Here is a 144,179-nt window from a genome sequence, read left to right as displayed (position 1 = left end):
TCAGGCTGTCTGCATGTAGCCATCCCCAGTCCTCTCCCTGGGATCTAACCTCCGAAACTTGAGGCTCAGCTCCCAGCCCCCACCCGTCCCAGCAGGTGAGCAGACAAGCCTGTGCGGCCAGTGAGTGCTGGTTGGTACTGATCCTCTGTGCGGGAATCTCTCCACTTTGCCCTCTGCACCCCTGTGCTGAGCTGTCCTCTGTGGCTTTGAAGCTTCCCTCCTGCCACCCCCGTCTCTGCCAGTGTAGGAGCTTCCTAGTGTGTGGAAACTTTTCCTCCTTCACAGCTCCCTCCCACTGGTGCTGGTCCCATCCCTATTCTTTTGTCTCTGTTTTTTCTTTTTTCTTTTTCCCTACCCAGGTATGTGGGGAGTTTCTTGCTTTTGGGGAAGTCTGAGGTCTTCTGCCAACGTTCAGTAGGTGTTCTGTAGGAGTTGTTCCACATGTAGATGTATTTCTAATGTATTTGTGGGGAGGAAGTTGATCTCCATGTCTTACTCTTCCACCATCTTGAAGGTCTCCTCTGACATTAAATTTAGGTGGTACAATCATAAATAAAGAATGAAAAGAAATGCTGCTTAGGCAGCTGAAACGCCTGCCAATGACCAACCAGATTGGTAATGAGGAAAATAGCCAAAATGAGGAAAATAGCTTTTCTTTAAATCAAGTATAGCAAATAGTTTCCAAGTGTTAGTATCCATTGATTGGTTAATGGCTGTTGGCTATGTAAAGCAGTATGTCAGAAAGGATTCTATTGTTGAATCCTAGCTTAAGAAGTGTGTGATGAGTAATTAATTATACCTGACATAGGAATGGAGTTGAGGAGTATAAGAACGAGTGTCATATGTTTGCCATCCCTACTTAGAGCAAAGGCTTTTGACCAAATAGGAATCTAGAAGGCAACTACCAGAAAATAGTACGAGGCACTTCAGACACCTGCTACAGTCATTAGACTTTTATAGACTTCATTCAAGCTTAGTATGAAAAGATATATTGATCCTATGGCTTTTTTCCCAGTAATAAATAGCTGCATACATGGATTATAATTCATTATTAAGTGGTGTCTCCCAAAGGTAAAGAGCACAATTTATATAGAAAATGTAAATCATTGGGAGTTTCAGAGCCTGACAGAAGAATGGTATGAGTTTGAAATCACAAGGAGCTACATTGCTGATTTATTTACCCACTTGGTAATGGTAAAACCTGGTTCAAGATAGTTTGCTCTATTTAAAGCTTTAGTTCTGTCACTGATCTGAGACCTACTTCATTTACATTCCATCTGTTTTCTGTTTTGTCAAATGAATTTCTAATGGCAATGGATTCTGAAGTGCTGTTTAATAATATAGTCTAAAAGCTGCAACCCCTCATCCCTCCAAAAAAGTTAAAAAAAATTCAAAATTGAAATTCATGCAATGACTTCTAACCCCTGAAGTTTATGCCATGTGTTTTGGGGGGAGGTAAGGGGTTATATAGGTAGAGGATAGGGTGGATATTTTGTCTTGGTTTACTTCTTTTTCTGGAGTGGGACAGAAACAGAGAACAGGGTTTAGGAAAACACCAATTTAAGTAGGGGATTATTTATGGATTCTTTGAATATGTGTTTTCTTTACCTTCTTATTTTCTAATCCTATAGGGTCATTGCCATCTAACTTCTCAGTCAGACTTCATTAAAAAGAATCTGGGAAGAGGTAGGAATTAAGATGGTGATCAATAAAGTAGATTTAATTCCAGTCCATTAGGAATTAAACTCATCCAGTCCAGGGTTTGTCCCCTGAGATTCATCCATTTTGTACAATTACTTCACTTATTTTAGATATTGCATCTTTATACATGCTTTTCACCAAAATAAAATTAAGAAAATGTATTGTTTTATTATTGTTGACTCTTATTTACAAGTTTTTAACACTTGAATTTTCAGAATGTGTGTACATATTTGTCCCTGTTTTTAAACTTCCTTCTAAGTTTATTTTTTCTGGGCTAGTTTGTCATTCTTTTTTTAAAGTAGAAAACAAGTGAGCATTAGTTATTTGTTAATTAAAACACTTTCTCATTGCAATGTCTTGTGTTTCTATGAAAAGATAGTTAAAATGCTTTATATAATGCCTCAATATCTGTTAAATATTGAAACAGTATATGGACAGGTGTGAGCTGAACTATAGGGTGGCAGTGTAAATTCCACAGCTGACAGCAGTAGATATTGAAAGGATTTGCAAAGGGCCCAAGATCAGCTTTTCTTATTTTACAATTTTACCTGGTATCTGTTTTGTAAATGACTCATGTTGAGGCAAAGAGGTATCCTCTAGGCAGCAGCAAAATTGGATCTCAACAAGTTTTGTTTTCAACATTTAATATCCACTTTGTGACTAGTTTATGTAAACATTTTAAATCAACCTCCCCAACCCCACCTCATAATTTGACATTTGATAATTATTTTTTGGCATTCTTAGAAACATCTTTATTACAAGTGTTCTTACACACTACGCTATGAGCATTAAAAAATGTGTATAACTACCATTCACTGATAATACACTCTTCTCTAAGAAAGTAGCATTCTTCCAAACATTTTTATTAGAAATGTTCTTAAACACCACTCTACATACATTGCAGAAAATGCATAACTTCCATTTACTGATATAACACTGATCTTTACATAGTAAGCAAGTAGTGTTCTTAGAAACATCTTTATTACAAGTGTTCTTAAACACTTCACCACATGTATTGCATAATGTGTAGCTACCATTCACTGATATTACACTCTTCTTAAAGTAGTATGCAAGTAGTAGACATTTGATAAATAGCAACATAAGCCATTCAAAAACTAAGAAACATATCTGCTGCAAAATGCACATATATACATACACACAAATTAACATGCCTTCTTGGATTTTCAGCTATATATTAAATGTCAATTATGCATTTACTTTGAATTACCTATGCTTGTGGTTTCATTAAAGAAGATAACAGGGAGAATTGACTTTGCGTGTTATTTCAAATAGCCATTTTAAATATAATTCTCAATATTTAGGTAGAGTTTTACCATAGCTTGCTGGTTTTGTTTTGAAATTTCACACCATATGTTTTCCTTCAAGCCAGTTTATTTCTATTATCTTCTTACTGAATTTTAAAATAAGTTCTATCGGATTTATTTAGCATATTTATGTATGACTGTTGTTCTGTAACATCAAATAAAGGTGACAGTTTTCTGTTGGTGCCTGGTTTGTTTTGTACATTTGAACTTCCTGGCTATCTATGGATTCTAATTTTGTAGTGTGCTCATAGTAGTATGTCTAGATTCTATCACATACAGTTTTAATGACTTGGTGATTTGAAGAAGCTCTCAGTTAAAATGCTAACAATCATCTGTTGCTTTAAATATAGTAAATGAAGGACTTTTGAAATGTATTTGATGTCTTTTGGGGCCTTTTTTTCTATTTCACATATATACACTTCCTTATAAAAATATAGATAGATGTGATTTTCTTAATTGCTGAGTTTCAGAAAATTTGTAATACTTTTGGCTATAGGTGCATCTCTTTAATTTTCATTTGTTGTATTGGCTTAAATAATTTAAATTACCAATCTCTGACTAATACAACTCAGCAATATATAGATTTTTCCCTGAATTATTTTAAGTATTTTTCCTACCCTCTTTCAGATAAAGTCATACCACATAAAAATAAGAATCTGAATTAGACTCAAAATAGCATTGTATTAATCCATATACAGTATGGTGGATTGCAGGAACATAAAGCATTGATTGGTCAAACCAGATTACGTGCTGCTTGTAGTTGTAGGAAATACTGGGTTGCAATTTCATTGTGTAGGACATGTGTGTGAAGACATTGCCCAGTCACTAAAATTCATTCTGATCTCTCACCTCTCTGATTAACAAATGCCTACCATATTTCTTATTCATTTAACTCTTGGGCATATTTCTTTGTGTGTCATACATTTTATTAATATTTTGTGTGTTTTTGCTTAAAAATTATAAGTTCTTTAAATGCAGAAATTGTGTTATGTTTCTTCATGTTCCCCACAATTTTTGACAACATCTGTGTACATAGAAAGCATTCACCAAATCTTTGCTGAACAAATAAATGAGAGAAATTAGGGAATGATGAGCTGTACAGATGGATTATGATCATTCCAAAAATTCACAACTGTGGATAGCTGGCTGCACTTAGATTATTCTGAGATTGTGGTCAGCTGTCTCATATCTTCGAGGATGCCATTCTAGAAGATATTTTTTGGGGTCTCTTAAAAGCCATTTCCAATCTTAGGCCATCTCAATTACTGGGAGAAGTAGTATAGCATATTGGTTAAGAGCATGGGATCTAGAGTTAATGTTCTTGGATTTAAATCCTGACTCAGCCACTTACAAGCTTATGTGTCCTTAAGTAAGTGATTTACCTCTCCTCGAGTCATTTTTTTACATCTGTAAAATGGGGAGAATGATAGTTCCTCTGTCATAGAGTGGTTTTGAGAATTGAGTTAATATATGAAAAGTGCTTAGAATAGTGACAAATATTAGTTATTATTATAACAGTGTATCATAGCTTCTTAAGCTAAAAAATTTCTCCAATTATTTTTATTGATAAATAAAACACACAGACTAATCTTGATAGCTTATTTCAATCCCCATAAATATACAATGGGGTTATGATTATATTAATTACTCATACACATGACAAAATAAATTTAAAATTTATATCAATACAAGTGCATGCATGAACATATTCATACACACACAATATTTAAGAATAATACTGTGACACAAGTTCTAAATCAATACTGTTCATAGTAATTTGTGATGAAACAAAGTGAAATGGATTAAAAATGGCAACTCTGGATAGGGGAGGGTGTGTATGCCATATAACTCAGCTTGAAAGTCATAAATGTGACTTTCAGATTGATAATTTAGAATTCAATAATAAAACCCATCCTTGGCAATAATTTGAACATCACCACTATGTCTGCAATAATGTATATAAAAGTACAGATGGTTTTAAAACCTAGAAGATTGTGTGACAAATATTGAGAATGAGCTTTCTGTCTTTAATCTATGGTCTCATTTTGAAGGGACATGCTGATTGTGGAATTTTAATCAATTCTTAGGCTTCCTAAATATCTCCTTGGATATTTGCAATGGATTTTATACATCATGGCATTTAGCCTATTTAGCCTTCATGCTTCCTTAAAGAAATGACCATGTCTCTGATTAGCAAAGTTTTCATGCTTATAGCCTGACATATGTTAATCCAACAAGCTTGTTATTTATGTCATTAATGGGTCAAAATGTCACATGTATAAATGAAGCCCGAAATGATATATATGGACTTCATCCAAAATCTAGTGATCTAAGGATGCAGGCTATTGGCTAGTGAAACTATGGAACTTATTTGAGGTCCATAGCCATTATCTGGTCCATATCCTTTCTAAGTAAGTTTTAATGAAAGGGTTTGAAAAAGCAAAGGCAAAGTAACCTAGTAGAAATAAGTGTCATTTACTATAACAAATACTAAGTCACCTACAGAAAGCAAGTTAGTTTAATAAATTTGTATACATCACAATTCCTTAATTTATTTTTACAGTCTTGTTGACAGTATATTATATTCTAGTGCAAATACCTGCTGTGGTTCATAAAATAGAATGTGAAACGTGGTGTGTATGTAATATTCTGAGCAATATAATTTACTCTCATACATATATGAGGAGTAAAGGAAAGCCAAAATCCTCTCTGGTAAGTCATCCATCTTTCAAGTGTAGTTACTGAGTGACGTTTTAAGTACACATGAACACCATCCATAAGAATGGTTATCTCATTCTACTGAACATAACTATATATAATTTTCCCCTAGACAATTGCTACTATTAAAACTTACCCATACAAATTTCAGTTTATCATTTTATCATACTTAATCACTGTAATGAAATAAGTTCACTAAAGTCTTCTATAAATTAATAGGAATATTACCGTGAGTAATTTAGCTTTCAAATTTCTTTGACATAGTTACACAGTTTCCCCTTGATATTTCTAATCTAGTAATCAAACATTTATTTTTCTTCCTTTAATGAAAAGAAATCATAAGCTTGAACAATAAACTTAGAGAAAGACACTCAAGTTTAGGTAGATACTTTGCACATGTCTGAATAATATTGCTGGTTATTTTCTACATTGGAGCAGAGAAGTTTTCTCTATTATGAAGCTCCAAGTGGGGGAAATGGGAAATCTGAATACATATCTACACTGATAGGAGTTGGGTTACTCCAGGTGATTTCATTTCTTTAAACTTAAAATGCAATAAGAAACCTTGCTAATTTACGAGTAATCAAGGGTAAGACCTGCCTGAATATGTAGCAGTAGAGAATTATACAAATTTAAAATAAAAGAAATATACTTGTATACCTTTAAAGGGCAGATTATAATGAGAATGAAGCTAACAAAGTAAATTAATAGAGGTTATTAGTAAGCTTTGCTTTAATTTAATCTATTGCTTTAATTTAATCTATTTAATAAATAGATAAGAATGCAAACATGATTTAATTAGCATATCAGCATAATTAAATATATACTTGTAAAGTACTTGACAAGTTTTTAAAAGCAGTTTAACTATTCCTCATGAAATCTTATTTACATTATCTTATTAGTTAGCAAATTTTCTAAAGGTGTTGTAAAGGTAAACATTCCCCTGACTTAATAATTTTTAAAAAACAAAGTAATGAAATCTGTATTCATTAGCTTATACTATTATTTCCCAGAATATTAACTAGCCATGCTCACTATCACAGGGATGTTCAATATCGAATTTCAAACAAATTATAAGTTAATATTTTACTATTTCCACTATACTCCTGTTAATGTGGATAAGCATGATAATTTCATAATTTATTTAGACTTCTGATGACTTGATTCATAGCTCAGCAACCTTTCATGTCAGGTTATATTATTTATTTTCTCCAACATATAATACATTGTATCGTTATTTCTCGTTCCTCTAATTTCTTCTCTCTAAATAGATCTAAATAGATATGGCAGAAGCAGTTCACTAAAACATATATCTGAGAAGTTTGGATATTTTTTCTGTTTTGAATATAGTTTTGAAGCCATTTACCCAAGAGGTTGTACCCTCCCAAAATTGTTCACATTTATTTATTTTTGGCTGTGTTGGGTCTTCTTTTCTGTGCAAGGGCTTTCTCTAGTTGCGGCAAGCAGGACCCACTCTTCATCGCGGTGTGTGGGTCTCTCACTATCGCAGCCTCCCTTGTTGCTGAGCACAGGCTCCAGACGTGCAGGCTCAGTAGTTGTGGCTCACGGACCTAGCTGCTCCGCGGCATGTGGGGTCTTCCCAGACCAGTGCTCAAAACCATGTCCCCTGCATTGGCAGGCAGATTCTCAACCACTGCGCCACCAGGGAAGCCCCTACATATATTAACTATATAGATTTGTTGTTGATAAAATTCCAAATATTAAAGCACTCACAAATCAAAAACGATATTTTATCTCATTTCAATTAAGTCCTTTTTATGTAGTATTATAACAGATTCTAAATATGTTTCAGTTATCCTCTCTGACTGTACTTGCATATTTAATAGGGTCTCTTTTGTTAGTTAAATTTTGTACCTAAGCATTTCTGTAAAGACCTACAAAACTTTGTCCTTCCTAAGCCTTTCTCACTAAAGATGCTGAATTTAAAATAGAGTGGTGGAATAGAAAGTGTAAACAGCTCATTGATAATGACAAAAGATCCACAAGCAAGTCTATTCCAGTAGAATTGTGTAGTTATCTTCACAAGGATGTATAGTCTCTACTTTCCTTGACATCTTCTAAAACTCTTTTGTGTCTTATTTCAGAGTTGGATTATAGTTTTCTTGTATATGGAGAAAACTTTGAAAGAGTAGTAATAAATGGGGAGAAACTACTTAACATCACCTGGCAAAAACTTAATGAACTCGGCATAATCCGGACTGACCACCGGGGTATCATATTAAAAGCAGTCGCTAATATTTATAAAAAGGTGAGTATAGCACTGTACTATTATTGCCTGTCTTTTTAGTTCAGAAAAAATTGAATTAAATGGAAGAAGTGTGCTACATGGTTTATAGTAAATTTCAGTTTTTCTGCCTTTCCAGTTCAAAAGTAATTGTGACTGATATGGTCTCTAATTACTCTGCTTAAGAATTCTGTGGGCCCCTTTCATTCCTATATTTGAATCATGGCACTCTCTGAAGAGGTTGCTGTTTCTTGCTCTTCCTTGAGGAGGATGTGTCCCATCATTCTTGGGAAAACTCAAGGATCATCTTCATAAAGATACTTTCTCCCAGAAATGAATGTCAGAGATGGAGGATCTTGGAAATTAGCTTAAAAATTCCTATAAGATCAAAGGATGAAAAAGGCAGCTATATCTACTGAGGCTCACAATGAACAAAAGAATAATGAGGGAGTTATCAAGGCCAGATATGATATTCCAGACAGCTGTTTTTGCATTTAGAAATAGAATTGCCATTTTATATAATAGTCAAGTCAACCAAAAACTCACTAATAAATACAAAGGGCAAACCTATAACTATTTAACAAAGATAAAGAAAGCTTGGAGTTTTTCATTATTTCAGGACTGTGAATATGCTAAAATCCACCCATCAATTCAACAAATATTTATTGTGGACATTTGATTACTTGAGTAACTCAAGTAATGTTATATGCTTAATCGTGTCTAATGAGTTTCATTTGACAGGCTTAAAAACAATTTATTTCTAAGAGATTTTTAAATATTCTAATATGCCATATCTCTTTTGGGTGAATTTTATCCTTCCACTTTTTCTGTAAGCAGAGTGTGTACTCCTTTTAAAAATAAAGTCTCTGTGTATCTTCTCCTTCATATTCTAGTTAGACTTTACAAGACTATGACAATATGTGTATTTGATTACACTTTGTATCCTATTAAGTTACGAATTCAACTGAGACTATTACCTAACAAACACCATGAGAATCCTTGCACACTGCCTGAACAAACTGCGGGGCAGTCCAAAAAGATCTCAGTTTTAACAACAAGCACTTAGACTATTTAAACACCAGTTTATTTATATATGGAAGGCTTATACTAGAGACTATTGATTACATTGAGAGTTCAAGTAGTTGTTCCCTACAGAGCAGAATATCATTTGAAAACATGTAATGAGGGAAAAACTCTAACAGTATCAATTTCTCCCTGTTAGCCAGCCATTCTCTAGAATACCTTGGCATCAAAACTCAATTGTTCCTTGTTCTTAGAAAATCTCATAAATTAATTTTTGTGATTATGCTATCATATTACCCACCCCAAGCAGCGTGTTTCAAAGGAGCTTCCTTTGATGAAAAAGGAAAAGGGATTTGTAATGCATACATTGGTACATCTGTCAAGTTTTTTGAGGTATATATAAACTTGAAGATCTTAAAAAACTATACCCTCTAAATGTTCCATGACTATGTTTTTCTTGTGTGGGATCTGTCTGACTAAAGATTTTGTATCTAAGTAGCCAAGCTATAAACTGTATTTCATTGAATTTAAGATGCTATTGTTGAGGTGTGCCATGATTTCATTTACCACTATGATAGAAAATAATGCTAACAATTAAGCTAGTCCAATGCTTTCTCTGCACGTGGATAAGCAATTGCACCCTGATTTTAGAGATTTTATAGTACGAAAACCTCTCCTCCTCCAATGAAATATGGTATTATATAAGTCTATATGGTCCCTAAGGCATGGGTTCTGGTAATATTTTATAATATCAAACTGAAAAGGAACATAGGTTTTTAGGGGTCATAGAGAGATGTGTTTTTATGTAACTGGTTGAGTAATGACTTTTAGTAGGGTTATTTCTGACTCAAATTCTGAAAATGAGCCATGTATCATATCATATCTTAACTGGACATCTGGAGATTCCAGGATAGAACAATCATAATTCTGTTAGAAGGGAAGTGCTCAAGAGAATGTAAGCTGGAAATAATCAAACAGAAAAAGTGGTCAGGTGACAGGCTCTGAATAGAAAGTGATTTCTTAGGGAAGAGGAGTATTTTTTTATGTTTTATTTTTAGGCTCTCATGGAAGAATGAAACTTGAAAAAAATGAGAGAAGAAATCAGCAATCATAAAATATAACTATTATCCTTGGCATATGTTTAATAAAACTCCATCATAACATTTTAATGTTAAATGGAAAGTGGATACATGGACCACATGCCTATAGATTTTAAATATGTTGTAAAAGATAAAATTAAGAATTAGAGGCCAATAACACTGATGAACATAGACACAAATATCCTCAACAAAATAGCAAACCGAATCTAACAATACATTAAAAGGATCATAAACAGTGATCAAGTGGATTTATTCCAGGGATGCAAGGATTTTTCAATATACACAAATCGATCAGTGTGATATACCACATCAACAAATTGAAGAATAAAAAATCATATGATCATCTCAGTAGATGTAGAAAAAGATTTTGACAAAATTCATCATCAATTTATGATAAAAACTCTCCAGAAAGTGGGCATAGAGGGAACCTGCCTTAACATAATAAAGGCCATATGTGAAAAAACTACAGTTAACATCATACTCAACAGTGGAAAGCTGAAAGCATTTCCCCTAAGGTCAGGAAAAAGACAAGGATGTCCGCCCTCGCCACTTTTATTCAACATAGTTTTGGAAGACCCTAGCCAAGGAAATCAGAAAAGAAAATCTGTTGCATTTCTATGCACTAAAAACAAAAGATCAGAAAGAGAAATTAAAGAAACAATAACATTTACCTTTGCATCAGAAAGAATAAAATACCTAGGGATAAAGCTACCTAAGGAGGCAAAAGCTCCATACTCTGAAAACTATAAGACACTGATGAAAGAAATTGAAGCTGACACAAACAGGTGGAAAAATAGACCATGTTCTTGGGAGGGAAGAATCAATATTGTCAAAATGACTATACTACCCAAGGCAATCTAGAGAGTCAATGCAATCCCTATCAAATTACCAATGGCAAAATAAATTATCAATGGCATTCTTCACAGAACTAGAACAAAAATCTTAAAATTGGTATGGAGACATGAAAGACCCCAAATAGCCAAAGCAAATTTGAGAAAAAAAATGGAGCTGGAGGAATCAGGCTTCCTGATTTCAGACTACACTACAAATCTACAGTCACCAAAACAGTATGGTACACGCACAAAAACAAAAATATCAAACAATGGAACAGGATAGAAAGCCCAGAAATAAACCCACATACCTATGGTCAATTAATATATGACAAAGGAGGCAAGACAATTCAATGGAAAAAAGACAGGCTCTTCAATAAGCAGTTCTGGAAAAACTGGACAGCTACATGTAAAAAATGAAATTAGAATATTCTTTAACACCATACAGAGAAATAAACTCACAATGAATTAAAGACCTAAATGTAAGACCAGATACTATAAAACTCTCAGAGGAAAATATAGCAGAACAGTCTTTGACATAAAGCACAGCAATATTTTTTTGATCCATCTCCTAGAGTAATGAAAATAAAAACAAAAATAAACAAATGGGACCTAATTAAACTAAAATGCTTTTGCACAGCAAAGGAAACCATAAACAAATGAAAAGACAACCCACAGAATGGAAGAAAATATTTGCAAACAATGAACAAGGGATTAAAATCCAAAATTTACAAACAGCTCTTGCAGATCTATGTCAAAAAAACAACCCAGTCAAAAAGTGGGCAGAAGGGGACACCTCAAGATGGCAGAGGAGTAAAACGTGGAGATCACCTTGCTCCCCACAAATACATCAGAAATACATCTACATGTGGAACAACTCCTACAGAGCACCCACTGAATGCTGGCAGAAGACCTCAGACTTCCCAAAAGGCAAGAAACTCCCCACATACCTGGGTAGGGCAAAAGAAAAAAAGAAAAATAGAGACAAAGGAATAGGGATGGTACCTGAACCTCTGGGAGGGAGCTGTGAAGGAGGAAAAGATTCCACACACTAGGAAGCTCTTTCACTGGTGGAGATGGGGGATGGGAGGGAGGAAGCTTCAGACCCATGGAGGAGAGAACAGCAATAGAGGTGCAGAGGGCAAAGCAGAGAGATTACCACACAGAGGATCAGTGTCAACCAGCACTCACCAGCCAGAGAGGCTTGTCTGCTCACCCGCCAGGGTGGGTGGGGGCTGGGAGCTGAGGCTTAAGCTTCGAAGGTCAGATCCCAGGGAGAGAACTGGGGTTGGCTGTGTGAACACAGGCTGAAGGGGGCTAGTGAGCCACAGCTAGCTGGAAGGGAGTCTGGGAAAATGTCTGGAACTGCCTAAGTGGCAAGAGACCATTGTTTCAGGGTGCGTGAGGAGAGGGGATTCAGAGCACCGGCAAAATGAGCTCCAGAGACAGGCGCGAGCCACAGCTATCATCACGGATACCAGAGATGAGCATGAAATGCTAAGACTGCTGCTGCAGCCACCAAGAAGCCTATGTGCAAGCACAGGTCACTATCCACAAATTCCCTCCCGGGAGCCTGTGCAGCCCACCACTGTCAGGTTCCTGTGATCCAGGGACAACTTCTCCGTGAGAACACAGGGCACACCTCAGGCTGTTGCAACATCATGCAGTCCTCTACCACCAAAGGCTTGCCCTCAATCCATACCCCTCCCTTCCCCTGGCCTAAGTGAGGCAGAGCCCCATAATCAGCTGCTCCTTTAACCCCGTCCTGTCTGGGCGGAAACAGACGCCCTCAGGCGACCTAAACAGAGAGGTGGGGCCAATCCAAAGCTGAACTCCAGGAGCAGTACATACAAAGAACAGAAAGGGAAATTTCTCCCAGCAGCCTCAGGTGCAGCAGATTAAAACGCCACAATAAATTTGATGTACGCTTCATCTGTGGAATACATGGATAGACAACAAATCATCTCAATATTGAGGCGGTGGACTTCGGGAGCAACTGTAGACTAGCGGTTGGCTTTCTGCATCTATTTTTTTTCTGGTTTTATATTTATTTTCGTTTAGTATTTACAGTTTATTATCATTTGTAGATTTGTTTATTCATTTTGTTTCTCTTTTCCTTTTATTAATACATATATATGTATTTTTTCCCTTTTCTCTTTTCCTGAGTGTGTATGTGTATGCTTCTTTGTGTGATTTTCTCTTTATAGCTTTGCTTTTACCTTTTGCCATAGGGTTCTGTCTGTTTTTTTCTTGTTTTGTTTTGTTTTGTTTTTTGCTATAGATTTTAGTGCTTGTTATCATTGATGGATTTGTTTTATGGATTGGTTGCTCTCTTCTTTCTTTCTTTTTTATTACCTTCTAATTTTTTAAATTTTTTATTTTAATAATGTTATTTTTATTTTTTCTTTCTTTCCTTCTTTTTCTCTACCTTTTCTTTTGAGCTGTATAACTGACAGGGTCTAGGTGCTCTGGCCGGGTGTCAGGCTTGTGTCTCTGAGGTGGGAGAGCTGAGTTCAGGATATGGGGCCAGCAGAGACCTCCTGGCTTCAGGTAATATCAAACAGCAAAAGACCCCCAGAGATCACCATCTCAATGCTAAGACCCAGCTCCACTCAATGACCAGCAGCTACAGTGCTGGACACCCTACACCAAAAAACTAGCAAGACAGGAACACAACCCTACCCATTACAAGAGAGGCTGCCGAAAATCATAAGGTCACAGACACCCCAAAACACACCACCAGACGTGGACCTGCCCTCCAGAAAGACAAGATCCAGCCTTATCCACCAGAACACAGGCAATAGTCCCCTCCACCATGAAGCCTACACAACTCACTGAACCAACCTTAGCCACTGGGGGCAGACACCAAAAACAATGGGAACTACAAACCTGCAGCCTGTGTAAAGGACACACCAAACAGAGTAACTTAAGCAAAATGAGAAGACAAAGAAACACACAGCAGAGAAAGAAGCAGAGTAAACACTAACCAGACCAAACAAATGAAGAGGAAATAGGCAGTCTACCTGAAAAAGAATTCAGAGTAATGATAGTCAAGATGATCAAAAATCTTCCATATACGATGGAGAAAATACAAGAAATATTTAACAAGCACCTAGAAGAACTAAACAGGAAACAAACCATGATGAACAACACAATAAATGAAATAAAAATTTCTCTAGAAGCAATCAATAGCAGCATAACTGAGGCAGAAGAACGAATATGTGACCTAGAAGACAAAATAGTGGAAATAACTACCACAGAGCAGAATAAAGAAAAAAAGAATGAAAAGAATTGAAGACAGTCTCAGAGACCACTGGGACAATAATAACTGAAGCAACATTCGAATTATAGGGGTCTCAGAAGAAGAAGAGAAAAAGAAAGGAACTGAGAAAATATTTGAAGAGATTATAGTTGAAAAATTCCCAAATATGGGAAAGGAAATAGTCAACCAAGTCGAGGAAGCACAGAGAGTCCCATAGAGGAAAAATCCAAGGAGAAATACACCATGACACATATTAATCAGACTGTGAAAACTAAAGACAAAAAAAATATTAAAAGCAGAAAAGGAAAAACAACAAATAACATACAGGGGAAACCCCATAAGGTTAACAGCTGATCTTTCAGCAGAAACTCTGCAAGCCAGAAGGAAGTGGCAGGACATACTTAAAGTAAAGAAAGGGAAAAACCTACAACCAAGATTATTCTACCCACCTAGGATATTATTCAGATTTGACAGAGAAATTAAAACCTTTACAGACAAGCAAAAGCTAAGAAAATTCAGAACCACCATACCAGCTATACAACAAATGCTAAAGGAAATTCTGTAGGCAGAAAACACAAGAGAAGGAAAAGACCTACAACAACAAACCCAAAACAATTAAGAGAATGGTAATAGGAACATACATATTGATAATTACCTTAAATATAAATGGATTAAATGCTCCAACCAAAAGACATACACTGGCTGAATGGATACCAAAACAAGACCTGTATATATGCTGCCTGCAAGAGACTCACTTCAGACCTAGGGACACATACAGGCTGAAAGTGAGGGTATGGAAAAAGATATTCCATGCAAATGGAAATCAGAAGAAAGCTGGAGTAGCAATACTCATATCAGATAAAATAGACTTTAAAATAAAGATTATTAGGCTTCCCTGGTGGCGCAGTGGTTGAGAGTCTGCCTGCCGATGCAGGGGACACAGGTTCATGCCCCAGTCCGGGAAGATCTCACATGTCGCGGAGCAGCTGGGCCTGTGAGCCATGGCTGCTGAGCCTGCACCTCCATAGCCTGTGCTCCACAACGGGAGAGGCCACAACAGTGAGAGGCCTGTGTACCACAAAAAAACAAACAAAAAATCTCTAAAATAAAGATTATTACAAGAGACAAAAATGACATTACCTAATGATCAAGGGATCAATCCAAGAAGAAGATATAACAATTGTAAATATTTATGCACCCAACATAGGAGCACCTCAATACATAAGGCAAATGCTAACATCCATAAAACGGGAAATTAACATTAATACAGTCATAGTAGGGGACTTTAACACCCCACATTCACAAATAGACAGATCATCCAAAATGAAAATAAATAAGGTAACACAAGCTTTAACTGACACATTAGAACAGATGGACTTAATTGATATTTGTAGGACATTGCATCCAAGAACAACAGAATACACTGTCTTCTCAAGTGCTCATGCAGCATTATTGAGGATAATCATATCCTGTGTCACAAATCAGCCTTGGTAAATTTAAGAAAATTGAAATCATATCAAGTATATTTTCCCAGCACAACTCTATGAGACCAGATATCAATTACAGGAAAAAATCTGTTAAAAATACAAACACATGGAGGCTAAACAATACACTACTAAATAACCAAGAGATCACTGAAGAAATCAGAGAGGAAATCAACTAATACCTAGAAAAAAATGACAGTGAAAACATGACAACCCAGAACCAATGGGATGCAGCAAAAGCAGTTCTAAGAGGGAAGTTTATAGCAATAAAACCCTATCTCAATAAACAAGAAACATCTCAAATAAACAACATTGCCTTACACTTAAAGCGATTAGAGAAAGAAGAACAAAGAAAAACCAAAGTTATCAGAAGGAAAGAAACCATAAATATCAGATAAGAAATAAATGAAAAAGAATTGAAGGAAACAATAGCAAAGATCAATAAAATAAACCTCGCCTTTTGTGAAGGTATACAAAATTGATAAAACATTATCCAGACTCATCAAGAAAAAAGGGAGAAGACTCAAGTCAGTAGAATTAGAAAAGAAAAATGAGAAGTGACACCTGACACTGCAGAAATACAAAGGATTATGAGAGATTACTACAAGCAACTGTATGCCAATAAAATGGAGAAGCTGGAAGAAATGGACAAATTGTTAGAAAAGCACAACCTTCCATGACTGAACCAGAAAGAAATAGAAAATATAAACAGACTAATCACAAGCACTGGAATTGAGACTGTGATTAAAAATCTTCCAACCAATAATTATCCAGGATCAGGTGGCCTCACAGGTGAATTCTATCATATATTTAGAGAAGAGTTAACACCTACCCTTCTCAAACTCTTCCAAAATACAGCAGAGGGAAGAACACTCCCAAACTGATTTTCCAAGGCCACCATCACCCTGATACAAACACCAGAAAAAGATGTCATAAAGAAAGAAAACTACAGGCCAATATCACTGATGAATGTAGATGCAAAAATCCTCAACAAAACACTATCAGAAAGAATCCAACAGCACATTAAAAGGAACATACACCATGATCAAGTGGGTTTTTCCCAGGAATGCAAGGATTCTTCAATATATGCAAATCAATCAATATGATACACCATATTAACAAATTGAAGGATAAAACCATATGATCATCTCAATAGATGCAGAAAAAGCTTGTGACAAATTCAACACCCATTTATGAAAAAAACCCTCCAGAAAGTAGGCAAAGAGGGAACTTTTCTCAACCTAATAAAGGCCATATATGACAAAACCACAGCCAACAGCATTCTCAATGGTGAAAAACCAAAACCATTTCCTCTAAGATCAGGAACAAGACAAAGTTGCCCACTTTCACCCCTATTATTCAACATAGTTTTGGAAGTTTTAGCCACAGAAATCAGAGAAGAAAAAGAAATAAAAAGAATCCAAATTGGAAAACAAGAAATAAAGCTCTCACTGTTTGCAGATGGTGTGATACTATACAAAGAGAATCCTAAAGACTCTACCAGAAATCTACTAGAGCTAATCAATGAATTTGGTAGCAGGATACAAAATTAATGCACAGAAATCTCTGGCATTCCTATACACTAATGATGAAAATTCTGGAAGAGAAATTAAGGAAACACTCCCATTTACCATTGCAACAAAAAGAATAATGTACCTAGGAATAAAACTACCTAAGGAGACTAAAGACCTCTATGAAGAAAAGTATAAGACACTGATTAAAGAAATTAAAGATGATACAAATAGATGGAGAAATATACCATGTTCTTGGATTGGAAGAATCAACATTTTGAAAATGACCATACTTCCCAAAGCAATCTACAGATTCAATGCAATCCCTATAAAACTACCAATGGCATTTTTCACAGAACTAGAACAAAAACTTTCACAATTTGTATGGAAACACAAAAGACCCCGAATAGCCAAAGCAATCTTGAGAACAAAAAACAGAGCTGGAGGAATCAGGCTCCCTAACTTCAGACTATACTACAAAGCTACAGTAATCAAGACAGTATGGTACTGGTACAAAAACAGAAATATAGATCAATGGAACAGGATAGAAAGCCCAGAGATAAACCCACGCACAGGAGGCAAGAATATACAATGGAGAAAAGACAGCTTCTTCAATAGTGGTGCTGGGAAAACTGGACAGCTACATGTCATAAAAAGAAAATAGAACACTCCCTAACACCATACACAAAAATAAGCTCAAAATGGATTAAAGACCTAAATGTAAGGCCAGACACTATCAAACTCTTAGAGGAAAACATAGGAAGAACACTCTATGACATAAATCACAGCAAGATCCTTTTTGACCCACCTCCTAGAAAAATGGAAATAAAAATAAACAAATTGGACCTAACGAAACTTAAAAGCTTTTGCACATCAAAGGAAACCATAATCAAGATGAAAAGACAGCCCTCAGAAAGGGAGAAAATATTTGCAAATGAAGCAACTGACAAAGGAGTAATCTCCAAAATTCACAAGCAGCTCCTACAGCTCAATATCAAAAAAACAAACAACCCAATCCAAAAATGGGCAGAAGACCTAAAGAGACATTTCTCCAAAGAAGATATACAGATTGCCAACAAACACATGAAAGGATTCTCAACATCATTACTCATTACAGAAATGCAAATCAAATCTACAATGAGGTATCACCTCACACCAGTCAAAGTGGCCATCATCAAAAATCTACAAACAGTAAATGCTGGAGATGGTGTGGAGAAAAGGGAACATTCTTGCTGTGTTGGTGGGAATGTAAATTGATACAGCCACTATGGAAAACAGTATGGAGCTTCCTTAAAAGACTAAAAATGGAACTACCATATGACCCTGCATCCCACTACTCGGCATATACCCTAAGAAACCCATAATTCAAAAATAACCATGTACCAAAATTTTCATTGCATCTCTGTTTACAATAGCCAAGACATGGAAGCAACCTAAGTGTCCACCGACATATGAATGGATAAAGAAGATGTGGCACATATATAAAATGGAATATTACTCAGCCATAAGAAGAAACAAAATTGAGTTATTTGTAGTGAGGTGGATGGACCTAGAGTCTGTCATATAGAGTGAGGTATGTCAGAAAGGGAAAAACTAATACCATATTCTAACACATATATATGGAATCTAACAATAATAATAATAATAATGGTTCTGAAGAACCAAGAGGCAGGACAGGAATCAAGACGCAGATGTGGAAGATGGACTTGCGGACACGGGGAGGGGGAAGGGTAACCTGTGACCAAGTGAGAGAGTGGCATGGACTTATATATACTACTAAATGTAAAATGGCTAGTGGGAAGAGCCACATAGTACAGGGAGATCAGGTCGGTGCTTTGTGACCTCCTAGAGGGGTGGAATAAAGATGGTGGGAAGGAGACGCAAGAGGGAGGAGACATGGGGATATACGTATATGTATAGCTGATTCACTTTGTTATAAACCAGAAACTAACACACCGTTGTAAAGCAATTATACTTCAATAAGGATGTTAGAAGAAAAATAACCCAGGTTCTTAACGTTCCTGTTTGCGCAAGAACGCTTGATTACATATCACTTCATTAGTCCTATGGACAAATGGCAGAGCCCTGGGCTCTGCAAGGACCTGTCCTCCCTGGGGGCTTCTCTCCTTTACATGGAGAGCCAGCTTATCCCTTGTTGATGGGGCAGGGGTAATCCTTCTGCTTATGTAACAAGCCCCCTTTCCTCTAAAGAGGGAATGAACTCTTGGACTCTGCAGTGAGCCTCTGACGCTTCTAACTGCCCTTCATGTGGAGTCAGAGTCAGACATCCTCTCTCTCATGACGCTCCCTCACTCGTGACTGGGTCCATGTCCCTCAGCTCCAATTCAGGGCTGGCTGGCCCTGTTTACTTCATTTGGAATCTTTCTCCTTACAGGTTTTATTCTTTCCAGCTTTTACCCTCACGATGTTTGCTCTACACACCCAATACTCTCTCCAGTTCAGTCAGTATTTGTTTTCTGCATCAGCACTCTTCCTTTCTAAGTGTTTACCTGATGGCAGTATTTGTCTTTATTGCTCACTTTCGGTTCCTTTTAATTCTTTCACTGTTGAATTTCTTTGAAAAGTAGCTTTGGAATAAAAGAAGGACAAATTAGTGGTATGGAATCAAGAGATGCCAACCAGTGTGTATAAAATGGATAAGCAACAAGGATATATTGTATAGCACAGGGAATTATAGCCATTATCTTATGGTAACTTTTAATGGAGTATAATCTATAAAAATACAGAATCACTATGTTGTGTACGTGAAACTAGTATAATATTGTAAATCAACCACACTTCAATAAAAAATTGTATCTCCCTGGAGAAAAAAATGGGCAGAAGACCTAAATAGATATTTCGCCAAATTAGTTATACAGATGGCCAAGAAGCACATGAAAAGGCACTCAACATTGCTAATAATTAGAGAAATGCAAATCAAAATTACAATGAAATATCACCACACACCTGTTAGAATAGCAATCATCAAAAAGTCTACAAACAATAATGCTGGAGAGGGTGTGGAGAAAAGGTTAACCTTCCTACATCGTTGGTTTGGTGGGAATGTAAGCTGGTACAGCCACTATGGAGAACAGTATGGAAGTTCCTTAAGAAACTAAAAATAGAGTTAACATATGATCCAGCAATCGCACTCCTGGGCATATATCCAGAGAAAAGCATTGTTCGAAATGATACATGCACCCCAATGTTCATTTCAGTGCTGTTTACAGTAGCCAAGACATGGAATCAACCTAAATATCCATCAACAGATGAATGGATAAAGAAGTTGTACCACATATATTCAGCCATATATTCAGCCATAGAAAAGGATGACATAATGCCATTTGCAGCAACATGGATGGACCTAGAGATTGTCATACTGAGTGAAGTAAGTCAAACAGAGAAAGACAAATATCATGTGATATCACTTATATGCGGAATCTAAAAAAATGATACAAATGAACTTATTTACAAAACAGAAACAGACTCACATACTTAGAGAATGAACTTATGGCTACTGGTGGGGAAGGGTGATGGGCGGGATAGATTGGGTATATGAGATTGACATGTACACACTGCTATATTTAAAATACATAACCAGCACCTACCTACTGGATAGCACAGGGAATTCTGCCCAATACTCTGTAGTAATCTAAATTGGAAAAGAATTTGAAAAAGAATAGATACATGTATATGTATAACTGAATCACTCCACTGTACACCAGAAATTAACACAACATTGTTAATCAACTATATTCCACTATAAACTAAAAATTAAAAAAAAAGAATTATAAATAAAAAGAAACGATAATAACCAAATTTTTCGGCACACTTTGTATTACAATTTTGTAGGACTCAAATATTGTTTATATGTGTTTGGAAAGTGAGAAATCAGGTTTAGAGATATAATTTTGAAAGCTAACACCATATCAGCTGATAGCAGAAACCCTGGGAATTGTTGCTGAAGAAGATTAGAAAGCTCAATTTGGAGATTTTGAGATAATAATCTTGATAATACTATTTGACTTTATGTAGCAAGGAATCATTTATAAACTACTAACCCATATTCTAGTCTGATTTTAACAACTTTGAGAGATAAGAAAAGAATGCTAGACATTCTATAATACACACAAAATTATTATTTTTTGAAATGATGTGGTAAAAAAAAATAAAGGAACATCAGGGATAGATGCTATCATACCCATTTTATAGTTGAAAAAACTAAGGATCATAGAGTTTAATTGTCCTGCTCCATGATTGATCGATGAATAAATCATGGATATGGGTGTAGAATTCAGGTCTTCTGGCTCAATATTTTTACCACCTTATCGAAGCAGGAAGTAAAGAAAGGGCGAAGTGGGGTGAAGGAGGGAATGAATGAGAGGGATCTAGAGGTATCAGAAGAACCAGGAAATCATTAGAAGTTAAGGGAGATATATCTGAGGAGGGCATTGTCATCAGAGTCAAGTGTTAACAGAGAGGTAAAGGAAATTTTTATCACAAATTCCTGGGCAGTAAAATTTGAGTCAAAATATCTTACAACATTAAATATGAAGTATACCATGTGTAAAATAGATAGCTAGTGGGAACCTGAGGTGCAGCAGAGGGAGCTCAGCTCGGTGCTCTGTGATGACCTAGATGGGCAGGATGGGAGGGGGGAATGGGAGGGAAGTCCAAGAGGGAGGGGATATATGTATACATATAGCTTATTCACTTCATTGTAAAGCAGAAACTAACACAACATTGTAAAGCAATTATACTCCAATAAAAAAACGAAATATGTTTGACAGGGAGATATAGGTCAACCAAATATAACAAACTTGTTTGTGTTACTTCTGTTTGGGCCTTTTAAAATATATCATTTGCTTCATGGGCTATTGTTATTATTAGGTTTGCATATTTTAAATCAGCTAAACAAAAGAATTATTGAATTTTCATACTTATGCATATTCATCTTTTCTCGGTTAAGAAAGTAGTATCATGTATTACTAAAAACCTCAGTAGGACTTTTATGTCCCTGGTGGAAGGTCCTTCCTTCCTAGAAAGACAAAGAAGCATTTACTGGCAGATGCTGATGTATAATCATATATATATATATTTTTTTTTTACTGTATAGCCCCATGCAGTCAGAAAATATTCAATGGATTTGTCATCAAAGCATGAAGTTGCAAATCTTTCTTTAGTGGCTTTACCATTTATGCTATTGGGTTTTCTCTTCTCTTTAATTACAAAGAACAGTACTAGGCAAGAACAATATCGAAGGAAACAGGAGATTTTTGATGTTATGGATGTTTACAGATACGTTCATACTCATTTAGCAGTGTGGACACAGTAAATTAATATGGATATACATCAAAAGGTAACCACTGAGGTTTTATACCAGTTAATAAAATAAATGAAAATTGGGTTTCATATAGTTAAAGTTTAAGTTATGGGAAGATACTTACTAACAAGTATGATAAGGTGATGTCATTATAAGTAGAAATTCAGTTCTGGGACAGCAAGGACAATGTCTTTCAGAGGAGTAGGGATGTTTCTTTTTCTGGAATGAAATAATAGGAATTAATTGAACTACAACTCTCCAATATGTCCCCTTAAGATCACAGATCACCATATTTAACTATCAGTGCCATTTAGAGAGATTGGAGAACTTTTCAAGGATTTACAATTAACCTTCTACTCTAGTAAAAATAACAATTGGTAATCAATAGAATGTAATTTTTGCAAAAATAAAAAAATAGAAGGAATGGTGACAGTCATATTTCACAAAGTCCATATTGTAATCCTTTTTTTTTTTTATTTCTTGGCCACATCGTTTGGCATGCGGGATTTTAGTTCCCTGACCAGAGATTTAACCCGTGCCCCTTGCATTGGGAGTGTGGAGTTTTAACCACTGGACCACCAGGAAAGTCCCTGTAATCCACTTTATTACATGAAAAATTAATTTATTTCTGTGTTGTTTTTTGAATCAGTCCTCAAACCTAGTTCATGCTTAAATCTGAGGCAGATTGCATCACTCTATAATAAGAAACCTAAGTTTTGACTTCCTCTCTCCAGCTTTTCAGTACAGAAAATGCTATCAAGTGTGGGTTAATAGTTTATTTTATGGGTTATTTTCTTGTATCTGGGAAATTCTGAAAAAGATAAAGAAAAGCACTCTCTTTCCTTATTGATCACTTTTATGTAAAATCTCATGTACTTTGAAGTTTGGAATAGAACACTACACATTCTGAAAGTTATTCATATATGACTCTTCCTGAAATATTGAGTAAAGGGGTATAAAAAATGCCTGCCTTTACTTCCAATGTAGAACTAATTCTTAAAGTACACTTTAAAAATTCCAGTGAAATCAGACTACCAAGCAGTGTTTTCATATACTCAGGCTATTGTTACCTCTTTCAACCCTGTGAAATATAGAGGCTACTGTACAACTTCCTTTTAAACATATCCAGTTGCCTCTTAGTCCCACGTTGCTATGGCAAATAGTCATAAGTTATTACTATGTTAGAAGAATGGAATGTGATTTAAATAATGACAAAGCAGATGGTTTACTGCTCAGCAGTTAGAAGGAAAGATCAGTAACTGATTTCTTGGCTTCAAGACTTAACTCATTCATGTTAATTTTACCTGCAATGATCTTCTTTGGAGCTTATCTAACAGCAAAATCTAAAAACCTTTGTCTCCCATCTCAAAACATAAACCTTTCTGGCATGCACAAATTTTTCATTAAAATGCCCTTTATTCCTTCTTCTTTTCAAGTACAATGAAGTTAGATTTCAATAGCTTTAAACAGATTAAATAGGAATGAAAAAAAAAACATCAGTTAATTTATTTACCAAGTAACCCAGAGCAATGTGTGTTAATGAAGAGCAACATTTGAGGAACTAACATTATTAATGAAAGATCCTTAAGTGTACTGGTAAAGAAAATACCTAGATGTGAAAATAATTGGGACTGCTTATGAACGTAAACTAGACATAGTCTTACTCTGCCTTCTGTGATACCACTGTTATGGATAAGTAATTGTATGTTCTAAAACATTATCACTTTTTCTACCTTCTTTTCATTCACTATGTTATAATTATATTGAAGTTGATCTAAACTCAGTACTCAAATACTTAAGCCTTTTCACTCAGAGATAAATGGATGGCTCTCTGTTCTGTGAAGGGAGCCTATGCAACTAATTTTCATATCTGTTGACTTCTACAGTTCTTGCTTTGCCTTACCATCAGTATATGTTTAAAATTGAAGTTCATCTTCCTGTCTTTCTATTTTTCAGCATACCAAGGGTGGGGGGAACCTTAAATAATTATAAAGCTATGCAATTCAAATAACTTTATCTTTTTGGTCTTTCTTCTACAATCTCATTTTTCTAGCCCTTTCAATAGAAGTTAAAGTTAAATATAAGGACTAAAGATGTGTAATTTAAAAACTAGTTCCTGGCCAACTGTTTGACTAGATGTCTGGCTCCATAGCAGCAGATTGCATAGTAAGCTGAAAGTTAGGGAAATTATGTTAACTCTCTCACTAGGTAATTTATCACTTATATAGCCTATAGAGTAGGAAGTTTCTCAAGTTCACTCATAGTTAAATTCCAGAATTTGTAGCTGGTTGAATTTTATATTGACTCTGAGGTAAGTTATAGTTGTGATGGGGGACTTGAATTATTTGGACAGCTGCTGGAAATGTCATTCTATTAATAGCAAGACATGTGTCTGACTATGCCTACCATTCCCTTCCTTCATTACTACTTACTAACTATAAGATAACATGGTCACTCTTTCCCAAGGCTTCTGTGACTTCTAAATAATTCTTCTTTCATAGTCAGAATTTGGACCAGAGAAATAGTTTTTATCATGGTTTTCTTTTCTGAGAAATGAAATTGACAAGAGCGCAAGTCTCCAGACTCAGGTGAATTTTATCTCAGGCTGTGGGGATGAGAGCTAAATACATATACATATTATTTCAGAAGACAAATTAGTAATCTTGAATGGGAGAGGTGCCAGAAGCTTGAGAGATGACATTTTTATCTTAAAGATCTTAGTTTCAAAGTTTCTCCAAACATAAATATTTTATAAGATGTAGAAATGTTGTTTGGTTATAAATAGAGTCAGGTCAATTTGTAGATGATTAAATAACAGCATTAAGATAATATTATTTAATGCATTTAAACAATTCCCACAGAAATAGAATTAAAATCCAATGTGCAGAAATTACCCACATAATTCATCTTATCTTTGCTTTTTTAACAGCTTAACTTTTTTGAAAGTTTTGATTTTCTTTTCCTTTGCTGTATTTTCTTCAAGAATTTTTTTTTTCCCTTTAGAACAAAGTTGAAAATCAAGCTATGCAAGGAGAAAATCAGGTAAGAAAACAATTGTAACAACAACAACAAAATCTATTAGGAGGATTACATCAAAAAATAATTTCTTGTAACACTAAGGACCTAAATATGATGAGATGGATATACTCAGCTTTATAATTTCATGGTTCAAAGTATATTTACTAAATTGCTTTGCAATTACTACTATTAGCAGCTGCCTATAATGTGGGAAAAAAGTGAGTCAAATGGGATCTTTTCATTTCCGTACACTAAATATCCAGCTGGAAACATCTGGATGACTAATTGGTTCACTTTGCATGGGGACTATTTAATTCTGTTACTGTAAAAGTTTTAGCACCTGATCTCTTTTGGCTCTGGGCTTTTGGATGTCTTCATCGTTGGATACATTGTCCTTTCCCTTCTCTTCTGCACTGTTTAAGCTGTGTGTTTGTGTGTGAGTGAGTGTGTGTGTGTGTGTGTGTGTGTGTAAGATATGGTGTATAATGTCCAAGTTATTGCTGGACAATTATAAGTTATTTTGTGCTTTTATTTGTGTGTAAGAGTTATTACACAGTGGGAATTTTCTTTTTTCTTTTTCTCCATTTTCTTGTAGGGGGTATATCTGTTTACCAGAGAGTTTCTTATGATTGAATTACCATTGTACTAAAGATGTGTTTTGCAAATGAGAAAAGTTTGCAAGTGAATATATAGAGGGACTGTTAAAACATGGATATATTTCAACAGAGAGACACTGATTTATCCATTTTCAGTCACAAAACTTAGAAAAGAATCATTAAATATGGTTAGCCATGGCAAGTATGGAAAGTACACTTACTCATTTGTAAATTTCCTTGTATGTAATAAGCTTAGTTTAGATTGTTTATATATGATTGTTTATGGATGCTTAAACATATGTCATTATCATCCTTGGTGGGATATGTAAACACTCAATTAGAAAATTTGATGATCCCTTATTAACAGTGAATAAGACTGATATCTTGAACCTAACCTTGATTGTAAAGAGTTTCTGTTTAGCTACTTTTGAGGATTGATATAAACTCTCTCCTGAGTTCTGAGATTCTTGGGGATTTCCATATTTTCTGGTTTTAATCCGTTTCAACCTACTGTTATAGTACATATTTTTAGTGTCTATTGTAGTGCCCAATAGGAACATACAAATATATTTGCAATTGTAAACTAAGTGTTGTTGAATTTAGAGTCCTAAAGTGAAATTTTATCAAAATACTGTTTGAGTTTATCTCATCTTGGGCCATCATAGGTGTATAGGAGCCTCAAAGAGATCACATCTCTAAATTATTCAACAGAGTGTCTTCGAATTTAGGCTCTAGAGTCACGCTGCCTGGATTTACATTTCAGATAAAACTTATCAGCTGTGCCCTTGTGCACAATACTCAATGCCTCAGAGCTTCTGTTGCTTTATTTGCAAAATGGAGATAATGCCAATGCTGAAAATTGTAAATATTGCCAGAGATAATTATTTTTAGTATTTTTGTATATAGTGCTTGGTAATTAACTACAGATGCTATTTCTCTCCCTCCTCTTTCACTTCCTTCCACTCCTCTGTGAACTCCTCCACCTCCTCCTCATTGTTGTTATTATGATTATTATTATTGTTATTTAATAGCTCTATCCTATGGTTACATAGCTCTCTGCTCCAATCCACATTGCATAGTTCAGCCAGAATAATCTTTCCTCGGCATGATCTTCAAACATTCCCTTGTGCAAAAAACTGATTAAAATCAGACTGCCAAATCCACCATTAATTGTCCCTTGTGAATATAATGGCTATCTGTAATGCCAGCTCTCCAATTCATTTATCAGCATTCCTAACTTTCCTAATTTATTTCAAGGAATTAAATCCTCTTGCTGTTGTGAGTCAAAAACAACAGGTGGTAAGAATGAAGAGGAAAGGAGGCCAGTCATTTTGAAAACTTATGATGGTAACAAAGAATGCAGTAATGTTAACAGTTTACATTTGTAAGCTTTACCATCTGTAAAACACTCACATGTAAATACATATGTATAACTATATATAATTATATATATAATTATGTAACTATATATGTATAAATACATATATAACTAATTATACATAGTGGTATGTATATATAACATATTGATTATATATAATATATATGATATATATAATATACATAGCACTACATATATTATACAGTGATATATATATATATATATATACACACACACACATATATATAACATACTTTCAAGCTTACAAAATGCTTTGGGTATTAGAACAAATCATGAGGAGTCTTTTGAGAATACCATCAGCCTTCTTAGAACAGATTAGTGGATTCCAAACTGATGATTAATCTTAGTGGTGTACTGAGGATAAGACTCTTCAACTAGGAGTTTGTGAGGAGGGGTCATCCCAAGTGAAAAGAAGAGTTTGAGGAGAGGGACAGAAATTGGAAAGCACAATGTATGTTTGGGAGATAAGGAAAGACCATAGCCTTTCCTATAGGAATATAAAGGAAGATTAGGCTGAAGAGTCGATGTGGACATCTGTAATGCTTTGGTTTTCTAAGAATAGAAGATGTGAAGAAGTCAAATTCTAATATAGGGTCCTAACCCCTTGACTCTTAAGACACAAAGAGACTACCTTGGGCTTTGTGTACAGAGTCATTTTATAGGTTCCTTTTCCCTCAAATTTTGGTAATACTGCACTTCATAGATAAGAAAAATGACACGGTTACCTTTGCGTTTGTCACATGTCAAAACAGTTAAGATTCTTATTACCCTTGGATATTATGCCTTTTTTTAAGTGGCAGGAGTTTGTGTTTACTCTTTTCTGCATCTGTATACCAAAGTCTAAATTTTTAGGATATTATGCCTTTTTTTAAGTGGCAGGAGTTTGTGTTTGCTCTTTTCTGCATCTGTATACCAAAGTCTAAATTTTTAGGCACAATGAATGGAAATTAATATAAAAAGTGAAATGATTAGACAATGGTGTGCTGGGAAATGTTTAACAACTCTGGCTGTCTGGAAAAAACAGGCATGAAATATAAGTATACATATAGATATAGAATATTTTAATATATATGAACAAGTATTATATATATTTTACTGATACTAGAGATATGTAGCACCTAATTTACAAATAATAATAAAATATGCAGTATCCTTTATTGTAAATTCCTTATAACCAATTGATTTTCAGGGAATGATTTCATTGATTTTTGATGAATTCTTATATTGTAGCCAACTATGGTTGCAATTAACAAAATAATGAAATTTTGCCATGAATGTTAGGTGATATTTCTCTTTATGTTAGTGACTTAAACAAACTGGAACAATGAATATGTGTATTGAGAGTTCACTCTTTCATCAATAATGTGAGTTCCATCTTTGTTGATTCAAATGATAGTTTTGAAACTCAGAAGAATATTCAATTTTTGTGACATTCACCAATACAATGGCCATAGACTTGACAGTCACACTCCTAAGTTTAATCTGCATTATTAACATTCCTCCATCACTTTCATAAATCTAAATAGTGAACAAAACAATTAATTAAGACTTGATTTGTAGAATCAGAAGTTTGTCAATTTCCATTGTGTGACTACTATTCCCTCTATGGCTCAATCTACCAACATGATGGAGTTGGGGAGAAATGTACAGTAGCACACCAACATACACATACAATACAGTAGATATAAATGGCTCAAGAGAACAGATAATAGTAAAATGTGGTAAAATAGTAAAGTGATGGTGAATTTTGAGCGTTTATTCCTTTGCTTTTTTAACATTATTTATTTAATTATAAGTTTATTTAATTTACTTATGCTTAACCATGGCTGTGTTTAACAGCCAGCTTGCAGAATTCCTGGCAATTTACAAATTGACTGTAGGAAGCCAGCTTTAGTGCACCACTGAAAAAGAGAGTCATTGATTCATTAAAAATCTGTAAGGTATCCTGGGTGTTATCAAGCATGTTTTTTATTGAGATATAATTAACATGACATTGTGTAAGTTTAAGGAGTACAATGTATTGATTTGATACATTTATATGTTGATATATAATTACCAGTGCAGTGTTAGCTAATACCTCTATCATGTCAGACAATTATTTGTGTGTGTGTGGTGAGAACATTTAAGATCTAGTCTTTTAGCAGCTTTGAAGTGTATAACACAGTACTGTTAACTATAATCACAGTACTGTACATTAGATTCCCCAGAACTTACTCATATTCTAACTGTAAATTTGTACCCTTTGACAATCTCTCTAATTTCCCAACCCCCCCAACTCCTAGTAACCACCATTCTAATCTCTGTTTCTGTGAGTTCAGCTTTTTGTAGATGCAAATCAAAACGACAATGGGATATCACCTCACACCTGTTAGAATGGCTATCATCAAGAAGACAGGCGATAACAAGTGTTGACGAGGATGTGGTGAAAAAGGAATGCTTGTGCATTGCTGGTGGGAATGTAAATTGGTATAGCCACTATAGAAAACATTACTGAGTTTTCTCAGAAAATAAAACTATGATCCAGCAATCACGTGTTTACTGTAAGAGATTATTTACAGTAGCCAATATACGGACTCAACCTAAGTATCTATCAGTGATGAATGGATTAAGAATGTGTGGGGTATATATATATATATATATATATATATATATATATATATATATATATATGCAATGAAATATTATTCAGCCATGAGAAAGAATGAAATCCTGCCATTTGTGACAACATGGATGGACCTTGATGAAATTATGCTAAGTGAGATGTCAGAAAGAGAAAGGCAAATACTGTACAGTATCACTTATATGTGGAATCTAAAAAGCTCAACTTGTATCAAGCATGTTGAGGCACTGAGCACAGTTCAGTCATACAGAGGAACTCACTGTAGGAATATAGCAGTTGTTAAAATGCTTATTACCTATAAATCCTGCAAGAACCTGAAGAGTATCTTTAGTATTGATTATTTGTAGTATTTTTATAGCATCTTTCTTTAGGAAACTTTCAATAGATTTTAAACAATAAATGCAGCACCAAGTATTACAGGAGTAGGAAACATCAAGATGGGAAAACAATTGAAGAAGAATGGGGAGTCTGAATTGGAAGAGGAAGCAGGAGGCATCTATCACAATAGTAACCCTGAAATAAGTATATAGAGGTGTATTAGTTTTCTAGTGCTGCCATAATACATTATACAAACTTAAGGGCTTACAACAACACTAGTTTATTATTTTAGAGTTTTGTAGATCAGAAATCCAGTATGGGTCTCAGTGGGCTAAAATCAAGGCGTCTGCAGAGCTGTTTTCCTTTCTTGACTTACTAGAGGAGACTGCATTTCCTTGTTCATTCAGGTTGTTGGCAGATTTCAGTTTCTTACAGTTGTAGGGCTGAGCTCCCTTTTGCATTGTTGGCTGTCAATGAGAGTAATTCCCAGCTTCAAGAGGCTACCAACATTCTTTGCCTCATAGTCCCCTTCCTTCATCCTCAAAGCCAGTAATGGCTGATTGATCTTTCTCATGCTTTGAATCTCTCCTGCCTCTTCCTCTATTGTGACATCTCTGTGACCTCCTTTTCTGTCTTCCTCTTCTGCTTTTAAAGATCCATGTTATTGCACTGCTCCCATGCAGATGATCAAGGATGTTTTCCCCATTTTTAAGGTCAGCTGTTAAGCAACCTTAATTCCACCAGCCACCTTAACACCCCTTTGCCACATAACAACACATTCACAGATTCCAGGGATTATGACATAGACATTTTTGGCAAGGCGTGGGGTATTACTCTGCTTATGAAATCAGAGCTTTTCTATCAGTAAAATTTTAAGTCACTGACCTTTATTTCTGCTTTCACTCCTATTGATTTTAAAGAATGATGGCCTACCACTCTTTTCTTTCAATTTATCCCCCAGGAATGCCTGTTCTTAGACGTTTTATTCGCCCATAAGTGAAAATGGATAAAAGTTCATTGTTAGCAGAAAGGCTACATTGTATTTAGATTAAAATATCTCCATCTTTTACCTCAAGCAGAAGATTTTTAATTCTGTGTGATCTTGGACAAGTGATTTAACTTCTCTGGTCTTCAGTTTCTTCATACACTGAATAGCGGTCAAACAGATCCCCAGCAACATTGTTGTGAGGGTTAGAAATAGTATAAGTAAATCCTGAATCCAATACCCAGTGTATAGTATGGGCTCAATAAATGATACCTGTTATTATTATTAGAATCCATTATTTCATTAACTACATTCCATTTGAAGTAAATTAAGTCCTGGGTCATCAATTTTGTACCATGTCTATAATGCATACTTACAGCCAAGTGATTATATATCACAGTAAAAAAATATTTTGCAAAGCATTGCTGTCTTCAATTAGTGGATCCAATTTACACAATTGACATATCTAATCTAGTGTAATAATTTTAAGAATAAATTAATATATCCTTGCAACTCTTAATGAAGACTTTTCATTGGTTATCAGTAACAGCTAATAAGGGGTTTTCTTGAACAAAGACAGTATTTACATTATAGTATATTTGGTTATTTAGCCTTGTAAAACTTTAGCTTATAATAAAGGATAAGCTTTAATTTTACTTGGACCATTTAATCTCACTCTCTTTAAAAAAAAATATAGGAGTGGAACTGATTTACAATGTGTTAGTTTCAGGTGTAAAGCAAAGTGAATCAGTTATACATATACATATATCCACTCTTTCTTAGATCCTTTTCCCGTATAGGCCATTACAGATTATTGAGTAGAATTCCCTGTGCTATACAGTAGGTACTTTTAGTTATCTATTTTATGTATAGTAGTCTGTATATGTCAAACCCAAACTTCCAATGTATCCCTCCTCCCACCTTACCCCCTGGTAACCATAAGTTTGTTATCTACATCTATAACTCTACTTCTGTTTTGTAGATAAGTTTATTTGTGCCCTGTTTTAGATTCCACATGTAAGCAATATCATATAATATTTATTTGTATTTCTCTATCTGACTTACTTCACTCAGTATAAAAATCTCTAGGTCCATCCGTGTTGCTACAAATGACACAATTTCATTCTTTTTTATGACTAAGTAATATTCCATTGTATATGTGTACCATATTTTTTTTATCCATTCCTCTGTTGATGGACATTTAGGTTGCTTCTATATCTTGGCTATTGTAAATAGTGCTGCAATGAATATTGTGGTGCATGTATCTTTTCGAATTATGCTTTTCTCCAGATATATGCCCAAGAGTGGGATTGCTGGATCATATGTTAGCTCTATTTTTATTTTATTAAGGAACCTCCATACTGTTCTCCATAGTGGCTGTACCAGTTTACATTCCTACCAACAGTGTAGGAGGGTTCCTTTTTTTCAATGCTCTCCAGCATTTGTTTGTAAATTTTTTGGTGATGGCCATTCTGACAGGTGTAAGGTGATAATTCATTGTAGTTTTGATTTGCATTTCTCTAATGATTAGTGATGTTGAGCATCTTTTCATGTGCCTCTTGCCCATCTGTATGTCTTCTTTGGAGAAATGTCTATTTAAGTCTTCTGCCCATTTTTTGATTGGGTTTTTTATTTTTTTGATATTGAGCTGCATGAGCTCTTTGTATATTTGGAGATTAATCTCTTGTCAGTTGCTTTATTTGCAAATATTTTCTACCATTCTAAAGGTTGTCTTTTCATTATGTTTATGGTTTCCTTTACTGTGCAAAAGATTTTAAGTTTGATTAGGTCCCATTTGTTTAATTTTGTTTTTATTTTCATTACTCTAGAAAGTGGGTCAAAAAAGATCTTGCTGCGATTTATGTCAAATAGTGTTCTGCCTATGTTTTCCTCTAAGAGTTGTATAGTATCTGGTCTTGCATTTAGGTCTTTAATCCATTTTGAGTTTATTTTTGTGTATGGTGTTAGGGAGTGTTCTAATTTCATTCTTTTACATGTAGCTGTCCAGTTTTCCTAGCACCACTTATTGAAGAGACTGTCTTTTCTCCATTGTATATTCTTGCTTACTTTGTCATAAATTAGGTGACCATAGATGTGTGGGTTTATCTCTGGACTTTCTATCCTGTTCTATTGATCTATAGTTCTGTTTCTGTGCCACTATCATACTGTTTTGATGATTGTAGCTTTGTACTATACTCTGAAAGTCAGGGAGCCTGGTTCCTCCAGTTCCGTGTTTCTTTCTGAATATTGTTTTGGCTATTCATTGTCTTTTGCGTTTCCATAAAAATTGTGAAATTTTTGTTCTAGTTCTGTGAAAAATGACATTGCTAATTTGATAGGGATTGCATTCAATCTGTACATTGCCTTGTGTAGTATAGCCATTTTGACAATATTGATCCTGCCAATCTAAGAATATGGTCCATCTTTCCATATGTTTGTGTCATCTTTTATTTCTTTCATCAGTATCTTATAGTTTTCTGAGTACAGGTATTTTGCTTCCTTAGGTAGGTTTATTCCTATGTATTGTATTCTTTTTGGTGCAGTGGTAAATGGGATTGTTTCCTTGATTTCTCTTTCTGATCTTTCATTGTTAGTGTATAGGAATGCAAGCGATTTCTGTGTATTAATTTTGTATCCTTCACCTTTACCAAATTCATTGATGAGCTCTAGGATATTTCTGGTAGCATCTTTAGGGTTTTCTATGTATAGTATCATGTCATCTGCAAACAGTGACAGTTTTACTTCTTCTTTTCCAATTTAGAGTCCTTTTATTTCTTTTTCTTCTCTGATTGGCATGGCTTGGACTTCCAAAACTATGTTGAATAATAGTGTCAAGAGTGGACTTCCTTGCCTTGTTCCTGATCTTAGAGGAAATGCTTTCAGTTTTTCACCACTGAGAATGATGCTTGCTGTGAGTTTGTGGAAGTCATCTTTAACTTTAAAAATTTTACTACCTGAATACTCCGTATACAAGTAGTTACAAAGCCCTGCTGGTTTTTCCTTTGTTGCTCTCTTTAAATCTGTCTCTTCTTTTCCATTCTTCCTGTTGAGGTAAAAAATATGTCTGTGATAGCTAAAGGCTCATGAACAGAGACAGGAGTCATGATCAGGAAGGCTGAGGAGTAATAAGATCCTGTGCATCAGGTGATGAGGTCCAGCAAGTGAGATGTATATCCAAGGAGATGAATAGTGAACATTAATGGTGTTTTTTAAAAGCATGGTATCTGTTGGATAGATTGCATTTCTGGTGACAAGGAACAGGAAGTTAAGTGTTTGAAATTTGTTTTCCAGGATCTAGGATTAAGGAAAATTCTCACCATGTATTCCTCTGTTCTTTGAGACTTATTCCAAGCCTTAGAGCTTTGGGCAATAAAATAGTTATAAGGAAAGTAAATATATAGGATGTGAGACTGCATACCTCTATATCTCTGCTTAGTTCTTCTAGAGATATATGAAAAATTCCTTTGCTTTATTAAAATAAATCTAACTTTTGCCCTTTAATGATACTGACATTTGAAAGTATATGAAGTATAGTAACATTTCTATGTAAAATATTTAGCTATTGCTAGGCAGCTTATCCTCATAGACCTGGATATTTTAGTCCATTCTGCCTCTCCCATGTTATCTTTTGGCAACCATTTAATGACACAACTACACTTTTGGAGTATAACTGATCCTTTAGAGGTAATATATTTTCTGAAGTACAGTGTAATGATTAAGTGTACAGTGTCCAGAATCAATCTGAAATGATTAATCAATCAATCTGAATTTGAATATTTCTAATAGCTTATTTTTGTGAGCTTGGGAAGCATTAATTATTATTTTAATGTAATATTTGTTGACTAACTTTTATGTGTCAGGCACTGTGCTAAATAACATGAGTTATTTTATTTAATTCCACTTGCTTTTTTGCCTCAGTTTCCTGCTTTGTAAAATGAAGTTACTCATAGTTTGTATATCATCAAATTATAATTATTATATGTGTTAATGTAATGCAGAGTGCCTGACTGAAATATAGCACAATATTAGCTGTTATTATTAGATGATTATTATTAGTCAATTTCAGTCTTCTTTCATTTTTCAAATTTGGTAGGTGCTAAAAATCCTTTTTGAATGTTCTGGTGCCTGCAAAATTCAGCAGGTGCTGACCACATGTTGTTAACTGATCCTGATAAACAGAGTAAAGCATGCTACTTTTTATATACATAAGGACGCAACTTCCCTCTTACCTAATGGTCTGTCTGAGTTCGTAGGAACTTATTTTTATATTCCTCTACTTTCAGATTGTTGTAAAAACCTTGGTAGCTACTCCAATAGCTCAAACTTTTCTCCAGATAAGGTAAAATGAGAAGGTGTGACCTATGAAATTTTCTTTGTTTAAAAAATTAGATCACATTAGGTTCATTTGTTTCTTCTTCGGCCTCCGTGTTTATGAACCCATAAGTATTTATTTTCACTGTCTAATTAAAAACTGTAAGATTTTCCCTGATGTAAAGTGACAACTGACATTTCACGAATTATAGCTGATACAGGTCTTCCTTAGGTAGGCTTTAACTATATCTTAGACTTTTTAAACATCTCATTAAATTTTTAAAACTTGCATTTTAATGTAATGGTAGTTCTATTTTTACCATTCAAAGAAAATAACCATTTTTACTTCAGAATCTCTTTAGGGTATCATTTTTTCCCAGTATTATTGGACTTTTCTCTATTAAGTCCAAATCCATCCAAATATTAATGATTTTTGTGCTCTCATTTCCTATTTCCATCCCCATTCACCTATACTGCAAGCCCCACCATCCCAATACTTCTAGTTTGGAAAGTGGATGGTGGCAGCTATTAAAAAGAAAATAGTCTTTCCATGAGTTTCCTGTCAAGAAAGCACACATTAGAATAGATACATGGATTCATCTGGCTTCTAATGTCACTTATCCACATATGACACCTCAAGAGGAAGACAATAGGAGGTGAGTAGTTCATGTCCCTTAACACATGCTGCCAAACCCAGAATTTGAATACTTATCACTCAGTAGTATGTCATTCTTAATCACAAACTACCTGAAATGAAAAGATCCACACTATATTATGTGTGTCACTGAGATGTTACTGGAAGCCAACTGTGATCGTATGAAAACTTCCATCCTCAAATAACTTCCAAAGTGCTCCATCATGAGTAGACTTGAAATATTGCAAGGTCAGCTTTTACTTTTTATATATGAAGTTTGTTCTCTTTACCTTAGTTCAGTTGGTTGTGGCTCAACTTCTTCTGTACAGTTATACCCTTACTTGCTGTTCTTTAAATGCACATTGTGACAAAGATTATTGAAATGTGTGAGGTCGTGTCATCAGAGTTCATTGCTTGATTAATTTGTTTCCTATGTGGATAAAAAAACTCTCAGTTTTCCTATCTCCAAACAGAAGTGAAAGGGCTTTTTCAGTATGCTTTCTCAACTACATACTCTATTTTTATTAAATAGTTACTTTTTAAATTGTCTATTTTATTTGAAAATAGAAATGTGTCATTGCACCTCAAATCATCTAGTACCTGGCAGTTCAGTCTTATGACATGATAGTTTGAGTGCCTTCCATCTTCTGTTTTTATTAAGTTCATAGTGTATCTTCGGAGGTACAATTAGTATAGACATTTTGTAATTAGTTTTATCACTTTCTCTGAACAATGTGGAATCTTACTCTGACATATGGGAAAATATAGCATGGATGATAAATTATTAAAAATTCAATTTAAGGAAAATACAGTGGAGTGTGCTATTCTGAAGTCCTGTTACTTGATTTGAAGCATTTTATTTTAAATACAATTGACTATTCATGCATGTATTTCTATCTGTGCTACATTTGTGGTAATAGCATCCCTAATCATAACTATAGAATTAGGGAACTAAATAGATAAGTGCAATAATAAAATCAGTCTTTGTCCTGAAAGGCTGATCTGTGTTGAATATCATCTTATTATTTATATAGTTAGTGTTGTTCAGAAGGACTTAGCCATTTCTCACTGTTCGTCTTTGTACACACTGTTACCATGGTTTTCAATAATCTGCCTTAAGGGAGTGATGCCACCAAGATGGTTGAGTAGGAGACCCCCGCCTCCATACTTCTACAAAGACTAACAATTAGACACATCCACAAACATAAACATCTCTGGGAGAGCTCTGGAATCCAATTAAGAAATTTCAGCAACACACTAGAATAAAAAATTTGAGAATAATTGCACAAAAAGTTAAGGAAAACTGCTTCATTTTGCCTGTATCATCTGATTGCCAATCTGGCATTACTCAACACCAAGAAGGAACTCCCCAGCTAGAAAGAGTTCCCCTTGCATGGAAAGGAAGAGTGGGGTGAGACAACTACTTCCTCAGTCTTTTAAGAATGCTCAGTGGGGAAGGATAGTCTCTTCAATAAATGGTACTGGTAAAACTGGATATTCGAATAAAAAGAATGAATTGTGGCCTCTATCTTATACCATTCACAAACCTTAACTCAAAATGGATTAAAGACTTACATTTAAGACTTTCCTAGAAGAAAACATAGGAAAAATGCTCCTTGACCACAAGTTTTTAGATATGACACCAAAAACACAAGCAACAAAAGCAAAATAAACAAGTAGAACTACATCAAACTAAAAAGCTTTTGCACAGCAAACCAAATAATCAACAAAATGAGAAGGCAACCTACAGAAGGGGAGAAATATTTACCAACCATTATCAGATAAGAGGTCAATATCCAAAATATATGAAGAAATTAATTGCAGGAAAACAAATAACCTCACTAAAAAATAGGCAGAAGATCTGATAGATTTTTTTTTCTAAAGAATACATACAAATGGCCAACATGTACACGAAAAGATGCTCAACACCACTGATTATCAAGTAAATGCAAGTTGAAACCACAATGAGATATCACTTCACACATGTTAGAATGGCCATTATCAAATAGAAAAGAAATAACAAGTGTTGACAAGGGTGTGAAGAAAAGGGAACCCTTGTGTGCTATTGGTTGAAATGTAAATTGATAACAAACACTATGGAGAACAGTATGGAAGTTCTTCAAAAAATTAAACATGAAACTATCATATGATCCAGCAATCCCACTTCTGGGTATATATCCAAAGAAAATGAAATCACTACCTTGAAGATATATCTGCACCCCCAGGTTTATTTCAGCATTATTCACAGTACTCAATACATGTAAACAACCTAAATGCCCATTGACAGATGAATGGATAATGAAAATGTCACATACACACAAACACACACATACACACACAGTAGTATTATTCACACATGTAAAAGGAGGAAATCTTGCTATTTGGAACAACGTGTGTGGAACTTGAGGACATTATGCCATGTGAAATAAGTCAGACGTAGAAAGATAAATACTGTGAGCTCTTACTTACATGGTGAATCTAAAAGAAGCCAAACTCAGAGTAGAATGGTGGTTAAAAGGGGCTTGGATGTAGAGAAAAGGAGATGTTGGTCAATTAGTACAATGCTGATTAAGTTCTGGGGATCTAGTACACAGCATGGGGACTATATTTAACAATACTGTATCATATACTTGAAAGTTGCTGAAAGAATAGATCTTAAATGTTCACAGGACACACAAAAAATGTAATTACGTGAGGTGATGAATGTGTTAAGTAACTTTAGGGTGTTAATTGTTTCACAATATATACATGTATCAAATCATCATTTTGTATACCTTAAACTTGCACAGTGTTATATGTCAATTATATCTCAATAAAGCTGGGGGGGGAAAAGAGAAGGAGAGTTGATGGTAAGAATGTCTGTTTAACATAAATAGCCTTAGAGTGATATTCAAGAAATGTAAACTTTGTTATGTACACTGTATATAACAAATCTCTTCAATTATGCATTGAAATGCTTTCTTTTAGGAGTAAATTATTAGGATGATAACACTATTGAATAAACGATATTAGCAAGTGGAAGCTCTGCATTTAAAATAACTGCAGGCAAATAGGTAGAGACCTAGGTGAAATAAGTGACTTTTCCAATCATAAAGGAGAATCAAAGTCTCTGAGAGACTAGCATTTCTATAGCTAATGGCCTTCCATTGTAAAAAAGCCTACATTGACTTCTGAGAGCTAAAGTTATTACTAAGGAATAACTTAATTAAGATACTTTGAAAAAAAGGTTTTTTTTGTTCTGTATTGAAGGAGAAAATTATCAATGGTGTATTACAAAGATTAGATTTTATGTAGATAATATAGGGAACTAGGACTATTCTTTGTAAAGTAATGTGAGAGGGTAATTGTAATATGGAAATTTACTGTAATTTAGTTAGAGTGAGTCTGAATAACTGAGAACAAATGTTAATGATCATACTGAGTGACTTCTTTTAAATGACTTTTAGTCATAGGTATACTATTGACAGAATTTTAGCTTTACATAGTATAAAAATGAGTTTTAAAAAGTCTATATTCTAAAAACAATGTTAAAGTTTTTAAAGTTCACTTGTGAAGTTCCATACTACAGTGTGTTTTAAAATATCTCAATGTTTGCTCATGCTTTACTGATGACTGCTATTTGAAGAATATTTGTGAATGGTGAAGTGATGGACTTGAGCAACTCCAGGAGTTTGGAAATTGATAAGTTTTTCAAAGTGTTGAAATAGTGGTGTCTGTTGCCAAAAATATGAGAACTGAATAACATTGGATAGAGAACAACAGGTTACAGGTTTACTCAGGGGTAGTGTTTTTAACAGTTTTCAACATAAATAAGAGGGCTGGAGTTCTTTTTCCTTTGCTTCATGATGTCTATACAGTTAATGTTTTGATATTTTCATAGAAATAATAGGCTAAAGTTTACAGTAGAGGCATTTTAACAATTCATGCACACTTTTCTATAAGTGCAGTTAGTGTAGATTAGCAAACTAAATTCTGTTCACAAAACCGAATACATGTATGTATGTGTGTGTGTATATGTACACATATGTATATATACATATAGTACATACACATTTATATATGTGATAGATATGTTTATATCTTTTCACACACACTACAGTATGTGTGAAAATTAAGATATAAAATTAACAATCTGTGAAAGTACTTCAAAAATTGTTGGGCCAGATGGAGCATTTTGAAATATCACAAATACAATAATCTATAGCTATACTGACATTATGCCAAAGAGTAGGATTAAAACGGGGGAAAAACTGTTAGCCATCCAGATATTCAGTATCATGCACATGCTTACTAATTATTTTTTTATTTTCAATCTGAAATTTTGAGGGTTTATATAAGTCTTAATTCCTCTATGCCCCAGAATTTAGTGTATCTTAGACAATTAATCAATAATGGCTTCTGAAACCAAAAGGCCCATTCTTTCTAAGTCAGTAGTTTGAAAAGAAATAACCAAAGAAATGTCCATCTTATAACATGTGGAGATAATGAATTTCCATTTTGGAATAAAGCATGCTATTCTGATGTTGAATTGTACTAAAAAAATGGTAAAGTTAATTCTGGCCAGTAAAGATGGAGTAAAATGCACATGCTTCTAATAAATATATGACTTTAATTCATTCAACGAAATTTTTGAGTGCTAACTATATGCCAGGCACTGTTCAATATTACAGTAAACTTGACAGCATGGTACCTGCACTTATATAGCTTACATTCTAAATAAAGAAGATAACCAATAGATAAGAAAATAAATAAATGAATAATTTCATGATGTTTGAAAACACAGCAAAATCAAAATATGTTCACATAGATTTCATCTTTCATCATGTTCCCTAGAATGTTGATCACAAATAAAGCACAATTCTGTATTAAATAGGTGTTCAACATCTAACTTATTCAAAGAGATATTGTCTACTGATTTAATTTAAAACTCCAATTTTGAAAAAAATTTTCACATAACATTTGGCAGTAAAGCAGCCTCTGTCCATAGTCCAAAATAACACTAACTTCCCATTAAAGGAAATGGACTGAAGTCAGGAAAATATTCTCATGGTGACACTTTTCACAGAGCTGAAGGAATCAATTTTTTTAACAGCTATACTTTTATTAAAAATACTTTAGTAATCTAACCCGTACTTGTGTGTGTCTGTGTGTGTGTGTGTGTGTGTGTGTGTGTGTGTGTGTGTGTGTGTGACAGAGAGAGAAGCGGGGGGCGCTAATAAATGAATTTCTGAAAATATCTTCAGGACAGTTATTGTCATTTATTGTGTGTTTATTTAGCCTTCTAATTCAAAGGCCAGTTGTTTAATCACGTGATTCTACTTCAACTAAAGCTTTCTAACATATTAAATTGTATACCATGAGCCTAGCTTCCTGGTGTGAAATGCCAAACTTACAAAAGAAACACCTGCTAAATAACAAAATATTTTCATGAAGTAATTGTAGCTAATAAAGATAGAAGCTTTTCACAGAATATACTGTGAATCGTGGAAATCATATTTTTTTTACACCAAAGGCCACATCAAGTACCAAAGTATCGATTTTTCTTCACTTTCAATTCCTCAAATGGTTTAGGATCCTATAAAGAACACAAAACTTTTGTTCTCTTTAAAAGAATATTAAATATATGAATGTTAAGGAAGATTACTTTTTCAGCTTTATTGAGATATAATTGGCAAATAACATTAAGTTTAAGGTGTACAATATAATGATTTAATACACATATATACTGTAAAATGTTTACTGCAATGAGGTTAGTTAACACATTTTTTACCTAACATAATTGTCATTTTGTTGTCGTTACTATTACAGTGAGGACATTAAAGCTCTGCTCTCATAGCAGCTTTCAAATATACAATATAGTATTGTTAACTATAGTCACCAAGCTTTACATTAGATCCCCAGAAATTGTTCATCTTATAACCAAGAGTTTTTACCCTTTGGCCAATGTCTCCCCACTTCCCACAGCCCTTAGCCCCTGGCAACAACCATTCTGCTCTCTGTTGCTATGAGTTTGGTGATATTATATTCTGCAGGAAAGTGGGATCATACAGTGTTTGTCTTTCTCTTTCTGACATGTATTTCACATAGCATAATGTCTTCAAGGTCCAACCACTTGTCACAAATAGCAGGATTTCCTTCTTTTAATGGTTGGATTTTATATATATATTGCACTTTGCAGATATTGTGGGTTTTTTTTTTTAATAAATTGAAGGTTTGTGTCAACCCTGTGTCAAGCAACTCTGTCAGCACCATTTTTTAGATAGCATTTGCTCACTTCATGACAGTCACATTTTGGTAATTCACACAATATTTCAAAATATTACATTCATTATTATTTTATTTACTATGGTGATCTTTTTGAATTGAAGTATAGTTGATTTACAATTTGTTAGTTTCAGGTGTACAACAAAATGATTCATTTATACATATACGTGTGTGTGTGTGTATATATATATATGTATTTTTCAGATTCTTTTCTATTATAGGTTATGACAACTATATTACATATAGTTCACTGTGTTATATGGTAAATCCTGTTGTTTATCTTTTCTATTTGTAGTGGTATATATCTGTTAATCCCATACTCCTAATTTATCCCTCCCCCCCATTCATCTTTGGTAACCATAAGTTTTTTTCTATGTCTGTGAGTCTGTTTCTGTTTTGTAAATAAATTCATTTGTATTATTTTTTTATACTCTACATATTAGTGGTATCATGTAACATTTGTCTTTCTCTGACTTACTTCACTCAGTATGCTAATTTCTAGGTCCATTCATGTTGCTGCAAATGGCAGTATTTCATTCTTCTTAAGGTTGAGTAATATTTATTTTATATGTATACCACATCTTTATCCATTCGTCGGTAGACACTTAGGTTGCTTCCATATTTTGGCTATTGTAAATAGTAAGGCTATGAATATTGGGGTGTGTATATCTTTTCAAATTAGAGCTTTTATCATTTCTAGTTATATGTCCAGCAGTGGGATTACAGGATCATATGGTAGCTCTATTTTTAGTTTTTTAAGGAACCTCCATACCATTCTCCATAGTGGATGAACCAATTTACATTCCTACAGACAGTGTAGGAGGGTTCCCTTTTCTCCACACCCTCTCCAGCATTTATTGTTTGTAGACTTTTTGATCATGGCCATTCGGAGCAGTGTGAGGTGATACCTCATTGTAGCTCTGATTTGAATTTCTCTGTTAGTGATGTTGAGCATCTTTTCATGTGCCTGTTGGCCATCTGTATGTCCTGTTTGGAGAAATGTCTATTCAAGTTGTCTGCCCATTTTTTGATTGGGTTGTTCATTCTTTTGATATTGAGCTGTAGGAGTTGTTTGTGTATTTTAGAAATTAACCCCTTGTCAGTTGCATCATTTGCATATGTTTTCTCCCATTCTGTGTGTTGCCTTTCATTTGGTTTATGGTTTCATTTGCTGTGCAAAAGCTTATAAATTTGATTAGGTCCCATTTGCTTACTTTTGCTTTTCTTTCTTTTGCCTTGGGAGACTAAGAAAATATTAGTACTATTTATGTCAGAGTATGTTTTGTCCATGTTCTCTGCTAGGTGTTTTATGGTGTCATGTCTTAATCTAGGTCTTTAAACCATTTTGAGTTTACCTTTGTATATGACGTGAGGGAGTGTTCTAATTTCACTGACTTACATGAGGCTGTCCAGCTTTTGCAACACCACTTGCTAAAGAGACTGTCTTTTCTCCATTGTATATTCTTGCCCCCTTTTGTCAAAGATTAATTGACTGTAGGTGTGTGGATTTATTTCTAGACTCTCTATTCTGTTCCATTGATCTATATGTCTGTTTTTGTGCAAATACCACCCTGTTTTGATTACTGTAATTCTGTAGCATTGTCTGAAATGTTGGAGGGCTATTTTTGCCTCCAGGTTTGTTCTTTTTCCTCAGGTTTACTTTGACAATTCTGGATCTTTTGTGGTTCCATATAAATTTTAGGATTATTTGCCCTAGTTCTGTGAAAAATGTCATGGGTAATTTCATAGGGATCACATGAAATCTGTAGATTGCTTTGGGTGGTATGGCCATTTTAACAATATTAATTCTTCCAATCCAAAAGCATGGGATAACTTTCCATTTCTTTGAATCATCTTCAGTTTCCTTTATCACTGTTTAATAGTTCTCAGCATATAGGTCTTTCACCTCCTTGGTTAGATTTATTCCTAGGTGTTTTTGTTTGACTTGATTTTTAATGGGATTGGTTTTTTACTTTCACTTTTTTCGTTAGGATAAATTCTTTCTCTTTGTTAGTGTAAATTGTTAGTGTAAATTTCATTGTTAGTGTAAAAATTGCAACAGATTTCTGTATATTAATTTTGTATGTTGCTAACTTGCTTAATTCACTTATTAGTTCTAATATTTTTGTATGCAGTCTCTAAGGTTTTCTATAGCCTATCATGTCATTTTCATATAATGACAATTTTACCTCTTCCTTTCCAATGTGGATATCTTTTATTTCTTTTTCTTGTCTGATTTCTGCAGCTAGGACTTCCAGTGCTATATTCAAAAGAAGTGGTTAGTTGGCATCCTTGTCTTGTTCCTGAATTTGGTTGGAAGGCTTTCAGCTTTTTACTGTTGGGTACTATTTACTATTTTCTGTGGGTTTGGAGAAAATGACATTTATTATGTTGAGGTATGTTCCCTCTATGCCCACTTTTTGGAGAGTTTTTATCATAAATGGATTTTAAATTTTGTCAAAAGTTTTTTCTGCATCTCCTGAGATGATCATGTGCTTTTTATTCTTCAGTTGATTAATGTGGTCTATCACATTGTTTGAGTCACAGATATTGAAAACTCCTTTCATTCCTGGGATAAACCCCACTTGATCATGTTGTATGATCTTTGAAATGTATTGTTGGGTTTGGTTTGCTAATATTTTGTTGAGGATTTTTGCATCTATGTTCATCAATGATATTGGCCTGTAATTCTTTTTGTGTGTGATAGCTTTCTCTGGTTTTGGTGTCAGGGTGCTGCTGGCCTCATGCAATGAGTTTGGGAATTCCTTCCTCTGCAGTTTTTGATAATAGTTTGAGAAGGAGAGGTGTTAACTCTTCTTTAAATGTTTGGTAGAATTCACCTGTGATGCCATCTGGTCCTGGACATTTTTTTGCTGAGAGTTTTTTTATTTTATTTTTTTACATCTTTATTGGAGTATAATTGCTTTACAATGGTGTGTTAGTTTCTACTTTATAACAAAGTGAATCAGCTATATATATATACATATATCCCCATATCTCTTCCCTCTTGCATCTCCCTCCCTCCCACCCTCCCTATCCCACCCCTCTAGGTGGTCACAAAGCACCGAGCTGATCTCCCTGTGCTATGTGGTTTCTTCCCACTAGCTATCTATTTTACATTTCGTAGTGTATATATGTCCATGCCACTCTCTCACTTTGTCCCAGCTTACCCTTCCCTCTCCCTGTGTCCTCAAGTCCATTCTCTAGTAGGTCTGCATCTTTATCCCCATCTTGTTCCTAGGTTCTTCATGATTTTTTTTTTTTAGATTCCATATATGTGTGTTAACATATGACATTTGTTTCTCTCTTTTTTTTTTAGAAGATAATGGGGGTAGGAGTTTATTAATTAATTTATTTATTTTTGCTGTGTTGGGTCTTCATTTCTGTGTGAGGGCTTTCTCTAGTTGTGGCAAGCGGGAGCCACTCTTCATTGTGGTGCACGGGCCTCTCACTATCACGGCTTCTCTTGTTGCAGAGCACAGGCTCCAGACGCACAGGCTCAGTAGTTGTGGCTCACGGGCCCAGTTGCTCTGCGGCATGTGGGATCCTCCCAGACCAGGGCTCGAACCCGTGTCCCCTGAATTAGCAGGCAGATTCTCAACATTGCGCCACCAGGGAAGTCCTGTTTCTCTCTTTCTGACTTACTTCACTCTGTATGACAGACTCTAGGTCCATCCATCTCACTACAAAAAACTCAATTTCTTTTCTTTTTACAGCTGAGTAATATTCCATTGTATATATTTGCCACATCTTCTTTATCCATTCATCTGTCAATGGACACTTAGATTGCTTCCATGTCCTGGCTATTGTAAATAGAGCTGCAATAAACATTGTGGTACATAACTCTTTTTTGAATTATGGTTTTCTCAGCGTATATGCCCAGTAGTGTGATTACTGGGTCGCATGGTAGTTCTATTTTTTGTTTTTTAAGGAACCTCCATACTGTTCTCCATAGTGGCTGTATCAATTTACATTATTTGCTGGGAGTTTTTCAAATTACTGATTCAATTTTGTTAATGGTAATTGGTCTGTTCATATTTCCTATTTCTTCCTGGTTGAGTCTTGGGAAATTGTGCACTTCTAGGAATTTGTCCATTTCTTCTAGGTTTTCCATTTTGTTGGCATATAGTTGCCTGTAGTAGTCTCTTATGGTTCTATGTATTTTTGTGGCATCGGTTGTGACTCTCCTTTTTCATTTCTGACTTTATTGATTTGGGCCCTCTCCCCCTTTTCCTTGGTTAGTTTAGCTAAAAGTTTATCAATTCTGTTTATTTTTAAAGAACCAGCTTGTAGTTTTATTGATATTTTCTATTGCTTTTTAGTCTCTATTTTATTAATTTTTGCTCTGATCTCTATGATTTTGTTTCCGGCTACCTTTAGGTTTTGTTAGTTCTTCTTTCTCTAGTTCCTTTAGATGTAAGGTTAGGTTGTTTATTTGAAATTTTTCTTGTTTCCTGAGGTAAGCTTGTATTGCTATAAATTTCTCTCTTAGAACTGCTTTTGCTGAGTCCCATAGGTTTTGGATTATTGTTTTTTTCATTTTCATTTGTCTGTAGGTAATTTTTCATTTCCTCTTTGACTTTTTCAGTGATCCATTTGTTGTTTAGTAGCATACTGTTTAGCTTCCTTGTGTTTTTTGCAGCTTTTTTCTTGTAGTTGATTTCTAGTTTAATATCATTGTTGTCAGAAAAGAAAATGCTTGCTATAATTTCTATACTCTTAAATTTGTTGAGGCTTGTTTTATGGCCTAGAATGTGATCTCTCCTGGAGAATGTTCCATGTGCACTTGAAAAGAATGTATATTCTGCTGCTTTCGGATGGAATGCTCTCTATATATCAATTAAGTGCATTTGATCTAACGTGTCACTTAAGGCCAGTGTTTCCTTACAGATTTTCTGTCTGGATGTTCTGTCCATTGATGTGAGTGGAGTGTTAATGTCCCCTACTATTATTATATTACTGTCAATTTCTTGCTTTATATCCGTTAGCATTTGCTTTATGTATTTAAGTGCTCCTATATTGGGTGCATATGTATTTAGAATTGTTATATCTTCTTGGATTGATCCGTTGATCATGATGTTGTGTCCTTTGTCTCTTGTAACATTCTTTATTTTAAATTCAATTTTGTGTGAAATAAATATCGCTACCCCTGTTTTCTTTTGACTTCCATTTGCATTGAATACTTTTTTCATCCATACACTTTCATTCTGAATTTGCTTTTAGATCTGATTTGAGTATCTTGTAGGAAGCATATATATGGGTCTTGTTTTTGTATCCACTCAGCCACTCTATGTCTTTTGATTGAAGCATTTAATCCTTTTACATTTAAAGTAAATATTGATATGTATGTTCTTATTGCCATTTTGTTAATTGTTTTGGTGTTGTTTTTATAGGTTTTTTTCATTTCTTCTTTTATTCTCTTCTCTTTTGATTTGATTACTGTCTTATTGTTATTTTTTTATTCCTTTTCTTTTTTTTGTGGGTGTGTATATATATGTATGCATGTGTATGTGTGTGTGTGCATATATATATATATATATATATATATACATATATATAGTAGATTTTTGGTTAATATTTACCATGTTGTTTCAATATAGCCATATTAAATCACATACACACACAGAGACAAATGCATTTTAAAAACCCTGCATTTGTATTCTCCTCCCCTCATGATTGTTATTTTTGACATCATGTTTTACATCTAATTGTTCTGTGTATTCCTTAATTGCTTATTGTGGATATAGGTGACTTAATAATTTTTTCTTTCAACCTTCCTAATAGCTTTCTGTGGGGATGATTTCATACCTTACTGTATGTTTACCTTTACTGATGAGCTTTTTCATTTTGTAATTTTCATGTTTCTAGTTGTTGCCTTTTGTTTTTTGCTAAGACATGTTCCTTTAACATTTCGTGTAAACCTGTTTTGGTGGTGCTGAACTCTTTTAACTTTTGCTTGTCTGCAAACTTTTGATCTCTCCATCAAATCTGAGTGAGAAACTTGCTGGCTAGAGTATTCTTGGTTATAGGTTTTTCCCTTGAATCATTTTAAATATATTGTGACACTCCTTTCTGGCTCATAGGATTTCTTCTGAAGAGTCAGCTGATAGCCTTATGGATATTCCTTTTTAGGTTATTTGTTGCTTTTACACTGTTGCTTTTAATATTCTCTCTTTATCTTTAATTTTTGTCATTTTAATTACAACATGTCTTGGTGTGTTTCTCATTGGGTTAATCCTGTGTGGGACTCTCTGCACCTCCTAGACTTGGATGTCTGTTTCTTTACCCAGATTAGGGAAGTTTTCAGTTATTATGTCTTAAAATATGTTCTATGAACCTCTCTTTTCTCTTTCTGGGACCCCTGTAATGTGAATATTAGTGCACTTGATGTTGTCCCAGAAGTCTCTTAAACTGCCTTAATTTCTTTTCATTCCTTTTTCTTTTATACTTTTTTTTTTTGGTTCAACTTCAGTGATTTCAACTTCTCTGTCTTCTAGCTTGATGGTCCATTCCTCTGTATCATTTAGTCTACTGTTGATTTCTTCTAGTGTAGTTTTCATTTCAGTTATTGTATTCTTCATCTCTGTTTCGATATTCTTTATATTTTGTAACCCTTTGTTAAAACCTTCTAACTTCTCACTATGTACATCCATACTTCTCCTGAGTTTTTGATCACCTTTATAATCACTACCCTGAACTCCTTCTTGGGTAGGTTTCCTATCTCCACTTCACTTAATTCTTCTGGGGTTTTATCTTGTTTCTTCATCTAGAACATGTTCTTCTGCTGCTTTATTTTGTCTAATTTTCTGTTTTTATTTTTATGCATGTGGTAGGTTAGTTACATTTCTTGACCTTGGAGAAGCAGCCTTCTCTAGGAGATGTCCTATGCATTCCAGAAGCACTCTCCCCTGCTAGTGGACAGGGCTGGGACCCAGCTGGGTCTAGGGTAAGGTCTAGCTTACTCTGGACATACTGGATATGTAGGCTGTGTGACTGTGGTTTTCTTGCATCTGGTGTCTGTCCTCTGGTTGGTGAGGTTGGTCCAGAGACTAGAGCAGGCTTCCTGGAGGCCAGGTGGGTGCCCTGGTTATTCTGAAGCTTGTGCCTGCCCACTAGTGAATGAAGCTGGATCCTGGACCCTCTTCTGGGCAGAGTCGTGCCTAGAGGCATGTCTAGAGGTAGCTGTGAGTTCAGGAGGTCTTTAAGTATCCTCTCTACTGATGAGTGTGGCTCTGTCCCCACCCAGTTAGTTTCTTGGCCTGAGGCATCCCAGCAGTGACACCTACAGGCTCTTGGTTAGGGCCAGGTCTTGGCACTAGTGAGCTAGATGGAGGATTCCACAATGGTGTCTGCCAGCACCAGTGTCCATGTGGTAGAAGGTGCTCCCAAGAATGGCTTGCATCAGTGTCTATTTCCCCAGGGTGAGCTGCAATTGCCTCCTGCCTCTCCAGGAGACTCTCCAAAACCAGCAGATAGATCTCACCCAGGTTTAAAGCAAATTACTGCTTTTGCCCTGGATCCTGTTGTGTGTATTTTGTGTGCACCCTTTAAGAGTGAAGTCTCTATTTTCACCATTCCTGTGGGACTCCTAAAATGAAGCCCCACTGACCTTCAAAGCCAAATGTTCTGTGAGCTCATCTTCCTGGTGCAAGACCCCTAGGCTGGGGAGCCCAATGTGGGGCTCAGAGTTCTCACTCCTGTGAGAGAATCTGTGCAATATAATTCTCCAGTTTATGGTTTTCCCACCCAGGGGTATTTGGCTTGACTATGTCATGAGTCTGCCCCTCCTACCCATCTTGTTGTGGTTTTTTCTTTATGTCTTTAGTTGTAGAAAATCTTTTCTGGTAGGTTCTGGTCTTTTTCATCAATGGTTGTTTTACATATAGTTGTGATTTTGGTGTGCTTGTGAGAGGAGGTGAACTCAGGATCTTTTGCCGCCAACTTGGTCGATCTCCTCCTCTGTCAGCTTTGATGAGATAAAATGTGTTTCGGAGAGCTAAAGGATGTGCATGTGGCATTTCTTTCTACTATTATTATTGTCATCAATTCTTGAAAGCTCTATACTCTCTAACTACTGAAGATCATATACTAATAAAAGGTAATTAACTATCATCTAGACAAAAAAATTGACTTATTTCATTTCATGAGTGATAATAGCATCTGAAAAGTCTGTAGCTCAAACTTTAATAGAAACATGAGGGGCTGTGTTTCTTGGTTCTCAGCATGCTTATAAGATCACAAAGAGTTGAAGTAAATAAATACCTCTTGTAGCACACTATGACCTTCATAGTTTCAAAGGAAATTCAATATCATAGGGCAAACTAACACTTGAGAAACCCTTTTGTCAGACACCTTTATTACTTTTTTCATATGTTTAATTAATAAAGAAAATTTCCCAATAGTATGTATTATATATGCCTTTAAAATTTTGTAACAAGACCCTCTCTTTCACAACTTAAATGGCATTATTTGCTATTACTCTGCATGCTAAAATAATCACCAGTTTGGCAATACTGGTGTTTCATTTCTCAATTGTAGACCTTCCCAAAGTATAAGTTACTTGACTTAGTTGTATTGGACTTACTGAAAAAAAGGTTTGCTCTCTGTAAAATGCTTTTAAAACCAAAAAAAAAAGAGAAAACATATATCTGATATGATTTTCACTTTTTAAAGGAGGTCTAGTGTAGGATCATACAAAAAAGAATACTATTTATCAATTGTTTAATCTTAACAGAATTTTCAAAAACTAGGTTTGAAAAGTCAATTCAAATTTACTTAGAGTATCAGAGGGGCTAGCTGTTTGATTTCTTTGAAGTTTCCTTAGGACTGCAATTAGATAGGGCACCATTTAGAATTGGTGGTTAATTCCTAAAATATTGTGATTCTTTTTGGCATATACTAATTGTGTATAAACAACAGTTCTTTTATGCATAATATTTGATATCTTTAACAATCCTATGCATGGATAAAGCAGGTGTTATTATTATCCACATTTTAGAGGGAAACAAAAAAGAAACCAAGGCTCTGAGACATTTAAGTGATTTGTACAAAACCAGATCTCACACCAGACCTAGATGTCTTTCCATTTCACCACACTGACAAATGGCATGCAGCAAAAAATTCCCATCTTTCCCTCTCCCTCTAGGACCAAATACATTTAATAATGTAATAGAAAGGGAGCACTGAGTATCAGAAGGCCTCTGTTTCCAGGATAAGTTCTTCTAATAATTAGCCATGCAATTTTGGGAAACCATATATGTAAGTTGGAAAATTAAAATATTCTTAACACATTTTTTACTGGAGATGTATTACGGCCACAGGCGTTAGTTTCTGCAGAAATCCCCCAGTCAATAATGTGTTACGACTACAAAGTCAGGAAATATATCCCATTAATTCTTTAAAATTACTGGAAGATGTATTTCAGCTGACCAAAGATGAATAAAAATAAATAATTCAAGAACAGAGAAGCTGTGGTATAAAAGAACTGACAATGAGGAATGAAACTAGTAAAGTGTAGTTTGTCAAAATAATCTTCATTAATATGGTTATAAACTTAACAGAAAATTTTGAAAAAATCTTGAAAGATAAAGTAGACACCTCAAATAACAATAATTTATTTTACATTAATGATAATAGTTTGTATTTAAAATTCAAGATTGTAGCAAGCGAAGCTGAAGAATGTTGGGAAGCAGAAGATGAATGTAAAAGCATATTTAAGTTTATATGTTAAATGTTGGCATTGATACTTTCATTCTGACATCCATAAATAGGAAAACCAGCAGCCATAATTTTCTGTTACTTTCTTCTTCATATGCTAAAACTATTTGAGAAAAGGAAAAATGCCCAAATACACATATTACTTTGCAAATCAACAAAAGTAAAGCAAGCTTATGTGCAGGCAGTGGATACTACCAAAGCAAAGCTATTCGTCAGAAATCTGGAAGATGGGGCTTCCCTGGTGGCGCAGTGGTTGAGAGTCTGCCTGCCAATGCAGGGGACGCGGGTTCGTGCCCCGGTCTGGGAAGATCCGACATGCCGTGGAGCGGCTGGGCCCGTGAGCCATGGCCGCTGAGCCTGCGTGTCCGGAGCCTGTGCTCTGCAACGGGGGAGGCCACAGCAGTGAGGCCCACGTACCGCAAAAAAAAAAAAAATAGAAATCTGGAAGATGACCTATGATTAGGTTGGTTCACAATATTTAGAATGAAACACTAAGGTTGAACATCTGAACATATTACATGACAGACTTTACATTAGGATGAGAAGTCATAATATGATATTTTCACATAATATCTTATTGGACCCAGGCCAGAAATACTTATAAACTTATTTCTTCCATAATTGAATAAAATTTCCCTGAACCTCAGAATTTCAAATACTAAAAGGGCAAAACCTTTTTGCTAGGTGTCCTCACTACTTAGTAAATCTCAAATTATTTCCTGACCATTAAATGTGGAAGCTAGAGTAACTTCTTACAAAGAAGAGGCTACATGGGGCTATTATTGCAATTCTCTGGTTATTTCTGGTAGCCATTTGATGAGACTCTGGACAAAGTGTGATGAAGGGGAGTGTATGTATACACGTTTGTGCAAAGATGAAATAGGTAAATGAGACAAGTGTCTAATCACTTGAAGTGGTACATTTAATACCCAATTAATAATCTTACAGATCCTGTATGTTTAAATTATGAGCTCTTAGATAGGACTACACACATTTTGTAGGTCTCTGAGATAAATGAAAAGTAAGGATTCCCTTTTCTATCTGTGAGATCTATACCCAATCCTGTCCAAAATGCAAAGTAGTGTGGGTTTTCCCCTTACAAGATTATACTCTAAAAGAAAATGAGGTAGGTGTACTAATAAGGCAGTACCAGAATTAACATGTCCTAATTATGGGCAAGTAATTTTTGCCACATTCTAAAATTACATACCTCAGTATTTCCATGGATGAATCTTACTCTTCATATACTTTAGATAATTACTACCATGAGTGATATAAGTATTACCAGAAACAATATGTAAATAATGAAAAGTGTCTGATGGTAATTTTGCATCCCTCTTACATGACTTTGGCTAAATGGTGTTGCTGTTGAACCTATTCCATATTTATAGTGTGTTAGATAAGTGCTGCCTTATTTCTTCCCCCCAAACTCCCACTTTAATTTCAGAATGACAAAAAGATGCTTACCAGATTCAGAAAACAAAGTGAACATCTTGAGCATGCTATTGACCGTGTTCTTGTCATGATATCGGAAAGAAGAAGGGCACGTACTCTACATGGCACTTATGAACAACCGCCTTATAACATTCTTACTGCTGCTCTTGAACTGATTAATATGGTCAAGATGATACTAAACATTCTGGAAAGGTAATTCCTAATATGTGATCTGTAAAGCTTTAAGATAGTTGCATTTTCCCCTCTTTTTCCCTCTTCAGAAAACTTCTGAATGAATTGGATTTTATTTCCACAGTATCTTTCAAAAACAGTTATAGATTTTTTTTTTTTTTTTTGCAGGATCATATGGTAGTTCTATTTTTAATTTTTTGAGAAAACTCCATAATGTTTTCCATAGTGACTGCACCAATTTACATTCCCTCCAACAGTGCACACAGGTTCTCTTTTCTCCACATCCTTGCTAACACTTGTCTTTTTTTTTTTTTTTTTTTTTTTATTTTTTATTTTTTTATTTTTTTTATTTATTTTTTTTTAACATCTTTATTGGGGTATAATTGCTTTACAATGGTGTGTTAGTTTCTGCTTTATAACAAAGTGAATCAGTCATACATAAACCTATGTTCCCATATGTCTTCCCTGTTGCGTCTCCCTCCCTCCCACCCTCCCCATCCCACCCCTCCAGGCTGTCACAAAGCACTGAGCCAATATCCCTGTGCCATGCGGCTGCTTCCCACTAGCTATCTACCTTACTGCGTTTGTTAGTGTGTATATGCCCATGACTCTCTCTCGCCCTGTCACAGCTCACCCTTCCCCCTCCCCATAACCTCAAGTCCGTTCTCTAAGAGGTCTGCGTCTTTATTCCTGCTTTACCCCTAGGTTCTTCATGACATTTTTTTCTTAAATTCCATATATATGTGTTAGCATACGGTATTTGTCTTTTTCTTTCTGACTTACTTCACTCTGTATGACAGACTCTAGGTCTATCCACCTCATTACAAATAGCTCAATTTCGTTTCTTTTTATGGCTGAGTAATATTCCATTGTATATATGTGCCACATCTTCTTTATCCATTCATCCGATGACAGGCACTTAGGTTGTTTCCATCTCCGGGCTATTGTAAATAGAGCTGCAATGAACATTTTGGTACATGACTCTTTTTGAATTTTGGTTTTCTCAGGGTATATGCCCAGTAGTGGGATTGCTGGGTCATATGGTAGTTCTATTTGTAGTTTTTTAAGGAACCTCCATACTGTTCTCCATAGTGGCTGAACCAATTCACATTCCCACCAGCAGTGCAAGAGTGTTCCCTTTTCTCCACACCCTCTCCAGCATTTATTGTTTCTAGATTTTTTGATGATGGCCATTCTGACTGGTGTGAGATGATATCTCATTGTAGTTTTGATTTGCATTTCTCTAATGATTAATGATGTTGAGCATTCTTTCATGTGTTTGTTGGCAGTCTGTATATCTTCTTTGGAGAAATGTCTATTTAGGTCTTCTGCCCATTTTTGGATTGGGTTGTTTGTTTTCTTGTTATTGAGCTGCATGAGCTGCTTGTAAATTTTGGAGATTAATCCTTTGTCGGTTGCTTCATTTGCAAATATTTTCTCCCATTCTGAGGGTTGTCTTTTGGTCTTGTTTACGGTTTCCTTTGCTGTGCAAAAGCTTTGAAGTTTCATTAGGTCCCATTTGTTTATTTTTGTTTTTATTTCCATTACTCTAGGAGGTGGGTCAGAAAGGATCTTGCTTTGATTTATGTCATAGAGTGTTCTGCCTATGTTTTCCTCTAAGAGTTTGATAGTTTCTGGCCTTACATTTAGGTCTTTAATCCATTTTGAGCTTATTTTTGTGTATGGTGTTAGGGAGTGATCTAATCTCATACTTTTACATGTACCTGTCCAGTTTTCCCAGCACCACTTATTGAAGAGGCTGTCCTTTCTCCATTGTACATTACTGCCACCTTTATCAAAGATAAGGTGTCCATATGTGCATGGGTTTATCTCTGGGCTTTCTATCTTGTTCCATTGATCTATCTTTCTGTTTTTGTGCCAGTACCATACCGTCTTGATGACTGTAGCTTTGTAGTATAGTCTGAAGTCAGGGAGCCTGATTCCTCCAGTTCCTTCTTTCGTTCTCAAGATTGCTTTGGCTATTCGGGGTCTTTTGTGTTTCCATACAAATTGTGAAAGTTTTTGTTCTAGTTCTGTGAAAAATGCCAGTGGTAGTTTGATAGGGATTGCATTGAATCTGTAGATTGCTTTGGGTAGTAGAGTCATTTTCACAATGTTGATTCTTCCAATCCAAGAACATGGTATATCTCTCCATCTATTTATATCATCTTTAATTTCTTTCATCAGTGTCTTATAATTTTCTGCATACAGGTCTTTTGTCTCCTTAGGTAGGTTTATTCCTAGATATTTTATTCTTTTTGTTGCAATGGTAAATGGGAGTGTTTTCTTGATTTCACTTTCAGATTTTTCATCATTAGTATATAGGAATGCCAGAGATTTCTGTGCATTAATTTTGTATCCTGCCACTTTACCAAATTCATTGATTAGCTCTAGTAGTTTTCTGGTAGCATCTTTAGGGTTCTCCATGTATAGGATCATGTCATCTGCAAACAGTGACAGCTTTACTTCTTCTTTTCCAATTTGGATTCCTTTTATTTCCTTTTCTTCTCTGATTGCTGTGGCTAAAACTTCCAAAACAATGTTGAATAATAGTGGTGAGAGTGGGCAACCTTGTCTTGTTCCTGATCTTAGTGGAAATGCTTTCAGTTTTTCACCATTGAGGACGATGTTGGCTGTGGGCTTGTCATATATGGCCTTTATTATGTTGAGGAAAGTTCCCTCTATGCCTACTTTCTGCAGGGTTTTTATCATAAATGGGTGTTGAATTTTGTCAAAAGCTTTCTCTGCATCTATTGAGATGATCATATGGTTTTTCTCCTTCAATTTGTTAATATGGTGTATCACATTGATAGATTTGCGTATATTGAAGAATCCTTGCATTCCTGGAATAAACCCCACTTGATCATGGTGTATGATCCTTTTAATGTGCTGTTGGATTCTGTTTGCTAGTATTTTGTTGAGGATTTTTGCATCTATGTTCATCAGTGATATTGGCCTGTAGTTTTCTTTCTTTGTGACATCCTTGTCTGGTTTTGGTATCAAGGTGATGGTGGCCTCGTAGAAGGAGTTAGGGAGTGGTCCTCCCTCTGCTATATTTTGGAAGAGTTTGAGAAGGATAGGTGTTAGCTCTTCTCTAAATGTTTGATAGAATTCGCCTGTGAAGCCATCTGGTCCTGGGCTTTTTTTTGTTGGAAGATTTTTAATCACAGTTTCAATTTCAGTGCTTGTGATTGGTCTGTTCATATTTTCTATTTCTTCCTGATTCAGTCTTGGCAGGTTGTGCATTTCTAAGAATTTGTCCATTTCTTCCAGATTGTCCATTTTATTGGCATAGAGTTGCTTGTAGTAATCTCTCATGATCTCTTTTATCTCTGCAGTGTCAGTTGTTACCTCTCCTTTTTCATTTCTAATTCTATTGATTTGAGTCTTCTCCCTTTTTTTCTTGATGAGTCTGGCTAGTGGTTTATCTATTTTGTTTATCTTCTCAAAGAACCAGCTTTTAGTTTTATTGATCTTTGCTATTGTTTCCTTCATTTCTTTTTCATTTATTTCTGATCTGATTTTTATGATTTCTTTCCTTCTGCTAGCTTTGGGGTTTTTTTGTTCTTCTTTCTCTAATTGCTTGAGGTGCAAGGTTAGGTTGTTTATTCGAGATGTTTCCTGCTTCTTAAGGTGGGCTTGTATTGCTATAAACTTCCCCCTTAGAACTGCTTTTGCTGCATCCCACAGGTTTTGGGTCGTTGTGTCTCCATTGTCATTTGTTTCTAGGTATTTTTTTATTTCCTCTTTGATTTCTTCAGTGATCTCTTCATTATTAAGTAGTGTATTGTTTAGCCTCCATGTGTTTGTATTTTTTACAGATCTTTTCCTGTAATTGATATCTAGTCTCATGGCGTTGTGGTCAGAAAAGATACTTGATACAATTTCAATTTTCTTAAATTTACCAAGGCTTGATTTGTGACCTAAGATATGATCTATCCTGGAGAATGTTCCATGAGCACTTGAGAAAAATGTGTATTCTGTTGTTTTTGGATGGAGTGTCCTATAAATATCAATTAAGTCCATCTTGTTTAATGTATCATTTAAAGCTTGTGTTTCCTTATTTATTTTCATTTTGGATGATCTGTCCATGGGTGAAAGTGGGGTGTTTAAGTCCCCTACTATGAATGTGTTACTGTCGATTTCCCCTTTTATGGCTGTTAGTATTTGCCTTATGTACTGAGGTGCTCCTATGTTGGGTGCATAAATATTTACAATTGTTATATCTTCTTCTTGGATTGATCCCTTGATCATTATGTAGTGTCCTTCTTTGTCTCTTTTAATAGTCCTTATTTTAAAGTCTATTTTGTCTGATATGAGAATTGCTACTCCAGCTTTCTTTTGGCTTCCATTTGCATGGAATATCTTTTTCCATCCCCTTACTTTCAGTCTGTATGTGTCTCTAGGTCTGAAGTGGGTCTCTTGTAGACAGCATATATAAGGGTCTTGTTTTTGTATCCATTCAGCTAATCTGTGTCTTTTGGTGGGAGCATTTAGTCCATTTACATTTAAGGTAATTATCGATATGTATGTTCCTATTCCCATTTTCTAAATTGTTTTGGGTTCGTTATTATAGGTCTTTTCCTTCTCTTGTGTTTCTTGCCTAGAGAAGATCCTTTAGCATTTGTTGTAAAGCTGGTTTGGTGGTGCTGAACTCTCTCAGCTTTTGCTTGTCTGTAAAGGTTTTAATTTCTCCATCAAATCTGAATGAGATCCTTGCTGGGTAGAGTAGTCTTGGCTGCATGTTTTTCTCCTTCATCACTTTCAGTATGTCCTGCCACTCCCTTCTGGCTTGTAGGGTTTCTGCTGAGAGATCAGCTGTTAACCTTATGGGGATTCCCTTATGTGTTATTTGTTGTTTTTCCCTTGCTGCTTTTAATATGCTTTCTTTGTATTTAATTTTTGACAGTTTGATTAATATGTGTCTTGGCGTATTTCTCCTTGTATTTATCTTGTATGGGACTCTCTGTGCTTCCTGGACTTGATTAACTATTTCCTTTCCCATATTAGGGAAGTTTTCAACTATAATCTCTTCAAATATTTTCTCAGTCCCTTTCTTTTTCTCTTCTTCTTCTGGAACCCCTATAATTCGAATGTTGGTGCGTTTAATGTTGTCCCAGAGGTCTCTGAGACTGTCCTCAGTTCTTTTCATTCTTTTTTCTTTATTCTGCTCTGCAGTAGTTATTTCCACTATTTTATCTTCCAGGTCACTTATCCGTTCTTCTGCCTCAGTTATTCTGCTATTGATCCCATCTAGAGTACTTTTAATTTCATTTATTGTGTTGTTCATCGTTGCTTGTTTCATCTTTAGTTCTTCTAGGTCCTTGTTAACTGATTCTTGCATTTTGTCCAATCTATTGTCCATTCTATCTCCAAGATTTCGGATCAACCTTACTATCATTATTCTGAATTCTCTTTCAGGTAGACTGCCTATTTCCTCTTCATTTGTTAGGTCTGGTGCATTTTTATCTTGCTCCTTTATCTGCTGTGTGTTTTTCTGTCTTCTCATTTTGCTTATCTTACTGTGTTTGGGGTCTCCTTTTTGCAGGCTGCAGGTTTGTGGTTCCTCCTGTTTTTGATGTCTGTCTCTAGTGGCTAAGGTTGGTTCAGTGGGTTGTGTAGGCTTCCTGGTGGAGGGGGCTAGTGCCTGTGTTGTGGTGGATGAGGCTGGATCTTGTCTCTCTAGTGGTCAGGTTCACGTCTGGTGGTGTGTTTGGGGGTGTCTGTGGCCTTATTATGATTTTAGGCAGCCTCTCTGCTAATGGGTGGGGTTGTGTTCCTGTTTTGCTAGTTGTTTGGCATAGGTTTTCCAGCACTGTGGCTTGCTGGTCGTTGAGTGAAGCTGGGTGCTGGTGTTAAGATGGAGGTCTCTGGGAGATTTTCGCTGTTTGATATTATGTGGAGCTGGGAGGTCTCTTGTTGATCAGTGTCCTGAAGTTGGCTCTCCTACCTCAGAGGCAGAGCCCTGCCTCCTGGCTGGAGCACCAAAAGCTTTTCATCCACAGGCTCAGGATAAAAGGGAGAAAAAGTAGAGGGAATTAGTAGAAGTATGAGGAAAGAAAGAAGGAAAGGAGGGTAGGAAGGAAGGAAGAAAGAAAGAAAGAAGCAAAGAAGGAAAGAAGGCAAGAAGGAAAGAAGGGAGGGAGGGAGGGAGGAGGGAAGGAAGGAGGGAAAGAAGGAAAAAAGACAGAAAGAAAGAAGATACAGTAAAAATAAAATACAGTATAATAAAGTTATTGAATTAAAAACTTCTTATTTAGAAAAAAAAAAAAAAAAAGGGACGGAAAGAACCTAGGACAAATGTTGGCAGCAAAGCTATACAGACAAAATCTTACACAGAAGCATACACATACACCCTCACTAAAAGAGGTAAATGGGGAAAAATCCTAAATCTTGCTGTCAGAGACCACCTCCTCAATTTGGGATGATTCGTTGTCTAAAGGAGGGAAGGAAGGATGGAAAGAAAGAAAGAAAGAACGAAGGTAAAGTATAATAAGGTTATTAAAATTAATTATTAAGAAAAAAATTAAAAAAAAACATGGACGGATAGAACCCTAGGACAAATGGTGGAAGCAAGACTATACAGACAAGATCTCACACAGAAGCATACACATACACGTTCGCAAAAAGAGGAAAGGGGAAAAAATCATAGATCTTGCTCCTAAAGTCCACTTCCTTAATTTGGGATGATTGGTTGTCTATTCAGGTATTCCACAGATGCAGGGTACATCAAGTTGATTGTGGAACTTTAATCCGCTGCTTCTGAGGCTGCTGGGAGGGATTTCCCTTTCTCTTCTTTGTTCTCACAGCTCCCAGGGCTAAGCTTTGGATTTGGCCCTGCCACTGCGTGTAGATCGCTGGAGGGCGTCTGTTTTTTGCTCAGACAGGATGGGGTTAAAAGAGCCGCTGATTGGGGGCTCTGGCGCACTCAGGCCGGCGGGGACGGAGGGGCACAGAGTGCGGGGCGGGCCTGCGGTGGCAAAGGCCGGCGTGACTTTGCACCAGCCTGAGGCGCGCTGTGCGCTCTCCCGGGGAAGTTGTCCCTGGATCCCGGGAACCCGGCAGTGGCGGGCTGCACAGCCTCCGCGGAAGAGGGGTGTGGAGAGTGACCTGTGCTCGCACACAGGCCCCTCGGTGGCGGCAGCAGCAGCCTTAACGTCTCCCGCCCGCCTCTGGGGTCCGCGCTTTTAGCCGCGGCTTGCGCCCGTCTCTGGATTCCGCGCTTTCAGCCGCGGCTCGCGCCCGTCTCTGGATTCCGCGCTTTCAGCCGCGGCTCGCGCCCGTCTCTGGATTCCGCGCTTTCAGCCGCGGCTCGCGCCCGTCTCTGGATTCAGCGCTTTCAGCCGCGGCTCGCGCCCGTCTCTGGATTCCGCGCTTTCAGCCGCGGCTCGCGCCCGTCTCTGGGGTCCGCGCTTTCAGCCGCGGCTCGCGCCCGTCTCTGGGGTTCGCGCTTTTAGCCGCGGCTCGCGCCCGTCTCTGGAGTTCCTTTAAGCAGCGTTCTTAAACCCCTCTCCTCACGCCCCAGGAAACAAAGAGGGAAGAAAAAGTCTCCTGCCTCTTCTGCAGGTGCAGGCTTTTCCCCGGACTCCCTCCCGGCTAGCTGTGGTGCACTAACCCCTTCAGGCTATGTTCAAGCCGCCAACCCCAGTCCTCTCCCTGCGCTCCGGCCTCAGCTCTCAGCCCCGCCCGCCCCGGCGGGTGAGCAGACAAGCCTCTCGGGCTGGTGAGTGCCGGTCGGCACCGATCCTCTGTGCGGGAATCTCCCCGCTTTGCCCTCCGCACCCGTTGCTGTGCACTCCGCAGCTTCGAAGCTCCCCCCTCCGCCTCCCGCAGTCTCCGCCCTCGAAGGGGCTTCCTAGAGTGTGGAAACTTTTCCTCCTTCACAGCTCCCTCCCACTGGTGCAGGTGCCGTCCCTATTCTTTTGTCTCTGTTTTTTCTTTTGCCCTACCCAGGTACGTGGGGAGTTTCTTGCCTTTTGGGAGGTCTGAGGTCTTCTGCCAGCCTTCAGTAGGTGTTCTGTAGGAGTTGTTCCACGTGTAGATGTATTTCTGGTGTATCTGTGGGGAGGAAGGTGATCTCCGCGTCTTACTCTTCCGCCATCTTCCGCCTCGGTCTCATAGATTTTTATTGATGCTCTGAATATTTCCCTAGAATGAAGAACACTGTTATATAATTCACTTTAAATAATCTGATATTTGATCATCTGACATTTTATAGAAAAAAATCATTTTACAGAAAAATTATTTATTTTTACAAAGGATTCACTTTTCTACTGCTTCATTAGAAAGAGCACTTGTTTCTCTACAGTCTTTCAGGGATGCATGAAAGTTACAATAGAGTTTTAATTTACCACATCTGGGCAAAATAGTTTTTTTTCATATATATATATATATATATAAATTACATTAGGGATATTTTATAAACAAGTCAATCCTATTTTTAAAACTCTGTATTACTAAGAGAGGGCTACAGAAATCAAAGGCTAATGATTTCTAATCTTGTTTTGATAATAATCTGCAGGTAGTATATTAATATTTCAATTTTGAAATTGTCATTTTTCTCAAAGACTATAGTCAACTCTATATCCTACACACAAATGAAGCATTATATGTATATTTATTTCTAGGCTGTTTTCTTCCCCTATTGGAAAGTATTACATCCCAAAGATAGAGAAATTAGATAGTAAAAGAGGGAAGCATGCTTTTATGATCAATCAGAGAGGTATAAGAGGGAGAAGTCATGACACTTTTCTCCTCCCTCTTTGTTACTTGCTCTCTTACTGATTATCATTTCTTTTCATTGTAATTCATACTTGATTGACAAACCCATTTTGTTCACATAAAGAAGGGATGAAGTGACTGACCCACTTGTTCAAAAAATTTCAAATTGAATGGTAGAAGAAATTTAGGACATTCATCAGTTCCTCTACTTCCTCTCTTCTGAGTTCCTTACAAACATCTATCTGGTAACAAACTTAGACAAAGGAAATAATGGAATCCTTGGAATAAATTCAACATAAAGGGAATAAGGAAAGGGATAATGGGCAGACAGCAAAGATAGCTGCAGGACTGGGTAGTGGCAACAAAAAGACCCCCAAAATGAATATAATCTGTTTCACTGATGTTTGATAATTCACAGTATTAAATTTTCTCATTTAATTAAAGTAGTCTCATGTCAAAATTCATATCATGGTCTCAGTATTAAGAAGCACTCTTTGGTACAATTTCACTACATCACCAATTTGAGAGCTTTTTTACTTTCATCACTGGAACCAGGGAAGACTAAACGGGGTTTATATTGCTCCTGCAATATTTTGTATTGAGTAGTCCTTAAGACAATTAGTCAGATTCCTCTTTCATAAATTATATAATCTATACAAAGTGACCTCATATAACAGCTTTTGAATATGGCAGATTTATGAATCACCTTAGCATCTTCTTTTTCCAACTGCTTGAAGATTTTAAACTTCAGTTTACAACATAACAGATTTCCATAGTTCTTGTTTAAGAATTAGAGACTATTAATAAGAGTTATTCAAACTGAATAACCATTTTACTAAGCTGAGCACTTATTGAACATTCTATATATTGTCTTTGAACACATAAAATATTATGAATGAAATACATTAAGAAAAACTAATGCTGTGTTTTGCACTGATCGTGGTTGCTATAAAACACCTTAGTACTTTTAAATTTCTTAGCTTTAATTGCTTTTGATTTTCCAAAGACCTCCTAGGAAAGTCCAAATACCTTGAAAATTGTGTCAGGGACTCATCTGGCTCATTTCTAATCAGAGAGTCACATAGATTTTAAGAATTATTGGTGTTCAGCCTAATTGCATTTCCTATAGATTAATTAAATTTCCCTTATCTGTGGGTCAAGTGGAGGAATTGGAGTATCAGTTGGAGAAATTGTTCCCTCTTTTCTCTCAAGTAATTGTGTCAGTGGGAAAAATAATCTCTATGGTTTACCCTAAAATTGGCCTAACCTCTGTGTTTCTAAAAGAAAACATGGGAAAGATTCTGTTAAAATGTAAATTTTCCATTATTAGCATTAATATTATATTTTTTTCAAATTGTAATCCAAAATAGTAATTTATTTGATTTAATCAAATATATGATTTCAGGCCTAAAATTTATTTCAAATTTATTAGAAAGAAGGATAGAAATCTGGTGAGTCACCTTGGTGATAGAGATAATAAATATTTTTGAGAATTGAAATGAATTCAGGAGTTTAATCAAGATGTCATCATGATAAAAGAGGGAAACATACTTATATGACCTCTTCCCAGGAACAGTTTCCTCTTCATTAAATTTTCCTAAAAGATATTAAACTTTTTTGTGAGTTACTAGAACTTTTCAACTGAACTACAGTGTACAAAAAAATTGACTTTGCCAGCATTATAAGCTTCAATACAGATGAGACATCTACATTTAAATTCTGCTTTATTAGTAATAGAATAAACATTTTAAGATTTATTATAAAAGTTATGGGTACTAAAACATTCTTAATTATGGTACTAAATGGAAATCTTAATCTGTTCACAAGGATTTCTCTCAGTATGTTATATTTGCATTAGTCATTAAAATTTTAAGCGACTTACTTATTTGAGGTAAACAGAATTTGTGAAAAAATTTATTGAGGAGGGTAATGTAGTAACTCAAGACCACTTATCAAAGCATAACTACCCAAGATTCTACTTGTAAGGAAATATAAATTGAGCATTTTTCACGTTAAGAATTAAGGGATAGTGTGGGGTGAGGTGGTAGGTGGGTGACCCAATATTTTCTTGGCTATTTGCTCATTTTTTTGGTCCAGAAATAAATAAGAAGGAAAAAACTGCCTAGGGAATTTTGCTCACATGTTTCATACCCTGGACATAGTTATAAGAGATTATCCTATGGATCTGGCAGCTACTTTTGCCACATAAATTTATAAACTTATTATAAGAAGATATTTGAATCATTGCCAATGCTCTTATGTGTTTTATAAATAGACTTCCAGAAAATGGCACTTTCATGTAAAAACCAGGGATTGTAATCTCCTAGGAATTTGGGGAAGGAGTTATAAATTACATTTTCTTGCTAATTCTTAAAACTAAAATTTCACTTCCCATGGGAGAGTAAATATGATTTCAGCATTTTAATGCTTGTTAATTTATTTTACAAATGACATTCTGAAAATTGTTCTCCATTTTTTATTATAATGGTGATTATTTTCCAACAAAGTTATGTAGGTTTTATCACCTAATTCAAATTACTCCTTGTGATTACATGTCCAGCAAATCACAGAAGTCTAAGAGTTATGCTAGACAAAATTAATAAACCCAAAAGTTTTCCATTGGTTATAGTGTCCTAAGTAAAATATATCTTTTATTTTAATTTGTTGCAAATAAAATGAATTGCCAGATACAGCCAATCTATTTTTCAAGGGGTAGATAATCTACTTGTGGATTACATACTTAATTAATATTTGATACTTTTCCTTCTTCCTTTTGTTCTTTTCATGTAATCCTTTGTATAGTAAGCTAGCCAAGGAAAATTCAAAAGTTACCTACTCTGCCTTCCACCTATTGATAGCAACTTGAAAACGGGAATAAATGCTGTAAATTGTGCACCTATCATCCTACCACTTTATTGAGGCCATAGATATATTACATTGATCATCTTCCATGTAAGCTTTCTGTTATTTTTTGACGTAACTTTGTGATGTTTAGAATTTAGCTGACCCTTGGCACTTTCACAAAGTGATCTAAAGCTCTACATACTATGGATTATAATTTTCACTTTCCTAAGGTATAAAGCTGTGGTACTCAGTGAAATTGAGATTGATGGAATCTCTTGTCATCTTTCCCTGGCAGCTCTCCATTTGATTGCATGTCAGAATTTTCCAGTCTGGAAAAACACCTCATTAAACGTATTACATTACTGAAACATTTCTCTGAACAGGTAAGACATAGTTTTGTTGTACTGTTCTCCATATACCTCCATATGCGTTTATTCATCAAATCTTGTAATTTTATAGTTATATAAAATTACAGATATACAGTTATATAAAATTATAGATATACTATCTCCAATAGTACCTATATAAATTTTCTTTTCTTTAACATTTCCAGTGCCAACACTGAAATTCAGATCCATATTTTTTATATAGAGGTAGAATATTAGTATAGCTACTAATGGATTTGTCAACTCAAATCTCTTTTCTATTCAATTTAAATTTACCACTATTGTTTCATTATTCTAAAATAACTATTAAACTGATCAGAAACCTTCAAACTTTCACCATTGTCCAGGGAATGTAGGCTAAACTTGTTAAACTACCATTCACAACACTCCTTAGTCCATACTCATCTATTGTCTTATCCTCCTCTTTTATGTGATCCCTGAACTACCTGTAGGATCTTTTACTCATTCATCCTTAAATGTTTCATGTATGATTTCATCTTTATTCTTTTTATCATAATATTTTCTCCACCTCAAATTTACTACCATGACTTCTTATCAAAGTAACACACTTCTTTTATTTTATTTATTTACTTATTTATTTATTTATTTTTTTAGCGGTACGTGGGCCTCTCACTGTTGTGGCCTCTCCCATTGCGGAGCACAGGCTCCGGACGTGCAGACTCAGCGGCCATGGCTCACGGGCCTAGCCGCTCCGCGGAATGCGGGATCTTCCCGGACCAGGGCAAGAACCCGTGTCCCCTGCATCGGTAGGCAGACTCTCACCCACTGCGCCACCAGGGAAGCCCCAACACACTTCTTTTAAAGGGTGGTTAGTTCATTCATTTATTTGTTCATACTTCCATTTATCCATTCATCAATCAAACAAGATGACTCCATTCTTTTGTAGTTACTATTTTCTAGAATTTAACATTGTAAGCTTGATTTAATTCCATAATCATTTGTGGGTTGTCTATATGCAGATACATGTTCTAGGCTTCATTGAGGACTCATGAATGAATAAAATAGAATTCTTTCCCTCAAAATTTAGTAGAACAATGAGATATTTAAACAAGTAATGTTTATTTCTTAACAAATATATTGTCTTAACAATTAGATTTTAATTCTTTTGAGATCAGGGATTATCCTACATTATTTTACATTGATTGTTCAACACAACCTTTTGTACATAGTGTCTGATAAATATTTCATGATGATTAAACATACCAAGGAATCCTGAAACAGTATTCATTAACACAGGTATTGTGTCCACGTAAATTGAATTTCCTTTATCAGAAATGACTTCAAAGAGTGGTTGTGTGTGGGAATTTTTAATAATAATACTTATATAGCAATTATTATTTGTCAGACACTTTTCTAAGCATTAGATATAGTGACTTTTTTTAATCTTCAAATCATTTCAAGCCTGTTGACTGGCTGAAATTTCTTCAGGTCACGTTGAATATAATGAGAAGACCAAGAAGAATGCAGGTCACAGAGGTCCAACTATTTTCTGCATTAATCTGCAGATGGGTTTTTTGGTTCAAGGAGCCTTTTCTCAGATCAGTCGCTACCATTTTTTGTTTTACTAAGGCAGAAAGAATCATGGGGACTTTTATATCTTACGAGAAGCCACAAAATTAGACTGCTGCTTTCAGCAGTCACTCCAGATTTCTTTTTTTCAGGCTAACCATCCCACTGAGAAAAATTAGAAAATATGGACAAAATAAACTCTTCTCTTTGAGGGCATCGAAGAGGTTAAGGCAAAGTGCACACATAAATACAAGGCTATGACAACAGTGAAAACAAAGGGATGGAAAAAGATATGCCATAAAAACAGATTAAAACCTGGCCTAGTTCCTAGTTTAAAAAACCTGGCCTAGTTCCTAGGCACACACACATATACAAAGTACTTACATGTATGTATGTACTTGATACATACACATATACATATATACGTATATATGTGTATATATATATACATGCATATATGAAGTAAATTTTAGAGCAAGAAGCATTGTAAACTAATACTGTATTGCATAATTAAATTTTGCTAAGAGAGCAGAACTTAAGCATTTTCAACAACAAAAAAGTAATTATATGAAATGATGGATGTGTTAAATTACTTGATTGTGGGAATGCTGTCACAATGTATATGTATACAAATCATTATGTGTATGCTTTAAATATATTACACTTATTTAGCAATTAAACCTTAGTAAAGCTGGGGAAAAGGAAGGCAAGAGAAATCACAGTAAGAATTTTAAAATATTTTGAAATGAATCATAATGAAGACATGACATGGCAAACTATTGACATGAAGTTTAACTTGTATTTAAGGAGGATTCATACCTTTCAATGTATTTAATAAAAAAGAAAAAGAGCTAAAAATCTATAATCTAAATATTCATCTCATGAAGCTACTACAAGAATAACAAATTAAATCCAAAATAAATATAGAAAGAATAAAATATAACTAAAATAGATGCAGAAGGTAATGAAATAGAAAGTAAACAGTAGGCTAAACCCCTCAAATTTTATTATTTGAAAGTGAAAAACTCTGACCAAGTTTTTAAAAACCGACAAATAAAATATTAGGAAAGAAAAGGGGATACCTCTGGAGATTCTACCTACATAAAGTAGTATATAATACTCTTTTTATATCTTGTATGTGGAAAATTTGACAATGTGCATGAAATAGAAAAATTCCTAGAAAAACATAATGGAAAATTGACATAAAAAGAAACAGAAAATTTGAATTGTCATATACAATAAAATCTTACTAATTAATTGTCGTCCCTGCACCAGCAACATTACATCACTGGGATCTTGTTAAGATGGCTGACCCAGGTCTCACACCAACCTACTGAATCAGTATCTAAATTTTAAAAAGATCCTCGCGTAATTCATATATACATGTGTGTATATATATATATATATATATATATATATATATATATATATATATATATAAATGTTTGGGAATCATTGTAGTAAATACATTGAATCCATAGTTATAAACCTCCACAGAAAGAATGCCCTTGCCTAGATAACGTCATCTGTGAATTCTTCAAAACATTTAAGAGTGAAATGGCACTAAACCTATTCAAACTCTGTCTGATAACAAAAAGAGTAAGAGCACTTTCCAACTAATGTTATGAGGCCATTGTAATGTTATTACCAAACGTTATAAGGGCATTACAAGGAAGGAAATTTATAGATCAATCTCTCCCATAAACAAAGAAACAACAATCTCAAAAAATAGCAAATTGAGTCCAGTGATACATAAAGATTATAATATATCACAGACACATTAGCATTATTCCAGGAATTCAAGGTCAGTTGAACATTTGAAAAACAATCAATGGAATTAACCAGAGTAAAAGAATAATGGTGAAATATTATATAGCCATCTGAAAAGATGTAGAGAAAGCATTGAGTAAAATTCATCATCTATTCATGATAAAAACTCTCAGCAAGCTTAGAATAAATGGGAATTTCCTTTATTTGATAAACATTATCTACAAATAAAGTATAGCAAATATCATACTTAATGGTAAAATATTGTAAACCTTCTTCCATGAAATCAGTGATGGTACAAATATGTCCACCATTATTATTTTTATTCCACATTGTATTCCAGGGCCAAGAATATGCAATAGGACCAAAAAAGGAAAGGAAATATTTAAGTGTGGAAAAGGAAGAAATGAACCTATCATTGTTCTTACATGACAGAACTGTGTGTTTGGGAAATTCAAATTATTCTGAATGTTAAATATTAGAATTTATCAGTGAACTCAGCAAGATTGCTGAAAATCAAAATACTAAAATCAGTTTCACTTCTATATACTAACTTCAAATAATTAGAGATGAAATAAAAATCACAATATGCCATTTTCAATAGCATGCAAAACATCAAATACCTAGGAAAAATATGCAAAATATATGGAATATCTCCTTACTGAAACATATAAAATATTATGAGAGAAAGTAGAGAAGGCCTTAATGAATGAAGAAATATCTCATGTTCATGGATTGGAAGATTCAGTATTTTAAATATATTGGTTCTCTTCAGAATGATCTATAGATTAAATGCAATTCAAATCAAAATGCCAACAGGATTTTTCTGTGTAGATTGGCAAGCTGATTCTAAAATTTGTATATGAATTCAAGAAATCAAGATATAGCTAAGTTAATGTAGAAGACTTAGAAGTTAGTGGACTTATACTACTGCATATCAAGACTTATTATATATCTACATTAAGACAGTTCCATATAGGCAAAAGGCAAGCACATAGACCAATGAAGCTGAATAGAGGATAAAGAAACATCTGACACTTATATGGATACTTGATTTATTATTAAATGCACTTAGGAGCAGTGGGGCAAGAATGGTCTCTTGATTTCTACCTCACACCATAGTAAAAAATCAGTATTAGGTGGATTGTAAATCTAAATGTCAACGGTAACATATTATGGTAGTTTAACAACTCAAACAATACACAAAAATGTATCAATACTAACTATAAAAGAAAAGATTGATAAATTGGACTTCTGTTCTGTTGATAAAAAAGAACTTCTGTCCGTAAAAGATATTGAGAGAGTAAAAACACTGGCTACAAAATGTGAGATGGTACTTGCAATCGATATAACCAAGAAAATATTTAAAACTTGAATTTACAAAGAGCTTTTACAAAGCAATAAGAAAAAAGCAACTTACTGAGAAAATACCTGAATGAACACTTCAGAAAAGGATATACTGAAATAGCCAAAAAAATATGTAGAAAGGTCTTCAATCTTAATCAGGGAAAATGAAAATCAAAACAATGTAGGTGGCACCACACACAAGAAAGACTAAAGTTACAAAGACTGACAATACTAAGTGTTATGGAGGATGTGGAGCAAAAAGTTCTCATACACTGTTTGAGGGAGTATAATCTGGCATAACCACATAGGAAAACAGTTTCAGAGTATCTATTAAATGTGAACATACACATTATATCATACAGCATTTCTTTCCTATGTGTGTACCAAACATAAACATATACATATAATTACATAAATTATACATATAAATAAACATATAACATATACAAACAAACATAAACATATAATTTTTGCACCAAAATTTACATTCATAGCAGGATTATTCATTAAAGTCCCAAACTGGAAACAGCCTAAATGTACCTCAACAGTAGCATGGATAAATAAATTATAGTATATTCATACAATAGACTACTAGATGCAATTAAAAAGAGCAAATTATAAATCTTAGAAAATTATTCAATGACAGAAGCTAGACACAGATGAACATATACTGTATTATTTCAGTTATATGAAGTTCAATACAACAAATCTAACCCAAAGTGTTAGAAGTCGGAGTAGTGGTTACCTTTGGGGAAGGGAGGGTGGTAGTGACTGGAAAGGGCATGAGAAGGGTTTTTACAGTGCAAATTATTTTCTATTTCGTGATCCAAGTGATGGTTTTACGTGTGTTCTCACTTTGTGATAATTCATTTATCCATACAATTAGGATTTGTATACTTTTCTGCATATAGTCTGTATTTTAATAAAACTCTGTATTAAAAGATTTTGCATGTGTGTTCCTCAAAATACTCCATGTCTCCTTTTGGATGTAACTTATCCTTATGTTATTCCTGAGAAGGACACCCCTATAAAGAGTTTTATTACATGCTAGCTTGCCAGAATACATGAAATCCCAATATCAGTAATCATTCTGGCGGGACTGTGGTCCCTGATTTTGCCTAGATTTCACGGTGTGCAAATTAGAAGATTTACTTAAACATTATTTTTTAGTCTTGATTTTGAATGGAAATTTTTCCTTAAATATTCATGAAAATATTTGATTATGTTATCTAAAGCTTTCCCATAATCATGTTATTTTAAAAAAATATAATTTGTAGGAACATTTCACCTAGGAGATATAACAGAAGGCATTTCTTTTTCATAGATTTGAGTCTAATTTTTTAAAGACCAGTCGTGTTCACAAAAATAAAAGTACTGATTTTTTTCCTAAAATTTCTAAATTTACTTTTCTATTTTCCTTCTGAATACTGATGAATGGCACTGAATCCTTAATTAAGGTGGTGATAGTTTTCCAGACAGCTTTGTCTCTTTATTCTTCAAGGAATGTTGCGGGGAATATTATTCTATATGTCATAACTTCTGTCATAAAAATAGCTAAGTACACCTGGCTATTGTTATACTTGTGTATTCTGATTTATTGTGCTTTCAAGTCACCTTTCATTGATGAAGGGAGGGAAGAGGCAGAAGAGAGTAAATTAATTAAATAACTTTTGTTAGGATCATCATTTTAATCTGTGTGGTGAATATTTTATCATCCTTAATGAATCACATTATATTCCAGTGTTAAATTTACATCTTATTCTTCAATTAAAATAAGCACTGTTCTTTTCGTTGTATTGAAAGGCAGGAAAGAACTTTACAAATTTCCATGTGTTTCAAAAGTAATTGTTATCACATAGTAGCAGTGTTCAGAGTTGCCTAGTTGGTGAAGAATCAGGTTCTCTCACCAAAAATACTTTAAACTATTTCCTGATATAGTTTTTAATATGGAACATTCTTTTTAAAACACAGCTTCACTGAGATAAAATTTATATACCGTACAATTTACCAATTTAAATAGAACAATTATATGCCTTTCAGTAGATTCAAAGTTCTGTAACCATCACTATACATTTTAGAACATTTTTACCGTTCTTCAAAATACCCAATCCACATTATCAGTCACTCCCCATCTCTCCATATACTACCACCATCATGACCAACCCAGCCCTAGGCAACCACTAAGCTACTTTTCAATCTCTATAAATTTTCCTATTGTGCACTTTTCACATAAATGAAATCATATGTTTTTTTTGTGACTGGCTATTTTCAATTAGGATAATGTTTTCAAGTTTCATACATGTTGTATCATGCATCAATACTTCGTGCCTTTTATTAAAAACTACATTTTATTTATTCATTCATCAGTTGATAGACATATGGGTTGTTTCTACTTTGTGGCTTCTATGAGTAATGCTGCTGTGAACTTCATATACAGGTTTTTAGGTCCTGTGTTTTTATGTTTTTCGGACATATACCTAGGAGAAAAATTGCTAGGTCAAATGGTAACTCTGTGTTTGACTTTTCGAGAAAGTGTTAAATTGTTTTCTAGCATGTCTACACCATTTTACATTCCCACCAAGAGTGTATCAGGTTCCAATTTCTCCATATCCTGGTCAACATTCATTGTTGTTGTTGTTTTTTAAATTAGTTACCTATTTTATACATTTTAGGGTATATATGTCAATCTCAATCTCCCAATTCGTCCCACCACCACACCACGCTCCCTCTTTCCTCCTTTGGTGTCCATACGTTTGTTCTTTATATCTGTGTCTCTATTTCTGCTTTGCAAACACTCATTGTAATATGACATTTTTACTATAGCCATCTCACTGAAGGTGTGAAGTGCTATGCCATTGTAGTTTTGATTTGTATTTCCCTGTTGGTTAATGATAAGGACACTTTTAGTTATTTTTATATTTTCTTGGGAGAAATGTTGGATCACATATTTTGCCCATTTTATAATTGGCTTGTCTTTTCGTTACTGACTTGTAAGGATTCTTTATATATTCTGGATACAGATCCCTTATCAGATATATGATTTGCAAAATTTTTCTGACATTCTATAGGGTTTCTTTCACCCTTGATGGTGTTCTTTGAAGCATAGAGGTTTTTAATTTTTGATGAATTTCAATTTATTTGCTTTTTAACTTTGCTGCTTGTGTTTTTGGTTTTTCATATAAGAAACTATTTTCTAAACCAAGGTCATAAAGATTTATGCTTATATTTTCTACTAACAGTTTTACAGGTGTAAATCTTATATTTAAATTTATGATCAATTTTGTGTTTATTTTTCATATGGTGTGAGGTAGGAGTCCATCTTCATTCATTTGCATGCAGAACCCAGTTCTCCTAGCACCATTTGTTGAAAAGATTATTATTTCTTCATTGAACTGTCTTGGTACTATTGTTGAACATCTATTAACTGCAAATGTAAGGATGCACTTCTGAACTCTCATTTCTGGGTTATTAATCCATGTGTATACCTGCATGCCAGTACCACGTTATCCTGGCTACTGTAGCTTTGTAGTAAATTTTAAAATTGGTTAATTATGAGTCCACCAACTTTGTTTTTCTTTTTAAGGATTGTTTTCACTATTGAATATATTTTGCATTTCCACATGAATTTTTTGACTAGCTCACCAATTTCTGCCGTCCCCCCGCCCAAAAAAGAGGTAGCTAGGATTTTGGAAGAGATTGAATTGAATCTGCAAGTCAATTTGAGCAGTATTGTCATCTTACCAATATTAACCTTTTCATTCCATGGACAAGAAATATCTTTCCATTTATTTAGGTCTTATATAATTTTTTTAACAATTTTTGTATTTATTGGTACACAAGTCTTGTTTGTTAAATTTATTCCTAAGTATTTTGTTCTTTTTGGTGTTATATTAAATGGAATTGTCTTCTTAGTTTCATTTTCATATTGTTTATTGCTAGTGTATGAAAATAAAATACACTTTTATATATTGATCTCATATCTTGGAATATTGCTGAACCCCTGTACTAGTTCTTATACTTTTTAAGCAGATTACTGAGGATTCTTTACCAGGATCATGTCCTATTTCAAGGTTTATAATTTGTTTCATTATTGTGGGGATAGTTTTGCTAGTATTTTACTGAATAATTTTATGTCTATATTCATAAGGGATACTAGTTCATAGTTTTCTCATTATATATATGTCTGATATTGCTATCAAGATAATTCCAGGCTCTTAGAATGACTTGAGGAGTATTTTTTTTTCTCTTATATTTTTTAGGACAGTTTGTAAAGGAGTGGTATTAATTATTTTTTTAACATCTTTATTGGAGTATAATTGCTTTACAATGGTGTGTTAGTTTCTGCTTTATAACAAAGTGAATCAGTTATATATATACATATGTTCCCATATCGCTTCCCTCTTGCGTGTCCCTCACTCCCACCCTCCCTATCCCACCCCTCTAGGTGGTCATAAAGCACCGAGCTAATCTCCCTGTGTTATGCAGCTGCTTCCAACTAGCTGTCTAATTTACGTTTGGTAGTGTATATATGTCCATGGCACTCTCTCACTTTGTCACAGCTTACCCTTCGCCCTCCCCATATCTTCAAGTCCATTCTCTAGTAGGTCTGTGCCCTTATTCCTGTCTAACCCCTGGGTGCTTCATGACATTTTTTTCCCTTAAATTCCATATATATGTGTTATCATACGGTATTTGTCTTTCTCTTTCTGACTTACTTCACCATGTATGACAGACTCTAGGTCCATCAACATCATTACAAATAGCTCAATTTTGTTTCTTTTTATGGCTCAGTGGTATTCCACTGTATGTATGTGCCACATCTTCTTTATCCATTTGTCTGATGATGGACAATTAGGTTGCTTCCATGTCCTGCCTATTGTAAATAGAGCTGCAATGAATATTTTGGTACATGACTCCTTTTGAATTATGGTTTTCTCAAAGTATATGCCCAGTAGTGGGATTGCTGGGGCATATGGTAGTTCTATTTATAGTACTTTAACGAACCTCCATACTGTTCTCCATAGTGGCTGTACCAATTCACATTCCCACCAGAAGTGCAAGAGTGTTCCCTTTTCTCCACACCCTCTCCAGCATTTATTGTTTCTCCATTTTTTGATAATGGCCATTCTGACTGGTGTGAGATATCTCATTGTAGTTTTGATTTGTATTTCTCTACTGATTAATGATGTTGAGCATTCTTCATGTGTTTGTTGGCAGTCAGTGTACTTTCTTTGGAGACATGTCTATTTACGTCTTCTGCCCATTTTTGGATTGGGTTGTTTGTTTTTTTGTTATTGAGCTGCATGAGCTGCTTATACATTTTGGAAATTAATCCTTTGTCAGTAGCTTCATTTGCAAATATTTTCTCCCATTCTGAGGGTTGTTTTATGATCTTGTTTATGGTTTCCTTTGCTGTTCAAAAGCTTTGAAGTTTCATTAGGTCCCATTTGTTTATTTTTGTTTTTATTTCCATTTCTCTAGGAGGTGGGTCAGAAAGGATCTTGCTGTGATTTATGTCATAGAGTGTTCTGCTTATGTTTTCCTCTAAGAGTTTTATAGGGTCTGGCCTTACATTTAGGCCTTTAATCCATTTTGAGCTTATTTTTGAGTATGGTGTTAGGAAATGTTCTAATCTCATACTTCTACATGTACCCGTCAAGTTGTCCCAGCACCACTGATAAAAGAGGTTGTCCTTTCTCCACTGTACATTCCTGCCTCCTTTTAAAAAGATAAGGTGACCATATGAGCGTGGGTTTATCTCTGGGCTTTCTATCCTTCTCCACTGATCTATCTTTCTGTTTCTGTGCCAGTACCATACTGTCTTGATTACTGTAGCTTTTTAGTATAGTCTGAAGTCAGAAAGCCTGATTACTCCAGGTCTGTTTTTCATTCTCAACGTTGCATTGGCTCTTCGGGGTCTTTTGTGTTTCCATACATATTGTGAAATTTTTTGTTCTAGTTCTGTGTAAAATGCTAGTGGTAGTTTGATAGGTATTGCATTGAATCTGTAGATTGCCTTGGATAGTAGAGTCATTTTCACAATGTTCCTTCTTCCAATCCAAGAACATGATATATCTCTCCATCTATTTGTATCATCTTTAATTTCTTTCATCAGTGTCTTATAATTATCTGCCTACAGTTCTTTTGCCTCCTTAGGTAGGTGTATTCCTAGATATTTTATTCCTTTTGTTGCAGTGGTAAATGGGAGTCTTTCCTTGATTTCACATTCAGATTTTTCATCATTAGTGTATAGGAATGCCAGAGGTTTCTGTGCATTAATTTTGTATCCTGGTACTTTACCAAATTCAATTATTAGCTCTAGTAGTTTTCTGGTAGCATTTTTAGGAATCTCTATGTATAGTATCATGTCATCTGCAAACAGTGACAGCTTTACTTCTTCTTTTCCGATTTGGATTCCTTTTATTTCCTTTTCCTCTCTGATTGCTGTGGCTAAAACTTCCAAAACTGTGTTGAATAAGAGTGGTGAGAGTGGGTAACCTTGTCTTGTTCCTGATCTTAGGGGAAATGCTTTCAGTTTTTCACCATTGAGGACAATGTTGTCTGTGGTTTTCTCATACATGGCCTTTATTATATTGAGGAAAGTTCCCTCTATTCCTACTTTCTGTAGGGTTTTGATCATAAATGGGTGTTGAATTTCGTTGAAAGCTTTCTCTGCATCTATTGAGATGATCATGTGTTTTTTCTCCTTCAATTTGTTAATATCGTGTATCACGTGGATTGATTTGCATATATTGGAGAATCATTGCCTTCCTGGAATAAACCCCACTTGATCATGGTGTCTGATCCTTTTTGTTTTGTTTTGTTTTGTTTTGTTTTTGTTTGTTTTTTTGGTCTGATCCTTTTAATGTGCTGTTGGATTCTGTTTGCTTGTATTTTGTTGAGGAATTTTGCATCTATGTTCATCAGTGATATTGGCCTGTAGTTTTCTTTCTTTGTGACATTCTTGTCTGGCTTTGGTATCAGGGTGATGGTGGCCTTGTAGAATCAGTTTGGGAGAGTTCCTCCCTCTGCTAAATTTTGGAAGATTTTGAGAACGATGGTTGTTAGCTCTTACTGAATCTTTGACAGAATTCGCCTGTGAATCCTTCTGGTCCTGGGCTTTTTTGTTGGAAAATATTTAATCACATTTTCAATTTCAGTGCTTGTGATTGGTCTGTTCACATATTCTATTCCTTCCTGATTCAGTCTTGGCAGGTTGTGCATTTCTAAGAATTTGTCCATTTCTTCCAGATTGTCCATTTTGTTGGCATAGAGTTGTTTGTAGTAATCTCTCATAGTCCTTTGTATTTCTGCAGTGTCATTTGTTACTTCTTTTTCATTTCTAATTCTATTGAATTGAGTCTTCTCCCTTTTTTTCTTGGTGACTCTGGCAAATGGTGTATCAATTTTGTATATCTTCTCAAGGAAAAGCTTTAGTTTTTTTGATCTTTGTTATCATTTCCTTCATTTCATTTTCTTTTATTTCTGAGATCTTTATGATTTCTTTCCTTCTGCTAACTTTGGGAGGTTTTAGTCTTCTTTCTCTAATTGCTTTAAGTGCAAGTTAGGTTGTTTATTCAAGATGTTTCCTGTTTTTAAGGTAGGATTGTATGACTATCAATTTCCCTCTTAGAACTGCTTTTACTGCATCCCTTAAGTATTGGGTCATCGTGTCTCCATTGTCATTTGTTTCTAGGTATTTTTTATTTCCTCTTTCATTTCTTCAGTGATCACTTTGTTATTAATTAGTGTATTGTTTAGCCTCCATGTGTTTGTATTTTTACAGATCTTTTCCTGTAATTGTTGTCTAGTCTCATAGCATTGTTGTCGGAAAAGATACTTGATACAATTTCAATTTTCTTAAATTTACCAAGGCTTGATTTGTGACACAAGATATTATCTATCCTGGAGAATGTTCCATGGGCACTTGAGAAAAAATGTGTATTCTGTTGTTTTTGGATGGAATGTCCTATAAATATCAATTAAGTCCATCTTGTTTAATGTATTATTTAAACTTTGTGTTTTCTTATTTATTTTCATTTTGGATGATCTGTCCATTGGTGAAAGTGGGGTGTTAAAATACCCTGCTATGTATGTGTTACTGTCCATTTCCCCTTTTATGGCTGTTATTATTTGCCTTATGTATTTAAGTGCCCCTATGTTGGGTGCATAAATATTTACAATTGTTGTATCTTATTCTTTGATCAATCCCTTGATCATTATGTAGTGTGCTCCTTTGTCTCTTCTAATAGTGTTTATTTTAAAGTCTACTTTGTCTGATATGAGAATTACTACTCCAGCATTCTTTTGGTTTCCATATGCATGTAATATCTTTTTCCATCCCCTCATTTTCAGTCTGTATGTGTCTCTAGGTCTGAAGTGGGTCTCTTGTAGACAGCATATATATGGGTCTTGTTTTTGTATCCATTCAGCCAGTCTGTGTCTTTTGGTGGGAGCATTTAATACATTTACATTTAACGTAATTATCAATATGAATATTCTTATTCCAATTTTCTTAATTGTTCTGGGTTTGCTATTGGAGGTCTTTTCCTTCTATTGTGTTTCTTGCCTAGAGAAGTTCCTTTAGCATTTATTGTAAAGCTAGTTTGGTGGTGCTGAGATATCTCAGCTTTTGCCTGTCTATAAAGGTTTTAATTTCTCCATCAAATCTGAATCAGATCCTTGCTGGGTAGAGTTGTCTTGGTTGTAGGTTTTTCTCCTTTATCACTTTAAATATGTCCTGCCAGTCCCTTCTGGCTTGCAGAGTTTTTGCTGAAAGATCAGCTGTTAACCTTATGGGGATTCCCTTTTGTGTTACTTGCTGTTTTTCCCTTGCTGCTTTTAATATGCTTTCTTTGTATTTAATTTTTGACAGTTTGATTACTATGTGTCTTGGTGTGTTTCTCCTTGGATTTATCCTGTATGGGACTCTCTGTGCTTCCTGGACTTGATTACCTCTTTCCTTTCCCACATTAGGGACATTTTCAAGTATAATCTTTTCAAATATTTTCTCAGTCCGTTTCTTTCTCTCTTCTTCTTCTTGAACCCCTATAATTCGAATGTTGGTGTATTTAATGTTTTCCTAGAGGTCTCTGAGACTGTCCTCAGTTCTTTTCATTCTTTTTTCTCTATTGTGCTCTGCAGTAGTTATTTCCATTATTTTATCTTCCAGGTCACTTATCCATTCATCTGCCTCAGTTATTCTGCTATTGATCCCTTCTAGATTATTTTTAATTCCATTTATTGTGTTGTTCATTGTTGCTTGTTTCTTCTTTAGTTCTTCTAGGTCCTTGTTAAATGTTTCTTGCATTTTCTCTATTGTATTTCCAAGATTTTGGATCATCTTTACTATCATTATTCTGAATTCTTTTTCAGGTAGACTGCCTATTTCCTCTTCATTTGTTCAGTCTGATGGGTTTTTATCTTGCTCCTTCATCTGCTGTGCGTTTTTCTGTCTTCTCATTTTGCTTATCTTACTGTCTTTGGGGTCTCCTTTTTGCAGGCTGCAGGTTCGTAGTTCCTATTGTTTTTGGTTTCTGTCCCCAGTGGCTAAAGTTTGTTCAGTGGGTTGTGTAGTCTTCCTGGTGGAGGGGACTAGTGCCTGTGTTCTGGTGGATGAGGCTGGATCTTGTCTTTCTTGTGGGCAAATCCACGTCTGGTTGTGTGATTTGGGGTGTCTGTGGCCTTATTATGATTTAGGCAACCGCTCTGCTAATGGTTGGGGTTGTGTTCCTGTCTTTCTAGTTGTTTGGCATAGGTTGTCCAGCACTGTAGCTTGCTGGTCATTGAATGAAGCTGGGTGCTGGTTTTGAGATGGAGATCTCTGAGAGATTTTCACTGTTTGATATTATGTGCAGCTGGGAAGTCTCTTGTAGACCAGTGTCCTGAAGTTGGTCCTCCCACCTCAGAGTCCCAGCACTGACTCCTGGCTGCAGCACCAAGAGCCTTTCATCCACATGGCTCAGAACAAAAGGGAGAAAAAGTAGGAAGAAAGACAGAAAGAGAATAAAAGCAAAGAAAATAAAGCAAGGTAAAATAAAATAAAGTAAAAGAATAATTATTAAGAAAAATTTTTTTTACAAATTATAAAAAAAAAATGGATGGATAGAACCCTACGACAAATGGTGAAAGCAAAGCTATACAGACAAAATCTCACACAGAAGCATACACAGACACACTCACAAAAAGAGGAAAAGGGGTAAAAATAATAAATCTTTCTCTCAAAGTCCGCCTTCTCAATTTGGGATGATTCATTGTCTATTCAGGTAATCCACAGATGCAGGGTACATCAAGTTGATTGTGGAGATTTAATCCACTGCTCCTGAGGCTGCTGGGAGAAATTTCCCTTTCTATTCTTTTTTCGCACAGCTCCCAGTGTTCAGCTTTGGATTTGGTCCTGCCTCTGCGTGTAGGTCACCAGAGGGCCTTGGTTCTTCCCTCAGACAGGAAAGGGTTAAAGGAGCTGCTGCCTCGGGGGCTACGGCTCACTCAGACCAGGGTGAGGGAGGGGTACGGAGTGTGGGGTGACCCTGCAGCGGCAGAGGCCGGCGTGACATTGCACCAGCCTGTAGGTGCACTGTGCATTGTCCCGGGCAAGTTGTCCTTGGATCCCGGGACCCTGGCTGTGGTGGGCTGCACAGGCTCCCTGAAAGGGATGTGTGGAGAGTGACCTCTGCTCACACACAGGCTTCTTGGTGGTGGCAGCAGCAGCCTTAGTGTCTCATGCCCATCTCTGTGGTCCGTGCTGTTAGCCAGAGCTGGAGCCCATCTCTGGAGCTCCTTTAAGCAGTGCTCTTAATTTCCTATTCTTGCACACCAGGAAATAAAGAGGGAAGACAAAGTCTCTTGCCTCTTCAGCAGGTCCAGACTTTTTCCCGGACTCCCTCCCGGCTAGCGTGGTGCACTAATCCCTTCAGGCTGTGTTCACGCCATCAGTCCTCTCCCTGCGTTCTGACCAAAGCCTGAGCCTCAGCTCCCAGCCCCACCCACCCCGTCAGGCAAGCTGATAAGCCTCTTGGGCTGGTGAGTGCTTGTCAGCACTGATCCTCTGTGCAGAAATCTCTCTGCTTTGCCCTCTGCACCCCTGTTGCTGCACTGTCCTCCGTGGCTCCAAAGCTTCACCCTTCTGCCACCCTCAGTCTCCGGCTGTGAAGGGGCTTCTAGTCTGTGGAAACCTTTCCTCCTTCTCAGCTCCCTCTCACTGGTGCAGGTCCCATCCCTGTTCTTTTGTCTCTGTTTATTCTTTTTTCTTTTGCCCTACCCAGATACGTGGGGAGTTTCTTTCTTTTTAGGAGGTCTGAAGTCTTCTGCCAGCCGTCAGTAGGTGTTCTGTAGGAGTTCTTCCACGTGTAGATGTATTTCTGATGTATCTCTGGGGAGGATGGTGATCTCTGCGTCTTACTCTTCTGCCGTCTTCTCCTAAATCTCTAATTCTTTTTTAAACATTTGGTACACTGTACTAGTGAGCCATCTGGTGCAGGATTTTTCTTACAGTGCCTCAATCTCTTTAGTGGTTATAGATTGTTCATATTTTCTCTTTCTCCTTGAGACAGATTCTATAGTTTGTATCTTTCTCAAATTTGTTCATTTTATTTTATTTACCTAATTTTTTGGCATACAGTTCTTAATATTTCCTTATAATGCCATTTACTTCTGTAAGGGCAGTAGAAATAGCCTCTTTTTATTTCCAATTTAGTAATTTCAGTTCTCTATCATTTTTTTTGATCAGTTTAGCTAAAGTCTTGTTAATTCTTATGATCTTTTCAAATACTCAAAGTTTAGTTTGTTGATTATCTGTATTGTTTTTCTCTTCTCTCTTTCATTAATTTCTTTATTTTCCTTTCTTTTTTATTGAAATATAGTTGACGTACAATATTATGTTAGTTTCATGTGTAGTGCATAGTGATTTACCTTTTTCATACATTATGAAATTGATCACCATGATAAGTCTAGTAACCATCTGTCCCAATACAAAGTTATTACAATATTATTGACTATATTCTTTATTCTTTATATTACATACCCATAATTTTATACGTGGAGGTTGGTATCTCTTAATCCCAATCTCCTATTTCACCTCTGCCATCAGCCTCCCCTCTGGAAATCACCAGTTTGTTCTCTGTATCTATCAGTGCGTCTGTTTTCATTTTGTTTTGTTTGTTTTATTATTTTGTTTTTAGATGTCACATATAAGAGAGATCATGAGGTATTTGTCTGTTTATGTCTGGCTTATTTCATTTAACATAATACCCTCTAGATGCATCCATGTTGTTGCAAATGGCAAAATTTAATTATTTTTCATGGCTGGGTAATATTCCATTATGTAGATATAGATAGATAGGGAGTAATATCTCATTTTATAAAGATATAGATACACCTCTCTCTCTCTCTCTCTTTCTCTCTCTCTCTCTCTCTCTCTCTCTCTATATATATATATATATATATATATATATATATCACACTTAGGTTTCTTGTTTCCATATTTTGGCTACTGTAAATAATGCTGCAATGAACATACAGATGTATATTATCTTTTCAAATTAGTGTTTTTGTTTTCTTTGGATCAGAAGTGAAATTGCTGGATCACATGGCTGTTCTAGTTTTAATTTTTTGAGGGAATCCCATACTGTTTTCCATAGTGTCTGCATCAATTTTCATTCCCACATAGAGGGCACAAGGATTCCTTTTTATGCACATCCTCACCAACACTTTTAATTTGTTGTCATTTTGATAATAGCCATTCTGACATGTGTGAGGTGGTATCTCATTGAGGTTTCAATTTGCATTTTCCTGATGTCCGCAGTGTTGAGTATCTTTTCATGTGTCTGTTGGTGATCTGTATGGCTTCTGTGGAAAGATGTCTATTCAGGTCCTGTGTCCATTTTTTAAATTAGATTGTTTATTTTTTTGATGTTGAGTTGTATTAGTTCTTTGTATATTTTGGATATTAAACACTTATTGGATATATCATTTGCAAATGTTCTCCCATTCATTAGGTTGCCTTTTCATTTTGTTGATAGTTCCATTCAGTGTGCAAAGGCTTTTTAGTTGGATGTAGTCCCGTTTGTTTATTTTTTCTTTTGTTACTCTTACCTGAGGAGACATATCCAAAGTAATATTACTAAGCCTGATGTCAAAGAACATACTTCTTATGTTTTCTTCTCGGAGTTATATGGATTCAGGTCTTACATTTAAATCTTTAATCCATTTTGAGTTTATTTGTATATGGTGTGAGAAAGTAGTCCACTTTGATTCTTTTGCATGTAGCTGTCCAGTTTTCCCAACACAATTTATTGAACAGACTGTCTTTCCCCAATTATAATGTCTTGCCAGTTTTGCTGTAGATTAATTGGCCATCAAATCAAGGGCTTATTTATGGACTGTCTATTCATTCCATTGATCTATGTATCTGTTTTTGTACCAGTACAATACTGTTTTTATTATTGTAAATTTGCAGTATAGTTTGAAATCAGGGAGCTTGATAACTCCAGTTTTCTTCTTTGTCAAGTTTGCTTTGGTTATTCAGAGTCTTTTGTGTTTCCAAACAAATTTTAGAATTATATGTTCCAGTTCTGTGAAAAAATGCTATTGGTATTTTGACAGGGATTTAATTGAATTGACAGATTGCCTTGGGTAGTATCATCATTTAAACAATATTAAACCTTCTAGTCTATGAGGACAGTATATTTTTTCATTTGTTTGTCTTTTTTCCATATCTTTTATCAGTATCTTATAGATTTCAGAGAACAAGTCTTTTACTTCTTTCATTAGGTTTTTTTCCTACATATTTTATTTGATGCAGTTGTAAATGTGATTGTCTTCCAAATTTCTCTGTCCAAAAATTCATTATAAGTGTATAGAAAAACAGATTTCTCTATATTTATTTTGTATCCTGCAACTTTATGGATTTTATTTATTAGTTCTAATAGATTTTTGATAACTTCTTTGGGGTTTTCTATATAGTACCATGTCATCTACAAACAGTGACTATTTTACTTCTTCCTTTCCAATTTGGATTCCTTTTATTTCTTTTTCTTTTCTGATTGTGTGACTAGGAAATCCAATACTTTGTTGAATAAAAGTGGGCAGTATGGGCATCCTGATGTTGGATGAAATACTCTCAGCTTTTTATCATTGAACACAATGTTGTTAGTGGGTTTGACATATATGGCCTTTATTATGTTGAGGTATGTTCCCTCTATAACCACTTTGTTGAGGGTTTTTATCATGAGTGGCTGTTGAATTTTGTCAAAAGTTTTTTCTGCATCTATTGAGATGATCATGATTCTTATGCTACAGTTTGTTAATGTGTTGTATCATGTTGATTCCTTTGTGGCTATTGAAACTTCCTTGCATCCCTGTGATAAATCTTACTTGATCTGTAGTATCCTTTTAATGTATAGTTGAAATAAGATGGCTAACATCTCTTTGATGATTTTTACATCTATATTATCAGTGATATAGTCCTCTAATTTTTGTGTGTTGTCCTTGTATTTTTATGGTATCAAGGTGATATTGGTCTCATAGAATGAGTTTGGAAGAGTTCCTTTCTCTTCAATTTTTGGAATAGTTTGACAGGGATAGGTGTTAACTCTTCTTTAAATGTTTGGCAAAATTCATCCATGAAGCCATCTAATCCTATATTTTTGTTGCTGTTGTTGGGGGATTTTTTTATTGCTTATTCAATTTAATTACTGGTAATCAGTCTTTTCATATTTCCTATTTCTTCCTGATTCAGTATTGGGAGATTCTATATTTCTAGGAATTTATCCATTTCTTTCTGGCTATCTAATTTATGGGTATATGATTGCTTCTTGTAGTCTCTTATGAGCTTTTGTATTTTTGAGGTGTCAGTTGTAAATTCTCTTTAATTTCTGATTTTATTTATGTGGGCCTCTCTTTTACTTGATGAGTCAGGCTAAAAGTTTCTCAATTTTGTTTAGTTTTTCAAAGAACCAGCTATTAGTTTCATTCTTCTTTTCCATTGTTTATCTTAGTCTCTATTTCATTCATTTCTGTTCTGATATTTATGATTTCATTCTTTCTACTAAATTTGAGCTTTGTTTGTTCTTTTTTTGATTCCTTTAGGTATAAGGTGAGATTATTTATTTGAATATTTTTATTTCTGAGCTAGGCTTATATTATTATAACCTCAAGTCTTAGAACTGCTTTTGCTGCGTCCCATAGATTTTGGATCATTGTGTTTCCCTTTTCATTTGTCTCCAAGTAAATTTTTATTCCCTCTTTAATTTCTCCAGTGACTCATTGGTTGGTTAGCCTCCATGTGTTTGTTTTTTTGCTGTTTTTTTCTTGTAGTTGATGTCTAGTCTCATAGTGTTGTGATCAGAAAAGAGGCTTAATATGATTTCAATCTTCTTAAATTTATTGAGATTTGTTTTGTTGCCTAGCATGTGATATATCCTGGAGAATGTTCCAAGTGCAGGTGAAAAGAATATGTATTTTGCCACGTTTGGATGCAATGTTCTGTACATATCAATTAGTTTCATCTGATCTAATGTATCTTTTAGGCCACTGTTTCCTTATTGATTTTCTGTCTGAATGATGTGTCCATTGATGTAAGTGAAGTGTTAACATCACCTATTATTACTGTGTTACTGTCAATTCCTTCTTTCATATTTGTTAATGCTTGCTTTATATATTTAGGTGCTCCTTTGTTGTGTGTGTATATGTTTACAATTGTTATATCTTCCTGTTTGATTGATGCCTTTATCATTATGTCTCTTGTTACAGTCTTTCTTTTAAAGTCTGTTGTGTCTGGTATAAGTATTGCTACCCCATCTTTCTTTTCATTTCCATTTGCATGGAATACCTTTTCCTTACCCTCACTTTCAGTTTGTGTGTATCTTAAGATCTAAATTGAGTCTCTTGTACATAATATGTAGGTGAGTCTTGCTTTTTTTTTTTTAAATTCATTTAGCCACAGTATGTCTTTTGACTTGAGCATTTAGTCCATTTACATTTAAAGTAACTACTGATGGGTAGGGTATAGACTTTCTGCCATTTAAAAATTGTTTTCTGGTTATTTTTATAGTTCTTTTTATTTCTTTATTATTTTGCTCTCTTCCCTATGGTTCTCTTTAGTGCTATTTTTGGATTATTTTCTCTTTTTGGCCACCTTCCATTATTTCATTAATTTTTGCTCTAAACATTATTAATTATGAGACATTCTTAACTGCTTAGGTCAATCAGTCAATCAATACATGTGCTTCTTGAATGCACCATGGATGTATATTCCTGTTTTAGTTATTATGAATATAGATTCATCATGATTCCAGATTTTAGGAATTTTGAAACATGAAAGATGTATTCAAAGGAATTTACTTATATTATACGCATTTGCAAGAATAAAGGGTAAGGGCTCACAGTTATGAGACTTCTATAAGACTGAACATTGAGTAGTAATTGTACCAATTCCTCAGGATGTTTGTATTTATTAATTTAGGTATGTCACATGTTCTATGCTATTTGCTTGAGGGTGTCAGTGGACAGATTTTGAGTGCCACATGGCACAACCACAGTCTGTAGGTGGATTATTATTTTTTTTTTAATTTTCCACATGCTGAAAACATTTGGAATGAAAATCAGAATGCCTTCAGCTGAACTTGAGTAATTTTATAAAGCTGTTGGTTCTTGTAAGTATAAGAACAGAAATTAAAGCATGTGCTTAAATATTAATAAAATAATGTTTGTACTATGCTCATAGTATGATGGGAAAAAGATGCCATATATGTGATATATAGTCTGCTATAAGAACTGTGAAATGGTAAAAGGAGGAGGGACATAAGAAGAGACTGTGTTTTATTCTGGATCCTATGAGTAGCAGAGAAAGCGAGGGAAGAAGGAAGGAAGGAAGGAAGGAAGGAAGGAAGGAAGGAAGGAAGGAAGGAAGGAAGGAAGGAAAGGAGGAAGGAAAAGAGGGAGGGGGAGGGAGGGGGGAGGGAGGAAGAAAAGTAGGTTGGAAGTTCTAAAACTGAAGTACAGTTCTCAAAAAATTTTGTCAATGCCAATGGGGAGTCTACAATCCAGTCACCTGTCAGAGATGTCCTGCATCTTCTACAAGTGGAACTGTGTCAGCATCCTGTAATGCTCAAACATTGCCTGGGGGAAGCCTATAAGAATAATGACCTCAACTTTAACTGGATGATGGATTTCAGAGTGTAGCAGCTGAGGCCATTTGTCAGTTATGCTCCTTGAAGTAGGAGCTCTGAGAATCATGTTTTCATAGCTGCCATACAGTGGCTACTGGCAAAGACAGTATTGTTCTCAGGGACTAATGACTTTACTTAGTATCTACCACAGTGAGCCATTCATGGTAAAACTTTTAGGTAAAGTCTGAATATGAACTGTATTTCATGAGAAGAGATATAGCCTCTGAAATAGTCCATTAAACCTTCTCTAGAACCCTAATTCCTCAGAAATCCTTGATTTCAGCAATTCCATTTAACTGATAGGATCATGATCTAGAAATCAGTGCCATTATCCCTCACACACATATGCTAGCATGATCCTGCTGAATCAGCCTTTTCTCAGAAAAAGGGAGGGGGAGCAGAATTAAACCCCTTGTGGAAATAAAGTACAATATTTCCCAGGTTCATTTGTATGATTGTCTCTCAAAGAGAGAGGGACCCAGAATGAAAATGACCTAGGATATAGTTAATTCTTCCTGCCATATTTTGGTCCTTTTCTGCTCATGCCTTGGAAGATTTGTGTTCAGTTTAAGTACAGGTGCTTTCTTTTAATATTCTAAACCTGGATTTACCTTGTGTTCATTTTTTTGGACAGTGTCCAAAGTTAAGCCAAGGAGACATTATCTGGGTCAGGGCCCATAGGAGCATGAAGTAGTTTATCTTTTTTCTTGGACGAAAAATAGTAGAAGGGGATACCAAATGACTGGAACCACTTATAGATGAACCCCTGGTAAAATCTCTGTTTTACTTGTGTATTCATGATTCTTCTCTCTATATAAGGTAAACCTGTGTAAGTAAGCATTGATGCTAAAAACATACCTGATAAATCAGAAAAAAAATTTAATTGTAGAAATACCTAATAAGTGCAGAAACTGAAACGTGACCTTCATTTAAAGAGGAACATCTGATATCTGCCAATAGCATCTGAAAGTTTTGAACTATTCTTTACATCGTTTTGACCGCCATAAACCTAATGGACTGTAAAAACTTTGCTTCAATCAGTTTTAACAGCAGAAGCATTCCATAGACCAACTGGCAACTAAAATTTACCAAACCAATTTATCACGGTCAACAGTGTTGTAGGTCAAAAAGCTGGAAATGGATAAGAGATTCAGTGATAATGGGAAATATGATTTAACCTGGTAAGTCTTCATATCTTTACTATATTTAATAATTGAATGGGAAAAAGAAAGTCAGAGTCTGAAACTATTTCTTTTTTTTTTAACGTCTTTATTGGAGTATAATTGCTTTACAACAGTATGTTAGTTTCTGCTTTATAAAAAAGTGAATCAGCTATATATATATATACATATATCACCATATCTACTCCCTCTTGTGTCTCCCTCACATATTCCCTATCCCACCCCTCTAGGTGGACACAAAGCACCGAGTTGACTTCACTGTGCCATGTGGCTGCTTCCCACTAGCTATCTATTTTATATTTGGTAGTGTGTATATATATCCATGCCACTCTGTCACTTCATCCAAGCTTACCCTTTCCACTCCGTGTGCCCTCAAGTCCATTCTCTACGTCTGTGTCTATATTCCTATCCTGCGCCTAGGTTCCTCACAACAATTTTTTTTTCTTAGATTCCATATATATGTATTAGCATGCGGTATTTGTTTTTCTCTTTCTGACTTACTTCACTCTGTATAACAGACTCTAGGTCCATGCACCTCACTATAAATAAATAAATTTCATTTCCTTTTATGGCTGAGTAATTATCTATTGCATATATGTGCCACATCTTCTTTATCCATTCATCCGATGATGGACACTTAGGTTGCTTCCATGTCCTGGCTATTGTAAATAGAGCTGCAATGAACATTGTGGTACATGACTCCTTTTGAATTATGGTTTTCTCAGGGTATATGCCCAGTAGTGGGATTGCTGGGTCATATGGTAGTTTAGTTTTAGTTTTTTAAGGAACCTCCATACTGTTCTCCATAGTGCCTGTATCAAATTACATTCCCACCAACAGTGCAAGAGGGTTCTCTTTTCTCCATACACTCTCCAGCATTTATTGTTTGTAGATTTCTTGATGATGGCCATCCTGACTGCTGTGAGGTAATACCTCATTATACCTTTGATTTGCTTTCTCTAATGATTAGTGATGTTGAGAATCCTTTCACGTGTTTGTTGGCAATCTGTATATCTTCTTTGGAGAAATGTCTCTTTATGTCTTCTACCCATTTTTGGATTGGGTTGATTGTTTTCTTGATACTGAGCTACATGAGCTGCTTATAAATTTTGGAGATTAGTCCTTTGTCAGTTCCTTCATTTGCAAATATTTTCTCCCATTCTGAGGGTTGCCTTTTCATCTTGTTTATGGTTTCCTTTGCTGTGCAAAAGCTTTAAAGTTTCATTAGATCACATTTGTTTATTTTTGTCTTTATTGCCATTTCTCTAGGAGGTGGGTCAAAAAGGATATTGCTGTGATATATGTCATAGAGTGTTCTGCTTATGTTTTCCTCTAAGAGTTTTATAGGGTCTGGCCTTACATTTAGGTCTTATTCCATTCTGAGTTTATTTTTATGTATTGTGTTAGGGAGTGTTCTAATTTCATTCTTTTACATGTAGCTGTCCAGATTTCCCAGCATTACTTATTGAAAAGGCTCTCTTCTCTATTGGATATTCTTGCCTCCTTATCAAAACTAAGGTGGCCATAGGTGTGTGGGTTTATCTCGGGGCTTTCTAACTTGTTCCATTGATCTATATTTCTGTTTGGGGGCCAGTACTATACTGTCTTGATTACTGTAGCTTTATAGCATAGTCTGAAGTCAGGGATCCTGATTCCTCCAGCTCCATTTTTCTTTCCCAAGATTGCTGTAGCTATTTGGGGTCTTTTGCATTTCCATACAAATTGTGAACTTTTTTGTTTTTGTTCTGTGAAAAATGCCATTGGTAGTTTGATAGGGATTGCATTCAATCTGTAGATTGCTTTGGGTATTAGAGTCATTTTCACATTGTTGATACTTCCAATCCAAGAACATGGTATATCACTCCATCTGTTTGTATCATCTTTAATTTATTTCATCAGTGTCTTTTAGTTTTCTGCATACAGGTCTTTTGTCTCCTCAGGTAGGTTTATTCCTAGGTATATTATTCTTTTGTTTGCAATGTCAAGTGGGAGTGTTTCCTTAATTTATCTTTTAGATTTTTCATCATTTGTGTATAGGAATGCAAGAGATTTCTGTGCATTAATTTTATATCCTGCTACTTTACCAACTTCAGTGATTAGCACTAGTAGTTTTCTAGTGGCATCTTTAGGATTCTCTATGTATAGGATCATGTCATCTGCAAACAATGACAGCTTTACTTCTTTTCGGATTTGGATTCTTTTTTTTTCTTTTTGTTCTCTGACTGCTTTGTTTAAAACTTCCAAAATGTTGAATAATAGTGGTGAGAGTGGACAACCTTGTCCTGTTCCTGATCTTAGAGGACATGGTTTCAGTTTTCTGCCATTGAGAATGATGTTGCTTGTATGTTTGTCATATATGACCTTTACTTGGTTCAGGTAGGTTTCCTCCTTGCCTACTTTCTGGAGCTTTTTTTTATCATAAATGGGTGTTGATTTTGTCAAAAGCTTTTTCTACATCTATTGGAATGATGATATGGTTTTTCTCCTTTGGTTTGTTAATATGGTTTATCACATTTATTGATTTGCATATTTTGAAGAATCTTTGTATACCTGGAATAAACCCCACTTGATCATGGTGTATGATCCTTTCAATGTGTTGTTGGATTTTTTTCTTCTAGTATTTTGTTGAAGATTTTTTCATCTATGTTCATCAGTGATATTGGCCTGTAGCATTCTTTCATTGTGACATCTTTGTCTGGTTTTGTTATCAGGGTGATGGTTGCCGCATAGAATGAAATTGGGAGTGTTCCTCCCTCTGCTATATTTTGGAAGAGTTTGAGGTAGTAGGTCTTCACTCTTCTCTATATGTTTGATAGAATTTGCCTTTTAAACCATCTGGTTATGGACTTTTGTTTGTTGGAAGATTTTTAATCACAGTCTTAATTTCAGTGCTTGTGATTGGTCTGTTTATATTTTCTAATTCTTCTTGGTTCAGTCTTGAAAGGTTGTGCTTTTCTAAGAATTTGTCCATTTCTTGCAGGTTGTCCAATTTAATGGACTATAGTTACTTGTAGTAATCTCTGATGATCCTTTGTATTTCTGCATGTCAGTTGTTACTTCTCCTTTTTCATTTCTAATACTATTGATTTGACTCTTCTCCCTTATTTTCTTGATCAGTCTTGCTAATGGTTTATCAATTTTATTTATCTTCTCAATGAACCAGCTTTTAGTTTGATTGATCTTTGCTATTGTTTCCTTCATTTCTTTTTCATTTATTTCTGATCTGATCTTTATGATTTCTTTCCTTCTGCTAAATTTGGGGGGGGGGTTGTTCTTCTTTCTCTAATTGCTTTAGGTGTAAGGTTAGGTTGTTTATTTGATATGTTTCTTATTTCTTGAGGTCGGATTGTATTGCTATAAACTTCCCTCTTACAACTGCTTTTGCTGCATTCCATAGGTTTTGGGTCATCCTTTTTTCACTTTCATTTCTTTCTAAGTACTTTTTGATTTCCTCTTTGATTTCTTCAGTGATCTCTTGGTTATTTAGCAGTGTATTGTTTAGACTCCATGTGTTTGTAGTTTTTACCGATATTTTCCTGTAATTGATATCTAGTCTCATAGTGTTGTGGTCAGAAAAGATACTTGATATGATTTCAATTTTCTTAAATTTACCAATGCTTGATTAGTGACCCAAGATATGATCTATCCTGGAAAATGTTCCATGGGTACTTGAAAAGAAACTGTATTCTGTTGTATTTGGATGGAATATACTGTAATATCAATTAAGTCCATCTTATTTAATGTATCATTTAAACTTTGTGTTTCCTTATTTATTATCATTTTGGATGATCTGTTCATTGGTGAAAGTGGGGTGTTAAATTCCCCTACTATGATTGTTTTACTGTTTATTTCCCCTTTTATGGCTGTTAGTATTTGCCTTATGTATTCAGTTGCTCCTATGTTGGGTGCATAAATATTTACAATTGTTATATCTTCTTCTTGGATCAATCCCTTGATCATTATGTACTGTCCTTCTCTGTATCTTGTAATAATCTTTATTTTAAAGTCTATTTTGTCTAATATAAGACTTGCTACCCTAGGTTTATTTTGATTTCCATGTTCATGGAATACCTTTTCCCATCCCCTCACTTTCAGTCTGTATGTGTCCCTAGGTCTGAAGTGGGTCTCTTGTAGACAGCATATATACGGGCCTCTTTTTTGTATCCGTTCAGCCAGTCTATGTCTTTTGGTTGGAGCATTTAATCCATTTACATTTAAGGTAGTTATTGATATGTATGTTCCTATTACCATTTTCTTAATTGTTTTGAATTTGTTATTGTCACTGTTTTCCTTCTCTTTTGTTTCCTGCCTAGGGAAGATCCTTTATCATTTGTTGTAAAGCTGGTTTTGTGGTGCTGAGTTTTCTTACCTTTTGCTTGTCTGTAAAGATTTTGATTTCTCCGCCAAATGTGAATGAGATCCTTGCTTGGTAGAGTAATCTTGCTTGTATGTTTTTCCCTTTCATCACTTTTAATATGTCCTGCCACTCCCTTCTGACTTGCAGAGTTTCTGCTGATAGATCAGCTGTTAACCTTATGGAAATTCCCTTGTATGTTATTTGTTGTTTTCCCCTTGCTGCTTGTAATATTTTTCCTTTGTATTTAATTTTTAATAGTTTGATTAATATGTGTCTTTGCATTTTTCTCCTTGGATTTATCCTGTGTGGGACTCTTTGCCCTTCTTGGACTTGATTGACTATTTCCTTTCCCATATTAGGGAAGTTTTCAACTATAATCTCTTCCAATAATTTCTCAGTCCTTTTCTTTTTCTGTTCTTCTTCTGGGAACCCTATAATTCGAATGTTCATGTGTTTAATGTTCTCCCAGAGGTCTCTGAGACTGTCTTCAATTCTTTTCATTCTTTTTTCTTTATTCTGCTCTGCAGTAGTTATTTCCAGTATTTTATCTTTCAGTTCACTTATCCAGTCTTCTGCCTCATTTATTCTGCTATTGATTTCTTCTAGAGAATATTTAATTCCATTTTTTGTGTTGTTCATCATTGTTTGTTTGATCTTTAGTTCTTCTCAGTGTTTGTTAAACATTTCTTGTATTTTCTGTATTCTGTTTTCAGGATTTTGGATCATTTTGACTATCATTACTCTGAATTCTTTTTCAGGTACACTGCCTATTTCTTCTTTATTTGTTTGGTCTGGTGTGTTTTTACCTTGCTCTTTTATCTGCTGTGTGTTTCTCTGTCTTCTCATTTTTCTTAAACTACTGTGTTTGGTGTCTCCTTTTCACAGGCTGCAGGTTTGTAGTTCCCATTGTTTTTGGTGTGTGCTCCCAGTTGCTAAGGTTGGTTCAGTGGGTTGTGTAATGTCTAGCATAATTTTATTTCAACCTGAAGGACTTCCTTTAAGATATTTTATATAGTAGGTCTACTAGTTTTTCTGGGAACTTCTTGTATCCTACTTCCTTTTTGAAGAACTATTTTGCCAGATATAGAATTTTGGCTAACAGATTTTACTTTTTGCTTTCAGCAGGTTATATATATCATCCCACTACCTTCAGACCTCCATGGTTCTAATGAGAAATAAACTATTAATCTTATGGAGAATTCCCTTTAGTCATGATTTGCTTGCTGCTTTCACAATTCTCTCTTTGTCCTTGGCTTTTGACATTTTGTTTACATCTCTTTTAGATTTCTTTAAGTTTATCCTACTTAGAATTTATTGAGTTTACTGAATGTGTATATTCATATCTTTCATCAAACTTGGGAAGTTTTTGTAACTTTTTTCTCATATATTCTTTACATTATTCTATTTTTCTCTCTATTCTCTTTCTTGGACTCACCTATGTTGGTCTGCTTGCTGGTATCCCACAGGTCTCTAGTTCTGTTCACTGTTCTTCATTCTGTTTTTCTTTCTGATCTCAGACATGGTAATTTCAATTGTCCTACCTTCAAGTTTACTGATTATTTCTTCTACCTGATCAAATCTGTTTTTAAACCACTCTGGTGAATTCTTCACTCATTTATTTTACTTTTCAGCTCCAGAATTTGTTTGTTCCCTTCTATAATTTCTATTTTTTTATTGATACTCATTTTCTTCATATATCATTTTTCTGATTTCCTTTAGTTTTTTGTCAATGTTTTCTTTAAACTGTTTGCACATATTTAAGGAAGTTGTTTTAAAGTTTTTGTTAGCAAGTTGAAAGTCTGCCTCCTCAGGGATGGTCCTTGTCAACTTATTTTATTCCTTTGTATGTGCCACACTTACCTGTTACGTTGTATGCTTTTTGATTTGCTTTGCAGGAAAATTGACATTTGAGTGTCCTAATGTAGTTAATTCTTGAATCAGACTCTTCTTTACCAGGGTTTGCTGTTTTTATTTTATTGCCTGAGCCTGTTGTGGTCTGTTTGTATTTTAATTTTTCAAATTATTTTTACCAATACTATATTCCTCTTCCTGTGTTGCCATTAAAGTCTTTATTCATTTAGCTTGTGTTCAGCTAGTGTTTTGAAAGATTTCCTGAATACCAACAGCTAAAAATAGAACAAAAAATTCCACCTCTACAAGTCTTTACAGATAACTCTGTGCTAGGACTCTTCAACACACAGTTACGTTTGTACTAAAGTTAGAGTACAATTCTAGATGAAAGCTTAATGTATTCTCAGGGTTTTATCTGAGTATTTGTCTTGCCCTGGGCATGCATGCCACTTTCTAACTTCCCCTGTATACATGGGTGATTTGCATGTGCTAATTCCTAAAGAAACTTTTTTCAGATTTTCCTACCTGACTCTAGGTGGTCTATTGTATGCCTCAAATGTAATATTTTCCCCCAGGCATCTGCAATATTTTTTTATCTTTAAAATATTTTTGAGCAATGCCTGCCACTTTTTCAGCCTGAGTCTGTTCTAAGTTTGCAAAATAGAGATGAGTACCTTCCATTAGTTCTTCAGGTAGACTCCAGACATGTTAGAGGAGATATACACAATAGTTTGTGATTAGAGTCTGTTCTGTTCCCTCGGAAACCAGGCACCAGGTTCTCATATTGGGAACAGAGATTACTGTCTTCAAGACTGCCACTAAACTAAAGAAAGTGTGAGGCAAATGTATTAAAATTGCCACAACCTTTTCTTACCATTTGAAAGTTGCCTTTATATTGATTCAGCATTTGTCTGGTTACTTTAAATATTTAATTGTTTTCATAGTTCTGAAAAAGTTGTTTTTCACAATTTCTGCATGTTTTAAATATTTCTTTGGGGAGACAGAATCTTGGACCTGCCTACTCTGCCATTTTGCTTACCTACACATTAATATTTAAATATTCCATTAAACATATTTTCTGTTATTTGATACTTTTTGCATCAGCTTTTCTGAATTGAAATGTCCAGAATTTAATAAAGCATTTAACATGACAAATAGTGTAAACCAAATTACTTCTTGATAATAAATATTGTGTTCGATGTTTAATAACACACATAGAGACTTCTGGTTAATATGGTAGCCTGAGCTCGTGCTGAAGATATTCCCATCCTATCCATACACATAGAAATTCCAGATAAAATATATCAAAAATTCTTATATATATATATATATATATATATATATATATATATATAAGCTCAAAATGAGGAAAGAAATCCCTTGATGCCATATAAAAATAGTGAATTCAAAGTGAGAATAGTAGAAATTGTTTAAATGTGCAGTGGCCAAGTGTATCAGATATAGATCTTAGGCAGTTAGGGCAGGGTTTTAACCTATAAATATAGAAGATTATATAACATATGAAGCTTTAATTGGGGATCTAGAAAAGAAATCTCTACATAAGTTGACAGAACTCAAGGTGCTTCCATGTTCATGTAATTAGCCTGAAAAATATTTTGCCCATCATCCCTGGAAAGCAGCAGAGAAGCTTTTTATTTGGCTGCACTATACAGCTTATGAGATCTTAATTCCCCAACCAGGGATTGAACCTGCACCCTCGGGCAGTAAAAGCACAGAGTCTTAACCACTGGGCGACCAGGAAATTCCCAGCAGAGAATCTTTTGATCCCTTTTGAGATATTAGTGGAAAAATATTCATAAGAAGTTATAAATCCAAGCCTGTATCTTTTTCATATGTACTATCTGAAATATACAACAAGTGTGGTGAGAGAACAGAAAGCTGAGAAATTAACACAAAACATATCCATAACCAGTAAAACCTGTTGGACTCTTGCAGAGATAAAAATGAAACCAGTCTTTAAGGAAACCCTCAAAATGTAAGGCATATGTGTTAGATTGAAGGGTGCTTAAAAGTTTGGAAGAACCACACTGTGGTGTTTTCCTTTGTGAGGGAGGTACCAGGTGTGATAATGAAAGACAAAGTTTATTAACATATCTTCCTCTCCTGTGCCTGCTGGTGTCTGAGGTACTTCCTCCCTGAGTTAAAAGTTGTTGCTCTCCTTCCACTGTCACAAAACTGGTGTTTCATATTCCAGTAGTTACAATGTCACGTTTTTCCCCAGAAATGAAGAAACATTTATTGCCTATTTGACTATGAAATTTAGTTAATATGTTTGCAACCTATTCTCATGGACTTTCCTCAAACACCACTAATTGATTCTTACTGTCACAGAAAACCGTGTCTCTATTAGTGACCCAACCTTGTCATCAAAACTGTGAAGAAACCATCAAATTTTAACCTACAACAGTTGCAAACTAACAGTTTAACCTGCCACCATTTTTTTTTAACATCTTTATTGGGGTATAATTGCTTTACAATGGTGTGTTAGTTTCTGCTTTATACCAAAGTGAATCAGTTATACATATACATATGTTCCCATATCTCTTCCCTCTTGCGTCTCCCTCCCTCCCACCCTCCCTATCCCACCCCTCCAGGCAGTCACAAAGCACCAAGCCAATATCCCTGTGCCATGCGGCTGCTTCCAACTAGCTATCTACCTTACTACGTTTGTTAGTGTGTATATGTCCATGACTCTCTCTCGCCCTGTCACAGCTCACCCTTCCCCCTCCCCATAACCTCAAGTCCATTCTCTAGGAGGTCTGCGTCTTTATTCCTGCCTTACCCCTAGGTTCTTCATGACATTTTTTTCCCTTAAATTCCATATATATGTGTTAGCATACGATATTTGCCTTTTTCTTTCTGACTTACTTCACTCTGTATGACAGACTCTAGGTCTATCCACCTCATTACAAATAGCTCAATTTCGTTTCTTTTTATGGCTGAGTAATATTCCATTGTATATATGTGCCACATCTTCTTTATCCATTCATCCGATGATGGGCACTTAGGTTGTTTCCATCTCTGGGCTATTGTAAATAGAGCTGCAATGAACATTTTGGTACATGACTCTTTTTGAATTTTGGTTTTCTCAGGGTATATGCCCAGTAGTGGGATTGCTGGGTCATATGGTAGTTTTATTTGTAGCTTTTTAAGGAACCTCCATACTGTTCTCCATAGTGGCTGAACCAATTCACATTCCCAGCAGCAGTGCAAGAGTGTTCCCTTTTCTCCACACCCTCTCCAGCATTTATTGTTTCTAGATTTTTTGATGATGGCCATTCTGACTGGTGTGAGATGATATCTCATTGTAGTTTTGATTTGCATTTATCTAATGATTAATGATGTTGAGCATTCTTTCATGTGTTTGTTGGCAGTCTGTATATCTTCTTTGGAGAAATGTCTATTTAGGTCTTCTGCCCATTTTTGGATTGGGTTGTTTGTTTTTTTGTTATTGAGCTGCATGAGCTGCTTGTAAATTTTGGAGATTAATCCTTTGTCGGTTACTTCATTTGCAAATATTTTCTCCCATTCTGAGGGTTGTCTTCTGGTCTTATTTATGGTTTCCTTTGCTGTGCAAAAGCTTTGACGTTTCATTAGGTCCCATTTGTTTATTTTTGTTTTTATTTCCATTACTCTAGGAGGTGGGTCAGAAAGGATCTTGCTGTGATTTATGTCATAGAGTGTTCTGCCTATGTTTTCCTCTAAGAGTTTGATACTTTCTGGCCTTACATTTAGGCCTTTAATCCATTTTGAGCTTATTTTTGTGTATGGTGTTAGGAAGTGATCTAATCTCATACTTTTACATGTACCTGTCCAGTTTTCCCAGCACCACTTATTGAAGAGGCTGTCCTTTCTCCACTGTACATTCCTGCCACCTTTATCAAAGATAAGGTGTCCATATGTGCATGGGTTTATCTCTGGGCTTTCTAGCCTGTTCCATTGATCTATCTTTCTGTTTTTGTGCCAGTACCATACCGTCTTGATAACTGTAGGTTTGTAGTATAGTCAGAAGTCAGGGAGCCTGATTCCTCCAGTTCCTTTTTTCATTCTCAAGATTGCTTTGGCTATTTGGGGTCTTTTGTCTTTTGTGTTTCCATACAAATTGCAAAATTTTTTGTTCTAGTTCTGTGAAAAATGCCAGTGGTAGTTTGATAGGGATTGCATTGAATCTGTAGATTGCTTTGGGTAGTAGAGTCATTTTCACAATGTTGATTCTTCCAATCCAAGAACATGGTATATCTCTCCAGCTATTTGTATCATCTTTAATTTCTTTCATCAGTGTCTTATAATTTTCTGCATACAGGTCTTTTGTCTCCTTAGGGAGGTTTATTCCTAGATATTTTATTCTTTTTGTTGCAATGGTAAATGGGAGTGTTTTCTTGATTTCACTTTCAGATTTTTCATCATTAGTATATAGGAATGCCAGAGATTTCTGTGCATTAATTTTGTATCCTGCCACTTTTCCAAATTCATTGATTAGCTCTAGTAGTTTTCTGGTAGCCTCTTTAGGATTCTCTATGTATAGGATCATGTCATCTGCAAACAGTGACAGCTTTACTTCTTCTTTTCCAATTTGGATTCCTTTTATTTCCTTTTCTTCTCTGATTGCTGTGGCTAAAACTTCCAAAACTATGTTGAATAAGAGTGGTGAGAGTGGGCAACCTTGTCTTGTTCCTGATCTTAGTGGAAATGCTTTCAGTTTTTCACCATTGAGGATGATGTTTGCTGTGGGCTTGTCATATATGGCCTTTATTATGTTGAGGAAAGTTCCCTCTATGCCTACTTTCTGCAGGGTTTTTATCATAAATGGGTGTTGAATTTTGTCAAAAGCTTTCTCTGCATCTATTGAGATGATCATATGGTTTTTCTTCTTCAATTTGTTAATATGGTTTATCACATTGATAGATTTGCGTATATTGAAGAATCCTTGCATTCCTGGAATAAACCCCACTTGATCATGGTGTATGATCCTTTTAATGTGCTGTTGGATTCTGTTTGCTAGTATTTTGTTGAGGATTTTTGCATCTATGTTCATCAGTGATATTGGCCTGTAGTTTTCTTTCTTTGTGACATCCTTGTCTGGTTTTGGTATCAAGGTGATGGTGGCCTCGTAGAAGGAGTTTGGGAGTGTTCCTCCCTCTGCTATATTTTGGAAGAGTTTGAGAAGGATAGGTGTTAGCTCTTCTCTAAATGTTTGATAGAATTCGCCTGTGAAGCCATCTGGTCCTGGGCTTTTCTTTGTTTTGAAGATTTTTAATCACAGTTTCAATTTCAGTGCTTGTGATTGGTCTGTTCATATTTTCTATTTCTTCCTGATTCAGTCTTGGCAGGTTGTGCATTTCTAAGAATTGTCCATTTCTTCCAGATTGTCCATTTTATTGGCATAGAGTTGCTTGTAGTAATCTCTCATGATCTCTTTTATTTCTGCAGTGTCAGTTGTTACCTCTCCTTTTTCATTTCTAATTCTATTGATTTGAGTCTTCTCCTTTTTTTTCTTGATGAGTCTGGCTAGTGGTTTACCTATTTTGTTTATCTTCTCAAAGAACCAGCTTTTAGTTTTATTGATCTTTGCTATTGTTTCCTTCATTTCTTTTTCATTTATTTCTGATCTGATTTTTATGATTTCTTTCCTTCTGCTAGCTTTGGGGTTTTTTGTTCTTCTTTCTCTAATTTCTTGAGGTGAAAGGTTAGGTTGTTTATTCGAGATGTTTCCTGCTTCTTAAGGTGGGCTTGTATTGCTATAAACTTCCCCCTTAGAACTGCTTTTGCTGCATCCCACAAGTTTTGGGTCGTTGTGTCTCCATCGTCATTTGTTTCTAGGTATTTTTTGATTTCCTCTTTGATTTCTTCAGTGATCACTTCATTATTAAGTAGTGTATTGTTTAGCCTCCATGTGTTTGTATTTTTTACAGATCTTTTCCTGTAATTGATATCTAGTCTCATGGCGTTGTGGTCAGAAAAGATACTTGATACAATTTCAATTTTCTTAAATTTACCAAGGCTTGATTTGTGACCCAAGATATGATCTATCCTGGAGAATGTTCCATGAGCATTTGAGAAAAATGTGTATTCTGTTGTTTTCGGATAGAGTGTCCTATAAATATCAATTAAGTCCATCTTGTTTAATGTATCATTTAAAGCTTGTGTTTCCTTATTTATTTTCATTTTGGATGATCTGTCCATGGGTGAAAGTGGAGTGTTTAAGTCCCCTACTATGAATGTGTTACTGTCGATTTCCCCTTTTATGGCTGTTAGTATTTGCCTTATGTATTGAGGTGCTCCTATGTTGGGTGCATAAATATTTACAATTGTTATATCTTCTTCTTGGATCGATCCCTTGATCATTATGTAGTGTCCTTCTTTGTCTCTTTTAATAGTCCTTATTTTAAAATCTATTTTGTCTGATATGAGAATTGCTACTCCAGCTTTCTTTTTGTTTCCATTTGCATGGAATATCTTTTTCCATCCCCTTACTTTCAGTCTGTATGTGTCTCTAGGTCTGAAGTGGGTCTCTTGTAGACAGCATATATATGGGTCTTGTTTTTGTATCCATTCAGCTAATCTGTGTCTTTTGGTGGGAGCATTTAGTCCATTTACATTTAAGGTAATTATCGATATGTATGTTCCTATTCCCATTTTCTAAATTGTTTTGGGTTCGTTATTATAGGTCTTTTCCTTCTCTTGTGTTTCTTGCCTAGAGAAGATCCTTTAGCATTTGTTGTAAAGCTGGTTTGGTGGTGCTGAATTCTCTTAGCTTTTGCTTGTCTGTAAATGTTTTAATTTCTCCATCAAATCTGAATGAGATCCTTGCTGGGTAGAGTAGTTTTGGCTGCAGGGTTTTCTCCTTCGTCACTTTCAGTATGTCCTGCCACTCCCTTCTGGCTTGTAGGGTTTCTGCTGAGAGATCAGCTGTTAACCTTATGGGGATTCCCTTATGTGTTATTTGTTGTTTTTCCCTTGCTGCCTTTAATATGCTTTCTTTGTATTTAATTTTTGACAGTTTGATTAATATGTGTCTTGGCGTATTTCTCCTTCGATTTATCCTGTATGGGACTCTCTGTGCTTCCTGGACTTGATTAACTATTTCCTTTCCCATATTAGGGAAGTTTTCAACTATAATCTCTTCAAATATCTTTTCAGTCCCTTTCTTTTTCTCTTCTTCTTCTGGAACCCCTATAATTCGAATGTTGGTGCGTTTAATGTTGTCCCAGAGGTCTCTGAGACTGTCCTCAGTTCTTTTCCTTCTTTTATCTTTATTCTGCTCTGCAGTAGTTATTTCCACTATTTTATCTTCCAGGTCACTTATCCGTTCTTCTGCCTCAGTTATTCTGCTATTGATCCCATCTAGAGTACTTTTAATTTCATTTATTGTGTTGTTCATCGTTGCTTGTTTCATCTTTAGTTCTTCTAGGTCCTTGTTAACTGATTCTTGCATTTTGTCCATTCTATTGTCCATTCTATCTCCAAGATTTCGGATCATCCTTACTATCATTATTCTGAATTCTTTTTCAGGTAGGCTGCCTATTTCCTCTTCATTTGTTAGGTCTGGTGCATTTTTATCTTGCTCCTTTATCTGCTGTGTGTTTTTCTGTCTTCTCATTTTACTTATCTTACTGTGTTTGGGGTCTCCTTTTTGCAGGCTGCAGGTTCGTAGTTCCTGCTGTTTTTGATGTCTGTCCCCAGTGGCTAAGGTTGGTTCAGTGGGTTGTGTAGGTTTCCTGGTGCAGGGGACTAGTGCCTGTGTTCTGGTGGATGAGGCTGGATCTTGTCTCTCTAGTGGGCAGGTTCACGTCTGGTGGTGTGTTTGGGGTGTCTGTGGCCTTATTATGATTTTAGGCAGCCTCTCTGCTAATGGGTGGGGTTGTGTTCCTGTCTTGCTAGTTGTTTGGCATAGGTTTTCCAGCACTGTGGCTTGCTGGTCGTTGAGTGAAGCTGGGTGCTGGTGTTAAGATGGAGGTCTCTGGGCGATTTTCGCTGTTTGATATTATGTGGAGCTGGGAGGTCTCTTGTTTACCAGTGTCCTGAAGTTGGCTCTCCTACCTCAGAGGCAGAGCCCTGACTCCTGTGTGGAGCACCAAGAGCCTTTCATCCACACAGCTCAGAATAAAAGGGAGAAAAAGTAGAGGGAATTAGTAGAAGTATGAGGAAAGAAAGAAGGAAAGGAGGGAAGGAAGGAAGGAAGAAAGAAAGAAAGAAGCAAAGAAGGAAAGAAGGAAAGAAAGGAGGGAGGGAGGGAGGGAGGAAGGAGGGAAAGAAGGAAAAAAGACAGAAAGAAAGTAGATACAGTAAAAATAAAATAAAGTATAATAAAATTATTGAATTAAAAAATTCTTATTTAGAAAAAAAAAAGGGACGGATAGAACCTTAGGACAAATGTTGGAAGCAAAGCTATACAGACAAAATCTTACACAGAAGCATACACATACACCCTCACTAAAAGAGGTAAAGGGGGAAAAATCATAAATCTTGCTGTCAGAGACCACCTCCTCAATTTGGGATGATTCGTTGTCTAAAGGAGGGAAGGAAGGAAGGAAAGAAAGAAAGAAAGAACGAAGGTAAAGTATAATAACGTTATTAAAATTAAAACTGATTATTAAGAAAAAAATTTTTTTAAAAAAACATGGACGGATAGAACCCTAGGACAAATGGTGGAAGCAAGACTATACAGACAAGATCTCACACAGAAGCATACACATACACATTCACAAAAAGAGGAATAGGGAAAAAAATCATAGATTTTGCTCCTAAAGTCCGCTTCCTTAATTTGGGATGATTGGTTGTCTATTCAGGTATTCCACAGATGCAGGGTATATCAAGTTGATTGTGGAGCTTTAATCCGCTGCTTCTGAGGCTGCTGGGAGAGATTTCCCTTTCTCTTCTTTGTTCTCACAGCTCCCAGGGGCTCAGCTTTGGATTTGGCCCTGCCACTGCATGTAGATCGCTGGAGGGCATCTGTTTTTTGCTCAGACAGGGCGGGGTTAAAGGAGCCGCTGATTCGGGGGCTCTGGCGCACTCAGGCCGGCGGGGAGGGAGGGGCACAGAGTGCGGGGCGGGCCTGCAGTGGCAAAGGCCGGCGTGACTTTGCACCAGCCTGAGGCCCGCTGTGCGTTCTCCCGGGGAAGTTGTCCCTGGATCCCGGGAATCTGGCAGTGGCGGGCTGCACAGGCTCCGCGGAAGAGGGGTGTGGAGAGTGACCTGTGCTCGCACACAGGCCCCTCGGTGGCGGCAGCAGCAGCCTTATCGTCTCCCGCCCGTCTCTGGGGTCCGCGCTTTCAGCCGCGGCTCGCGCCTGTCTCTGGGGTCCGCGCTTTTAGCCGCAGCTCGCGCCCGTCTCTGGGGTCCGCGCTTTTAGCCGCAGCTCGCGCCCGTCTCTGGGGTTTGCGCTTTTAGCCGCGGCTCGCGCCCGTGTCTGGAGCTCCTTTAAGCAGCGTTCTTAAACCCCTCTCCTCACGCACCAGGAAACAAAGAGGGAAGAAAAAGTCTCTTGCCTCTTCGGCAGGTGCAGACTTTTCCCCGGACTCCCTCCCAGCTAGCCGTGGTGCACTAGCCCCTTCAGGCTATGTTCAAGCCGCCAACCCCAGTCCTCTCCCTGCGCTCCGGCCTCAGCTCGCAGCCCCGCCCGCCTTGGCGGGTGAGCAGACAGGCGTCTCGGGCTGGTGAGTGCCGGTCGGCACCAATCCTCTGTGCGGGAATCTCCCCGCTTTGCCCTCCGCACCCCTGTGGCTGTGCACTCCTCCGCGGCTCCGAAGCTCCCCCCTCCGCCCCCCGCAGTCTCCGCCCGCGAAGAGGCTTCCTAGTGTGTGGAAACTTTTCCTCCTTCACAGCTCCCTCCCTCTGGTGCAGGTGCTGTCCCTATTCTTTTGTCTCTGTTTTTTCTTTTTTTTCTTTTGCCCTACCCAGGTACGTGGGGAGTTTCTTGCCTTTTGGGAGGTCTGAGGTCTTCTGCCAGCGTTCAGTAGGTGTTCTGTAGCAGTTGTTCCACGTGTAGATGTATTTCTGGTGTATCTGTGGGGAGGAAGGTGATCTCTGCGTCTTACTCTTCCGCCATCTTCAAGGTCCCCCCAACCTGCCACCATTTTATAGATCCCAGAAGATATAAGACTCCTTGTCAGAGACAATGGACTTCATTACTCACAGCAATAACAGTAGCTAGAGTATAATTATTGTATTAGGCAAATTCCCTGAGCCCCAATTATCACAAGATGATGTGAAAAGAAGCAGGTGACACCTGCACACAAAGTGGGTTGTGTTGCAGAAAAAAATAACCTGAATTTAGAGAACCAGAATCTTTTATGATGGGAAGTAAGCAGGCTTGCCCTTTGTGCCAGAGTTATAGACTATCTGTATCATGAAAAGTTATGTGTTATACTAGCATCCTTGAGAAGATCATTCAGAGTAAATGCAGTCAGAGCCTCTCCTCACAAAAAAATAGACACATGAGAAACATGTGGAGAATTGTCTCACAAAAATTGACATCCCAACAAATAAAAATAATATAACATGGAAGTCATTATAAATAAAATACCCTTGAAATTATTAAAAAGAAGAAATAATTTGTTTTAAAAACCATAATATAAGTAAGTAGAAGGAAATATGGAAAAATAAAAGGGGGATCTTAAAAATAACCCAAATTGAATTCTAAGAAAAGAAAACTTTAGTAATTGAAATTTAAACACAGGATGATTTAAACATATACTAAAAGCATCTAAAGAGGGAAATAATCAAGCATGTATAATATTATATAGAAAGAGATAAAATAGGAAAAAGAAGTTAAAATGTTTATGGTTTAATAAGAAAATTCAACATATACCTAAATTAGAATTCCCAAAGGAGAAAAGAGAGATAATGGAAGTGAAGCAATATTTGAAGATAAACTCATTAAAAATTATCCAGAACTGATGAAAGGTATGAATCCTTGGATTCAGGAAATTCAGCATATCTCCAACAGAGTAAAGCAAAACAAAATAAAGAACTACATACATATCAATATACATAATAGTGAAGTTGAGGGAAGAGGGAAATAATCAAGAATGTATAATATTATATAGAAAGAGATAAAATAGGAAAAAGAAGTTAAAATGTTTATGGTTTAATAAGAAAATTCAACATATACCTAAATTAGAGTTCCCAAAGGAGAAAAGGGAGATAATGGAAGTGAAGCAATATTTGAAGATAGACTCATTAAAAATTATCCAGAACTGATGAAAGTTATGAATCCTTGGATTCAGGAAATTCAGCATATCTCCAACAGAGTAAAGCAAAACAAAATAAAGAACTACATACATATAAATATACATAATAGTGAAATTGATTACCATCAAAGATAAAAGAACAATCTTAATATCTATCTCAGAGAAAAGACAGATCAACTATAATAGTCTTCTCATCACCAAAAGTAAATGCCAGAAGATAATCAAATACCTTTAATTCTGAAGAAAATATCCTTTAAGTTGGAATTCTTTAACTAAAGAGAGAGGACAAAATAAAGATATTTAAAAAAAAGATTGCAGAAGTTTACTATTCACATGCCCTTACTGAAAAAAAAATAATTAAAGAAATCTTGAGGGAAGGAATGAGAAGTAAGAAGCTATGGTAAGGTAACAAGCTATGCTGAGTGATAGCCAGTATCAGAATTATCCTTCTACCATAAAAATACTATAAAACCTGGATACAATGTATAAAATAACTGTTTGTAAGCACTGAAAAACAAGCAAGTTTACAACATTGAGAGAAGGAAAATAGGTGAAGTGAGTCCAAAAATTAGCCTGGATTTCCCCTCAAGGATGGTTTTCAAAACAAGTGTGGAGAAACAGAGCACAAGGATAAAATAGCAGCTAAACTGGGAAGATGATCGCAGGGCCACCATGGTAGTTGGGCCCTAGGGAAGGGATGATCCCCAGAGAGGAGAAAACCACAGAGAAAGAGTTATAAATATCTGAATAAAATTTCCATTGGTTATTCAACCTATTTCTAGGCATTGCATTTTCAGAGTAAGTCTCTGGTAGGTGTATCAGAAAATCGCTGTGGGGAAGCTAGAATGCTAGGTAAATATTTCAGAGGATGCACAGTTCTTGGGAAATGGAGCTTTGAGTTTAGAGAAAACCAGAGTGAAAAGATGTATTTGAACACTCAGAGCCTTCAGTTGAGACCTCAGAAAAGCCTTATCCTATGGTTAAGGACCATGCTCCAGAAGAACTATCTTAATAAAGTCTAAAACCAAGTCTCAGTAGGATAAAGGTGATTCAATTTAACTGTCTGCCACGATATTATTTAATACACTTTAGAGGAAAATAACATAATCCAGAGCCTCTGCAGTGTATTATCCACAATATCTAAAATATAATACAAATTACTAGATTTGCAAAGAGAAAATTATTAATAAGCAAGTAAAACAATAGTTAATAGCAGTATACCAGAAATTATCCAGATATGGGTGTTAGCAGAGAAGAGTTTCAAAATAATTGTGATTATTTTATGGTAAGTACCATGGACTGAATTTTTGTGTCCCCCAAAATCCATATCTTGAAGCCCTAACCCCTAATATGGTGGTGTTTGGAGATGAGATCTTTGGGAAGTAATTTGGTTTACATGAGTTCATGAGAGTGGAGGCCCCATGTTGGGATTTGTGCCTTTTTATGGGGATGAAGAGACCAAAGTGCTCTCTCACTCACTCTTTCTCTGTCTTCCATGTGATGATACAAAAAGAAAATGCCATTGTCACACTAAGAAGAGGGACCTTACCAGGAATGGAGCAAGTGGGTACCTTGATTTTAAACTTTCCAGCCTCCAGAACTATGAAAAATAAATGCTTGTTTTTTGAGCCACCCAGTCTGTAGAATGTGTTATTGTGGCCCTAGATGATGAATATATAAATAAAATAGAGGGAAAACAATGATAAAATGGATGAAAAGATGGATAATTCTAAAAGTAATTAACATGTATAAAAATAATTGTATACTCTAGAACCACAAAATATAATATCTGAAATTAATAACTATTTGCATAAATGGGTTCAACTGCAGGCAGTATATGTGCATTTGAAGATAAGTCATTTGCAAACATCCAAACTAAACCACTGGGAGAAAAAAGAATGGAAAAATGAGAACAGAGCATGTATGACTTACTTAAATGTTCCAACATGTATAGAATTAGTAATCCAAAAGGAAAGGATAAAGAGAATGGGACAGGAGCAATATTTAAAGCAATAATGGTGAAGAATATTTTTTTTCAAATGTGATGAAATGCATAAATTCACACATTAAAGAAGTTCATCAAGGATATAAACAAACAAAACTTCATCTATAGTAAAATCATTTCAGTTATTAAAAACATCAAAGAAGTTCAGCAAGGATATAAACAAACAAAATTTTGTCTACAGTAAAATCATTTCAGTTATTAAAAACATCAAAGACAGAAAAAATAGCAGTCAGAGAAAACAAAACATTCTTCAGTGGAGTCACAATAAAAGTGATAGCTGACTTTTCAGCAGAAGCAATGGAAACCAACAGTAGGATAACAAACCATTTCTTCTGGACTGAGATTTTCCAGGAAGCCAGGCTTTCAATGATAAAATTGAAACAGTTCTAAGCAAACCAGGATGGTTGGTCACCCTATCCAGAAGATAATTTTGTGATATCTTTAAAGTAGTGAAATGGGAAAATCCCTGTTGATGTGTTTTATTCTTCATAATTGAAAGCAAAAAGGAATATATGTAAATATCCTTCAAAAATGAAGGCAAAATTAAGAGGCTTTAACTAAAATAAATGCTAAAAAGATTTGTCAAGGTGACCTGCACTACAATAAAGGGAGTTCTTCTGCCTGAAAGAAAATTATCTGAGAAGGAAGTATGAAACTGAAGAAAGGAATAAAGCATCCCAGAAATGGTAAATTTGTGGGTGAACTATAAATGAATATTGCCCATTTATAACAAGAGCAATATTAATGTCATAAAATGTATGACGTTCATAAAAATAAAAAAATGACAACAATATTCCAGCCATTTTGTAAAATTCTAGGCTTTAAGAAGTGGTGAAATTACTAATTTAATGTGGATTGAAATAAATCAGACACATAATCTGTAGTGCAGCAGCAGTTATAGAAGTTTTTGGTCTCAGGAACAATTTACACTCTTAATTATTTTTGTACTCCAAACAACCTTTGTTTTTGTGGGTTAAATCTATTGATAGCTACCATATTAAAAATTCAAACTGATAAATTGTGAAAATATTTATTAATTCATATAAGTGTTGCAATAATGAACCTACAACTTGGTAAAATGAATAGCATACTTTTATAAAACTAACTCTTTTTTAAAACAAAAAAATAAGAATAGTTACATCTTTTATTTTTCCAAATCCCTTTTATTATAGTTTAACAGATGATAGCTGGATATTCATATTGCTTCAGCATTTAGTATATTGTGATATCAAATGGCATAACCCTCTGGAATACTCCACTCTATACGAGAGAATAAAAAAGGCAAATACTCTCAATATTATTATGAAAGTAATTTTGACCTTATAAATACCCCTGAAAGATCTTGGGGAGACACAGATTTTCCCAAACAACATTTTAAAAACCTGCTTTACAGTAACCATGGAAAGAATACTAAGATAGCATAAGCCAAAACCTAATAGATGAGGAAAAGTGGAATAATGCAAATATTTAATCCAAAAAATACCCCCAAGAAATTGGAATAAAGAAGCAAAGAATAGATGAAACAAAAGGCAAACAAATGCTATAAAATTATAGATATAAATGCAACTATATCAACAATCACCTTAAATATAAATAGCTTAACCTTCCAACTAAAAGATGAAGATTTTAAAACTGTATTAAAAATAGATCTAAATGGTTTTTATGAGTTACACTTTACATATGAGGACACAGAGATTAAAACTAAAAGGATGGAAAAGATACATCATGTAAAACTGAAACTAAGTGGTGTTCAACAACCTGGATGACTCTTACAGATAGTATGGTTACTGAAAAAATAAAGCCTGAGACAAAAGACTATGTTCTGTATGTTTTCACTCGTATGAAGTTCAAAGCAGACAAAAAATTGATTTTGAGATACAATATTGGTTACCACTTGGGGTATAGACTGGGAAGGATCAAAAGAGAACCTTATGGGGTGCTGGAAAATTTCTATATTCTTACTCATGTTGTGATTATGAAGGTATATACATATGTAAAATCATCATCAATTATATATTTATGATATGCACTTGTATATCATTTGTCATAAAATAAATAAATTTCTTTAAAAGAAACTGTGGTGGTCAGGAAAATCATTAAACGTGTCATTTACCTATATAAGCTTTGGCAGTTAAGAAAAACTAATTTTGTCATCTGAAGAAAAAAGGGAAGTAAAATCTTGAACAATGATAACAAAAAAAATTGAAGGGAGGAGATTGGAGTACAAGTGTTTAAGGTGATTGTATGGATCCAAGAAGGATATAGGTTTTGATTGTCTGCTATGCATATTAAAGCTTTTAGGTTAAAGGAATATATAAAATTTGTAATGTCTTGACCAGTAGAGTAGGAAACAAAGAAAAGTAAGAAAATGGGTTTTCATAGAGTGCAGGGAAAATGAAGGAAATGAGCCAAGAAAAAAACATAGAAGATAAAATAAAATGGTGGAATAAGTCCGAATGTATCACAATCACAATAAATATAGATGGATAAAATCCATCTGTTACAAGACAGAGACCTCTCAGATTGGTGCTAGTCCCTCAGATTCTGGAGGATGCCTTTTTATAATTTGGAAATGAATAGATTATTTGAAACACACTAGTATTATTATTTAATACTTATTCCATGCCCTTAAAAAAGAAATAAATAACAGATTTTACATCAACAATTACACAATAACTTCTGTATTCCTTTTTCTTGTAGTCTGATCTCAACCATGAAATGGAATCTGATATGATAGATGTGGTAAGTTGCCTCCTAAGATTTTGTTTTATAAAATAAAATATTTAAAATATACTATAGTCTTTTTAATGCTAGAGTACTCAATAATTATATTTCCTTTAGTACACTGTAGAAAAGTATAGACACACACACACACTGTATATAGTGAATGTTTAAAGCATATTTGTTTTATATTTTGTGTCACACAAATTAAATTGGATGAAACAAGAAAAAATTAAATATTTCTTACAGAAGATAGTATTCTAAATTGTGAGAAAGAAAAAAACCTATAAAAGGTATAACTATAATTGGCAAGTATAAGCAGTATCTTTTCAGCATATTCTGAAACAAAAACAAAAATTAGTTCCTTTATTCACATTTCTGATTTGGAATATTCTTCCTCTGATAAATAATTTGTTTGTATGCAGTTTTCTTTCGGCAGAGACTATAACTGCTCTTTGATGTTTATAAGAGAACAGGCCTTAATATACTTAATAAGTCAAAGTTATATGAAATTATTCATGTCAAATATTAGCATAGAGAAATTCACCTTCATAAAACTCCACTGTTGGGGAAATATTTTTTCTTCAATAAATCCCAGTGAAAGAAACATTTCACCTACACCTACTGCCTTGGGTACCTATGTTTGTTCTTTATTTAGAAAAAAACTATGATACTAATCTCTAGAATTATGGATTGCCTAAAGTATTTCAGATGTGGCTGAAACAATTAGAATTAATTACATTTCTTCCTTTCTAGATTAATTTAATATTCATTTGAAGCAAGTTTAATAGGTTCACTCATAAAATTGTAAATATTTAAGAGTAGTTTTTTAGCTTTTGTGTTTTGTTTTGTTTGTTGCTTAGCAGTTGTTTCATACCAAAAGAAAGCATTGAATAGTAATTCCTGTTTTTAACATAATATATGGCACAAAGGAAAGACCCTTCTGCCTTAAAAACTACCTCCTTTTACAGTTTGATTATGCTTGAATGTAATTTATTTGGCTTTACGACTTGCTCCTTGTCAGAATGAAAAATTCCCTGTGGTATATACAGTGTTAAGCAAGTTCATGTTTTCCTTTTAAGTGCAAGAATGTTTTGGGTGTCTTTTCTGAAAAACGGGTTTTTGGTGAGGTCAAGTCAAAATAAAGCATGAGGACATTGAGTCCATAGAGGGGAAAACTAGAGATGAAGAGGAGGAAAACAGGCTATTTGACACATTTTTCCTAGGGACAAGAGACTTTGCTCTTGAAGCATTTTTTTTTTTTAGTTTAGTATAAACTGAATTCAACTTCAGTAACAAACTAGTACTCACCAAAGATATTGTTGAAAATGAAATGGCTAAGTATTCTGTATCTGCCATAAAGCATCATTACATCTTTCTCATTATCAGCTCAGACTGAAAGTCTGTAGGAACAATATTTTGCACAGATGAAAGAAATTTTGAGATTTATAATAGATATTACTTCTTAAATATAGAGAAATAGATTTAAATGTTTTTTGATAATATTTTAATAAACATGCAATATGTTGCCTAATGTTTTCTTTATTTTTCACCCTGTTTTCTATAAGCATTTACCTTGCCTTCCTCTTCCATTATATTTTCTGTTATCGTTCAGATTTTCTCTTGCTAACCATTTTTATTTTCTCTTGCTCTGTTTTTCTCTCTCACTGCTCCATATGGGACCTGAAAGTAAAGTATTGATGTGAAATATAGGAGATGTTCATAGACTTGAATAAAGTACATAACGTTAAAACATGTCAGCTTTTGGAAACTAATAAAAAACACTTAAAATCTAAAGGATATTTTGGGCCACGCTGCTCAGGCATAATAGTTATAGCAATGTCTTCTCTCTGAGACATGCTTCTTCATCAAAAATCATACTGACATTACAGTGATGGATTGACATGTAGGAGAAAGGAAAATTTGTCCTTGTCTTTCTCTTTAGCATAAACTGTTTTAAGACTTCCTAAGTGCCTAATATCTGATACTAATATTTGGTTATTTGTAAAAAAGCATAACTTGTTTATATATAGTCTCAGATGTCAGCTTTGGGATCTAATTTTGGTATAATTCAAGTAAAAATAAAAATATCATGGAATTCATATATTGTTAGACTTGGAAAACACTTTAGTTTTGGTCCAACCATCCATTCTAGTATATGAATCAATTCTCATATATGAAAGATGGCCTGATATATGCCAAATACTGTGTTCATTGCTTAACATTTATTTTATTTTATTTTATTCTCATAATCCCTTTCATATGAAGTACAATTTACAGATAAGGAAACTGAGAGTGATGGAGTTTAAGTTACTTGTTCAAGGTCACACAACTAATAAGTTGCACAGATGGAATGTGGACTCAGGTTATTGTAACACCAAAACACATGCTCTTTTCTTTATACCACATATCTATGTAGCTTAGGCTCGTATACCTTCAGCAAGGAATCCTATATACCTGGGAAGTTCATTATAGACCTCACTGTCGGAAAATTCTCTCTTACAATTATATAAAATTGGGATTCCATGGTGTCCACCCATCGTTCTTACTTCAGCTCACAGAAATTGATAGAACTAATTTAATTATTCTTCTATTCTATTGTTTTTGCACTTTCAAATTTAATTTTTAAGGATACATTTAGAAAGGTAGTGATAAGGGGATAATAAAAGTAACAAATAAAATATAAATCTGAATCCCCCTCTTCAAATTTCAAACACATATATAATTTTTCCAATTCTCCAAATATTATTTGTGTTAGTTTCTGCTTTATAATAAAGTGAATGAGCTATACATATACATATATTCCCATATGCTCCCTCTTGCATTTCCCTCCCACTATCCATATCCCACCACTATAGGTGGTCATAAAGCACCAAGCTGATCTCCATGTGCTATGTGGCCTCTTCCCACTAGCTATCTATTTTACATTTGGTAGTGTATATATGTCCAGGCCACTCTCTCACTTCATCCCAGTTTGCCCATTCCAAACCCCATGTCCTCAGGTCCATTCTCTATGGCTGTGTCTTTATTCCTCTCCTACCCCTAGGTTCTACAGAACCATTTTAACTTTTTTAGATCCATACATATGTATTAGCATACGGTATTTGTTTTTCTCTTTCTGAATTAGTTCACCCTGTATGACAGACTCTAGGTCCATCCACCCCACTACAAATAACTCAATTTCGTTTCCTTTTATGGCTGAGTAATATTCCACTCTATATATGTGCCACATGTGATTTATCCATTCATTGGTTGATGGACACTTAGGTTGCTTCCATGTCCTGGCTATTTTAAATAGTGCTACAATGAACATGACTCTTTTTGAATTATGGTTTTCTCAGGATATATGCCCAGTAGTGGTTTTGCTGGGTCCTATGGTAGTTCTGTTTTTAGTTTTTTAAGGAACCTCCACACTGTTCTCCATAGTGGCTGTGTCAATTTACATTCCCACCAACAGGGCAAGAGGTTTGCCTTTTTTCCACACCCTCTCCAGCATTTAAGGTTTGCAGAATTTTTGATGATGGCATGGTGACCAGTGTAAAGTGCAACCTCACTGTAGTTTTGATTTGATTTCTCTAATGATTATTGAAGTTTAGCATCCTTTCACGTGTTTGTTGGCAATCTGTATATCTTCGTTGGGGAAATGTCTATTTGGGTCTTCTGCCTATTTTTGGATTGGGTTGTTTGTTTTTTTGATATTGAGCTGCATGAGCTGCTTGTAAAATTTGGAGATTATTCCTTTGTCAGTTGATTCATTTGAAAAATATTTTTTCCCATTTGGAGGGTTGTCTTTTTGTCTTATTTATGGTTTCCTTTGCTGTGCAAATGCTTTTAAGTTTCACTAGGTCCCATTTGTTGATTTTTCCTTTTATTTCCATTTCTCTAGGAAGTCGGTCAAAAAGGATCTTGCAGAGATTTAAGTCATAGAAAGTTCTGCCTATGTTTTCTTCTAAGAGTTTTATAGTATCTGGCTTATATTTAGGGCTTTAATGAATTTTGAGTTTATTTTTGTGTATGGTGTTAGGGAGTATTCTAACTTCATTCTTTTACATGTAGCTGTCCAGTTTTCACAGCACCACTTATTGAAGAGGCTCTCTTTTCTCCATTGTATATTCTTGCCTCCTTTACCAAAAATAAGTTGACCATAAGTGCGTGGGATTATCTCACAGGTTTCTACCCTGTTCCATTGATCTGTATTTCTGTTTTTGTGTCAGTATCATACTGTCTTGATTACTGTAGCTTTGGAGTATAGTCTGAAGTCTGATTCCTCCAGATCCGTTTTTCTTTCTCAAGATTGCTTTGGCTATTCGGGGTCTTTCATGTTTTCATACAAATTGTGAACATTTTTGTTCTAGTTTTGTGAAAAATGCCATGGGTAGTTTGATAGGGATTACATTGAATCTATAGATTGCTTTAGGTAATATAGTCATTTTCAAAACGTTGATTCTTCCAATCCAAGGCCATGGTATATCTCTCCATCTGTTTGTATCATCTTTAATTTCTTTCATCACTCTCTTATAATTTTCTGCATACAGGTCTTTTTTCTCCTTAATTAGGTGTATTCCTAGGTATCTTACTCTTTTTGTTGTAATCGTAAATGGGAGTGCTTCTTTAATTTCTCCTTCAGATTTTTCATCGTTATTGTACAGAAATACAGAGGATTTCTGTGCATTAACTTTGTATCCTGATACTTTACCAAATTAATTGATTAGCTGTACTAGTTTTCTGGTCGCATCATTAGGATTCTCTATGTATAGTATCATGTCATATGCAAACAGGGACAGCTTCACTTCTTCTTTTCCAATTTGGATTCCTTTTATTTCTTTATCGTCTCTGATTGCTGTGGCTAAAACTTCCAAAACTATGTTGAATAATAGTGGTGAGAGTGGAAAACCTTGTCTTGTTCCTAGTCTCAGAGGAAATGCTTTCAGTCATTCACCATTTAGAACTATGTTGGCTGTGAGTTTGTCATATATGGCCTTCATTATGTTGAGGTAAGTTCCCTCTATGCCTACTTTCTGGAGGGTTTTTATCATAAATGTGTGTAGAATTTTGTCAAAAGCTTTTTCTGCATCTATTGAGATGATCATATGATTTTTCTCCTTCAATTTTTTAATGTGGTTTATCACATTGATTGATTTTCATATACTGAGGAATCCTTGCATGCCTGGGGCAACCCCACTTGATCATGGTGTATGATCCTTTTAATGTGCTGTTGGATTTTCTTTGCTGGTATTTTGTTGAGGATTTTTGCATCTATTCTCATCAATGATATTGGCCTGTATTTTTCTTTCTTTGTGACATCATTGTCTGATTGTTGTATCAGGGTGATGGTGGCCTTGTAGAGTGAGCTTGGGAGTGTTCCACCCTCTGCTATATTTTGGAAGATTTTGAGATGGATCTGTATTATGTCTTCTCTAAATGTTTGATAGAATTCCCCTGTGAAGCCATCTGGTCCTGGGCTTTTGTTTCTTGGAAGATTTTAATCACAGTCTCAATTTCAGTGCTTGTGATTGGTCAGTTCATATTTTCTATTTCTCCCTGGCTCAGTCTCAGAATGTTGTGCTTTTCTAAGAATTTGTCCATTTCTTCCAGGTTGTCCATTTTATTGGCATATATTTGATTGTAGTAATGTCTCATGATCCTTTGTATTTCTACAGTGTCAGTTGTTACTTCTCCTCTTCCATTTCTAATTCTATTGGTTTGAGTCTTTTCCCTTTTTATCTCGATGAGTCTCTCTAATGGTTTATCATTTTTTTTATCTTCTCAAAGAACCAGCTTTTAGTTTCATTTATCATTGCTATTGTTTCCCTAATTTCTTTTTCATTTATTTCTAATCTGATCTTTATTAATTCCTTTCCTCTTGCTAACTTTGGTTTTTTTTTGTTGTTGTTGTTGTTGTTCTTCTTTCTCTAATTGCTTTAGGTGTAAAGTTAGGTTGTTTATTTGATACATTTCTGGTTTATGGAGTTAGGGTTGTTTGGCTATAAACTTCCATCTCAGGACTGCTTTTGCTGTATCCCATAAGTTTTAGGTCATCATGTTTTCATTGTCATTTGTTTCTAGGTATTTTTTTGATTTCCCCCTTGATTTCTTCATTGATCTCTTGGTTATTTATTAGTGTATTGTTTAGTCTCCATGTGCTTGTATTTTTTACACATTTTTTTCCTGTAATTGATATCTAGTCCCATAACATTATGGTCAGGAAATATACTTGATACAATTTCAGTTATCTTAAATTTACCAGGCTTGATTAGAGACCCATGATATGATCTATCCTAGAAAATGTTCCTTGAGCACTTGAGAAGACAGTGTTTTCTTTTGTTCTTGGATGGAATGTCCAATAAAGAAAGACTGTATGTGTTCCTAGGTCTGAAGTGGGTCTCTTGTAGACAGCATATATATGGGTCTTGTTTTTATATCCATTTACCAGTCTATGTCTTTTGGTTGGAGAATTTAATCCATTTATATTTAAGGTAGTTATCAATATGTATGTTCCTATTACCTTTTTCTTTATTGTTTTGGACTTGTTATTGTAGGTCTTTTCCTTCTCTTATATTTCCTGCCTAGAGACGTTCCTTTAGCATTTGCTGTAAGGCTGGTTTCATAGTGTTGAGTTTTCTTAGCTTTTGCTTGTCTGTAAAGGTTTTGATTTCTCCGTCAAATCTGAATGAGATCCTTGCTGGGTAGAGTAATCTTATGTTCTAGGTTTTGCCCTTTCATCACTTTAAATATGTCTTGCCACTCCCTTCTAAATTGCAGAGATTCTGCTGAAAGTTCATCTGTTAACCTTATGGATATTTCTTTGTATGTTATTTTTTGTTTTTCTCTTGCTGCGTTTAATATTTTTTCTTTGTATTTAAGTTTTGATAGTTTGATTAATATGCGTCTTGGCATGTTTCTCCCTGGATTTATCTTGTATGGTTGAATATTTCCTTTCCCATATTAAGTAAGATTTCAACTATAATCTCTTCACATATTTTCTCAGTCCCTTTCTTTTTCTCTTCTTCTTCTGGGACACATATAATTCGAATGTTGTTCTGTTTAACGTTTTCCCAGAGCTCTCTGAGACTGTCCTCAATTATTTTCATTCTTTTTTCTTTATTCTGCTCTGTGGTAGTTGTTTCCACTATTTTATCTTCAAGGTCACTTATCCGTTCTTCTGCCTCAGTTATTCTGCTATTTATTCCTTGTAGAGGATTTTTCATTTCATTTATTGTGTTTTTCATCATTGTTTTTGTGCTCTTTAGTTCTTCTATATCCTTGTTAAATGTTTCTTTTATTTTCTCCATTCTATTTCCAAGATTTTGATCATCTTTGCTATCATTACTCTGAATTCTTTTTTCAGGTAGACTGCCTATTTCCTCTTCATTGGTGTGGTCTGGTGGGTTTTTACTTTGCTCCTTCATCTCCTGTGTGTTTCTTTGTCTTCTCATTTTGCTTAACTTACTGGATTTGGGTTCTCCTTTTTGCATACTGCAGGTTCGTAGTTCCTGTTGTTTTTGGTGTCTGCCCCCAGTGACTAAGGTTGGTTCAGTCAGTTGTGTAGGCTTCCTGGTGAAGGAGACTGGTGCCTGCATTCTGGTGGATGGGGCTGGATCTTATTTTCTGATGGGCAGGACTGCATCTGGTGGTGTGTTTTGGCATGTCTGTGACCTTATTATGACTTTAGGCAGTGTCTCTGCTAGCAGTTGTGATTGTGTTCCCATTTGGTAGTTGTTTGGTGTAAGGTGTCCAGCACTGTAGCTTGGTGGTCATTGAGTGGAGCTGGGTCTTAGTGCTGAGACGGATAGCTCTGGGAGAGCTTACGCTATTTGATATTACATGGAGCCAGGAGGTCTCTTGTTGACCAGTGTCCTGATTTCATCTCTCCCACCTCAGAGGCACAGGCCTAACACCCGGCCAGAGCACCGAGATCCTGTTAGCCACATGGCTCAGGAGAAAAGGTAGAAAAGAAAAAGAAAGAAAGAAAATCAATGTGTTATTAAGATAAAAATCTTTAAAAAATTATTAAAAATTAAAAAAATTAAAAATAATTTTAAAAAGGAGATAATGAAAGAAGAGAGCATCCAAACCATAAAAACAAATCGACCAATGATAACAAACACTAAAAAAGTATACTAAAATAAAAAAAGAAAAAAAAACCAAAGACAGAACCCTAGGACAAATGGTAAAATCAAATCTGTACAGACAAAATCACACAAAGTCCACCACCTCAATATTGTGATGATTTGTTGTTGATTCATGTATTCCAGAGATTCAGGGTGTATCAAGTTGATTGTGCAGATTTAATCAGCTGCTCCTGAGGCTTCTGGGAGAAATTTCCCTTTTTCTTCTTTGTTTTCACAGCTCCTGGGTTTCAGCTGTGGATTGGCCCCACCTCTACATGTATGTCGCCTGAGGGCATCTGTTCTTTGCTCAGACAGGACAGGGTTAAAAGAGCAGCTGATTAAGGTGCTCTGGCTCACTCAGGCTGGGGCCAAGGAGGGGGTACAGAATGAGGAGCAAGCCTGCAGCACAAAACCTGGTGTGATGTTGCAACTGCCTGAGGTGCACTGTGTGTTCTCCCGGGGAAGTTGTCCCTGGATCCCGGGACCTTGGCAGTGGCAGGCTGCACAGGCTCCTGAGAGGGGAATAGTGACCTGTGCTTAGGCACAGGCTTCTTGGTGGCTGCAGAAGTAGCCTTAGCATTTCATGCCCATCTCTGGTGTCTGCACTGATAGGTGCGGCTGGTGCCTGTCTCTGGATCTCGTTTAGGCAGTGCTCTGAATCACCTCTCCTCGCACACCCAAGAACAATGGTCTCTTGCCTCTTAGGCAGTTCCAGACTTTTTCCAGGGATCCCTCCTGGGTAGCTGTGGTGCACTAGCACCCTTTAGGCTGTGTTCATGCAGCGAACCCCAGTCCTCTCCCTGGGATCTGAACTCCGAAGCCAGAGCTTCAGCTCCCAGCCTGCACCTGCCCCAGCAGGTGAGAAGACAAGCCTCTCAGGCTGATGAGTGCTGGTTGGCACCAATCCTCTGTGCAGAAATCTCTCCGCTTTGCCCTCTGAACGCTTGTTTCTGTTCTCTCTTTGGCTCCGAAACTTCGCCCCACCCGTCGCCCTATCTCAGCCAGTGAAGGGGCTTCCTAGTGTGGAAACTTTTCCTCCTTCACAGCTCCCTCCCAGAGGTGCCGGTCCCCTCCTTATTCTATTGTCTCTGTTTTTTTCTTTTTTCTTTTGCCTTACCCAGGTACGTGGGGAGTTTCTTGCCTTTTGGGAAGTCTGAGGTTTTCTGCCAGCATTCAGTAGGTGGTCTGTAGGAGTTGTTCCACATGTAGATATATTTCTGATGTATTTGTGGGGAAGAAAGTGATTTCCACGTCATACTCCTCTGTCATCTTGAAGGTCTCGGCCTCCGAGAATTTTATGAAGAAAGTGTTTTGAGTTGTACTTCTTATGTGAGGATTGTGATTCTTTCATTGTTTCATTGTGTTTATAGATATGAAATACAAAGTCATGGTTTCACTGATGCCTTATATTTAATAAGAATAGATTTTTAGTAGTAATGCAGGAGACATTGTGAAATTTGGCCTTTGATTTTCATTGGTCATTTGGTGCTTCCATAACATGAATTTCTTACATGGCAACCTGGATTTTAGAGTGTACTTCTTTATATTCATATGCATTTATATTTTGAGCTGTGGTGTGTCTGGGGGTGCATAGTATGTACTGGCAAGAAATCTTTTAGCTTAATCATGACTTTTAAAGGGGTTTTAAAATGGCACTGTTATTTAGTAGCAAGAAAAATGTTACTTATAAATATCTACCTCACATCTTCATATTTCATTTCTAAAGATTTTATAATTTAAAATTCATATAGTACAGAGGTATAAAATATGAAAGTCCCTGATGCCTCTGTTCCTCCAAGAAAATCACACCCCACCCAGAAGTAATTATTATTAACTGTTTGGTGTTTGTCTTTCTTGAAGCTTTTTCTTCCTTTACTAATTAAAAATAATATAAACACACATAAGATATCATATTGCGGTTTTTAAAAGCAAAAATGGGATTTCATTATACCATTTTCTTTGCAAATTGTGGCTTAAATATTTTAACATATGGAATATACTTTCTTTAAATTTTACTTTAGATTTAAAAAGTAGGTTTATAATTAATAAACTAATGAATACCCATAAACCCCCAACCCAAGAACTGGAATAATGTGCTTCTCCCCTATTTCATTCCACATGCCTCTCTCCTATCTTAATATTTGTCTTTTTAAAAATAATTTTAAGGAGTTCCCTGGTTGCCTAGTGGTTAGGATTCCAGGCTTTCACTGCCATGGCTTGGGTTCAATCCTTGGTCAGGAAACTGAGATCCCACAAGGTGTGCAGTGCAGCCAAAAAATAATAATAATAATTCAGTGATTTAAAAAAATTAACAATTTTACCATATAAGCATGTATAGCTAAATAATATAATGGTTAGCTTTGATTATGCTGTAGCAATTTTTAAAAAGGTACTAAAATATGTGTAGCTTTCTGGTACTTGCTTTATTCTCACAATATTATTATTCTAATATCCATTCATCTTATTTTATGTGACTAAAGTGACTTCGTTTTTGCTGCTTTATAATATTCCACTGTGAGTATGCCATAGTTATTTTTATAATTCTCTTATCAATGGATTCTTAGGTGACTTGTAGTTTTTCTCTTTTTTTTTTGGTATGTGCTAAATTGACAGTGCTGATTATGGGTATTTTACTACATATTTTCTGTTATACTGCACAAGTATCTTTAGGAGGAAGATGAATAAATTACTGGATTGTAGGGTATACAGATGTTCAACTTTCAAAATGATGTTGTTACTTTCCAAATTAGGTGTACCAATTCATATTCTCCCCCAGCAATGTAAGAGATTCTATTGATCTACTTTCTTCAATATTTTGCATTGTCTGACATCACAATTTTTGCCAATCTAGTGATGTAAAATGGTATATTATTGTGTACTTAACTTACATTTCCCTGATTATTTTTGAGATATAATTGACAATATTATATTAGTTTCAGGTGTACAACATAATGATTTGATATTTGCATACATTGTGAAATGATCACCACAATAATTCTAATTATCATCCATCACCTTACATAGTTACAAATTTTTTTTTATGATGAAAACTTTTAAGGTATGCTCTCTTAGCAACTTTCAAAATGTACTATAGTATTATTAACTATAGTCAACATGCTGTACATTACATCCCCATGACATTTATTTTATAACAGGAAGTGTGTACCTTTTGACTTCCTTCACTCATTTCACCCCCCACCCCCCTTCCCTCTGATAACCACCAATCTGCTCTCTATACCTCTTAGTGAGATCATATGGTATCTGTCTTTCTTTATTCTGACTTATGTCACTTAGCATAATGACCTCAAAGTCCATCCATGTTGTCACAAATGGCAAGATTTCATATATATATATATATATATCACCTATTTGTTATTCATTCATCCTTTAAGGGAAAGCTTAGGTTGTTTCCATATTTTGGCTAATGTAAATAATGCTGCAGTGAATATGGAAGTGCATATATCTTTTCAAATTAATGCTTGTGTCTTCTTCAATTAAATCCCCAGAAGTGGAATTTCTGGGTCACATTGTACATCTATTTTTAAATTTTTTGAAAAACCTCTATAATGTTTTCCATAATAATAATGCACAAGGATTCCCCTTACTTCACATCCTCGTCAACACTTGTTATTTCTTGTATTTTAGATAATAGCCATTCTAATGGGTATGAGGTCATATCTCACTGTGGTTTTGATTTGCATTTCCTTGATGATTAGTGATGTTGAGCATATTTTCATGTGCATGTTGTCCACCTGAATGTCTTCTTTGGAAGAATGCGTATTCAGGTCTTCTGTCCATTTTTCATTGGAATATTGGTTTGTTTTTTGCTGTTGAATTTTATGAGCTCTTTATATATTTTGGATATTAACATCTTACCAGATATATGATTTGCAAATACTTTCTCCAATTCAGTAGATTGCCTTTTCATTGTATTGATGATTTCCTTTGTGGTGCAGAAGCTTTTTAGTTTGATGTAGCCCCACTTATTTATTTTTGCTTTTGTTGCCTTTGGAGTCAGATCCAAAAAATCATTTCTAAGAGTGAAGTCAAGTAACTTACCACCTAGATGTTTTATGATTTCAGGTCTTACATTCAAGTATTTAATCCATTTTAAGTTAAATTTTGTGTATGGTGTAAGATAATGGTCAGTTTTATTCTTTTTTGTGTGGTTGTCAGGTTTACTCAAACACATATATTAAAGACATAGTTCTGTCCCCATTATGTATTTCTGCATCCTTTGTCAAAACTTAATTGACTATATATGCATGGGTATATTTCTGTGCTCTCTATTCTGTTTCTTTGAGCTATATGACTGTTTTTATGCCAATTCCAATTTTGATTAGCATAGCTTTGTACTATAGTTTGAAATCAGGGAGCATGGTGCCTCTAACTATGTTCTTCTTTCTCAAGCTTGCTTTGACTATTCAGGGTCTTTTGTGGTTCCATACAAATTTTAGAATTGTTTGCTGTATTTCTGTGAAAAATGCCATTGGAATATTGATAGGGATTGCACTGACTCTGTGGATTGCTTTGGGTAGTATGACCATTTTCATAATATTAATCTTCCAACATATACACATGGAATATCTTTCCATTTATTTGTGTCTCCTTTAATTTATTTCGACAGTGTCTTAGAGTTTTAAGTGTATGTATTTCACCTCCTTGATTACATTTATCACTAAGTATTTTATTATTTTTGATTTAATTGTAAATGGTATTTTATTCTTCATTTCTTTTCTGATAGTTCATTGTTAGTCTATAGAAACACATAGACATTTTCATATTGATTTTGTATCCTGCAGCTTTACTGAATTTATTTATAAGTTCTAACATTTATTTGGTGAAATTTTTAGGGTATTCCATATATAAAATCTTGTCAGCTGTCAATAGTGACAGTTTTACTTCTTCCTTTCCAATTTAGATGCCTTTTATTTCTTTTTCTTGCCTAAATGCTCTGCCTAGGACTACCAGTACTATTTTGAATAAAGAGAACTAGAGCGAGTATCCTTGTCTTGTTCCTGACCTTAGAGGAAAACTTTCAGCTCTTCACCATTGAGTACAATATTAGCTGTGGGCTTGTCTTATATAGCTTTTATTTTGTTGATATAGTTCCCTCTATACCCAGTTTGTTCAGTTTTTATCATAAATGGATGTTGAATTTCTTCAGATGCTTTTCCTGTATCTATTGAGATGATCATATGTTTTTTGTTCTTCATTTTGTTAATATGGTGTATCACATTGATTGATTTCCAGATGGTGAACCATCCTTGCATCCCTGGAATAAATTCTAATTGATCATGGTTTATTATACTTTTATTATATTGTTGAATTTGGGTTGCTAATATTTTTGAGCATTTTTTCATCTGTATTCTTCGTATATTGGCCTGTAATTTTATTTTCTTGTGGTGTCCTTTTCTGGTTTTGGTATCAGGGTAATCCTGGCTCTGTAAAATTAGTTTAGAAGCATTTCCTCCTCTTCAATTCTTTGGAAAAGATTGAGAGATGTTGTTATTAATTCTTTTTTCAATGTTTGGTAGAAGTCATCAGTAAAGCCATCTGGTCTGGTCCTGAAATTTTAATGTTGAAGTGTTTTTGATTACTGATTCAGTCTCCTTACTAGTAAAGGTCTATTCATGTTTTCAATTTCTTCATGATTCAGCTTTGTAGGCTGTATGATTTTAGGAATTTATCCATTTTTCTAGGTTGTTCAACTTTATGACATGTAATTGTTCAGAATCTCTTATTATCCTTTGTATTTTTTGGAAACAGTTGTAATATATCCTCTTTCATTTCTGATTTTATTTTTTGGAGCCCTCTACTTTTCTTGGTGAGTCTAACTAAGAGTTTATCAAATTGGTTTATCTTTTCAAAAAACAAGATGCTAGTTTTCTTGAACTTTTTAATTGTCTTTTTAGTCTCTATTTGATTTATTTTCACTCCCATCTTCGTTATTTCTTTCTTCTAACTTTGGGCTGCATTTTTTCCCCTAGTTCCTTGAGATGTAAAGTCTGATTGTTTATTTGCTATTTTTCTTGTTTCTTGAGGTAGGAATATGTTACTATGGACTTACCTCTTAGAACTGCTCTTGCTGTATCCCATACACATTGGTATGTTATATTTCCATTTTCATTTGTGTCAAGGCTATTCTTGATTTCTCCTTTGAATTCTTCTTTGACCCATTGGTTGTTCAATAATATGCTGCTTAATCTCTACATATTTGTAAAATTTTCAATTTTCTTCTTGTATTTGATTTCTAGTTCCATAAGATTGTGGTCAAGAAAGATGCTTGATGTGATTTGAATCTTCTTAACTTATTAAGATTTCTTTGGTGGATATGTTAGGCCACATATGATCTATCCTGGAGAATACTTCATGTGCATGTCAGAAGAATGTGTCTTCTGCTGCTTTTGGATGAAATATTCTGTGTATATCTGTTAATTTCATCTGGTCCAATGTGTTGTTTAAGGTCAGTGTTTCCTTATAGATTTTTTTGTCTGGATGATCTATCCATTGATTTAAGTGTGGTATTAAAGTCCTCTACTATTATTATATTGCTCTCTCTCCCTTTATGTCTGTTACTATTTGCTTATATATTTATGTGTTCCTATCTTGGGTGCATAAATACTTACCAGTGTTATATACTCTTGGTGGTTTCAACCCTTTATCATTGTGTAATGCCCTTATTTACCTTTTATTACAGTCTTTGTTTTAAAGTCTATTTTGTCTGAGATAAGCATAGCTACCTCGGCTTTCTTTTGGTCCCCATTTGTATGGAACATCTCTTTCCATCCCTTCACTTTTAGTCTGTGTGTGTTCTAAAACCTTAAGTGAGTCTCTTGTAGGCAGCATATAGATGTGTCATGTTCTTTTCTCTATTCAACCACAAAGTCTTTTGATTGGAGCATTTAGTCAATTTACATTTACAGTAATTATTGATAGTTATACTTATTGTCATTTTGTTAACTGTTTTCTGGCTGTTTTGTAGTTCCTCTCTGTTCTTTTCTTCTCTTGTTCTCTTCCTTTGTGGTTTGATGACATTTTTTGACATATACTGAGATTACTTTCTCATTATCTTTCATGTGTCTACTATTGGTTTTTGCTTGTAGCTACCACGGAGCTCACATAAAATAACCTACATTTATTAAGTCTACTAACAACTTAAGTTTGAATGCATTCTAAAACAATACATTTTCCTCCCCCTCACCTTTGTTTTGATGTCATATTTTACCTCTTTTTATCTTGTGTATCCCTAATGATTGTAATTATAGTTATTTTTACTACTTTTGTCTTTTAACTTTCACACTATCTTTATAGGTGATTAATCTACTACATTTACTATATATTTACCTTTACCAGTGAGATCTATACTTTCATGAGTTTCTTCATTACTAAGTAATGTCCTTCCCTTTTCAGGTTAACAAATTACCTTTAACATTTCTTGTAAGCCTGGTTTTATGGTGATGAACTCCTTTAGCTTTGCTTGTCTGGAAAGCTCTTTATCTCTACTTCAATTATGAGTGATTATTTTCCCAGGTAGAGTAGTCTTGGTTGGAAGATTTTTCCTTTCAGCACTTTGAATATATTGTGCCACTCTCTGTTGCCTTGCAAAATTTCTATGGAAAAATCTGCTCATAGTCTTATGGAAGTTTCTTTGTACATAAAAGTAGTTTTATCTTTCTGCTTTTAAAATTATATCTTTATATTTAACTTCTGCCATTTTAATTATAATATGTCTTGGTGTGAATCTCTTTGGGTTCTGCTTATTTGGAATTCTCCTGGCTCCTTGGATCTGATGTCTGATTCCATCTTTGTGTTAGAGAAATTTTCAATTATTATTGCTTCAAATAATTTTTCTTCCCCTTTCTCTCTCTATTCTTCTGGACCCCCTACAATGTGAATATTCTTATGCTTGATGTTGTCTCATAAGCCTCTTAAGTATCTTCACTTTTGATTTTTGTTTTCTTTTTGCTATTCTGATTGGGTGAGCTCCACTGCCTTATCTTTAACATCAGTGATCCTTTCTACTGTTTTATCTAGTCTACTGTTGAACCCTTCTAGAGTATTTTTCAATTGAGTTATTGTATTATTCATTTCTGATTGGTTCTTTTCTATATTTTCTATCACTTAAAAAAAAAACTTCTCGTTATATTCATCCATTCTTCTGCTAAATTCAGTGAGCATCTTTATGACCATTTCCTTGAATTCTTTATCAGGTAAATGAATGATCTCCACTTCATTAATGCTTTTTTCTGAGGTTTAACCTTGTTCTTTTGCTTAGAACATATTCCTTTGTTCCCTCATTCTGCTTACCTCTCTGTGTTTGTTTCTATGTATTCTATGAACCAGCTAGCTACCTCTCCAGTCTTGAAGAACTGGCCTTATGTAGGAGATAAACCTTATCATTCCACCTTGCCTTAGCCCTTGATAGTCTCATGAACTTTTGTGATTGTCCAAGCAGCTTATTTTATTTTATTTTATTTTAAATTGCTTTCAGTTTTTGAGGGTGTGCCAAGACCTGTCAGTGTCCCAAAGGGAAGTTTCTTAGTCAGTACCTATTTTCAGCCTGATTGGTAGCCCAATTCTCAGGCATAAGCTTTTGAAGTATGCAAATATATATAGACATGTGGGACCACACTTGTAAACCTTGCTGACCTCCATACTAGGTGGACTGTTAAAGTCACCTACTATTACTGTATTACTGTTGATTTCCCATTTTATGGCTGTTAGCATTTGCCTTATGTATTGAGGTGCTTTTATGTTGGGTGCATAGATATTTACAATTGTTATATCTTCTTCCTGGATTGATCCCTTGTTCGTTATATAGTGTCCTTCCTTGTCTTTTATAATAGTCCTTATTTTAAAGTCTATTTTGCCTGATATAAAGATTGCTACTCCAGCTTTCTTTTGTTTTCCTTTTGCATGGAATATCTTTTTCCATCCCCTCACTTTCAGTCTGTATGTGTCCTTATGCCTGAAATGGGTCTCTTGTAGACAACATATATATGGGCCTTGTTTTTGTATCCATTCTGCCAATCTGTGTCTTTTGGTTGAGGTATTTAATCCATTTACATTTAAGGTAATCGTCAATATGTCTGTCCCTATTACCATTTTCTTAATTGTTTTGGGTTTGTTTTTGTAAGTCTTTTCCTTCTCTTGTGCTTCCTGCCTAGAGAATTTCCTTTAGCATTTGTTGTAAAGCTGGTTTTGTGGTGCTGAATTCTCTTAAATTTTGCTTATCTGTAAAGCTTTTGATCTCTCTGTCAAAGTTGAATGAGATCCACGCTGGGTAGAGTTACCCTGTTTGTAGATTTTTCCCATTCATAATTTTACATATATCTTGCCACTCCCTTCTGGCCTGTAGAATTTCTAGTGAAAGATTAGGTATTAACTTTATGGGGATTCCTTTGTATGTTTTTGTTGCTTTGCCCTTGCTGCTTTTAATATTTTTTCTTTGCGTTTAATTTTTGTTAGCTTGATTAACACGTGTCTCAGCATTTTTCTCCTTGGATTTATCCTGTATGGGACTTTCTGTGCTTCATGGACTTGACTATTTCGTTTCCCATGTTGGGGAAGTTTTCAACTATAATCTCTTCAAATATTTTCTGAGACCCTTTCTTCTTTTCTTCTTCCTCTGGGATGCCTATAATTCAAATATTGGTTCATTTGATGTTGTCCCAGAGGTCTCTGAGACTCTCCTCCATTCTTTTCATTGTTTTTTCTTTATTCTGCTCTGGGGCAGTTATGTCTGCCATTCTATCTTCCAGCTCACTTATCTGTTCTTCTTCTTCAGTTATTCTGTCATTGATTCCTTCTAGAGTATTTTAAATTTCAGTTATTTTGTTATTCATTACTGGTTTTTTGCTCTTTAGTTCTTCTAGTTCCCTGTTAAACATTTCTTGTATTTTCTCTATAATATTTCCAAGATTTTGTATCATCTTTACTTTCATTACTCTGAATTGTTTTTCAGGTGCGTTGCCTATTTCCTCTTCATTTATTTGGTCTTGTGTGTTTTTATCTTGCTCCTTTACCTGTAAGATTTTTCTCTGTCTTCTCATTTTGTCTAGTTCACAGTATTTGAGGTCTCCTTTCCCTAGGTTGAAGGGTCATAGTTCCTCTTGCTTCTGTTTTCTGCCCCTGGCGATGGGGTTGGTCCAGTATCTTGTGTAGGCTTCTTGATGGGAGGGATTAGTGCCTGCGTTCTGGTGGGTGGAGCTGAGTCTTTTCCCTCTGATGAGCAGAGCCTTGTCAGGTGGTGTGTATTGGGGTGTCTGTGAGCTTAGTATGACTTTAGGTTGTCTGTGTGCTGATGGGTGGGTTTGTGTTCCTGTCTTGATTGTTGTTTAGTGTGAGGCATCCAGCACTGGGAGCTGCTGCCAGTTGGGTCTTGGATTCAGATAGAGGCTTATGTTAGAACTCTCAGTGATTAAACTTCCATGGGGCCAAGAATTCTCCAGTGGTCCAGCATCCTGGACTTGGTGCTCCCATTCCAGAGCTTCAGGCCCAACTTCTTGTTGAGGGACCAAGACCCCACAAGTCACTCATCCTGGCAATAAAGGGGATTAAAAAGAAGAAGACTAACAAAACCCCAGACAAGTGGCAAAAAGTAAAATCAAATAAACAGAAACAAGGAAACACACACACACACACACACACACAAAAGAAACAAAAACAGAACCAAATAAGTGAAATAGCAAGAGAACAACCAGACAAACAAAAGAACCCAAGAATGAAATCAAACAATTAAGAATAAAGTTGACAAAAAACCGAAAACCATAAAACAAAACCAAAGCAGAGTGCCAACTGAAGAATGAAGCAAAGAAACAAAACAAACTGACAAAAATGATATAAAAAAGAAAAAAGTAAAAGAGAAACGCGATAGAAGACTGAACAATACAAAAGCAATGTAGAAACAGAAATATAAAAAAATAGGAAACATATTAAAGAAAAAAAAAACAAACAAAACCCTGCAGAAATTGTAAAAACAAAATCAAACAAGCAAAACCAGAAACAAGGAAACACACACACACACATAAAAGAAACAAAACCAGAGCCAAAGAAAACAAAAGACAAGAGGACAACCAGACCAATAGAAGAACTCAATAGTGAAATCAAACAATTAGGATTAAAAATAACAAAAACACGTAACCTAAAAACAAAACCAAAGCAGTGTGCCAACTGATGAAGCAAGGAAGGAAACAGAACAAAATATAAGAATGATTAAAAAATAATAATAATAAAATAAAAAGGTGAAAAAACACAGGACAACAGAAAAGCAAAGTAGAATGGGAATATAAAAAAAAGAAAAATATATTAAAGAAAAAGAGGAAGAAAAAAAATAAGGAAAAAGAGCCCAGAAGAACAGAAAAGCAAAGTAAAAATAGAAATATATAAAAAATGAAAATAGAAATATGTTATAAAACATGGAGATCCCAAAAGACTAAATTAAAAAAACCCCTAAAACAACAAGAAACAAACAACAAATAGAAAAAAAAAGGAACCACAAAGAAAATCTAGAACCAACAACAGAATGAATCAAAACATAATAAACTTAATAGTAATAATTATGTTTCCCTGGGGTCTCTGCTGTAAGTGTCCTTGTACACACTGTGAGCCCACCTCCGCCTCCCCAAGAGGCTATCCTCTGCCTCTGGGCTGGTCTCTAGACCTGCTGTCATCTTTCTGGGCACCACTCAGACTCTGATCTGGCCAAATTCCTATGTGTGCTTGCCCCCAAAGTCCACAGCTGCCAGAGCTAGACCGTTTTTATTTGTGGGAGCACTTATTGTCTACTCAGATATTACATAGACACAGGGTCTACCTAGCTGATCACGGGGATTTAATCTGCAGCTTGTAAAGCTGATGGAAAGATTTTCAATCTTCTTCCTTAATCACCCCATCCCTGGGGCTCCGCTCTGGTTTTATCCCCACCTCTGTGTGTGGTCCACCCACAGGAGTCTGGTTCTGATGCCGTCTTGGAGCTCTTGGGTCTGTCCCTGGGAGAACTGGGTGCAGAGGTTTTGGATTGTAGGAGCCTAGGTGGCTCCAAATGCTCAAGGAATCTGGTGGCCATGGTGCACGAGATATGGCCCTAGTGAGGTCCTTTTCTGGCACCCAGCATAAGGCACATGAGGGCTAGCCCTGGGTGGGGTTTTTCTGGCACCAAGCAGCAGGCATGCTAGGGCCAACCGTGAGAGGGCTTTCTTTCTTTTTTTTTTTTTAATTGCCCTGAAGCCAGTGCAGGAGGCCCAGCTCTGAGGGGGCTTTTTTATTGCTCAGTAGCCCGTGCACAAAAGCCAGCCCTGAGCAGGCTTCTTTTATTGTTGTTGGCACCGGCATGTGGGGAAAGAGAGGTTACAATAGTGGCTCCTCTCCCTGCGTGTGACTCAGCAGTAGCACCCAACTTCCATGGCAATCCAGTCTTCCTCCATAGGCATTCCCTGCTGCAGATTTCCTCCCTCTTGTCCCCTCAGTCCTTCTCCCCACAGCCCACAGCAGTTCTTGCTCTGGACTTGTTCTCCAATCCCCACGTACCAGGTCCCAGCCCCCTTGCACACCTGTGAACACATGTCCCAGTCCAGGGCATGTAGGGCCATGGTATGGACAGTCTGTGTATTTCTCACTCTGTCCTGTCTGCCACAGATCGGCCACTTCACCTTCTTCCAACGGCTTCAAATGCTTCCCTTCTGTCCCAATTGATTTCCCCGTTGGAGAGGGGGTTTCTCCATCAGAGAGGGGGTTTCCCTGAATTCAGGAATCTCTCCTCTGCTTTAGCTTCCTCACCCCGGGGCACACGACCCATCCTGCTTCCTCTCCTCCTCCTTCTCCCTTCTTTTTTCTGTCCTACCCTGTTATGCAGGGATCTTTATAGTCCTTTCCATGTCCAAGGTCTTCTGCTAGTTTTCAGCCAGTGTTCTGTGAGAATTGTTGCATCTATAGATGAACTCCTGATGCATCCATGGAGAGAGATAAACTCCACATCCACCTACTCCTCCACCTTCTTGAATCTCCCTCAGCTATTTTTTCTTTAAATAAGTTTTCCACCTGTTTCTTCTCCTTCTAGTACTCGCATGATGTAAATGTCCATTCATTTGATGTTGTCCCATAAAGCACATAAGTTTTCTTCACTCTTTTTCATATATATATATATATATATATATATATATATCCTTTAACTGGCTAATTCCAATGACCTATCTTTAGGTTCACTGATTTCTTTTTCTGTATGATCAAGTCTAATATTGAAGCTCTCTATTGAAATTTTCAGTTCTGTCATTATATTCTTCAGCTCCAAGATTTCCATTTAGTTCTTTTTTATTATTTCTCTTTTTAAATTAAATTTCTCATTATATCCATGCATTGTTCTCCTGATTGTGTTTAATTGTCTATTTGTGTTCTCTTACATTTCACTGAGTTTCTTTAAGATGATTAGTTTAAATTCTTTGTCATACAAGTTGTGGATCTCCTTTGGTTGGGGGAGGCTGTTACTGGAGCTTCATTAGTTTCCTCTGGTGGTGTCATTTTGCCTGAGTCTTCATTACCCATGTAACCTTGTGTTGTTGTCTGTGCATTTGAAGGAGCAAACATCTCTTCCAGTCTTCAGAGACTTGTTTCAACAGGTAAAGAACTTCTCTTGTTGATTACCTGGACTGTTGAGATTACCTCCAAACTCTCAGTCATGCTGGGTTGTAGCCAGGTAATGAAGTTCTTGCTGGATCTGCCTTTGGGTACACATGTGGGAGGCTTGGATCCTGTCTGGTCCCCAGGTGGACAAGACAACATCCAGGACCTTGTTCAGTAGAGTGGTGCTCCATGGACTTGGATGGGCATGTCTCTTGGTGGATCTCTCAGTGAGAAAACTGTTCATGGACCATGGCTGTGAGGCTTTGGAGCCAAATCACAGATTCCTATCAGGATCTTCTGTCAGACTGAGGCTGGCTGACCTACCATCTGAGGTATTGACAGGGGCATGTTTTACATGGGGTCTTGGAGTACCAGGAATGCTGAGGACTGTGGCTGAAGAGATTCACAGACACAAGTGTCTCCATTGGGTCCCTGGGCCAGCAGGCCTTGTTGCAGACTGCAGGTTGTAGGGTCTGCAACCCAGTTATAAAGCTGTTTCAGATTCTACAATCAGACCGTGTTTGGTGAACTTACCTCTTGTGGCTCCCACACCATGTCTGAGAAGGTCTGGAGCTGGATAATGGGCCATTGCAAGGCCTACAGCTGGGACCAACGTCTCCAAGCCTATAACCCAAGGTAAAGTTGGGCTCTGCTCCTATTGAATCCCTTGGTGTATGGCGCTGTTAGCAAGACCAAGGCCAAACAGGACTATAGCTGAGTCCATACACGGGTACGGAGCTGTTTCTGGGTCAGCAGCTGGGACCATGATCAACAGATTTGCCACCTCAGCACATTTAAGCCTGCCTTCTCAAAATAGCTCTCTGCAGTCTTGGACTCCATCAGGATTGGACAATTTCCCGCCTTGACCCCAAAGATATCATAAAGTCACTTTTGTCTATGGATGACTGCCAAATTTTTCTTGCAGAGAGGAGATATAAATGAGGGAACCACTTATTCTACCATTTTTCTGATGTCCTGCAATTCACCATATTTTCATGTTTATTGGCTATGTATGTTTACTCTTTTGTGAAATATGCAATCAAATCTTTTGCCCATTTTTTTTCTTTTTTTCTGTTGGTTTGTACTTGTTCTTTGTATTAATATATTCTAGGTACTATACCTTTGAGGTTACGCATGTTTCAAATATCTTCTCCCAGTTTATGGCTTGTCTTTTCACTTTCTTCGTGGTTATCTTTATTTTGACATAGAATTTATCAATTTTTTCCTTTCTGGCTAGTGCTTTTAGTGTATTGTTTAAGACATCCTTCATTATCCCAAGATCAGAAAATTGTTCTCCAGTGTTTTATTCAATTTTTTTTTAAATTTTGCATTTCCTATTTGTTATTAATCCATTTGATTTTTTGCATAAAATAGGACAGATATCTAATTTTATTTTTCTCCAAAGGGATAATCAATTTTTCCAGCACCATTTATTGAGTAGTTGCTGTTTCTCCACCTTTCTGCAATGCCACTTCTATCATATATCAAAGTTCCATTTATGCATGTATCAGTTTTTGGATGCCCTATTTTGTTGATTAATTTGTCTATCATTGTACCTGTTTAAGAAAACAGGCACTTTGAAATGCCTGAACCTAATAGAACACTTTAACTGTACTAAGAAATAAGATTAAATTTCTTCAGATGTTGTTAACTGTAAATAAAATCATCCTCCAGCATAGATACTTGATTTCTGTCCTAAGTGCTACTACCTACTCCATACCTCTCATTAGCCATTCAGGTGTTGCAAGTAAGATACATATTTCTATAAGGTATTTTTCAGGTACATTTAAATTTGTTTCCACTTAATGCTTAGAAAGGAGCCCCATTTGGGCAGTGATGACATGAAAAAAGCTAATTCAGCAGAGGTGAGACTGCTATTCTTAGAAAAACCTTCTTGCAAGGTTGGGCCTTGGCTGAAGTCTGGGAACTTGACTTACCTCTGTTCACTAAGTGATCATGAGTGGCTCATTGTACTTATAGTGCTTATACAAATGGTGTGGTTTGTACCGAACACCTGATTTCCTTCTGGAAATCTGGAATTTTGAGATGGGCTAGGCAGAGAATGGCTACATAACCAATCCCCAATAAAAACCTAGTAGGCTGAGTCTCTAAAGGGCCTCTTTGGACAGAAAAATCATATACATGTTGCTGCATTTCTGTTGCTGGTGGAGGAGTGTACTCTGTATGATCCTTCACAGGAAGAACATAAGAGCATAAGGAAGCCTGCACATGGATTCCTCCAGAATCTGCTTGTGTCATTTTATTTAATAATTCTGCTGTGTATTCTTACTACTTTAATAAATCTTAGCCATGAGTACAACTATATGTTGAGCCCCATGAATCCTGGCAGGACCCACAACCCCAACACAGGTGGTATTACTCTGCTTCTTATGCTGCTGCTTGGATCAATATGATGCTTTGCTTCTTTTCCTGAGAGCCACATTATAGCACAAGGTGCCAGAGTTTCTTAGTTGTACTGAATAAGCTACACAAAATGTTGATTTTGTCATTTTCAACTAATTATTTTTGAAAAATATAACTGAATTATTTTCTATTTAATTTTGGAATACAAATATCTACATAATGTGGGAGGATAGATTTGATGATTTCTCAATTCTTTACTGTTCTAAGATTTTGAAATTCTATAATTATAGTGAGTCAAATGTTGACTCCTCTGGGGTTTGGCACAGATATTATTAGAAGACACATGCTTTGTGTCATAAATGAGATCAAACAGTAAAGAACATGGACTTTGCCCTCATTCCTTGATCAAAAACCAAAGAGATAGATGGCTTACAGAAATAATTATTTCTATATTATAATAATAAGATCACATAGATAAACAGATAATTATACACATCAAGCTAGAGACTTCCAGAGCTTAAAAGAGTCATATCATATCATATGATATCACTTACATGTGAAATCTAAAAAAAGGTACAAATGAACTTATTAACAAAACAGAAATTATCACAGATGTAGAAAACAAACTTATGGTTACTGGGGGGGTGGAGAAGGGGAAGGACAAATTGGGAGATTGGGATTGACATACACACTATTATATATAAAATAGATAACTAATAAGGACCTATTGTATAGAGTCTTCTCAATACTCTATAATGTCTTATATGAGAAAATAATTGTAAAAAGAGTAGGTATATGTATATGTATAACTGATTCACTTTGCTGTACAGCAGAAACTAACACAACATTTGAAGTCAACTATACTCCAATAAATTATTTTTTTTAATTTTTAAAAAAGAGTCATATCATCCAGTCCAGTGCTCTTGCCTAATTATCTCCACTGACTAGACAAACTACATTTTTATTTATCTGAGGTTTAAATATAATAATGATGATACCACCTTATATTGGTATAAGTTATTATAGTTTTAAAGGCACTTTGTTGTACATCAAAAGAAACAGTATTGTATGATAATCAAGGTATAATCTTTGAAGTCCGGCAGATATAGGGTCAAACCCTGCCTCTAACACTTATCACATATATGACTTGGATGAATAATTTGATATCACTTGATTTCCCCATCTGCTAATTGGGGGCTAAAAATACAAAACTCATAAAGTTATTGTGAATTTAAATTAGAACATGCACAGAATCACACACACACACACACACACACACATACTCATTGATTATCATAAAGCAGACTCTCAATGAATAGTCTTTGATGTAGGATAGACAGCTATTAACTTTCCTGTTTTACAGATTAGTAAACCAGAAATATTAAGTTATTTGCCTAAGATTAGGTAATAAAGTTGAATTTACTAGGCTGCTACTGGATTGTAAATTTTCCATCGTTTCATAAAAGTTTCTATTAAATCAATGATAAGATGATAGTTGAATTATTTTGTGTGAGGTGTTTTGTTCTTATAATCTTTTTAACAACTTTATTGGAGTATAATTGCTTTACAATGGTGCGTTAGTTTCTGCTTTTTAATAAATTGAATCAGTTATACATATACATATGTTCCCATATCTCTTCCCTCTTGCATCTCCTTCCCTCACATCCTCCCTATCCCACCCCTCTAGGTGGTCACAAACCACCTAGCGGATCTCCCTGTGCTATGCGGCTGCTTCCCACTAGCTATCTATTTTAGGTTCTGTAGTGTATATATGTCCATGCCACTCTCTCACTTTGTCACAGCTTACCATTCCCCGTCCCCATATCCTCAAGTCCATGCTCTAGTAGGTCTGTGTGTTTATTCCTGTCTTACCCCTAGGATCTTCATGACCATTTTTTTACTTAGGTTCTATATATATGTGTTAGCATACAGTATTTGTTTTTCTCTTTCTGACTTACTTCACTCTGTATGACAGACTCTAGGTCCATCCATCTCACTACAAATAACTCAATTTTGTTTCTTTTTATGGCTGAGTAATATTCCATTGTATATATGTGCCACATCTTCTTTATCTGTTCATCTGTTGATGGACACTTAGGTTGCTTCCATGTCCTGGCTATTGTTAATAGAGCTGCAATGAATATTTTGGTACATGACTCTTTTTGAATTATGATTTTCTCAGGGTATATGCCCAGTAGTGGGATTGCTGGGTCCTATGGTAGTTCTATTTGTAGTTTATTAAGGAACCTCCATATTGTTCTCCATAGTGGCTGTATCAATTTACATTCCCACCAACAGCACAAGAGTGTTCCCTTTTCTCCACATCCTCTCCAGCATTTATTGTTTCTAGATTTTTTGATGATGGCCATTCTGACTGGTGTGAGGTGATATCTCGTTGTAGTTTTGATTTGCATTTCTCTAATGATTAATTATGTTGAGCATTCTTTCATGTGTTTGTTGGCAATCTGTATATCTTCTTTGGAGCAATGTCTATTTAGGTCTTCTGCCCATTTTTGGATTGGGTAGTTTGTTTTTTTGTTATTGAGCTGCATTAGCTGCTTTTAAAATTTGGAGATTAATCCTTTGTCAGTTGCTTCATTTGCAAATATTTGCAAATATTTTTTGCAAATATTTTCTCCCATTCTGAGGGTTGTCTTTTGGTCTTGTTTATGGTGCAAAAGCTTTGAAGTTTCATTAGGTCCCGTTTGTTTATTTTTGTTTTTATTTCCATTTCTCTAAGAGGTGGGTCAAAAAGGATCTTGCTGTGATTTATGTCATAGAGTGTTTTGCCTATGTTTTCCTCTAAGAGTTTGATAGTGTCTGGCCTTACATTTAGGCCTTTAATCCATTTTGAGCTTATTTTTGTGTGTGGTGTTAGGGAGTATTCTAATTTCATACTTTTACATGTACCTGTCCAGTTTTCCCAGCACCACTTATTGAAGAGGCTGTCTTTTCTCCTCTGTATATTCTTGCCTCCTTTATCAAAGATAAGGTGACCATATGTGTGTGGGTTTATTCTTTTATTTTTTTTAACAAATGTGTTAAGTGGTCATTTCAGTACCAACATCCATGACTCACTTAGCTCCTGAGTGGTCCATAATGAGCATTCTTCAGTATAATCAAGTCTTCATTCCTTTTAAGTTGTGACAGAGAATAATCATTTTGGTTTAGAGGTTTTTTGGTGCCTCTAGATATGTACCTCTAACCTGATAATTGCATTTGAAATTTTTAATTGAAGCAGATCTTTCATGTCCCATGATGTGTGCTTGGGAGATCTGATCCATTCTCCATAGTAGGTATGTTCATAGGCCTGTGGTAAATGGTAGTTTCACCTTTGAAACTCTGATATGGGAAAGATAAACAGAGAAAAGAATATAAAGATGAAAGAAAAGTTATTTCAGATCAGATTTTGCCTTTTCAATATTGATCAGTATTACTGGTCTTAGACTTGGGAAATATATTTTGTTTTGGTTTCAATTAGATGAAGAAACTGTTTGATGTAAGAAAATATGTCTCAACCTTAGAATTTGTTTTAAAAATCTAACATTTGACTTCAGCTCAGGATTCATCAAGTGAAATTTGTCCATTTTTGTCCTTGGCTTTTGGTTCAGTTATGTTCATATCCTCGAGATAATAAAACTTTCCTGTACTTTGAAAGCCTACAAAATACTAGTATTTTTTTGGATCCTAAAGTGGTACATTCCTTTGATCATAAAGCTACCTACCCATATCAGTGCCCATAGAGTAACCACCATTGCTTTTATGATTAACGTAATCTAAATATCTTGGGAAAATGACGTTTCCTTGAATTTAGTTAATTAATAGTCAGAAAGGTAGAAAATTACTCATTCAACCATAAAAAAAAACAGTCTAAAATAACTGACAACATGTTTCTTCTCTTCCTTTCACTATAATTCCTCTAAAATGATAGTGACTTAATGCATAGTGAGCCACATGTATCATAGCCACAACTCATTTGCAAAAAGGAACATTATTGATATAATAAATTTTGTCCTCATACTACAGGATGCTTGTGTTAATATTCTCATTTTGTTTCTCAGCTCTGACCTTAGGGTATAGTCTTAGGTATAGGAAATATTTTGTGTGCTTCTTGCCACATATACTCAGAATTCCCTATCTTTGTCTCTTCTACCATTCTGTCCTTATCCTTATAATTGCTATATTAGTCAGGCCTTGAAGGTTATATTTTTCATTATCAATAAATTTTAACACTTTACCTAGCCAACATAGCCAACAACTTCTAGCCAACAACTAGCCAACAACTTCTCTTAGTTGTGCTAAAAGGAAATGTGATTTACATGTCAATAAATATTTTTCCTTGGGTTTTTATTTGTCCCTTCCTTTAAATCATTGGTAGATATAGGTTACGGGAATTAAGGTGTGACTGATTTGATACTCCTTAGCTGCAAGGAGTTGATGAACCCTTCATATGCCTGATATTTCTTCCTAAATGGAATAATTTATATGTCCCACAGAGAAAGATTACAGGCCCACAGGAGCTGGAGTTGGGGCCCTTGACATTGTGGATGTGTTATGAAAGTACTGTACCTCAGTGTATACAGGGAGGAGGAAAATAGTTTAAGACATTACCCTCTGTTTAACAATTTTTTCTGACACTTACATTCCATCACTCTAGAATCACAATTTCCCTAAGGCATTGACGTATATTTTTAAATGAAATAAAACCTCCTTTTCAGTGTGGTTGGGAAAGTAAGTTAAATAAATCACCTTATTAATTTAAATAATGATACTTAAAATTTTGTGGCATATTTACTCCAAGAGTCTCAAATTGTTTCACATACCTTTAAACATTTATTTATTTATTATTATTATTTTAATGTGTTATTATTTTATTTTTATTTATTTAATTTTTTAACATCTTTTTTTTTTTTTTTCGATACACGGGCCTCTCACTGTTGTGGCCTCTCCCGCTGCGGAGCACAGGCTCCGGACGCACAGGCTCAGCGGCCATGGCTCATGGGCCCAGCCGCTCTGCGGCATGCGGGATCCTCCCGGCACGAACCCGCGTCCCCTGCAACGGCAGGCGGACTCTTAACCACTGCGCCACCAGGGAAGCCCTAATTTTTTTAACATCTTTATTGGAGTATAATTGCTTTACAATGGTGTGTTAGTTTCTGCTTTATAACAAAGTGAATCAGTTATACATATACATATGTCTCCATATCTCTTCTCTCTTGCGTCTCCCTCCCTCACGTCCTCCCTATCCCACCGCTCTAGGTGGTCACAAACCATGGAGCTGATCTCCATGTGGTATGCGGCTGCTTCCCACTAGCTATCTATTTTACATTTGGTAGTGTATATATGTCCATGCCGCTCTCTCACTTTGTCACAGCTTACCCTTCCCCCTCCCTGTAGTAAACATTTATTTTTATACTTTCTCCTTGCAAGGCAAATAATAGGCTTGCTTTAAAACACAGATGATATGAGATAAATTTTATTTCTTATCTTTTACTACCTTAGGTATATATTCTAGAATGTGATTTACACAGCACAGTTCATATATAAATATAGTCTCATTTAATCATGACAACAACCCAGGTCAATATTATTATCCTCATCTAATAATAGAGGTCATAGAGATTGAGTGATTTTACTAAGATAGCAGTTTTTAAAAGGGGCAAAGCTGACCCTGAAATCTATGACTTCTGAAACAAATTTCAGTTCCCTTTAGTAAACAACATTTACATCCTGCCATCCCTGCCTAAGAAATAAGAAAGTTGTCACAGAGAAGTAGATTAATACAAGAGGACCACTCAGGACATAAATGTTGGAACTCACTCCACGTTCTAAAATGGTCTTACTTGAAATCTGCAATCTGCCTGTGCTTAAAATTCACATGTTCTATAGTCTAAGAAGCTAGTGGGGCAAGTAGGAGGGGGTCACTCTCAATGAAAATATTTATTTTGTTAACAATAGAAGATGAACTTTTGAAATGGTTAGATTAATGGATATAAAGAAAACTCTGTGAGTTGCTGAAGGGAGATGTTAGATTGTGTTCTAGTTAAATCCAGGTTTACCATCATAGCTGTCTCATTGGCATAAGCTATCATAGACAGAAAAACTAATTTTTATCATTGTTCATCCAAATAATATATGTAGAATCATTATCTTGTTAGCAGTTGTCAGCTTCTCAAGTAAGAAGGAAAAGTGACATTTTCTAAATAATAAGTAATAGAAGATCCAGAGTAAGTTGGATCAAAGTTTTTTATTGACTGTTTTCCTTCCTTACAGAGTATCCAAAATCATCAATTAGTTTCCAACTTCCTTTCATTGACTTGAGTGAGATAGTGGAAAGGTATAAATTTGAAATTTCAGTTCAGCTCAGTATTGAGTAAATGAACTCTGTCCATTCATTCCTGTATCTCATCTCCCAACTAAATTAAAGGGAGATGAGAATGGCATATCAAAGCCAGCCTTAGTGGTTTTCTAATCCCATTACCCACATTGCTATCAGGAGCACAAAAAAGACCATAATGTAAACAAGTGTTGGTGATTACTGAACTAATTTAATAGCATAAATTATGTCTTGACTAAAAAGCATTAAAGAAAATACAGACCACATTCTGACTAGTATTTGTGTTATTATAACTGATTTATCTGGAGCATGGCTCAATCTGTTTAGTTTAGTGTTTCAGCACAAAGAGAGGACCATTTAGCCATGACAAATGCCAGCAAAAACAGTCCATTTTTTTTGTTCCTTATTGTTATCCAAAAAGTGCTACCACTGGGAGAAAACAAATCTGACAGAGTTCTAATAAAGATTGTCCTAGGCAGAACAGCTTTCTATACTCTCCCCCTCTGATGTATCTTTAGAGGTCAATCTAACTACTGTCTATGAGACTTTTAAGGGATCATGCTATTTATCACTTCAATTCTTTACTGTGTTACTATTTATTACCCTTTAGAGTAAGCCATTGATTTTCAATTAAAGGATTTTTCTTCTTTATTTACCAAGAAGAAAATAGAGCTGTGGGGAGAAAAAGACGTTAATTAAAATTAGTAAACTTGAAACTAGTTTTACTACACTTTTATGCAGGACAAGAAACATATTAAGTATTTTATATGTTTGTGGCTTTATTTGCAATTAGCCAGTGTTCATAATGTTATCTTGCATTGTCATAGTAAACTAAGAATGGAGGCTAGTGTTTCCAGTAAGTGGAAAGGGTGATGGACATGGCTCATGCCTTGATTATACTTACTTATATCTAGGCCATTGTTCTCTAGCGAGTTGCAAAATGTACAGTAACCCTTATGTAGGCAAAAAGAGTATTGAAGCAGGGGGAGAAGAAGGGTGAGAGTGAGATAAAAGTACACCATTTCAAAACTCACCGGAAGGAAGTTAGAACATAAAACATGTGTCACAAAATCATGCACACATGGCAGAGGCAAGACTAAATTTTGGTTCACAGCTTCTTAGTTGCCAAAGAAGAGACCATCAGTTACTTGATTCATAGCCCCAGATGTAAAATTCTTGAATTGCATGGAGTTGGAGATTTTTTTTCATGAGTCTTAGTGAAGAGGATACTTCACGATGTAATAAAAACGTGTCCTCAACACACTCTTTAAAATAAACATGGTGATAAGTTTCATATAACTGTTTCATATGATTAAACTTTTAAAAACTGACACAGATAATTATAAATATTTTAATAAATATAAAAGAAGGAAGATAAAAGGAAAATCTGCAAGAGCAAATCTTGGTATAGATATAAATGTAAATATATACACCAGATATATATATATATATATAAATATACATACACCAGATATATATATGTATATATAAGTGTGTATATATATATATATATATATATATATACACACACTAAGTAATACACATAGATATAACATTTTACCAAACCTCCACTTTTTTTTTTTAGATTGTAAATACACCTTATATTTATTTATTTATTTTTTACATCTTTACTTGAGTATAATTGCTTTACAATGGTGTGTTAGTTTCTGCTTTATAACAAAGTGAATCAGTCATACATATACATATGTTCCCATATCTCTCCCTCTTGCAACTCCCTCCCTCCCACCCTCCCTATCCCACCCCTCTAGGTGGGCACAAAGCACCGAGTTGATCTCCCTGTGCTATGTTGCTGCTTCCCACTAGCTATCGATTTTACATTTGGTAGTATATATATATGTCCATGCCACTCTCTCACTTTGTCACAGCTTATCCTTCTCACTCCACATATCCTCAAGACCATACTCTACTAGCTCTGTGTCTTTATTCCTGTCTTACGCCTAGGTTCTTCATGACATTTCTTTTCTTAGATTCCATATATATATGTTAGCATACAGAATTTGTCTTTATCTTTCTGACTTACTTCACTCTCTATGACAGACTCTAGGCCCATCCACCTCACTACAAATAACTCAGTTTTGTTTCTTTTTATGGCTGAATAATATTCCATTGTATATATGTGCCACATCTTCTTTATCCATTCATGCAGTGATGGATACTTAGGTTGTGTCCATCTCCTGGCTATTATAAATAGAGCTGCAATGAACATTTTGGTACATGACTCTTTCTGAACTATGGTTTTCTCAGGGTATGTGCCCAGTAGTGGGATTGCTGGGTCATATGGTAGTTCTATTTGTAGTGTTTTAAGGAACCTCCATACTGCTCTCCATAGTGGCTGTACCAATTCACATTCCCACCAGCAGTGCATGAGTGTTCCCTTTTCTCCACACCCTCTCCAGCATTTATTGTTTCTAGATTTTTTAATGATGGCCATTCTGAGTGGTGTGAGATGATATCTCATTGTAGCTTTGATTTGCATTTCTCTAATGATTAATGATGTTGAGCATTCTTTCATGTGTTTGTTGGCAGTCTGTATATCTTCTTTGGAGAAATGTCTTTTTAGGTCTTCTGCCCATTTTTGGATTGGGTTGTTTGTTTTTTTGTTATTGAGCTGCATGAGCTGCTTGT

This window comes from Globicephala melas, chromosome X (genome assembly GCF_963455315.2).
Source record: "Globicephala melas chromosome X, mGloMel1.2, whole genome shotgun sequence".
NCBI lineage: Eukaryota > Metazoa > Chordata > Mammalia > Artiodactyla > Delphinidae > Globicephala > Globicephala melas.
This window is presented reverse-complemented; position numbering follows the sequence as displayed.